The following is a 144179-nucleotide window of genomic DNA, read 5'->3' as shown; positions in this document are numbered from 1 at the left end:
GAGCTGTAAAGACAACTTGCAACAGATTGATAATCGGCATATATATTGTGGTGTATCTTGCTAAATGGGACGTCATTTATGGCGAATGACTGCCCGTAGAAAGCTTTGCACTGATCAGTTAAACAACACGAAAAACAAAACGGTTTAGTGAAGAATGAACCGCGAAAACCCATTCGGTAATGGAAAGCAGGTCAACCCTGTACAGAATGCTTCCTTTCTGTCGAAACGTAGTTTCTGGTGGCTACGAGAAATGTTCCGCTATGGGCAGCGTAAAGAGATTACGGAAGAAAAACTTTACGCGACACTGCCAGAGCACAGCAGTCACGGTTTGGCAGAAACATTCGAACGCCTATGGTCAGAAGAGGAGCAACGTGGACCAAGCAAGGCTAGCTTTGCTCGTGTTTACTGGCGAGCTTTCGGCAAGGAAACCCTTTTCTGGGGTCTAGTGTTCTCGGCTTTCGAAACGGCCAACCGTGTTGCTCAACCATTGCTGCTGGGAGAGTTAGTATCCTACTTTACTCCTAATCAGGACACCATCAGCGAACGAGACGCATACCTGTACGCGATAGGCGTTATCGCATGTTCGCTGTTATCGGTCATCTCATTTCATCCCTTCATCTTCTTTATTTTTCAACTCGGAATGAAGTTTCGTATAGGCGCTTCGTGCTTAATTTATAACAAGGTAACTTAACGCAAATAGCTCAACGAGATTTCTCGTAGGCTGTTTGTTGCGACACACATTACATGTTTCACCTTGATTCTGTCTTGTAGGTACTTAAACTCTCTAAATCTACCACTGCTGGCGATGGACTTAATGGAAAAATCATCAATTTGCTCTCGAATGACGTCGGAAAGTTTGACATCGCATTATGTTTCGTGCATGATCTGTGGAAAGGCCCCATGGAAGCTGTTCTGCTTGGCTATTTCATTTATTGTCAAATTGGGTTCTCGGGCTTGCTAGGAATGGCCTTCCTGATGAGTTTTATCCCGCTTCAAGCCTGGGTGGGTAAGAAAACTGCCACATATCGGATGAAAGCGGCCAAACGGACGGATGTACGTGTACGATTCATGAACGAAATCATTCAAGGTATTCAGGTGATCAAAATGTACACGTGGGAGAGCTCATTCGCCAAAATGATCGAAAATATCCGGCGGAAAGAGATACAAGCCATCCGTGGTGGTGCATACGTGCGGGCAACGCTCATATCGTTCTTTACCGTCTCGCGTGTGTCCATTTTTATCAGCCTACTGTCATACACAGTCACCGAGAACGTTATCACTGCCAAAAAGGTGTTCATTGTGACGTCGTTCTACAGCATACTGAACGATTCCATGGTGCATTTCTGGCCCATGGCCATTACCTTCTGCGCAGAGGGATATATCTCGCTCAAGCGTATACGTGATTTCCTTTTAACACCTGAAGGAAAAAGTACCCTCATTACAAACATGCAATCGGATGTAAAAAAAGGCAAGAAAACAACGACTACCAGCGATAAAGATAATTCGAGCCAAATGGAATCTGGTAAAGGAATCAAAGAAGATGCCCTGCAAAACGGCAGTAAAGGCGTGACAAAAAATGAAGAGGTCGATTTTGAACCCTTGCTGCCAAAACGTTTTGTACGAACGGTGGATGGAGAAAGAATGGGCATCGTACTCGATAACGCCACAGCACGTTGGATATGCCCTTCAGCTGTACCAGTTGGAGCAATTTCTACACTGGGGAAAGGAGGTGGAGATTGCTCAGAAGAGACTACAAATGTTGGCATTGAGTCTGTCAGTTTGACTGTCGATCCGGGAAGATTGTGTGTGCTGGTAGGTCCAGTTGGCTCGGGCAAATCTACTCTGCTGCAGGTGCTATTGGGTGAGCTAGAACTGGATCAAGGTACGGTGGAAATGTATGGAACTGTCAGCTATGCCGCACAGGAACCTTGGCTATACGAAGGCAGTGTGAGGAATAATATCATTTTTACCGAAGAGTACGATGAGCGGCGTTACTTACGGGTGGTTCGTGTATGTGCTCTGGAAAAAGATTTTGAACTTTTTCCACACGGCGATCAAACGATTGTTGGAGAACGAGGCATCAGCTTAAGCGGAGGACAAAAGGCACGTGTCAATCTTGCTCGTGCCATCTATCGAAAAGCCGATATTTATTTATTGGATGATCCTCTGTCAGCAGTCGATACACATGTGGGCAAGCATATTTTCGAGCTTTGTATTCGCGATTTCCTCGCTGATCGAGTATGCGTTTTGGTTACCCATCAGTTGCAGTACTTAAAAGACGTACAACAGATAGTGCTAATGAACGCGGGCCGAGTAGAAGCATGTGGCAGCTATAAAGAATTGAAAAAATCAAATATTGAATCGATCATGGCACTGACACCTGATGAATCTCCCCTAGAAAGTCCTATAGAAAAGGAACTGAAAAACCGTCGCCCACGACGGACTAGTGGATCTTCGACCGGTTCGCAGCGTGATAGTGATCTTATGATGGACCTGTTGCAGCAAGACAAACAAGAAGAAGAAAAAGAATCTCAAGGCGGTACCGGTAGTGTGGGGCTCTCAGTGTATAAAACATACTTCAGCGCGGTCAACAGTTGCGGATGGGTGGTCTGGCTTAGCGCTTTAATGGTGCTATCGCAAATCGTTGTCAGTGGAGTCGACATATTTGTTGCAGAATGGGTGAATTGGGAGGAAAAAGTGGCTGGTATTCCTCCGGAATTTGATTTGAATGATAATCACACTATTTTGAGTTCTCGCGATGTGCGAATTTTACTGAGAGAGCAGGCTGATGTGAGCAACTTCATAGAGCGTCAGCAATATATCTGGATCTACAGTGGGCTAATTATTCTGCTGGTTATCTTAGTTGTACAAAGATCGTTTTCGTTCTTTTACGTTTGTCTTCGCATTTCCATAAATCTACATGATCGTCTCTTTCGTGGATTGACCCGTGCAACAATGTACTTCTTCAATACAAATCCTTCCGGGAGAATTTTGAACCGTTTCTCAAAAGATATTGGAGCGATTGATTCAGCACTGCCCATGGCACTGTTAGACTGCGTTGTGGTAAGTATTGAGCTGAGTTGAACTGGAACTAGTTGAGACTGGCTGGTCAAATTGATTGATTTTTACCCTTAATTATTTTGCAGTTTTTCTTGGAAATGATTGCAGTTGTAGCGGTGGTATCGATCGTCAACTATTGGTTCCTTGTACCTACTGCGGTGGTTGCGGTGGTGATGTATTATATTCGTCAGACTTATTTAAACACGTCTCGTGTGGTGAAGCGCATCGAATCTGTCAACCGATCGCCGCTTTTCTCACACACCAATGCGACTTTGCAAGGACTATCAACGATTCGGGCGTTTGGTGCACAGTCGATACTCAAGCACGAGTTTAACGAGTTTCTTGATATGAACTCCTCTGCTTGGTACATGTTTATCTCTACGAGTCGTGCATTTGCCCTGTGGCTCGACGTGGTGTGCGTGTTGTACATTGGTATCATAACGATCAGCTTTCTCGTTGGCAATAGCAATCAAATGCTAGGCGGCAGCGTCGGATTGGCCATCACAAAGACAATCAGCTTGGTCGGTATGTGCCAGTGGGGGATGCGGCAATCGGCCGAACTGGAGAATCAGATGGTTTCCGTAGAGCGTGTAAATGAATACACAAATTTACCGTCGGAACCACCGCTCGAGACTGCGCCGAAACATCGACCGCAACGAAACTGGCCTGAGCATGGTACAATACGGTTCAACAACGTTGATCTGCGGTACTCGGACGATGGAGAGCGTGTACTTAAGGACCTTAATTTTACAATTCGTTCGAACGAGAAGGTTGGCATCGTGGGACGTACTGGGGCTGGCAAATCGTCCTTGATTCAGGCACTTTTCAGACTCGCACCTTTCGAGGGAAATATTGAAATTGACGACATAGATACAAAGACCTTGGGTTTGCGCGATTTACGAAGCAAAATTTCTATTATACCTCAGGATCCCATTTTATTTTCCGGCACGTTGCGAAGCAATTTGGATCCATTTGATCAGCGCAAGGACGATGAATTGTGGAGTGCTCTTGATCAGGTTGAGTTAAAAGAGGCCGTATCTTCGCTAGCCGGAGGTTTAGAGTGTCGCATGTCCGATGGAGGGAGCAATTTCAGTATGGGCCAAAGGCAACTCGTTTGTCTTGCTAGAGCCATTTTGAGAAACAATAAAATCCTTGTTCTCGATGAAGCCACTGCCAATGTAGATCCGGAGTAAGTAGATATGTACATAGGTACATTTAAAAAAAAAATAGATTATGATCTGTACATTTTACAATTAACATGTTATTTCTTTCATTTTGTCCTTATAGAACGGATAAACTGATTCAAACTACGATTCGTACAAAATTCGCCCACTGCACAGTATTAACAATTGCGCACCGATTAAACACGGTTATGGACAGTGATAGAGTGTTGGTGATGGACGCTGGGCGCGTTGTCGAGTTTGGGCATCCGCATGAGCTTCTGCACGGTCCGATTGGCTATCTACGGCGACTAGTGGACCAAACTGGTGTTGCTACGGCAGCAATGTTGATGCGTACTGCTGAGGATAATTTTAAAAAATCTAGTGCACGGCAGACGGAAGCAATTACACTGGGCTTGTCATGAGACAATGTCTAAAAGAAAATATACACACTTGCTGCATAAATGCTTGAGATTATTTTATGTACAGTATTTATGTACAACATAAACTAAGAGCAATATTTTGTGTCAATTTTCACTGAAAGCAAGATTGAAATCAATAAAGAAATATAAAAACAATAAACGAATTACTCATCGTTTTTATCCTTAGTGTACTAAAAAATAATCAATTATGTCATAAAAAGCACTCTCACAAATATGGAAGGCTAAACGATGCTGAAGTATGAATTGAGTATTAAGAGCATTGGTCAACCAATTGCCGCAAAAATAGAAAATAACATAATACATAAATTCACAAATATACTTTTGATGTCCATCTGAGGGTTAGTAGCCGGATGAACACAAATACGCTAAAGGTTATAGAAAATGACGCAATGCGACAATTGACCACATGAATGTTGACAACTGACCAAATGATATGGCTGAAAAGGTTAAACCAGTTAAGAAATCAAATCAAAATGAAACACATTCCTTCAACCGCTTTAAGCAAAAATTAAAAATATACATACAGTGGCTTAATCGGAAACCCGGACTTGGGTTAAATGAAGTTTTATCCGATTTTCCGATTGAGGCACTATAGATAGTAAATAAGTTTGCGTCTATATTTAACAAGTAGCAGCTAAGTGTGGTCAGAATATACGAAAGAACGATATCTGGTTGCATCTTCCGTCGATTTGTTAAAAGTATACAGTTAACAGTAACATTGTTGTAATTGAGAAAACCGAATAACGAAGAAAGTAACACACAAACCACGAACTGTAAAACAAAGTTGGTGAACGTACGTTGCCAACCTAGAGAGAAGAAAATTGAGCACACATTCTGACAACATAGAGATCTGCTTGCGTGTGAGAAACGCGAGCGAACGGAGAGATTGAGAGTGATTAAAAGTGGTCCGCATGGCATTACAACACGCGGTCGTTTGCGCTTTAGTTCGAGTAAGTACGTGAGAACAACAAGATGGTGCGTTTTTCGTGAAAAATTTCGCATATTGTTTGTAAAGTGGCTGTAAACATATCTTCAAGCTAATGTATTTTTGTAAAATACTTTATAAAGGTATTATATTACGAATGAGTGGAGTACGCAGACGATAAAAAGAGTGGAATGTGGTAGAATGTGAGGACGGAATGTTCAACATGATACGACGATATAGTGCGAACATACCGTGTGCTGTTTGGCGTGACGTCAAATTCGTTCAATTAATCTGCTGTAGCAACCGTTTTTGTTTATTTGACCCGTGGAATTGACACAAATCAATTGGTCTTTAGTGAATGGACGGTACGAGTTAAACCGATCTTGTGTGGGTCCGTTACTGTCACGCGTCATTCGCGCTGCGATGAAGAATGATTAATCGGGGACAACGCTGCACAAGACGGTACCACCACCACGCGAACGAGTTTTTTTCCGTCAGTGAAACTAACGATGGCAAACAAAATCATTGTCGATTGACCGTGACTTATCTTTATTTTGACTCTGTGCGTTGTTCGTTTCCTTGTCCTGCCAGTTGGCCACATGAAAATGAAACCTATTGCCTGGCGTCATCGTTCATACTCAGCGCAAGCCGCACACTCAGTGAATGCACCTCATCATTTTCGACGCTACCGAGCACGTGGTTTGTTTTATTTCTACAGATTTTTGTATTGCCAGTCGTGTAAGCATATGCCAATCGTAGTGAGAAACTCTATCGTACGAGTGAGAAATGACTAATTGCTGGTGAACGTACCCACACATATTCGTTTGATGCTAAATCGATAGACAATTTGTTGTTAGTATTTGAAATAAAATTTTTACTTTATTAAATTGAAATGCGATGTAAAGGTCAGTTAGTTGATGTTGGTTGAATATTTAACCACGACATCGCTATCCCACGACAAACCAATAATGGTCACGCGTAAGAATATTCGGGTGCTACACTAAATCTTCCAGCATACTCTCTTTTCAGGTTCGAAATGTTTAAACGTGGATTAGAGATTCTCCCTGAAGCTGTAGTCATATTGTCCGAGATAAGAGTAAAGATTGTTTAATCTCCCAGCAGACGCCCAACGTACGGCGATGGTACCAGCTTTAGTACATTAATGAACGAGTATGCGACACCATAAACGTGTGAGCAATACGCGATCGGCTGTGCAACGTTTTAGTGCAGATAATAATTGTATAGCATAGTTTCGTATTCGCACTATTGGTTGTGTTGTAATCTGATGTGGAATTAATTGCTATACTAAAAAACTGTGCTGTATTTTAAAACGATTTAACGATATGAACAGCAGCAATGAACAAAGAGATAGCAAATGTATGTTTAGTTTATTTGCATACATAATGTGAGTGTTTGTCAGTGAAAAAGATCCACTTCAAGACCACTGATTAAACAGCGTTCAGCGTGATAAAGTGATAAGTGACAGTGTTTAAAAGCGGTTGCGTGTATAAGCTACAGTGTGTGTTTTTGGCCTTACATCAAAATGAATCCGGCAGAGTATGACAAGGACACAAAAATACACGATCTCCGTCGGGAAATCAACCCGGTCACCGAAGCGAGCTCAGTTTCATGGTACACTTTCTGGTGGCTCAAACCCCTGTTTGAAACAGGTCTGAAGCGCCCGATCGATGAGACCGATATCTATGAGACGCTTTCCACTCATCAAAGCTCACAGTTGTCGTATCAGTTTGAAAGCTACTGGAAAGCGGAACAGAAAAGCAGCAAACAACCGAGCTTTCTTCGAGTCATATGTCGAATATACTGGCGCTCGATACTTGGCTACGGTGCGATGTACACTATCGTAGACCTACTGGCTAGGTATGATAGGGTCGTCCCAATACCGAGCACCTGCTACATGACATAGGTTGTATTCGTCTTTCATTGCAGAATCTTTCAACCGCAGTGTCTTGGTGGATTGGTAGCATACTTTGCGCCTGGCCAGCAGGATATTAGTAAAGAGGAAGCGTATTGCTATGCTGTGGGCATTATTTTGTGCTCCCTAGTACCCGTAGCTATCTTCCATCATTTTATCCTGTACATATTTCAAATTGGAATGAAGATTCGGGTCGCATGCTGTTCGCTGCTGTACAAAAAGGCAAGTATCGTTGTAAAACAAAGCAAACAAACGATGCTTCGTTGGCATCAGTTAAAAGGATTTCGAAAATGGGATAAAACAAACGGAAAAAAATCATGCACAAAAGCACCAACTGGCGACAGAAAGGCGTCGTGTGAGAGTATTGCAGTCTGCTAAAACATGCACAATTTAATCAATTATGCAACAATTTCTGCAACAAATCGCTGGCGCCATGGTTAACATTGAGACAGATTCCTTTTGAGTTTTGTGTGTGTGTCTGCGAAGGCAGCAAAGAGAAAACCATAAACATTAATATTAAACTAAACGTTGCCAGGTTTTCTTGGAATGCTATACTCAATGCAATGCATTGCATTTGCAGATCATTTGTTTGCAGACCATTCGTATGTAAAAATGAAATCATAATAGATAATCCACATAGGAAATGCAGTTAACCTATTGTATGAACACGATATTATAATCGATATCTATCACAGTTGTTTGGTCATATTGCTTATTATATTATCTAACCCTATTCATTGTCACTCAACAATAACTGTTGCTTTAATACGAAATAGATTGTATGTTTTGTAAGTGCATTTTGAGCTCATTTGGGAACAGAATTAGAGGAAAGCATTTGCAAGAAATTTGTAATTCACATGTTTTTGTTTGTTTGTTTATACTTTAGGCTTTGCGCATCACAAAAGCAGCTGGAACGGATGGTATGACTGGACAGGTTGTTAATTTGATGTCCAATGATGTGGCCAAATTCGACACGGCGACTGGCTTTGTGCACGATATCTGGAAAGGTTTAATTGAGTTGGTAGTGCTAGGTTTTTTCATTTACAAACAGATTGGCGTATCGGGCCTGTTCGGGATTGCGTTTTTACTTAGTTTCATTCCCCTGCAAGGTAAGCATCCGCACATCATTCTTGTTCGATCAATTGATTCGAGATATTTCAATACGATATATCACGGCAGTTATCATAAAATATTCAATTCTGTTGCTCATTAGTTGTTGCTCGAGAGATTGCTCGTCAAAAAGGATATTTGTGGAACATTTACACTTGCTCCATGTGCGAAAAATCTCAAATGAAATGGGTGACTCGTTATGAGAGTGTCAACTGCATAACATCCCCTTCATAAGTCATGTGTATAACAGTCAAAGAAAGAGAAAATAGTAAACATAATATTGGCTGCCATTATCAATTATCTTTTTATAACTCAAGCATAGTATGTTTAACAATAAGCATAAGCAACTGTAACATTCCCAATCGTTTCAATTTCATTATAAGGAAATAATTGGAAACATAAACGTTTCTCGAATTTTCAGCATGGCTTGGCAAGAAAGCGGCCATTTATCGCCTGAAGACGGCCAACAGAACCGACCGCAGAATACAGTTTATGAACGAAATCATACAGGGAATTCAAGTGATTAAGATGTACGCCTGGGAGGACAGTTTCAGCCGAATGGTGGACCGCATCCGTCGGAAGGAGGTGAACGGGATACGGGGAACTCTATTCATACGTGCTGGACTGCTATCGTTTAATCTTGTTTCACGAGTCGCCATCTTTCTAAGCTTAGTCGCGTACGTCCTGTACGGAAACGTATTCACCGCAAAGAAGGTGTTCATCGTGACCTCCTACTTTAACTGGCTATACAGTTCGATGCTACATTTTTGGCCGCTGGCACTCACATCCGTTCACGAAGGGCTTGTATCGATAAGGCGTATACAGGACTTTCTACTGCTGGAGGAGCGAAAGTATGCACCGGACCGTACCAGCGTCTTAGATGGCCAAGGAAGCAGTACTGTTCATGAGACGCCGATGGACGAGAGTGCTCGCGGGCTGCTGAATACTTCAAATGGCTATGAGGTAAACAAGGTGGTAACCGCAGCACCGGAAGGATACGCTGGCAGTATTCGCAAAATGGCACCTAAAAGCAAGCGCGTCATTAACAGAAAAGCTGTGGCACGGCAAGGGATTTTTATGCGTAACGCTACAGCATTTTGGGATAAGGATTTGCTAGCTTCCGCCGAGGATATTACAGTACGAGGTAAAGTGAATGTTTGCACTGAAACTAGCGATTACTGGAATGTAGCATATTGCACAGTAGAATTTTGATAAAAACACAACTAACTCTCATTTTCAGCAGGCGGAATAAAAAACGTAACGCTAACAGTAGACAAAACAGAACCGTGCGCAATCGTGGGCTCCGTTGGCAGTGGCAAATCGACTATGCTCCAGCTTATTCTCGGTGAGCTGGAATTAGACGAAGGCCGGTTGGAAATCAATGGCAATCTCAGCTATGCGTCACAGGAGCCTTGGCTGTTTGAGGGAACGGTCAAAAACAACATCGTCTTTACCGAGGACTACCAGGAAAAACGCTACCGAGAGGTGATATCGGTGTGTGCTTTAGAACGCGATTTCCAACTTCTTCCGAACGGGGACCAAACCATCGTGGGCGAGCGCGGAATTAGTTTGAGTGGTGGGCAACGCGCTCGTATCAGCTTAGCAAGAGCTATCTATCGGCGTGCGGACATCTATCTACTCGATGATCCGCTGTCCGCCGTCGACACGCATGTTGGAAAGCACATTTTCGAGCAGTGTATTATGAAATTTTTGAAGGTAACTAACAGTTTTTAAAGTCATAATCAAACCGCTTATTATTACGTTGCAACTACTGCATTTTAAAGCATTCCTCTTTCGAACGAGCGTATTGCTCTACAACTAATTGATGTATTTACAGGGGTTTTCAAGTCACTTTCGAATGTGCATGTAATTAGTCGCCGCCTTCAAGATGTTTTGCAACGGCTCAAATGGTGTATTTGATTTATTAAAAAAAATCTGTTATTAAACATGGTTCTACTCAATCCATCTTGAGACCTGTTGAAAATCATGTGGAAGAACTGAAACATTATTGTGATGCAAATGCAAACATTTGAAAGCTATTGAAAACCATCTCGCAAGCAATGAAAAATGACATTCGATAGAAGTTAGACATTGAAAATTTACCCAGAATTCACTGTATTTGTCTTCTTTTTCTGCTAAATTATTGTGTGGTTTCTTTTAAGCAGCAACAGTAGAATTTTTGTTTGTTAATTTTTATAGAGACTTGGAGTCAATTGGTTTCATTTGTCTCTTTCAATCGGTTGGTTAATTCTAAGCTGAAAAACAGTAAAAGTAGTCTCTAGTAACATGCAAAATTCAAGTAGAGCGCGTGCTATGGAAAACTATTTTACCCTCTTTTTACCCTTTACAAAATTTTCATTGGCAAAAAGCACCCTTTCTTGTATAGATTCATATGCACATGTTTCTTCTCGCACGGGTTCTCATAACGCATATCGGTAGCACATAGACAGCATGGTTTAGGAAAGACTAAAAACACCTTTGACCATCCTTTCGGTCGTTGTTTAGTTCGTTAATGCAAACGTAAAACATAGACTGCAGTAGCTTACGTGAACATTTCCAATTGCAGGAAAAAGTTTGCGTGTTAGTAACGCACCAGCTCCAATACTTAAAGGACATGAAGCATGTCGTGCTAATGAACTCGGGAGAGGTAGAGGCGCAGGGACCATTCCACACGCTGGCTGAATCGGGCCATTTTACCACGCTGCAGCAACCGCACCACGAGGGCGATAGACAGAGACAGAAGGAAAATAACGCATCGTCGACTGATGCTCCTTCTGCAGTGCCGTCGGCGGATGGAAAGCACATTGCCGATTTCACGCAATTTCGCAGCACTCTGGACACGGATAGCAGCCAGACACAAAAAGTCGATAGTGTCGCGAACAATGGGATTGAATACGATTCCATCGTCAACATTGATATCAACAGTAAAACTGAGACGCATAAAATGACGGTAGGTGTTGTATACTATTTTTGCCTTCCATTTTCCATTGCCTCCCTGTTCTCCTACATGGCCATCGCTTGTGGTGGACGCACCGTCTGAAAGCTATCCATGTGAATTAAAAAATATATACCGTGTCTTATCTGGCTTTAGATCGGTCACCATACCGCAGGGTTGTTGTTGCGCTTTTTTACATTTCAAAATTGAAATGAATTCGATTTTACTCAATGCGTAAGGGAGCGGCAGTGTTTCTAGGGAATAGGTTGTTCCCCCAAGGTGCCAGTACTGGTGGCGAAGTAATTTGAATATTTTAACAGCATAACTAAACGCAGGGTAGTAACGGTAGCCGCTGTGGGATTTACAGCGATGCGCTTATTGAATGCTACAATGCACGACAAACTAATAATTGCAGTTAGATGTGCCATCTAGTGAAATGTTTTCTATGGTTGAAGGGTAAACAAAAAAAAAACTTACATAACTAGTAGTGTCATTTTTAAGCTTATTTTGATATCCAAACAAATCCAAACACCAGGAACGCAGGCTCTCGATTCTTCCCACACCAGCCCAACATCAACTGGCGCATCAACAGCATCAGTCACTTTACCAGCCGTCGCCATTTTCGTCCAGTAGCATGGTCTTCGATGGGTACGATGACAGCGATGAAAATGGTGGAGCAAAAAAAAGAACAAACCCTTCTCAGAATGGTACTTCTAAGGGCGATCCAAATCACCTTCATAAAGAATCACAACTGACCGGGCGTATCGGGTGGCGAGTGTACAAGAGCTTCTTAGCTGCGGTGGAAAGCAACTTGCTGCTGCTAATGGCTGCTGTTCTGTTCTTGTTGGCGCAGGCTAGCATGAGTGGTATCGATTACTACATCTCTCAGTGGTAAGTGTAAATTAATATCAACATCGAGCGAGCTCGCAAGCATAACGAACGTACGCTTTAAGCTCTTGGCGCTACGTGTTGATTGGTGGTAATAATCAAGCTTCCAATCATAATAGAAAGGCATTCTAGAAAAGAGTTTCCTGGCACCGTAATTCTGTGATGGACGTGACCATTAGGAGATGTCATTCTGCGAAGCAAACCGACTTTGTCTAAAACATTGCAAAGAAAAGAAAGATCCGATCATCTTCCGTCCGTATATGGATGATTGGCTCATGGAAAATTAAATCATACGCACAAATGCGTTATTAAGTGAAAAAGCATTTGCAAATAATAATCCAAAAATTGCAAATAATATTCCATTTAGTTTCATTTTTGTAGCATTTTTTTCTCAAAGAACGTATGCTGTAAACCATTACAGTTGTCTTTCTTTTGACAACCACTCTAAACCACCACATGCCTCTTGCATAGAACGTGAGAATGTGTTTGGCAGCACTTGTGGTGTAAAATACGGCGTGAAAAGCCCATTAACTAAAGTTGCTATTTCCGCTTCAATTATCCATTGGAAACGTGACATTCATATCGTTAGAAAGGATTAGCCTACGTTCAACGCCGTTTCTTGCCAGGTATTAATCGTTCTCTTCCATTTGTAGGGTAAACTGGGAAGAATGCTCAAGCGCTCTTGAGAGACTGAGTACCAATATAACAGAAATAGGAACGAACGGATCGGACGGTACCAGCAGCAGTAACAGCAGCAGCAACAGTGAAGCTTTACTGTCGATTCCGCCGAAACTGGAAGGAAGCATCTTCACGCAACTTTCCCGCGACGAGTACATCCTAATGTATGCCGTAGCGATGCTGTTTATGTTTGCACTATCCTTGAGTCGATCCTTTCTGTTTTTCTACATCTGTCTGCGTGCCACAGTTCGATTGCATGATCGCCTGTTTCGCGGTATCACACGCGCCACAATGTACTTCTTCAACACCAATCCGTCTGGACGCATACTGAACAGATTTTCGCGGGACATTGGCTGCATCGATACCTTCCTTCCCTTCGCCATGATGGACTGCATTTTGGTAAGTGCGCGCAAAGGCTCCTGCTATCCTTTGTGACAAAGACACACTTTGTACAGAATTTAATTCCATTCATTTTCCTTTATTGATCGCATGAATCCGCAGTTTTTTGTGGAGTTTTCCGCAATCATAGTGCTGGTGGCAGTGGTGAACTACTGGCTTTTGTTTCCAACACTGGTGATGGCCATTATTTTCTACTTTTTGCGTCATGTATACACGAACACAGCGCGTAGCATCAAACGCGTCGAAGCGTCCAGTATGTTGAGAAAAAATAGGTTGAGATTTTATAACTTAAACACTGAATTTATGTTACACTTTCCTTGTTGTTGTTATTGAACGTTCCAGCGAGGAGCCCCATTTTCTCCCATGCAAATGCATCTTTTCAAGGACTTAGCACCATCCGTGCCTTTGGTGTGGAAAAAATACTGGCAGATGAGTTTGATAAACATCAAGACCTAAACACGTCGGCATGGTACCTTTTTCTGGCAACAACGCGCGCATTCGCCCAATGGTTGGAAATGGTGTGTGTGTTGTATATTGCAGTGGTAACCCTTAGCTTCCTGATGGTGGAGGATTGTAAGTTTGGACTTTAATGGTATGTGTTTGGAACAATAATAATCTATGAATTATGTTATTTTCCCTATTCCGAACGATAGCAATGAGCGGTGATGTAGGCTTGGCCATCACGCAAGTGTTCAATCTAATCTTCATGTGCCAGTGGGGCATGCGACAAACGGCCGAGTTGGAAAATCAAATGACATCCGTCGAACGTGTCGTAGAGTACGCCGAGGTCGACCCAGAGCCATCACTGGTGTCAATCGGTAAACACAAACCACCAGCCGACTGGCCGACCAAGGGTGCCATACGATTCGAGCATTTTTCGTTACGTTACTCGGCCCAATCAAATTCGGTTCTGCGAGACCTCAATATGTCAATAAACGCGGGCGAAAAGATAGGCATCGTCGGAAGGACGGGCGCAGGGAAATCGTCCATCATCCAGGCCCTGTTTCGATTGGCGGTTAACGAAGGAATAATACGCATCGACGGCGTGGACATTGGCACACTTGGATTGCACGATCTGCGCAAGCGGATTTCAATTATTCCACAAGATCCGATTCTGTTTTCCGGAACGTTGCGGGCGAATTTGGACCCCTTCAAGCAGCACGGCGATGATGCACTTTGGAATGCGCTACAATACGTGGAACTCAAGGAGGTCGTTTCAGCGATGGAAGGAAAATTGGACGGTAAAATGGCGGACGGTGGTACCAATTTTAGCATGGGACAACGGCAACTCGTGTGCTTAGCGCGAGCTATTCTTCGCAACAATCCCATCCTGATTCTGGATGAAGCCACTGCCAATGTCGATCCTGAGTGAGTTACTGCTTCACACAACAGCAACGATTCATACATTAACTGTCGCTTTATCGACTGGTCCTGTTTTTCAGAACTGATAATCTCATTCAAAAAACCATTCGAGAGCAGTTTGAACGATGTACTGTTTTAACAATAGCGCATCGCTTACACACTGTCATGGATAGTGATCGGGTGTTGGTAATGGACGCAGGTAAAGTCATCGAGTTGGCGCATCCTTACGAACTGCTGCAACGAACGGACGGTGCTCTTAAGCGGTTAGTTGACGGAATGGAGGAATCTACAGCGCAACAGCTCACTGGTATAGCTTATCAAGCTTACAGAAAACGATTGACGCAACAGAGCAGCACTCCGAATGGTTCCAACCGTGCGAATATGGTTTGATGCCAGCGAAAATACAAAGGATGGCGATAATGTTAATGTTGGTGGATGAGGGTCCCTCCGCACATGTCGATTAACCAGTTTACCTCACTAGCATGTACTAAACGAAACCGGCAGGCTTATCAAACAATAAAAGAATATCAAGCTTTTGTCAATTTTGGCACGTTTTTTACAGCTCCACTGTTTCACCACGGCACGACTCGCCGATAATCAACCGGCTATCCTGATAGTAGCGATACGCGTTATACCACTGATAATAGATCTTCGCCGTTAAAATATTGTATAAGATGTCTGGCGAAGCCGTTATCACGCGTCACTGAAGAAAAGAGGCAACGATATGAAGAACCTTTATGATTTTTAGCGTTCGCATCGTTTGTGACAACCACAGTCGTTCACTAGACACTGTGAAATCTGGAATCAATTGGGGGTAGAGTATTGTGTTAGTGAGACCGAGCAATGGAAACCTCTGCAAAGTTAGACAATACGAGCGACCAACATTCGACGGCAAAGTTACATCCATACGCCAGTGCCAATGCAGTTTCGCGTTATTTTTTCTGGTAAACCGTTTGAAATGCTTCTTCGTCCCAACATATTCATCCGTGACTCTTTGTATCGCTTCCTTTGTCCCATATTGTGCGTGATTGTTGCATTTGTCATCTTTAAGGTGGCTGCTTGATGTACTTCGACTTGGCGTGCGAAGACAAATCGTACCGAATGATATTTATGACACCCTATCCACCCATAAGAGCGCACAGATCGGTGCATCATTCGAGGAGCAATGGCGACGCGAAATATCTCACGACCGTGCCTCGTTCCGCCATGGATCGATCAATGATGGCGAAAGCAAAACACAAGACGACACGAACAATATGCCACCGGCATCGCAGCAACGCAAACTGCCGGCGCCATGGAGGCTTCTGCGGACCATACGACGCATTTACGGGACCGGTGTGCTGGTGTTTGGATTTGTTTACAGCGCTATCGAATCCGCGTGCAGGTGAGCGTTTTCGTTCATATTTCCATCACCAAGTTACGCACTCTCTGTTTCCCACGACCAACATTGGAATGTCGCAGCTGTTCAACGGTTCCTTCATTTCGGGTAGTGGTTTGTACCGATAGAAAACATCGACTTACACATTCCAATCGATATGGACAGCACGCTTGGGTGTTTGCTAACGATATACTTAAACCCGACCAGCAAAATAAAAGTAGCATGCCGTGGAAAAGCAAGTGAAAATCTGAACGATGAAATGATTTCATTTTCCAAAGTTATCATTCCCAGCTTCGTATTTACGTTTGATATCTTCGTCATTCGGTTTTTGTTATTCGGTGTATTCATGTATTTGCCATCTGAAACGAATGTCATGTATTTTTATGAATTTCATACTGAGGCAGTGCTCATATTCAGTGAAACACTTGTACATTGGCTCATAAATTTGATGGTAGATGATTTTGCTTTCGATTCTTTCGGCCAAATTTTACAACATATATTTGCTTACTTTAATATTTAAAATAATTTTTAGGATTATTTCTTTCCGTACATTGACCGAAGTCGTACACGCCACGGTCTGACCACGGTGCGATTTGCAACCTATTTTTAATTGTATAAATTTAGATTAACTAACTAAATCAATGCAGAGAAGTTGTCTGATGGTACTAAATCCGATACGGTTGTACCATTCATTCAGTGTGCCACTGTATTCATTTGATAAAGATCGGTCGGTGTGTTCAAAATACAACCTTTTTAGGGATTGTTCCAGTATAAAACAGTTTTCATAATCAATCCTACATTTATTCTTGCTTTTCAAATAGCTTTAAAACGCAAATAGTACAGTGAAATGATAAATATCGAAGATTGAGCACTGCTAATACCCACATAGCCTACACGAGAGGTTTAATTAAACATTGCATTCAGATAATTACACATTACATTTCATTGTGTTGCGATTATCATCCGTAGAACTAATTGTTAAAATTTAAACAAACATATTGTAGGATAGGTCAACCGTTTCTTCTTGGTCAGCTGATTTTATATTTTGATTCACAACGAAATGCAGCGTCGACAGATGAGCCAGCCACACTTGGAGCGGCCTATGGGTATGCGGTCGGTATTGTTTTGACGGTGCTGGCCCCGCTAGCCATATTTCATTGTTATCAACTGTATCTGCTGCAAGTGGGAATGAAAATTCGGATCGGCTGTTGCGCAATGATTTACCGTAAGGTAGTAAACGTCACATGGAACATACTCTGCATATGTGTTTGATGTACACCATCTTCTGTTTTATAGATACTTTGCATGAATAACGCCGCGGACGGTTTGTCCGGAACGGTCATCAATTTGATGGCAAACGATGTGAGCCGCTTTGATTATGCAGTAATATTTTTCCACGACCTCTGGAAAGGCCCAGTAGAGTTGGTGATCGTCGCTGTATTAGTTTACCGAGAAATCGGCCCCGCTGGACTGATTGGGATAGGGTTTTTATTGCTGTTTATACCGATCCAAGCGTGGCTAGGCAAACAATCGGCTAGATTCCGAATGAAAGCGGCTTTAGCGACGGATGAGCGAGTGCGCTTGACGAACGAAATAGTTCACGGTATTCAGGTGATTAAAATGTACGTTTGGGAAAAACCTTTTGAGCAAATGGCACGGAAGCTGCGAACCAAAGAGATAAAAGCATTGCGCGGCAGTGCGATTATAAAGTCCGCACTCTTTGCGCTTCGAATTGTACCAAAAGTGTCCATCTTTCTGACACTAGTGGCCTACGTTTACTTTGGCAATGCTCTAACAGCTCAACGGGTGTATATGCTGATTTCGTTCTTCAGCGTAATCCATCACTCCATGGTCGAATTTTGGCCACTAGCCGTTACGTCCGCAGCAGAAGGATGGATCTCGTTAAAACGCATACAACAGTTTCTTCTTGAAGAGAATGGACGCGACCATGGAAAGCAAGCAGAATCTCGTTGCCCACATGTAGATGTTCCACCGTATGTAGAGTTCAAAAATGTTCATACTACGTGGCCAAATTCCAATTTCTCACTTCAGGACGCATCGTTCAGAATAGAGGCAACAGCTCATCGTACGGCAGCAATTATTGGTCCGATTGGTGCTGGTAAATCGACATTGCTGAATCTCGTGATCGGGGAACAATCGGCAACTCACGGAACAATTACAGTGAACGGTACAGTTAGTTACTGCTCCCAAAAACCTTGGCTGTTCGAGGGAACGGTTCAGCAGAATGTGATCTTCGTCGACACGTACGATGAAACACGTTATCGAACAGTTGTAAAGATATGCGCTTTGGAACACGATATCAAAACTTGGCCCCATGGGGACCAAACGATGGTCGGTGAACGCGGGTACAGTTTAAGTGGTGGACAAAAAGCACGGATCAACTTGGCGCGTGCCTTGTACCGTAAGGCAGATATCTACCTATTAGATGATCCTCTTGCTGCGGTTGATGCGCATATAGCGAACGTTATATTCGAGCAGGCGATAAGGGACTTTCTTCAAGACAAACTGTGCATGTTAGTAACCCATCAGCTCAAGTACATCCATCAAGTGGAGCACATCATTTTTCTGGAAGATGGCAAAATTACTAGTCAAGGACACTACAGCAAGGAGTTATCAGAATGGTGCACATCACATCAGCTTTCAAAAGATCAAAAAGCACCCATGGACAAAATATTAGAGTGTGTAGAAAAAGACGAACCACAAATGAGGCGTACCGACACCCAGGAGCAGACATTGCCAGCAGAGCGGAATGTAAAGGAAGGGCAAGAAGATGGCACCGTCGAGTTTAAAGTCTACATAGACTTTTTGAAGTCGGTTAACAGCATACCTATCGTAGCGTTTACAGCTTTGCTAATGATTGGCTACCAAGCAGCTTCATCGGGGACGGATTATTTCGTGTTTATATGGTAATAAGCGACTGCGCTTCTGCATTTGAAGCCAAAGCTTAACGTAATGTTTGTACTTTCCAGGGTGGACTGGGAGGAAACGTTCAGTAACACGGTGCATGCACTGTGGACGACGGACGACCATGTTTGGTTCTACACTGGAGCGATTGCTATCACCATCATGTTAACTACCAATTCATTTGCCTTCTTAGAAATGTGTCTTAAGGCTTCCCTACACTTACATGCCGCACTTTATCGAGGAGTAACAGAGACCGCCATGGCTTTCTTCTATCAAAATCCATCGGGCAGAATAATGAATCGCTTCTCGAAGGATATCGGGTTAATCGATACGAGCCTACCCACCGTAATGATCGATAGTCTATACGTAAGGAATCGCATTTAAGATTTTGTATTCGTGTATTAAACTCAGCGAAATGTTTGCAGTTTTTCCTTGAGCTTTCTGGTATTATAGTGATAGTGGCGTTGGCTAATTACTGGCTGCTTATACCTACAGCAATCATGGGAGTTGTATTTTATCTGTTGAGGGGCGTTTTCCTACGAGCGGCAAGAAATGTGAAACGAGTTGAGGCTATCAGTGAGTGCGACGGTAACGTTTACCCTGTGTGAGCGAGTATTCTTCACGTATGTTCTGTTTTTCCTCTAAAGCCCGCAGTCCAGTATTTACGCATACAAATGCAACGATCGATGGCTTGACGACGATACGCGCATTCGGAGCAGAACGCTTTCTGGAAGAAACGTTTCACCAGTACCAGGACGTTAACACATCAGCGGCGTTCCTGTTTGGGGCAACGACTCGTGGCTTCGCTTTCTGGCTTGATGTCATTTGTCTGCTTTATATAGCGTCCGTGGTAATGAGCTTTCTGGTTATCGGAGACGGTAAGTAGCCTAAAGCATGGGTTTCTTCAATGTGTAAATGTTGTGTACATTTGCTCGGCCAACATCTATGGATGTGATAATAATGTGTTTCGAAAACCTTTCGCGGATGTTGCGGAATGCACCAGGCATTATAAGCGGCAATGTCGGACTGGCCATAACGCAAGTTCTCAACCTGATTGGAATGTGCAACTGGGGCATTCGACAAACGGCGGAGCTTGAAAACCAAATGACATCCGTGGAACGGGTATTTGAATACGCCCAGCTCGGACCTGAACCGGACTTGGTGCCGGGTGTCCAAACAATTGTACGCAACGAAGCGTGGCCCGAAAACGCCAGCATAACTTTCCGCGAAGTTTATCTACGCTACTCACCCACTGCCGAGCCCGTACTGAAGCGACTTAGTTTCACGATAAAAGCCAAGGTAAGCGTCACACCCGGTTAAGCAATCGATTTCCGTCCGCTTTGAAACGTACCAACACTAGTTTGAGGTTCCATCAGCCATCCCAGGACGAACGGTCTGCCAAACAACTACAAAACATACCACAAATAGGTTTAATGTTTTACGTGCTTGGCTTCCCACACTCCCGCCGTACAAACGACAACGGTTTTTAGTCGATGGACGAGCACGAAAACAAAAAGCAATATGCTGAATAGTTTAAAATGTGCCTCATGTGTGTGAGCGAAATTTCCTGCCAGATGGTAATATGTCCTTGCGGAGGCTGTGATTTATAATTGAAAACCCAACATACACTGAGCCTAACTGGGCTGTGTGAAGAGCGAGTGGTAAAAATTGGCTTAGTTTAACGCCGGTTGATTAAATTATACCCATATCTGTCGTATCTTTGACTCTTTTCGATTTTCTAACTAACCAAAGGTCTATTTTGTGACATTATCAACGATCGTGGCCTTCCCCTTTGTCCTTTGTACCCATGTAGAAATGATTCAAGTTTTACGTTTGAGGGTGGCTTAAAATAAAATACGCATGAATTCGATTCGACAGCCCGACCGATATCACTTTGTTTGCTTGCTGATAGAAACAAGAAAAAAAAACATCCCAATATGGCGTAGGGTAAGGAAATAAAAGAACCGTCATTTCATCGCTGGTCATATTCTTTCTTTCCCGTAAATGTTTCACCCCACATCGCGCAACGGGCACACCCTGCCGCACGGTCGTGAAACCACGCATAGGAGCATGTTGGAATTGTCGGACGAACCGGCGCTGGCAAGTCGTCAATAATTCAGGCACTCTTTCGCCTAACACCCTTGCACGCCGGCGATGGTAGCATCGAGATTGACGGAATCAATATCGGATCGGTGCCGCTGCGGCAGTCTCGTGGCCTCATCTCGATAATTCCCCAGGATCCGGTCATATTCTCTGGCAGTTTGCGAAGCAATTTGGATCCGGAAGAGCGGTTGCCAGATGAAGAGCTGTGGAAAGCGCTCGACCAGGTAACCCACCAGGCTACATATTTAATCGTAATACATTTCTTCACCAATTTGAACGTTTAGTACGTTTTTCGCCCTCACATTACCCCTTTCACAAACTGCGCTGCGTTCGAAAATTAATTTGTCAGTACTTGGCTTTGTTTGACTTTTGCATATTCCGTGTCTCAATTGACTGGGCAAAACCATGCAAAATAATGGTGATCGAGCAGGTCGAGTTGAAAACCACTATCAGTACTTTTGCCGGCGGCTTGAACACGAAAATGATGGAAGGAGGCACAAATTTGAGCGCTGGCCAACGGCAACTGATTTGTTTGGCGAGGGCAATCTTGAAAGGCAGTAAAATATTAATTCTCGACGAAGCCACTGCCAATGTTGATCCCAGGTAAGAAAAGTACAATGCATCAATGTTCCACGCGTAAATCCTACCACCTGCTTTTTGTTCTTTTCTTCGCAGAACCGATGCACTTCTTCAGAATACAATAAGAACGCAGTTCACCGATTGTACAGTTATAACTATTGCGCATCGTTTGAACACCATTTTGGATTATGATCGAGTGCTGGTTATGGATGCTGGGCAGATGGTAGAGTTTGACAGCCCACATAAGCTGATGCAATCTGCAGACGGTTTCTTCCGTAGGTTAGTTGAAGAACACGGTGAACAAGAAACAAGAAACAGCAACAACAATAAACAACGGTATGACATTGACTAATGGCTGCCTTAAGCAGTATACTTTCAATGCGAAATGATTTATCTAACGGGTAAGTAGTGATTAGACATTTGCTGCAAAGACTTACTTGCTGAACAAGCGGAGAACTACACAAATGATGATGAACATGACTGCCATTGCGACTAGGACACCAATCATTGCGGGATCGATGTACTTCTCCGGTTCGATCGGTTTATTGATCGGAGCTACAAATGTCCAAAATAAAAGCGAAAGAAAGAACATGAATACCAGTTTATGAGTAATCCTTAATTTCAACTGTAAACATTATCCTACCTCGGCACTCGACGCTTCCATCTGGCTTGAAAAAAGGGTTCATCTCGAAAAGGCAGATACATCTTCCATCACGACACTCGGTTTGTTCGGTCACAGCTTCGCATTGTTCACTGAAGAAACATGATTCGTTCACTTGTCGTTCTGAATAATTTATAAAGAAAATTGTAACATTATTGAGAGTTATATAAAGTAATAATGTATTTCTAGTGTATATATGCTTGCATAGCAATAGATTTTTATATCACAGTTAGTTGCAAGCATTTTTCCTAACAATTGAAACTGGTGTTCATAATTAATCAAAAATATGGTTAGCTAGTTTAGTAAGAATTACTTTTTTCGTTTTGTTAAGCTGCAGAGTTTCTTTATGAATATGTAATGTCATGCAAAATTTTATCAAAAATATTTCACTTTCAGTTTTTGTGGTTTTATCTGTGTGGTAGTGGTGATATGGTAGTTTATTCGAGCCTGGTTCATAGGCATCTTTCGATCCCCATCTTATAATCTTCATGAAATCTCGTAAACACCCCATGTAGAACGCTGCAGGGTACCCTTTTGTGAAAAAAACTCCATACGGTTTGTTCATGTTTGCACAGTTGTTTACTTTACCTCCTACAGAAAAGGCGTGTGATTTTGAACAGCCAAGTCAACGCCATTTCAAAGCTCCATTTTCTTCTGCTATCCTTCGACGGTGTGATTTTTCGTATATAAATTCTACCACGAGACCTTACCCATATGGGGTTTTTGTCATGATCGCTATGAACATCGTAAAGCACTTGATTTAATCTACAACATATACTTTTGGGGTGGACAACATTAGCCTCCCTACAATACCGTTCTGAATGGTAGCGTATATACGCTACTGCACATAAATGTTTTGCTAGCAAGTAGATGTTTTGCTAGCATACGCATTTTTCAGATCCAGTTATAGGTAAACAAAAATAATGAAGTGTGAAGGGCTTGGTTAAATCAAATATACTTCACCTAGAACTCTATATGGTATATAGTACAACTTATTACACTGACATACCGAACTATAAAGGATTTCGAAAATTATTAAAATTCTTATGAACTTATGAGGTTTTGAACCCATAACGGGACCTAACGTTGTCAAGTACTAGTTGACGACTGCACCACGGAACCGCGATATGTAATATAATTATTTGTTCAGTATAGGAACTGGGCACATACTTGTATTCCAGTATGTTTTGTCCTGTATACTGAAGCGGAGACAACCTATCGAAACAGGTTATATTCAAATATTAAGTGAAGCCCTAGTTTGAACGACTATTATAAAAAATAATAACAATAAAATGCGATTGATATTCGAATGTAATCATACGAATGTGTTATTTTTGTCATTGATAAAAAAGGATCGTTTGTTCTATACAGTGTGTGTCTTGGTAAAACCCTAAGAAGAGTATATATCAGGTGTCTCCAACCTGTGGTCCGTGGCGTTAACAGAAGGTATATATATATATATATATATATATATATATATATATATATATATATATATATATATATATATATATATATATATATATATATACGGATATATATATATATAATCAGTTGTACTAATAGGGAAAGTACATCGAATTACTTTTTTATTATTTTTTATTTTTTATTCAGGAGGGGAATTCCTTATTTTATAGTTTGCTTACAAAAACATTTTATGAATAATTGATACATTATTTTAATAATGAGTATTATATATGTACACAAAATGATTCTTTTAATTTATTGTAAGAGCCACAGTCAATCTAGTTCTTCCATAAGTTACTCGTGAATTGTTTGGGTATCTATAACTTATTTTGGGTATCTATAACTATTGCAGGATAGTTAATCCCGGATATGAGAGATTTAGTTCATGACTTCATAAGGTTTGAGCTCATGAAGTTTATTTTTATAAGTCGTACGATTTGCTGAATGTAACCCAGAAAAGATCGAAAATGGATATTATTAGAGGAAATATGATTATTGTTGGAAACTCGTGAGTGCCCGACAATCTATCAGGTTGCGAGAGAAGAAATGGAGAGATAACGAAAGAGTGAGAGGGAAGTTAAACGAGCGAGAGAGAGGGGAAAACAACAAGTTTGGAGATAAAAGGGCAGGATTCATCTGCTCTTCTCTTTTTAGTTGAAAACGTTAATCGCTACAAGTGGACAATTTTTTTATTCACTATCACTATATCCAGTCACAGTCAAAAATCACCGTGTTTTTCAACAATTATTATAAACAATCTTTTGTTGTAACTGCATTGAAATAAACATTGAAAAATATGTACAGTTAAAAGTTAAAAAGAAGTTCAGGCACTATAGTGAACAGTAGCGCCTAGAGCTGCATTGAAGTACACTATATTTAACTTTATAATTATAGTTTAAGTCATTCATTGACATTCTAATCGATAAGCATACTTTGAGTAAATGATAGTTTATTCAAATGCCAACATCGATTGACATGATGACCACCACCAACTGTTTTGAATTAATTGATTGAACCCTGAGGTTTCAGTTCCATCTTTATGTAACTAACCGATTATGTTCGGACAGTCTATTCATTTGCTTTCGTTCAATATTTACAATAAACCTACCTTAGTACCGATAGAGATCGATGGCACGACCACGGTCGCATTTGTAATTCAATAGCAAAAGTTGGTGCATCAATTATCAAAAGCTACCCAAATAAATTTCTTTTTACATCAATATGTAGTTAGATGTCTTGTATATTACAATACACTACAACGACACGATCAATTAAGCATCCAATTCGCCTGTTTTAACAATTTTTTTTATTTTCATTTTCTTCATCCTTATAAACAGAGAGCAGGTATGACAAGATACATAGTTTCTGAATATATTTTCAGGAGCTTTTCATGTTGACCGATGACTAGAGTGAAAATCGTTTTGAAGGAGTGAAAAAATTCGAAAATGTTAAATATTATTGTTTAGCAACTTTAACATTACATACAACTTAATTTTGTTTAAAGAATAAATTATTACAATAAAGAATGAGTATTAAAAAAAACTAGATTCGTCGTCGCTTTTCTTTTGTTATGAATATCAGTCAAACGTTAAATCATTTCAAATTTCATAAAACATATGTTAATATGTTATGTATGTGTTCATTATTATTTTAAAATATTATTAAAACATACACAACCACTAACAATTATGAAAATCCTCCACTATCAAGTGTTGTGAAGTGACAATTTCACCATTCATGTTATTCATGTACTGAATTTCAAAAATATATCAATTATACTACACATCGATATAATCATGGTATTTGCAGGTACACTGGTACACCGGATTTCGGTAATCAACAGTGATTTTTGCATTTTCTATCATTTCCTGCGAACTGCTGGCAGCGACGATGCTGAACATTGCAAAATGGATATTCCATCGGATGTGTTACCACAACACATCGCGGTCATGCTCATGTTCAATTTGCAATGACACAATTTTAATTTTCTGACCGAGAGTTGGTTGATTGTTCGCTAAACGACAAATGAACGTATGAGGTGAACGTGAATCATTGTGATTTAAAAAAATAGAGAGGCTGCTCACCGTTTATTTTTAAAGCTTTTCTTCTTCTTCTTCTTTGACACAACAACCGCTGTCGGTCAAGGCCTGCCAGTATCCACTAGTGAAGTGAGCTTGGCTTTCATTGACTTATTGTTACCATAGCAGGATAGTCAGTCCTACGTACGGGGGCACGGTGTATTCGGGACTTGAACCCATGACGGGCGTGTTGTTAAGTCGTACGAGTTGACGACTGTACCACCAGACCGGCCCAGCTGTTAGTCTAGCTATTATACCAAAGTTGGCAATTTGTAATGACTGTAATTTGGACAAGTTAACATCATGCCCGTCATGGGTTCAAGCTTCATATGGACAGTCCCCCCGTAGCAAGGGCTTTTCGGCTGGGTCATACTACATAATTCTCGAAAGCCGGCACGACCGCGTAGGTCGTAACGCCAAGACGTATTAAGTCACTGATAGCCAATCTCAATTGGCGGCTAACGTAGGCCTAGATAGAAACCGAAACACATATACAAGTACAAACAAAAAAGAGGTTCTAAAAGTAATGGACAACGCACATTTCCGAAAATAAAGCATAACATAATTTCATTTCACGTCCCTATGCATTTTCGCTAGTTGATGGTACTACAACCAGATTCCTTTTGGTTTTCGTTCCATCGGTATACGAAACGCGACAACAATGTACGAAGTGTGTGAAAAGTTGTGTATGACAACCTTATTGGCAACATAAAAGAGAGGTGCATCACTACCATGTACATTGTAATCGAACGTGTACAAACCGCTGACGCATAGCATTGTCAATGATAAAAGACACCAACCACCAGGTATAAGGTGTACTTCTATTTTTGCTCACAACATTTGCTCTACTCTGGGTAGCACATCATGGAACCACACTCGATGCAATCAATAGCGAAACCTGTCAAGGCAAATACTTTTCTTTATCCATAATCTATGGTAAAGTAGAGTAAAGGATAGATTACAATGGACAGCATTCTGTGATGATGAATGAAGCGGGAAACTACATACATTTATAAAATAACAGCATCCTACAATGGAAATCAATTTTGCACTCTCAAACACCATGATATCGCACATGTATCAGCGGTATATGTAAACGAGGATTTTTGTACAAACACGCAATAAATGCAATAAAATCTATAATATACGCAATATAATTATCTTGACGTTACAAAATACAAGTAGCGCAGAATGTCGATAGCGCCGCCGCTAGAATTGAGATTCATTTTTAAATGACTTGTTTGAACAGTGCAATAAACGAATCATTTTCCGATATAATGTTTTACAACATTAATATATTAATGCTTTGCTTTAAAATTATATTATGTGTTTGTATTTATATTATCGTTGCTAGTATTTATCTTTATCTATGTGACAATTTTAAAACATTTAATAAACAGTGGATAAAAGATTTATCTAGATAGTTTAAGTCATTGTAACATATTCATACTTACTTTTTCCGCATTTGTCGATGTGATTAGTTGCTGGTAAATCGACTGTACACTGACATGTATGCTTCTTCGGATCGCAGAACGATCCGGCGAAGCCACACTCAGTGGTGCTTTCACATTTATCACCAAACTTTTTATTACCGCGAGTAGATGCATCTGAAAAGAATATGTAATTTGATATTAAATTAAGATTCAACAGTTATAGTTACAATAGATGAAAGTTATCCCTGTGATAGTTGTTATACTAACAACGGCACGGTTTTATTTTCGATAGACATACCGGTTTCCACAAGTCTAGACGAGTTCTATTCTCATTCGGAGCGCCTCCCCGTAGCAAGGCTTCCTGCTTACGTGATAACAAATAAGTCTAGTAAGCCTGTAAAGTGCCGGCATTCGATTAAACATAAATTCCCTTGCAAGATTCCTAAATCTTTCGAGATGATTCGTTTTTGATAATATGATTTGAACACTAAACCCATCTTTTTCTACTAGTTTTTGGCCTGATTACAGGGTTATGCAAAATTTCTTGGGTATATAATAACCTATGAATACGTGCAACGGACAACGCAAATTCCATATGGATTTTAATTTCAAGTGATGCATTAAGAGAAATTATTTATAATTCATACCGCTTCTGGGACTAATCCCGAACCCATGTTGAATCTGAAATTTTATAGAACTTATTCTGGTGCTGGAACTGATTCCATTAGTCATGAACCTGATCTTGGAACTGATCCTGTCATTGTGAAATGTTCTATGGCCTTTTACAAAGAATTTAAAAGTTAAATTGGGCCCTTCCATTATGGCCCCCTGTAAATGGTAAATAATGGGGGGGGGGGGGGGGTCTAGCGGCACTAAACTTGCTGTTGGGAGATTGAATAGTAAACTTGAAATGCCGTCGGGGGCCTTTACGATCATCAGTCACAGGCTCAAAATTTTTTGCTGATGTTGGGGGAGGGAGGGGGGGTGCAAATGATTCGTCAGCCTCGGGGCCCCAACGGCCATCCTTCTGGGGGCCCTTGTTGCTAGTACCTGTCCATACGGCATACTATAGAATGGCGATCTACGGGGCCCAGGCGACCACCTAGTTTGCCTACCGTTAGATCCGCCACTGCATGATGGGCATTTCATTGAGTCGTTCGAGTTGACGACTGTACCACGGGATCGCCCCGAGGTATATTCCTATAGTGGCCATAGATATAAAATTAGTAAAAACAGGACATTTTAGATATTTTTCCAGGATATTGTTAACATTTCGTATCGTTTTCACAAAAATAAGCAACAGAAGTTGCTTGTAAGTAATTTACCAAAAAAGAATAAAATCCGCATATCCAACTGAGTGAAAAATCGACTTCGAATCAAGCACACTCTTCCCGGCTTGGGTAGACTCGGTCGTTATTCAGATTTTTAGTCAACTAATTAATTTGGCCCGGTTAGATGGTTATGCACGATCATTACTGAGGTATTTAATAACCTAAGTATACGTGCAACAGATTTTTTTTTAATATAATGCAAATTCCTTGTGATTTCTAATTCCAAGGGATGTATTAAGACAAAAAGATTCAAAATTCGTGCCGTTTCTGGGACTAATTTCGGACCCATGTTGAATCTGGAATTTTACAGAACTCATTCTGGTGCTGGATCTGATTCCCATATAGGTGTTAGAATTAGTCATGAACCTGGCCCTGGAACTGATACTAATCCCTTACCGATCAATTAACTCAGTGATCTCCAGCCTATGGTTTGTGGCGTTAACAGAAGTCGTCCTCGAAAAACATATTTTGTAAAAGAAAAGCATATCGTGCATTTTTTCCCTTTTTCAAGATTAAATTTTCAACAGGCATGTCTAAAATAAGATAAAAACATATTTTTGATCAAAAACGTTGAACTAAGTCTACAAAATACATGCCCTCAAACGCTGTGGGTCGCGATAAATGTATTTTCAAAGTCAAGTGGTCTACGATCCTAAAAAGGTAGGAGAGCACTGGTTTTACTGATCCCGACACCATACTGGTCATGTAGTTGATCCCGATCTCATAACGGGTATGGAATATATCTTGACCCTATACCGGTACTGAAATTGATCGAAACCCCTTATTGGCCCTGGAAATGATCTCCAACCCATATCAGAACTTACACTGAATTCATAATGGTCCAGGAACTGATCCAGACCCAATGCATATCCTGCAACACATACCTTCTCATACTGGAACTGATCCCAAACCCATATTGGTCCTTGAACTGATTAAGATTCCATATCAGTCCTGAAACAGATCCTCCGGGCATGACAATCCTAAGATACTAGTAGTAGTTAATAGTAGTAGTAGTTAAGTAGTAGTTAACTAGTAGTTAATAAGTATCGAAAGACTGTATAGTCTGTCTTTTCTGTGCTAGGCGTTGTTATTGATGTCCAAGAATTTTAATTTATCATCAAATTTTATAGACCTGTCCTTTAGTGTAAGGAAATGTTATAGTGTCATACGAGACTGCATTACGTCTAATTTTAGGAACACATAGTTTATAAGACATTAGTTTAAATTGTGTATGTAGATCATGGAGGCTCGATACCATAAATAAATAAATACTAAATACTAGGCTGGTAAGCCCGTTACCCCTACAAGAAGGTTATTTGTTTCAATTACTTGTGTATAGAAATGTTGTCGCAACGTTTTCATACATCTACAGTGACGGCCACCCAAAATAAGACTCCTATCTGTTGTGATCATATCAACCTCGCTAGCTTGAACAGAGTGTAGTAGGCTTTAGTTAAATAGAGAATAAATCAGTTTGCATTTTCTTTTCGTACGACCAAGAAGTTAAATACCTGTCGCCCATAACCTGTCGGCATTGTCCACTCATTAAAACCAATAGCGAATATAATCCGTTGGAAATTGTTGCTAGTGCAATAACCTTCTGATCCTTTACGATTCGACAACCCCTCATGTCAAAAAGGTTCACAGTACTTTTCGCCGCCAGCTTTTTCACGGACAAGAAGTTTGTCTCTAACTTCGGGACGAACAAAACATCGTTATGAGTTACTCTTGATGTTTTACCCTCTGGAGACAGCGTGGTTATTCGATACGAACTGATTCCTTCAACCCTCGCCGTTGTGCCATCGGCCAAAATTAGGTCCTGCTCATAACGCTCGTCCAGCTCCACGAAACATGACCGATCGATGCACATAAGCGACGTTGCTCCTTAATCAACAATCCACGAATTGGCTGTAAATCCACGCATCGTGAACGAATATTCCTGCTACAGAGTTTCCATGGACATGAGATCAAGCCCCGTATGGATCGGGTCTCTCAAACGTAGGAGTAACTATCCTGCTATGAGCACACAAATTTGATACCAGGTAGTCAAGGCTAAAACAGGCTTAAACCAACATCGTTGACCCAAATAAGAAGTAGAAGAATTTCGGTCATAATTAGCCATTAACTGGACATCTGATAACGATGGATAAGAGGAGAGCTATATATAAAAACTCACTTTTGAAGTCATCCCAGAATTCACCTATCATGGATCAAAGGTCAGCAACGACAATGGCATGGTAGCTGAGCTGCGCGCAAGGTTGCTCTCTGCCAACCGGTCATTCTACAGCCTGTAAAATCAGTTCACTTAAAAGAAACTGTCGCGACGGACAAAGCTGGGGCTATATAGTACCTATATAGTACAGGTTCACATGGACATACGCCTCTGATACATGAGCACTGTCCAAATCTGACGAAAGCCTTTTGGCCGCGTTCGAGAGGATGAGCATCTTCCTAATTATACTTGTACGTATACTCGTACGTGTGGAAGGACAACGGAGGAGCCGTTGTAATGACGAGCTATACGAGATGTACGGCGATCTCACTGTCGAACATCGCATCAATCTCGCCAGGCTCCGGTGGGCTGGCCATGTTGTACGCATGGAAACGGACGACCCAGTCCGTTAAGTCTTTTTAGGCCGTCCACAAGGACAGAGGAGGTGTGGTATGACCAAATTGAGGTGGCAAGATGGCGTGGAGGCGTCCGCCATTAAAGCCGGGATAACGGACTGTCAGACAAAGGCGCGAGACCGTGAGCGGTTTCGGACACTCCTGAAGTAGGCCAAGACCGCAAAGCGGTTGTAGCCCCGGATAAGTAAGTAAGTAGCAACGACTGACGATGTCAAGAAGTAAGTAGCAAGTTACTGCAGGGCTTCTTGGACCATTTCGCTTGAAAAGCAACGACTGTTGCAACGTGTGAAAACTATGAAACAGAAGAGCTCTAGCTAAACCCTGATACTAAAGTGGAGTTGAAAGGAATTATAAAAAAATTAAAATCCTAGATAAGGAAAAATCTGGTCAGGACACATGGACATTACAGTGACAAAAAGAGAAGGAAACTAGGAAAGGAAAGGAATGAAACAGAGACAGGAAAGAAGAATCATAGTTAAATAATAATATTCATCGATAGGATTATTAACCCGGGTTTTTAAGCATCTCAGTGAAACAATTAGTTTTTTGTCTAATTTTTGGAGTAGATCTAAGAAGAGTAGAAGCATAATCCAATTCAATCCAGCTATATTTTCAATTTTTATATTTATGTTCGTAAAAGTGCAACAAAACAATGAAGTCAGAGACGCATAAAAGTATAAATCTTTCGTAATCGACTCAATCACTAGAAATGAAATATGGTATTGCAAGGACTGGTAATTTAAACAAGATCAAGAAAGCGATATGCTCCAGAATTCAAAGAGAGAGTATGGGGGTGCAGGATAGTAGATGTGTTCAACATAACCTTGCACCCTATATTAGTATACACCCTGGCACAGCTCTGTCACCGGGTCACACTAACAAGAATTAGAAATAAACCAAAACCGGCCGATAAAGTGGACAGGGCAAGATAAACTGAGTTCAGGATAACAGGTTGTAGGATGATGTGAATAAGAACTGGAAAACAATTGCTTTAAAAATACTATATAAATACATAACCGGGTTTTCCATTCTATGGCCTATAGTTGAAAATATGGGCTAAGGCTTTGGCAGGAAATAATACTGAACAAATCAACTGTACAGATTGCCATGTAGGAACAGGAACGAAGTATGAGCTGTATTCCATACGAAAATATAATATAGCATACCTTCGAAATTCGTTTGCCGAACCGCGTAACCGTGCTAAATTAACTAGTTTTCTATAAATGGCTTTAATGTTTAGATACTGACCACGCTCAGAGAAATACATCGCTGTAAGAAAAGAGTAGCTGTGGTAGAGTATCTCAAATTTAGTACCACTGCGGAGAGTGTAGATATACAATTAATCTTTCATGAAGCAGCAAGCGACTTTTCCCAGCAATTTATGAAGCCAGCTAGACTACACTCAAATATTAATTTGAACAACCCCGAACGTGAAGAAGCATTTTGGCCGAAGAAAACCAAAAAATGCTCTATAGATGGTCGAAACAAATCATCTGCATCGAAAGTGTCCTTAGTCCCTATATCCCTAAGTCCCACAGCATCGGTATCGGTGATAACTACGAAATAAACCATGAGCATCAACAACGTAGAACAGCATCCACAACGTACAACAAATAGCGATTTGTGTAAAGGTCTAAATAACCCACATTAAGAGTATAGGCATAAATCGGCGTAAATAGCGCACGGTCAACAATGCTTTTCAATTGCAAGAAAAAGGTCTTTAACATTTAATGCAGTAAACGAACAGATAAACCGACTTCATTTTGTTTACATTCTACGTTGGATTCATCAGTGGGACCCAATCGAGTCTTAATTATCAAGGAAAAACTCCTCCAATTAGCTTGAACAAACTGAACAACCATTAAACTACAGATATTATACAAACAAACATAACCACGACCATATCGTATAAATTTTTTTTGTACCTGCTATTGAAGAAATTTTTACGTCAAAGTTCAATCGGCTAAAGGTGGGTGAAGATGAAAGTACTTGCTTTTAAATATTTTACGTTTCTAAAAGCGTACCCATACCGAAACACATTTGAACACATCTCCCGAAAAACTAAAAATGAAAAAAAGCACAAAATGTACCCAAAGCTGTAATCTCATGTAAATTTCATGGGAGCTATTCTGTTTTTCATGTGAAAATCTGAGAAATTTGGGGAAACCCAGCACAACCCACTCTCCAGATTTTGTATACGTATAAAAACGGACAGACGGTATTGGTTTGCACCCTCAGGTGGCTCCAGGACACACAGATATACACGCGAAAACATACCTACATGGGGACTCATACAATCGAGGTTTTATCCCGACACCTTGAAGTGTTTTTATCCCCTTTATCCGTAGTAGGGGTTACAGAACTGCCAAAAATGGCAACATAATCCTCGGTAGTATTGCTCACACGTGCTTAATTTCAATGCAGACGCTACAGACAGAGCAACGCATTGGAAAGGCCTTTCACCGTTTAATACTTTGTGTTTGTATTCGAACGAACTTTGAATCTCCCCTTTACGGGTAGGTTCTTTGCAAGTAATGACGGAGCGCGGTCTTCCATTGAATTTGTTTACATACCCACGGAAAGCAAAGCTTATTGAATCTATAAAATTATTAGGCATATCCTGTTCTTTCGAAAAATGAACCTATTCCATCGGGAAAGAAGCCGCCATTTGATAAAAGCACTCGTTTGTTTCACTCTTTAACTGGCCTGTTTTAAGCACATCACTTATTTAAAGCACTAATACTGGTGTCTTTTTTACTGGTACCGGTCCCGCGGTACAGTCGTCTACTCGCGCGACTTAATAACGTAGCATATGGCCATCATGGGTTCAAGCCCCCAAAGAAAATATCAAAACAAAGCACCATTGAAACGATCCGGCGATACGCACAATTTTAGGACGATAGCAACGTTGCCTGGCGACGAAACGTGCGGCCGTCAAAGCCCAACCGAATTGATATTTCGAGTTCTAAAAACGAAGTTCCCAACTGACATTTGTTCTAAATTTTTAACCATAATCTGCTCGAATGGTTCTCGAAATACCAAAAATTGTGGATTTGTGCATGATAAACCATGATAAACGCATAAAATTTTCGCTTGAGCGTGTGTATGACCTTCTTCTATCGGATGGTGATGGCCTCTTATTCGTTTTAAATTCATTTGCTCTAATTTTTTATTTAAAAAAACGTTAAACTTCCCTTAAACAGCACCAGTTTAATGTAAAAGTCCATTAAACAAGAACAAGCTCTTTAAAATCGACTGTGATGTGGATATTTCGTTTCTTTCTTCGCTATACTTTGGAAAATGTCATTTTTAATTTTATTATTTTTATTATGTGTTTAAACGACATTAGCTCTACATCGATTTCTAATTAGTGGGATAATGTGCACTCACTAACAGAAGTTGCAGGAATTGCGGAAAACCTGTTATCTACTTAAGCTCAAAATAAATATTAAATCGACAAAATCTAAAAACTACAATGTTCACTTATTGTTCCACAGATTAGTTTTTAATCTAAACAAACATACACCACTCTTGGTATACTACTGTTAAACCCACTATGCCATAATGTTTATCTTTTCAATGTTGAGCACCAATACAGGAAAGCGTAATTACCCGAGCTGCTGGTTGATGTTTTGTTGCGCTGTTGGGCTCAATGATAAATGTAAACGATATAATAACATTTTTATCGTCTTTCTCATCTAATGAAAGATGAAGGCCGGTTAATAAACACGGTTATGTGAACATATTCACGTAAACGCTTGAATGTGCGATGTTTCCCCAACTTTTGCGGATAGGTTTTCATGAAGCCTTTTTGACGCTAATCGAGCGTAAATTTACTGCTGCATCAAACAACGCTCTAATTAAGTTGCAAAATGTTTTTCTTTTGTGGGATTAGCGCGAGTAAATGTTCTACTGCGAGTAGTTATATTTGCCCGTCACATGGTCCTGTGGTATCAATACCACATGCCACATTCGCAACCGCTTAGGAGCACCAAGCTACGAAAAGTTGGTCGCCTAGGGATTGAAAATTTTAAATTACAACACCCCACCCTTCGTAGCCGATGAGATTTTGTGCCATCCGGTACGGAGGATACAAAATGTTTCAAAACTCAAACTGAGTCCAGTGAAGTGGTGTAAAGGCGATGAGGAGGAGAAAGTCTACCCCATGATGAAAATTTATGTCCTTCGAACGCGTACACCTGGGCGGACGAAACATATAGCCACAGAGTTACACCACATTTATGGTGAATTGAGGAAAATTTAAGCTCCTTCATTCTCTTTCTCTCTATCAGTCCCTCTCTATCCTTCTCTCTCTCTCTCTTTCTCTCTTTATGAAGTATTTCGTCTTTTAAATCATCTTTTTCCAACTATTCGCACCTTGCCGCGCGCCATTATTAAATATTTCTAATGAATTTTGCCTTCATCTACAGACTCAAATACGTTAAACAGATTTATTAGCTCCAAAGCTCACAAACACACGGTGGTGAAGTTTTTTACTTTCTAAGAAATGAGGAAAATTTATGTAAAAAAAGAAAAAAAAAAACAAGTTTACGATACAAATAAAAAGGCAAGAAAAGGTTATTATGGTTTTCTATTAAATTACTGTTTGTGAATAATAATAATAATAATAATAATTTCAAAATTAATAATAATGATAATAATAATAATAATATAATAATAATAATAATAATTATTATTATTATTATTATTTTTATTCTAATAATAATAACAATAATAATAATAATAATAATAATAATAATAATAATAATAATAATAATAATAATAATAATAATAATAATAATAATAATAATAATAATAATAATAATAATAATAATAATAATAATAATAATAATAATAATAATAATAATAATAATAATAATAATAAGTGAAACCATACTGGTCTTGGGGCTGATGTTCAACCCATACTACTCCTGGAACTGAAACTAAATCCATGCCGGATTTGGAACCTACCAAAAACCCATATTGGTCTAACTAATCTACTAATCAGGAGCCAATATCGATCCTGGAATCATTCATAAACTCATACCGATCCTGGAACCAATCACGAACCCATTCTGGTTCTGGACCGAACCACAAACCCATACCCAGTGGCAGACATATAGTGTCGCTAACACAGGGTCGTACTTTACCAACTGTTATACGTGCAGCGCAAAAGATCTACGGGCCGTCCACAGTTAGATCCGCCGCTGCCTTTAACTCGAGGCCTCGTTCAGCTCGGGGTCCCCCGCTTAGTTTGCTTACCGTCGAACATGCCACTGTCCATACCGGTCGCAAAACTGATACTGAACTCATAATGGTCCTGGTACCAATAATAAACTCGTAGTGTAGGTATTAGCGTACAATTTTGGTATAGCTGGTTATATAATGGTCAAAAATTAGTACAGAATTCGTTACCTTATCTGTATTACTCATACCCCTTACCCCACATAAAACATTAAGGGTTTGTGGTCAATGTGCTTAAATTGTTCTATCTATCTGTAGTGTGGGCGAAGTTATAGTAAATCCATTTAGCTTTTCCCCAACTATTTATTATTCATGAATTATCGAAACAGTCGTTTTATTATGGGCTTAAAATGTTCATACACTCATAGATTAAGCATATAATCGCCCTAGAGGAGGTATCATTCACGTCAAATCAAAGAAAACATCATACAGAATTACATAAACGGAGCCTAACGGAAAAAGGACATAGCCGAGATTTTACATGCTAAACCCTTGCAAGATAATATCTTCGTGATGGTTCTTATTATTAATCATTCCTTCGGATAAAAGTGAAAGGGATAAATGCCCTAGGAGATAATGGTACGCGGAATAACGAATCATGGCTACACTTACCAAATGGAGCCGCCTCTCCCGTGCCCACATTTTCGTTACTAGATGTGGTCCAGGTTTCTTCGGGTGGAGTAGTGGTCACTTCATCGGCCAGCACTCCGCCCCCATCAGAGTTGCCGCTGAGATAGGCAAAGTCGCTGGCAAATGTTATCAACAGCAGAACGATAGGGACAGTAGCGGAAAGGTTGTTGGCGAAGAAGCGACGCGAAATAAGTGATCTTCCGGAAGACTGCAGAAGCCTGCAGCGCACGGAAGCGGATTGAGAAATCCTACCGCCGGTCATCTTGGTGCTTCGTCTACTGCTGATAGTAAGGCTAGTGCCCAACCCAAACGGTGCTTGGCTTCTACTGCTATAATAGCTGGTGCTGCTACTAAATGCCGAGTCCAACATTGCCTGCGGCATGGCACCCGGTTGCTTCCACGCTGGGGGCTCTCGAGCCCTCACACGATTGCTCATAGTTTCCGTTCCAACTCCTCATCCATAGCGGATGATGCCGCCGCGGATGGTTTGGATGAATAACAAATTGATAATCTTTGCCTTTCCTTTCGTCGTTTGGACTTCTCCGCGCCTGCAATCGCCACTGTCGTTTTTAAGTTTGCCCGGTTATGGCACTCAGTCAGATTACGTGTATTCTTGGCCGGTTGGTTCTGTGACTTCTAACAGTTCACTTGGTCCAATCGGATAAGGCATGCGATGAAAATCGCGCTAAAGTAACGCTTATTTTGTCCACTATCCAGGAGTTGACGGAATGCACGATTAGTGGGAATTATTCTTTCCTCACTTTGACCAAAGATTCAAGGCAACATTGTTTTCCTTGCAACAGACGTGGTCCCGAATTTTCTTTTCGGCACTTTCCGTTATCTGCGTAATTGTTTATCTCGCTATCCTTCTTATGTTTTATCTGTAAAAAAAGAAAGAAAAAATATCACAGGCATGTTAAAATTTCAGACGCGTAGGTAATGTAAACAATGAATTATGGAACATGCTTCCTTTTTCTACCTGACACCCTCACGAACTGAATACATTATTTAAATGGATCATTTGCCCACATTCAGGTTTCTTTTTTTCCAAAATATTACCTTTTGGAAGAAGATATTTGTTTAAAAAAAACTTACGGCTGTAGGCTGGAAACAACTGTTTCTTTAAAAGGTGCGTGCTTATGCTTCACACGCAGAAAAGAAATATTAAAAATTAAAAGCAAAAAATGAGTGAAGTTTGAAACTAGCGTTGCTGGCAATAATAAAAATCGCTGACCTTATTAAAATAGCACTTCGACACGCATAAACATATATACGAAGACTCCCAATTGAGAGCCTCGCGAAGCAGGTCACCTTATGCTGAGTATTAACCTTTGCACAGAATATTGGTAGAATTTGTTGAAACCCCAGCAATGTTGAAACCGAGTAAAGTATCACATATTTTTAGAAATTATTCATATTCTCATTTCTAAATTTATTTCAAAATATTGTTTGTTACAGAATGTTTGTACTCTAAACGGTATTTAACCCTATAAAATCTTTATTTAAGCATTATGCTACCTCTCAACTGTTTCATAGCTTTACCAGTTACAGCTGAATTTAATCATTCTACGATACAGCGCTGTTCGAAAGATAGTTTTCGATTGGACTGCATCGTTTCAGTGCAAACAAACGTGACAATGAATATGAAACAATAGTGCTGATCTACATTTACGAGCATTGTTGATTAGTGAACAATGCGACGAATAATTTGTCACCCATCGGACACATTGCCGTTTACATATGTCACACAATTTGCTTGGGGCGTTGATACGTTAAGATAGCGTATCATTGTTTTACCTATCCATTCCATTCTGCACTATCAACGTATTGTTAAATGTAGAGCATGAACATTTCACTTGTGCATTTTTGGACCCATCTTTATCGTTGCATCATAATCATGTGCTTTTCATGCTGAATTTCCCATCGGCATTGCCTTGTCGTTTAATAAGAAATGCTGTCACTACACCGACCGTTCTGCTGTCAGTGCTGTTTCCCTGTTGGGCCCGTCAGTGCTCCAGTATGGAAGCACTCAAAACAGCCGTTGCATACATTGGCCAACTTGTCCGCGAACCGTGATGCGTAGGCGACTGCACGTGTGTATATTTGGTATTCATGGAAAGCAAACAAATAAAATGGTTTCCATTCGCTTCACACAATGGTTGAACTTTGATTCTCACATCCTCCAGCCCACTATGCCTTGGAGATCTTTTGACAATATGCGAAAGCTTTTCGTTCCATACCACTTTGAATGAAGTTGAGAAGGCGATTTTGGGCGGCACTATGGAGTTTAAAAAGACGATATAAAGAGAGAAGAATAAACCATGCACAGAAAAAAGGGTAATCAGCTAGTGTGAGATTAGCAAATTGAAATGATTTTTTACCAATACTAAAGTTCCCATCCTCATTCCCATATGTAACGGAACCGATTGTATAGTAGGCTTTCTAGTTTTGAATCATGTTTTTTTAAAGAGGTAATTTAACGGAAAAATAGCGTTTCATTTGCATTGCTCATGATGAAGATCAATTTAATGTACTACTACAATGTTCTTACTTACTTACTTACTTACTTACAATGTTCTACCACTACAATAATAAAAGTAGAAGATACATACAGGTAGTCCCCGTGTATCGCGTTTTTCCAACTTTGATAATACTTTGAGCAAACACATAAACATACTTTGAAATGACACATAAATTGTCAACTGCAAAATAAATTCACTTCTGGTCGAATTTTATAATTCTTTCAAGAAGGTTTAAAACGTTAATGTAATGTCAGAATTAGTATAAAAATACGGCTATATACGTGCCGTAATAATGGAATAAATAAATATGTCTGAATTAGGATAACTGTACCAGTTTTCGGCAATGTACCTATTTTCGGCAGGGTAATTATGCAAAAACTCAATTGAAAAATTTTCAAATCTTTTCTTAACAAATATCAAAGAAATGTGCAGAAGTCAACATTCTTCGGCAGATTTGCTGTCAGCCAATAGTCCGGAAGATTTCGTGATTAACATAATCAGAATAGTAAACCAATCAAAGTATGAATTTTTATGAAAGATTCGATGCTTGCCGAATTGTTTGTTGGCATTTAAAAAAAGATATACAAGTAATTTTTCAACGCAGCTAAAAATAGGTACACGGTAAATGTTGATTTTTGACACTTTAGTGCTGTGGACTCCTGCCGAAACTTGTTACAATAACACACTCTGGATTTTGCTAAATATTCCTTTAAAAATTGATCAGAACACTACAATACGTATGTAGACATATACTACAACATTTTGAATATCAAATGGGGACGTTTTCGGTCATACTCATGCGACGGATATTTTTTGACGATTGCATATAATTTTGTTCTGTGACTTTTTAAAAAGCAATATTCAATCATGATACACTCTGTATAATACACTTTTCTATAATTATGTTCGAAAAACGTATACACTTTTTTATAATTATTCCGTCCACCGTATCTTAAGTTAAAGATAAAGTCTAGATACAAGCGCGTTTCACATTTACAGACGGCAAACTTAAGCCCTATAGCGCCTAGTTTCTAACGATTCTAGGCCCAGAGCTTTCATTGTGTAACTATGAAATTGCGCGGTGCAAGTACGAAGATAAGAAATTGTAAAATTTATAATAAATAAACTTAGATAAACGTAATACATAAAGCGACTCATTTGACCATTCAAACTATTTAATAACCAACTATGCTAGATATGTTTGCCATGTCGATAGTTTAAGCTGATGTGACATCTCCGGTGGGTAATGAAAAATTAATTTCAACCCTACCCTCACATCACCATAAATCATCACCGAAACGCACAGTGCCTGTGTTACAGTGTTTGGACGGCATTGGCCAGAATGGCACGCATAAACAGAAAACAACCATACGCAAGGGAATTCAATGGTACAAAACTGGGTTCAACACATTACTATGCCAGCGGCTGTCTGTTTGTTTGGGCTATGTATGAGCTGTTTGTGATCATCCAATCCGCAATGTTGCTGTTAAACTCTTACTTACTCTTATGATCTGATTCCTCAAGAGAGTAATTTTTTTGGACTTGTCATATCAACTTTTTTTTTTAGTTTTAAAGTTTCTTAAAGATTGTTCTCTGATCCATATTAGACTATCCTTCCAAATACTCAAACTTCAGAGTCTACACTTCAGCTACAACTTGGATTAAATTAAACATTACTTACGAAAAACGTCGCTGAAACAACGTACATTTTTCGCATTATTGAAAAAGGCTTAATAAAGTCACTCTATAGCCAAAATCCTAACAGGTTCGTTTTGGCTAAAAGTTGAAATTAACAAAGAAAATGTGGCTTTCTCAAGAAAGTAGCATAAATCCTTAAACCTGCGAAGGTTGCAGGAAGACAAAGGACTACATTTTGCGGTTGTTTACCCGCGCAACAAAAAAGGCACATGCTAAACCTTGTTCAACTAGAGAAAACGGTGCCTTTTAATGTATGACGTTACTAGCAGCCCACAACGGACGTCTGGTCATGCTCCACACTGACAGTAGCACACAAAAATATGCTTGTACCCGGCTTGCTTGTGGTGACAAGTGGCCAAAATTTATGCGGTTGCATTTTAAAATGGCACATAGGCTAGTCCTACGGTACTGCTTGACTCCCCAGTTAATCGAGACGCTATAGTCAAACTACTGCGACAGTTAATCCATGTATGTGCTGCTACGTATGTTAGATGCAACTTAGCAGTAATGGTATAATTGGAGTAATATCGTGCGCTTGTTTTAACACGCAATGGCATTAAATCATACCCTGCCACTGGGATTTTGAATGGTTGGAGTAACAGACAAAATGATACGACTTCTTTAGCTAGAGCACAATAAAACGTCCACTTTCCAACTACGGAGAAACAATGACATTAAAGTTTGAACGATTCTACTACCGATACTGAACTTAAATTAAGGCTCTAGCATTTTCAAAAAGACTTCTAATCAATACTTTGCAGATTTTTCTTATTTGCAATATCAGTATCAAGCAACCTTCTGCAATCCTTTTACACCAATGCACAAAGATTGTTATATGTGAGACTCTTCACACCTTTACAATAGTTATTGATCTGAATATACTTATTATCTATTATTTATAATGTGTGAAAAACTGGTAAAGTGTGTAAGACTATTAAACATAGTTATATATTATTATATTGATATTATAATATTATTGATCGTATATCGGTTGTTGTTTTTTTTACTAACGCAAATTTTGATATCCTCAACTTTGTAGAAAAATACCAATACAATTGAATGAATACAATCACTGCCTACCAATGCAACTAGACAAATAGCTTTGACGTTTGCATCGGATCGACGAAATCCGCAATCCGGCAAGGCCCTAAATCACAACCACCAGTACGTGGCTATCGATTAAATAACCATGTGCAACCATGTGCCAACAATGTGGAGCGAATCCTGACCTCAGTCTTTTGGTTTGCGCCAGAATTTTTCCTTTTCGTGGCAATTCAAATTTCACGCGTTGTGCCAAGCTGGGTGGTAACCGGCAATGCAATGGAGAAATTTCCTTCCGGTCAATCGATTGGATTTCGTTTTTTAGCGGCAAACTTTGAGCAGAGAGTCCAACACGATGCGCCACACGGCGCGGCAACGATGGAAGTCTTAAATTTGGCCCAATAACAGATTAATTCAGCTTGTAAAAGAGAATTCCCATCAAAATCGGGACGTCTTCATCGATATACTGTACCGGCGTTGAGCGTTGGTTCAGTGCATACGCTCAATTTCTATTTCGATTCATCTAGCTAGTCAGTGGGGGTATACAAGCGAAAGCTAAACACTAAAGTTACCTCTCACCTTATTTAGCCTTGGTACCATTGAGTGATTTATGTGCTGGCGCATTCCAGCTTCGTTGTTTTCTAACAAACAAACAACCGCACTTTTGCGTGCATTTTTGGAACAGAACATATAAAGAAAACCATTTACGTATGGTTTGTGCGAAGCACAGAACTGCGTATGTAGCTTGCGTGAGTAATGGTAACTAATTTTGCAATAATTCGTGACACACGAAATCGACTTTCAATGGCGCACTAGCTGATAACTAATCAGCTTAACTCATCCGTTTTTTTCAGCGATTTTTTTAAACGATGCAGTTCTGAAGTTCGACCTGCAATAGTAAGTCATGAAATGTGTTCATATATGATAAAGCAAAGTACCATATACTACCATATACATAATCGTAGCCAAAACGTTGGTAGTTATTGCTATACTTCCGAGTGAAGTTGATGCCAATATTTCAACACTTAATGGATCACACTGCCTTGTGACCATTATCTGGCACCGAAGTGCATTTGGCTTCAAGTCGGCCTCTGTAACTTTTTCTGAGCAATACTCATTACATGTACGACCGAAATAAATCATGCAATATGAGTCCACCGAGGACAATTTTTTGAAAACGTGTTTTATATAAGAAAAGAAACGCAATAGCTTGTATTGATGTGTTTTTAATGTTCGCATTTGTTCCCATTCTCAGCTGTATAAAAGCCGTACTTAAATCGACCAAAACGATATATGTGTAATTTCAAGCATTCAAGGATCTACTGTGTTTTTGTTCATACACTGATTTAAGTGCAATGTATTGATCATTAAAAATAATCCTAAAATATATTTTATTGTTCGCAAACGCTGTCCAATAATCGGTCTGAAAGGAAATTCTATCCGGCGTATAGAATCTATCCGTATGCAACCCTATCTAATAAAATCACTATCAATCAGTTTCCAAATGATGATTGAAAAGATTTATTCTTGTCAGCTGGGCTCTATTGTTAACTTCTAATTTTACCGTGCCGGAGCGGAGCAAGCTCTACTTGTTATGAATTTTCGTGTCTAATGAATGTGTTGATTCTCCTAAACTACTAAACTCCTAAAAATTCTATTCATACAGTGGAAAATAATGCAACATATTAAAACTTATTGTACAGGATTAAATGTAAAATAACTCTATATTTACATCGTATAATGTTTCTGAAATCCTATCAATGAAAATAATCTACCAAGTGCTGGAGTATTTCTGCAAAGCATTTCGTTGGCTTCTTTCACGAAACTGAATCGAAATGCAACCGATTATATTAACTTTATGTATTTTTTAAGCACCATCCATATACTTTTGTTATTTTTAAATTTTATTAAGAAATTTTAAAGATAATTTACGTACTCGAATACGCGATAATAAATCGTTCTAGGCTAAGAATACAGAAAATAAAATCTTCTGTAAATAAAAAACTGTATTATAAATAATGTCGTGAAGTTTCAAGACACATTGTCTTAGAATATACAATATTTTTCATTATCTTTGTGTGGACGGATACCGTTTCATTGCTGACTTTTAAATAAACGAAGTTACTTGTCAGCGGAGACATTTCAAACTTATTCGTAATACCTAGCTTCTATAAAAAAACACAAACCAGCTTTACCTGAAAACCAAACAATAATTTCGAGTAAAAATAAATATCAATTTATAAAGGCGGATATACATAAACTCTCTGAAAAATAATGCATAAAAAACCACACACAGTTATCCGAGTACAACAATTTTGTGCTGAAATGATTTGAGACCGATTTTTGAATCCTTCCTTAAAAATAAATTCCATTAAATATCAAAATGGAAGGTAAACTTACATTCAAATTAGTTATAGTTTTTTGTTGCAGCTTGTTGTGTTTTTTCCAGGTGCTTACCAAATGGAGACGCCTGATTGCTATAGCTTCCACGCTTTATATGAATGCTGACACTAACACTACAGTGACACCTAACCCACTCTCCTCACTTAAAGACGCTTTAGTACACACACTCATACGCAGGCATTTCAGAACGTAAAACACAGAGTTCGCGGATTGCAACTAAAAATAGGAAAATACGTTGAAGCTCTTGCTGCGTTGAAATCCTATCAACCCTATTAAATAACATTATTTCAGCTTTAGATATCTTACAGTACATACGTCCTACATACATAATATAAGCATAGCATCAAACTGACATTACTAATCTAAACATTGTGCAGATGAATAAATACCAATCACATCTGCACATGTTTATCACACATTCACCATTTCAGCATAAACCAAATTCATGATCTGCTCTACTTCTTTGTAGTTTAAACGAAATAAAACAAAACTGATCATGGAACTGATGATTCAGAAGAGGCAACATGATCTAGCTTGAAATAAAACACCAAAACTTTGTTTTTTGGTTCCCACCGTGCGCCAATTTGTAGAACGTTGGGACAGTTTTTTTGCTATTGGAACTGTGCTTACAATATACCATACACCAAAAGCCGCAATCCATGTGACCTAAGCTCCTTCAACTATGAATACCATTAACAGGACGCACTCGCAGTCAAGTATCTTTCCCGAAGAGCGGATTGGAGTAGTGGGCTACGAAAGAACACACGTCGAACATTTTCACATCTGCAGAGTTTAATCACTGCAGCAAAATAAGGGCAAAAAGAACTACCCTAAACACGCTTTCTTCCGCGATTTACTTGCACTCTGTGATTCACATTATCGTTGATTGCTTCGTCACTTTAAAGTAATCCTGTTTTACTCCTTTATGCGTCACTATTGACGAAAAAAAATGTTCTCGATCATGTCACTTTGCCGACGTTGTTTGAGCAGATAGTGAATTGTGTACACACGGTACTATACTGTTCTATGATGTTGTTACAGTCGCGAGCTTTTCGTCTGCAAATCCCCACAGTAGTTCAGATACTAATAGATTTAAACTCATCCAACACTCAGAACATTTTGTACCACTTTATTGTTAGCATATATCAACACAGGTCATCGAATTTCCCATCTTCTCACGAGCCGCTTTTCTTCACTGCAGTAACACAAATGTGATATTTTTTTTATATTTGCACGACCACTGACACAACTTCTTTGTTCCACATTTCAATACACAACTAACTTTTTGCAAAAAAAAACTCTCACCCTCTATTTTGCTGCGGTAAACCACATCCTCATTATGACAACTTACCGCGGTGGTTACGTCGACTACATGAGCGATGGAAACAGTAAGCCCGACTGAATGAACAATCCTGACATCGAGCGGTCAAAGGCGCCGTTTTCCGAATCCTTCGCAGTAAAAATACTGCAGCGCTGTAGCAACCGAACGGGCGGCACACGGAACGGCTAAGAACGCGCATGCGTTCACCAACTCTAGGCTTTCGGTGGCCAATGGCGATGGTACCACTCAGAAGTTGTTCGACACTCACACAGCACGAACGAAGGTGCAAACGTTTTAAAATCAAATCGACTTTCCCCAGTTCCACGCACCAGACCTGGTGATTTTGGATTGTTTAGCAACGATGTAATGTGGTGTGTATCCTCTGACCCATGCTTGGGTACCTAGCGTTAGCTGCTGATTCGAGTTACCAGTCATCATGTATGCGTTTAAAGTTTTCCTTCTGAGCGCGTACCGCCTGGATGGCTCCACACGTCATGTGTGCTTTTTGCCGGGTTAGTCATTATTCGTCCGCGCCGATGAATGGCAAAAAGGGGGTTTCCTTTCATGTAAAGTCATAATTTTCTCAACAACTCAGCAAGTGTGCGTGAACGTCGTTTGTGGTGTCAATAGCTGAACACGAACCCGAAAGCCTCTGGGTGGTAAGGCAACGACAATGGTTGGGGTGGTTGACATGTATGTGCTGCTCTTTTGATTGTGTTTGTATTGTTTTTTTGTAATCGTGTTTTCGAATATTTCAGTGATTAGGTACAGTTTTAAACTTTTAAATTGAGAGTGCATGAACAAATCTTGTACCTTCGTTAAACATGTTAGCAAATGTCCTGAGCGTTCGATCAACTGTTGCTAGTTTAGTTATTTTTGTGAAGGTTCCAGCTTTTTTTAGATTTCAGAATTGCCTTTAAGTTATATTAAGTATTCTAGCTGGATTATTATGTGCCAAACGAGATAAAGGATCGGTTGGTGAAGTTTGAGCAGTTTTGATCATAGTAGGATGTGTCATAAATATGTTATGAATTAAACGCGTCCGGTATTTTATTCACTTAGGTATAGGAGAAGTTTGCTAAACACGGACACATTGAGGAAAATTAAAAAAAAAAGAGAGACACATGAATACAGCGATGAAAGAGCAGGTTTTATTTTACATGCATATTCTAATACATAATGTTTGAAGCTTCTGTCATTTTTGTTTTTTGTTTTTATGTTCAATTAAAAACTTGTTATAAGCGGTTATAAAAACCGGAAATATCTGATAATGGAATCATGGACAAGAAATCGTTGGAAATCGAAAAGGGTTAACTATATTTAAATATTACCAGTACTGTTTCCAGGTGTATAGTTTACAACAATAAAATCCTGGTTATTTGTGACGACTATGCCGTGAATTTAAGGACTGCAAGCTACACTTCGAATAAATAATAGAATGAGCAGCTGAGGTTTTCCAAGAACTAATTTAACCGAAGAGTCGCGACACTAGCGAGTTTGGTAGACTTGAGAGAATAGATCCCTCAGACCATTTTTCCATTTCCAAGTCTAAAGTAAACTTTTAAACGTCATTCTTTGAAATTTAACAGAAATCCTTATTCCTAAACGGTTCATCTTCTCGATGTTAATTGAACACAGAAGCAAGTCGTTCAAGATACAGATGGGGATGTTTTGCAGTAACTGGTCAAAATAACTAGTTACTCTGTTATGATTATTTTGGTTTTGGTCTCCGTTTTGATTGTTTGTATTTGTATTTGATTAATGCATTTTTAACTAGTTTGCCAAATAAAATCATTACTTAACATTCATTCAGTCCCTGCGACCCACACACACACACACAACTCTTCCCTAGCCTATGCTATTGTTTTGCATCCGAGAAAGTTTCCTTCAATCCTGAGTTCAAGCATCACAGTCCAGGTTCCGGGAGTTGTCAACATTTTCAAGCATCGTGCCGCTGTCATTGGTTTACGACGAATCGTTAAAATGTCCACAGGTATCGGGATGAATCGCAAAACTCTTCAATAACCACAATTATTAAATACATCATCCCAGTCAACCTCAAATATAGTCCGATCTAGACTTTTTATGGTCAGTAACAACCACATTTTTTTGTTCATTCATTAAGCTTACTCCGGACAATTCGGTACCCCCGATTTTGATCCTCCTAATTTGTCCTAATTTGATTTTGTCCTACTCCTAATGATATCCGAAAATGACTCCGTATCCAATCGAAAGATGGGCTGTGTCTGAACGAGTATGAATAATTTCTAATACTTCCCAATTGCTCTCCTCGTTTGACCGCTTTTAACAATTTTTTGCACTGACAGGAACGAAACTTATTACATTGTGTTTCATCGAACAAGTAGAGATGATTAATTCGGATAACGATCAAACTACATGAATGAGAGACAACATACTGAACGATGTACTATATTTACAAAACCAGCGTGCTCTGGCAACATAATTGTGCAGTTCTCCAAACTCTTCTTATTGATGGCGCCCAAATGGTGCAGGTACAGCGGCAATTATGCTCGACCAATAAGTACCGTAATTTTTTACAATAGTACCGCTGTAAAAAAAGCAAACGAAAATCATAAAGAATACATTAAATTGATTACTAATCTAGAACTAATACGAAAAAACTGTTGCAGACGATATAGGAGCACTGACGATACACTGACTCCAATTCCGGTATCTTTTCAGAGTTCATTACTAACTTTGAATGTTGGTATTTTTAATCAAAAGATTCAAACATTTTGCATCAATAAAAAAGCGGGCTGTTACTGTTGTTTATTCGAAGACTGTTGATTCCGTTTGAGTTACTCCACTGCAACGACACCCACCGACATATACTGGCATATATTGCAGATATGTTTTCAAAGTGCTGACGAAGTTGCATTCTAAATAGGCCACATGCATTGAAGATTTATGGGCCACAAACAGAAACCAGTTTTCTATGACAACAGTATAGGCATATTGTGCGAATGATCGTTATGGAAACGGGTTTTCGTCAAGCATCAACGAAAATATTTACTAGCGTCAACGTAGTGCAACAAGTTGAATAATTGCTAGGCAAACATCAATTGTCTCTAACGCTCATAAGTGATGCTGTAGAGTGTCTTATTATGTAGATCACACGCCCTTATACTCCGAGCGTAATAGTAATAGACCGTTTCGAAGGGTACAGTTTCAACCGGAAGGTATTAACGTCTTAGTAAGCATAAGCTACGCAGGGAACCGGTTTAGCTGTAGATTGAAAACGTCGTTGATGTCGCTTTTTCATTTGACCTACATTGACCTGCCATTAAAGGCGTTCCATATGCAACCCGCTTGGCATCAGTGGTTTTGCTACATAGCCTGGCACTGGGTGGCATGGGAAAATCCTAATGTAATTTACGCTCAACCCACTGCACACTCGCCACTCGCTTGCATGCGTTTTGCACTGACACGCAACTCGCAAGGGTATATTTTTGCCCACGACAAATCGCTTCAAGTTATACCACTTTTCAAAGGTTGTTTCGAAAATCGAAAAATCGCACTTTGAACCTGCAACTTGTTTGGTGTCGCGACAGGCGCAATACTTACGTGAAATAAACCTGCCCTTGGCGGTCTTTCGGTGCCTGCCAGACGAAGGTAGCCTGCTCCTTATCCCTGTTGTCGGCGTGCGTCACCGACGAACACTCTGGGATGGTTTTCGTGTTAGGTGTTTCGTACCACGAGCCGATCCATTCGTTTGTTTGTGCATCACGCGCCTGCAGGAAGAATCCTCGAAATACGTCCTGCTGCCCGTGTATGGAGACCTGAATCTGCGTACCGGGACCGTACACGTTACTGCTCGCCGTCACTTGGTAAGGTAGGTTGGCCAGACTTTGACTGCGTGCCGCGCCATGATTCGGCTCGTTGGTGCGACTTTTTACACACGTATCCGCCGGTGCACCGTCTGGAAAAGCTTCCACTTTACTGATAACTAACAACGCGCAACCAACAAGGGTCAAACCACTAAAGCTTCTATTTTTACGGTGCATTATAAAGAACGGTTTCAATAAAAAAATTATAATCTATACTCCGTTTAGCGTGATTTACCAGTAAAAGCGACAGTCAGCTCTGGACTCGATTGTGGACTAAACGTCCAAAAACTCTATTACCACTGCTTTTATAATACTTTTGAGCCCCTACCTTTACTCCTTTCGGATTAGCAATATTTAGAAGGAAGGGGTTTTTCTGTCCCAAGTAGGAGGGACATTACTGCAGCCGCTGCCGAGTTTCAGCCTCGTTGGGTCGATGCGTTCATACACGTGGCCGCAGAGTGGGGACAAACAATTATGTTTCGGTTCATCAAAGTGCACGCACTTTGCCTGTCGGATTATAAGTGTATTTGATGAATGAAAGGTTGGAAATTGGAATTATGTTATGTCTTCCCCTCCTTTCGGTTGCGATGCAGACCTATTGAGGTTCGGTTTCGTCTCACCGGTGAATTGCATTCACCATGATCAAGATACAAGACAGTAGTAACCTTCAACTCACCGGTTGATCCGAGAAGAGCTCTTTACAACCACCGGTCCAAAGTTTTATTACGTTGGTTCGAGAAGGTTTTCGTTACTCTCTTGGCCAGTACAAGGTTGAAATCTGAGGGGAAAACATTAGGCTATATTGAAAGAAATAACACTTTACATCAAACGATCGTCAGAGTAGATTGTACAAAATTCAAAGGTTTCATAAATTTTTTTTTATGAAAAGTTAACACTTTTTAAGTAATGGAACACTTTTTAATCAGCTTTATGTAACTAAATATATGTATAATTATGTTTACGATTGCCCAGAGTAAGTTTTAAAAAAATATTACTAGGGATCTTTATTTGCGAACTGCTAAACTAAGACTAAAGCTCACTTCTGGATTCGGTGCTATTTAGCTAGGCTGGTGTTTTCGGTGCTGCCAGGTTTGCCGGTCACGTTGTCGTCCACGTTTATGATGATCATGTTGCCTCGGTCCGTCTGAACATACGACACCACACCTGGTCGTGGGAACCTGCTTCCAGTGGAGTTCCCGTTGGAACCTGACTCCGCGCGTGGAGTAACATCGATGGCTCGCTTGCGACCGTTTTCTTACTCAGCACCTGTATCATAGCGCGTAACGCATGTGTACATATCTCCTCCCTCCTTAAACGTCGAGCGTCCTCGATCGACTTACCGACGTTTGCAGTGGGATGATGTTGTGAATAGCTTCGGTAGACATTTTCTTCTCTGCATGTTTGGTTTTGTGTTTGTAGATGCAAAATGCAGTTATAAGAAAGCCTGTTAGAACAACAATTAATATCCCTCCTGCAATTGTATGCGTGCGTAAGCGGAGTGTTATTGTATGGAGTTGATGTATGTTACTAATATGCATTGTGTGCAGATCTTGTATACTTGGCTTGTTTAGAGTTATTTCTGTTTTGCTGCCAGTTAAGGGTAGGAAGTAGTCTTCTTGGTCTAACACATCAATATGCGCAGTAAATGTGCTATTTAAGATTTTTACGGTGCAATTGCCGGTTTCAATTAGTGTGGGTACTGCTATTATTTGGCTGTTTGAACATGAATCAATGACTGGCACTCCAAGGGTGGTATCGATTAGAATGACTCCTGGTTTCATTTATCGTATTATCGTATGCTCGGAGCTCGTGGTGGTGGTACATTTAGATGGATGATTTCTTATTATTATTGAGGTACACTTGTCGTTTAGCGGTTGTGGGTTGTTGCAAATCGTGCACTCCTCGTTAACATTGAAAATGGTGTTTTTATGCTTGGCTACAAATTTTACATCCGTCTCTACTCGGGTGTTGTTTACGTTTAGAGTTTCTATTCGTAAGAGGTCATAATCTTTTCGCTCTACTATCGGTATTTTTACTACAAGAAATATTTTTTTACCTATTGCTGTAACTATGTATGAAACATATTGTGAAATTTCCTCTTTAAAATTTAGAAATATTTTCTGATTTTTTAATGTTTGCCATATATATTCTGTTTCGTTTGACGATAGAATATTTTTGTTTATTATGTTAGAACGAGCAAAGCTGATCTGTTCTTCTATGTCTTCTAGCAGTTGTACAATTTTATCAATGTTCAGGATAAGATTTACTTGTTCTATTTCAGTTTTTACGACTTTTATCTGGTTATTCATTTGATTTTCGATTTTTTTAAGAGTTTGTGTAATTTTGTTCACTGATTTTTCTATTTCGGAATTAATTCTAACTTGAGCGTTAATATTGGATATGATTTTGTTTTCTGATTGTTCTAAATGTTCTAGGTTGCTGTTAATTATGTTCAAATCTTCTTGATGTGGATTTCTGCGATTATTTTTATAATTGTTCCTAAACCATTTATTATGCCTCTCTTTTGTTTTCTAGGTCTTATATTTCCTAATTTCTTATAAGCTGATAGGATTTTATAGTCTAAGGTGTCCTTAAGATGGTTGGTTAGGCTAATATTATTGGCTAAATTCTGAATATAGTTAAGGTTAGTTTCTATTTTTTCCAGATTTATTGTATGTATTACTCTATGATATCCAGTTTTTATTTTGGCCGTTCCTATTTTTATTGCGACTATTCTATCTTCTCTAGGAATTTCTCTGTAAATTGTTGCTGTTATAAGTTTTGAATTAGTCAAAACTATTATGAGGAAAAGAATCATTCCAAATTTCATTTTTAGTTTTTATTCAATATTCAGCTGTGATTTCTGTAAAGATGAGAAAGAATTTAAATGGTATGTTAGGTTTTTTGTTTCCTTTTTTTTTTTAATTTGTGAATTTTTCTTCCATTTCGGTCTAAAATATTTGTAACTAGGTTATCGAAAACTTTCGTTTCACGATACCTTTCTTCGTGTTTTAAATTATTTCTTTTCCTTTCGAAGATCGTGTCATTGTCTTTGAATAGTTCTGGTTCTTCTCGTGTTTTGTTTAATTTTTCTATGTATTTGGATTTTTTTCTTTTTGTTTTGTGGCATACACTCTATAAAGTTCCTCTTTTTGTTTGATTCTTTCTTGAAGGTCCTCAGGGATAGGATCTTCGTTTTTGAAGCCGAAAAATAGTTCTTTAGGGGATATGTTTGTTTGAGAGTGTATAGAATCATTGTAAATTGAGACTGCCAAATTAATTTTTGAAGTAGTTGATAATTTTTTTGTAGAATCTCGTAGTGAGATTATGTTGTGCAATTCTCTTATTGTTCTATGGACAATTTCTATTGTTCCATTAGAAGAGGATTGACCCACACTTGTATAATGGAATTCTACATTATTTTCTTCAAGAAATTGTTTTATTGTGGTGGATTTAAACGAACATTCTTGGTCCATCACAAGCAAACAAGGTCTTCCAACGTTAGCGAAGAATTGAGTTAGTGCTTTTAGTATATGTATAGCGTTTCTTGATTGTAAAGGAATCGCCATGGTTAGTCTTGAGAACTTATCGCGAAGGGTTAGAAAATGTTTATCACTAATTATAAAGATGTCCATATGAACGATTTCCAAAGGTTTTTTAGGAGTGGCAGTAATTTGATATTTTTGTTTATATGGGCGTCTTTCATATTTAGCTTTTTGACATATTTTGCAAATGTTAATAAATTTAGTAATTTTAGTTTTCATGTTTGGAAAATAATATTTTCTAGCAATATGTAGCTTAGTCTCAATAATTCCTCTATGGTTTGCATTATGTTGTCGTTCAATAATCAAATCCTGGTCAGTTTCATCAGTTACATCTTCTAAAATTGTTTTTGTCCAAAATAGTTTGATCGATTTTGCGCGAGAGAAATAGTTTTTGTAGATAATTTGTAAGTTTTGTAGGATTTTTTCACTGCAACAAATGCCGGTAACACATTTGGGAGATGCATATTCTTTGATTATGTTGATCAACATAGCTGGTCCAAAAAGGGGTGTTTTTATTGTTATTCTATGATAATTTCCGAAAAGTGTAATTGCTTCTCGAGAATCATTATTATTTTCTTCTAGTATTATTTGATTTCTAAATTCATTTAGTGGTTTTTCAGTTGCTGGGATGAATTCGTCATCATTAGTATCTGCTGAGTGTTGCGTCATAGTGTCAGTATTGTTAGAGGCAGTATTTGCATTTAATTCGGATGTTAAAGCAGGGTTTTCCGTTATGCGGGATAGTGCATCTGCATTTCCATTAAGAGTACCTTTTTTATACTTAATTTCAAATTCGAATTCTTCCAAGGCAAGTTTCCAATGAAGAAGTCTTCTATTTAAATCATTTTTCTGTCTTAGCCAAACAAGAGGTTTGTGGTCAGTTCTTATTTCAAAAACTGTTCCGAAAATGTACGGTCGGAAATGCTTGGTTGCCCAAACAATGGCGAGTAGCTCTTTTTCGGTAGCTGAATAGTTGCACTCTGTTTCATTAAGCGTTCTAGAAGCGTAAGCGATTGGGTGTTCCTTACCATCTTCGAATTTTTGTGAAAGTACAGCGCCAAGGGCGAAATCACTTGCGTCTGTTTCTAAAATGAATTTTCTGCTAAAATCAGGATATTTTAAAATTGGATCACTAGTGAGCATTTGTTTACAATCGTTGAAACAATTTATAAATTCGTCATTATGTGTTATTTTAGAACCTTTCTTAAGACATTTTGTGAGGGGATTGGTCAGTTTTGAAAAATCTTTTATGAATTTTCTGTAATAACCAAGGATTCCTAAGAAGCCTTTAATGTGGGTTGTTGTTTTTGGTATGGGCCAATGCAATATTTTTTCTATTTTGTTTGGATTGGGTTTGATGCCATCTTGAGTTACAATATGTCCTAAGAATTCACACTCTTTTCTTAAAAATTCACATTTGTCTAATTGAACCTTTAAATTTGATTCAATTATTTTTTTCAACACTTTATTCAAATTCTCCAAATGTTGTTGGAGTGATTTACCAAAAATAATAATATCATCTAGATATACGAGACAGTTTCTTCCTACAAGGTCACCTAAAATATTATTCATGGCCCGTTGAAAAGTAGCAGGTGCGTTTTTCAAGCCAAAGGGCATTCGTATAAACTCGAAGTGTCCTTTTTCTGTGCTAAAAGCTGTTTTTGGTCTATCCTTTTTATCAACTTCAATTTGATGAAAGCCGGATTTTAAATCAAGTGTAGTGAAGTACATGCTTCTACCTAACTTGTCCAAAATTTCTTCTATATTGGGAATAGGGTATCGATCATCGATCGTTTTTTCATTCAATTTTCTATAGTCAACCACGATGCGCCATTTCTCTTTTCCACTTGCATCTGATTTTTTAGGGACTATCCAGATTGGGGATGTCCATGGGGATATAGAATGTTGGATAATACCGTCAGCAATCATTTCTTCGATTTGCCTATTCACTTCTGCTTTATGAATATTGGGGTATCTATAAGTTTTTGTATGAATGGGTATATCGTCTTTAGTTTTTATTCGATGTCTAATAGCGGTGGTGCATGAAAGTTTTTCTTTTTCTTGATGGATGATGCCTAGATTTTGTTTAAGAATTTCGAAAAGTTTATGTTTTTCTTCTTTGTTTAAATGATCGGTGCGAATTAAATTTTCGAGATTTGCTATGTAATTTTGCGGATGGTCATTATATGGGTGTGTGCTCATATGATTTATTTCGATCATTTTGTCTAATTCATATGTTTTTGCTGGTTTAGTCCAATGAAATGTTAATTTGTCGCCGTAATTCCTGGCAAGAACTTTAGCATATCCTTGTTTTGCTTTATAAACGCCTGAAGGAATTATTGCATCTTTTATTTGAATGTCTTTCGGAAGAAAAATGTTTCCTTTTGTTTGAGAAACAGGAAGCTTTATAATTTGAGAATTATTAGCATTTAATGTAATTGAAGGGGGTTCTAATGTTCTTATTTCTAAGTCTTGTACGATCTGGTAGAATAAGTTTATGATTTTTTGTATCAATTAGTGTTTCCATATCGGAGAGTGATTCGTATCCGAGTATTCCGTCAAAATAATTATGACATTTGAAAAGGTAAAATTTTAATTTTTTATCTAGAATGGTTATGAATGTGCATTCTTGTGATTTGAACTTACCATTTTTATTTTTTATGGTGATTGTTTCGCATTTCACTCTTTGAGTTAGTGGAACTAATTCTGGATTTAAAAAGTTTTTGTTCGCTCCGCTGTCTACTAAAAGTTTGATGTTTGAGTCATTTAATTTTGTTGTGTAAAAGGGTAGTCCGTTAATTGCGTTTAACTCGGTGGGTTTAAGTTTGCAGTAATTTGAAAATTTACATCTTCTTCATTATCGGTTTCTTCGTCTGAATCGGATTCTTCTGATATTGTTTTTCCGTCATCTTCTTCGGCTGTATGCGAGAAAATTTTGTTTCTCATATTGGACCGTAAGGATTGATCGACGTCCATGGGAACAATTTTTGTACGATCTGAAGATGGTTTCATGTTATTGAATGGTGTTTAGGTTGTGAAAATTTATTATCCCTTTTTACATTTTTATCGACACTAGGATGTTTTTCGAACCCATTATTGGTGTTTGATTTAGTTCTTTCGGCGTTTTGGAATCTGCATAGAAAGGCGTAAGCTGATTCCAAGTCTTCTGGTTGTGCGGTTTGAGCATATCCAAAATATGTTTTGCTCAGACCATTTATGAACGCAGCGAGGCATTCTTGTTCTAAAAACAGGTTAATTGCCTCCCAATGTGAAGCGTATACCGTATTCTGTCTTGCTACTGATTTCATATTGATCAAAATTTCTTTTGTTTTTCTATAGTGAAGGCTCAAAGATTCGTTTTGTTTTAGATTCCACAATTGTGTTTGATACGTTGCGATGTTGTTGCGATCGCCATAAACGTTCTGCAAAATATCTGCAACTTCATCAAAAGTAGTAGGGTTTCCGTTCACACAAATAGTATCACGTGCTTTGCCCTCTATCTTATTAATTACGGACTAAATATTTCTGGTGCCACATTGTTTTTGAAGAGGTCTAGTGTTTTTTTAACTGTTGTTAACCAACCGATTAACTGTTTTTTGTTTCCGTCGAATCCGGGAATGACCCTAATTGGATCCGGGATACGAAAATAGTCAGCACTGCGACTCGAGGTCGTTGGCTGTTGTTGTTGTTGGAAGCGTTGTAAACTATCGTTTTCCGCTTGGAGTGTGTTAACGCGTTCCTCTAACAAGCGCATAGATTCAATCAATGCGTGTATATTTTGTTCCATTTTCACTGGAATTTTCTTGTCCCTAGTGAATTTCAAAGAACGAACTTTTGGGAAAGGGGTATATTTTGGCATTCAATGATAAAAATTGTTTGTTGCCTACCGCCTTTTTATTATAAGAGTGGGGAACTTATGCTTTAGGATGTAACTCACCTTTTTTATCCACGTGTCGGGGAATTAGGGTTTTCCGTTACCTGTCCTTTGCTTTGTCCTTCCTTTTCCTCTTTCGTCGCTCGTTGTCCACGGATTGGGTCAGCGATTGTCCTTCCTTTTCTTCTTTGGTCACTCGTTGTCCACGGGTTGGGTCAGCGATTGTCCTGCGTTGATTAGTTTACCCAGTAACGCTGGCTGGGGAGTCTTGCCGCTAGCTTTTGTTCGAATGTTCTCTTCCAATTCTAAATAGTTGAAACCAACCGTTCGTGCACTTGTTCTTACACTTTATGAAATAATGAAATTCACGCGATCGTCACGAGTCAACCACGGGTCGGGCGATGGAGCAAAGTCCGGGCGATACACAGATTTATTTCCGTTATTTCACTGCACTGTACTTGAACACTTGTCACTGAACGTGAATTGGGCCTAGCCGACTGCGCCAATTATGTTTACGATTGCCCAGAGTAAGTTTTAAAAAAATATTACTGGGGATCTTTATTTGCGAACTGCTAAACTAAGACTAAAGCTAACTTCTGGATTCGGTGCTATTTAGCTAGGCTGGTGTTTTCGGTGCTGCCAGGTTTGCCGGTCACGTTGTCGTCCACGTTTATGATGATCATGTTGCCTCGGTCCGTCTGAACATACGACACCACAACTGGTCGTGGGAACCTGCTTCCAGTGGAGTTCCCGTTGGAACCTGACTCCGCGCGTGGAGTAACATCGATGGCTCGCTTGCGACCGTTTTCTTACTCAGCACCTGTATCATAGCGCGTAACGCATGTGTACATATCTGTATATTTTATGATTATTTTGGAACGATTAGTAGTTTTTTAGTAGTTTAGTGTTTAGTGGTTTAGTTTTTTTCTTCTAACAAATGCCCCGTTGTTGGTTTGATGAAGAACATGTATGTAATATAGCAGGAGGCTCCAGTTTGTGGCTCGCAGACTACTTGAGGTCCAGGTCCAAGAGTAATGAAAAAACTAATTTTCTTTGTACCTACTGATGTTAGGAAATCATTAGAATCCAAAATTATAAAACTGGTAAAAATCGAGATATTATGATGATTTGCATTAATACTTCCAACCACTATAGCGACCACCCCCCCCCCCCTCCCCTTCTATTTCTCTATCTACCCTACGGTATTCCATCCAACGATTGTATGATTATCAATTAATATACACTTAATTAAAAAGACCTCATGCCTGTTTTTCAGAAGTTGTGGAAATGAATAACAAGGTAATACAATACTTCTTCTACGTTACATTGGCTTCAGATAGACGCAGTGATAGTTCCTAAGAAAACGAGGTCCAAAGCGGTTTACGGAGTTATTATAAATTACATTAAAATGTGTATCCTGGATATCTAACATGTCATATATTTTCAAATATTTTTCAAATCAAATCGTTTAATAAAATTAATTTTAATTCAGTTATTAAATAAAATCAAATGCCAACATCCTCAGTTTACAAACACAGATAGTGGCTCTCCAAGTGGTAGAAATATCTGGGAAAGCCCAGAGTCCTAAGCAGCTGCGTAATCTACTCTATAGATGATCGAGCGTTGTAGACGCGACAATTCATGCAAAGGCCAGGATATGTTTCGATTCCCGTATGGACCATTTACTAAAATTTTAACAGATCTTATGAGGCCGGTGTGGCCATATGGCTTTTAATACGAAGAAATGAAAGTACAACAGCTTGTAATTACATTTATCCAGCATGCTATCGCAGGTGTTTGGCACTCAGCCATCGTTGGTTGTATTGTGCAAGCGCCAGTTAATCTATTGAGATTGTTCCGTAGTACTACTCACTAGGTTCGTTCGCTCCCGTAATTCCAGCCCAAGTATATTTCGTTGAACAGTTATACTATAACGAACGTATGAATTCAAATAAAGCGTGTTAAACATGATTGGAAAATTGGCGATTACTTAAAGAGTTTAGCATAAAATGCATGTTTGTTCTATTTCTTCGTGAAACAAACCATCCCGGCCACGTGATCAGACATATGTCATGCCTATATACTAGTGATGAGAAAAATGAAATTTTTGTCGGAATCGATTCCGGCTAGTCCCGCTGTTTTCTGGAATCGGTAAGTAGGTACGGAATCAGTTTCCGGAATCGGTTCCGAAATTGGTTTCGGAATCGGCTTCAGAATTGAAATAGACTCCAGAATTGATACCGGAATCGGGTCCGGAATCGAAATCGGCTTCGGAATCGGCTCCGGAATCGGAATCGGCTCCGGAATCGGAATCGGCTCCGGAATCGGAATCGGCTCCGGAATCGGAATCGGTTCCGGAATCGGAATCGGCTCCGGATTCGGAATCGGTTCCGGAATCGAAATCGGCTCTCAAATCTGAATTGGCAAGTAAATTAGAATCGGCTTCCAAACGGAGTCAGTTTTGGCATCGCTATAAAAATAGGCGTTTGGGTCCATTCATACTACATATTGATGACCGCAAAAAGTCAAAATTAACTAGTAAAAGATCCATTCTCATGGAGATTCCCGGACTGATTTCGCTTCTAAAACTTCCTTTTTCAATTCAAGAAATAATTCACATTCCGGAGCTAATTCTAATTCTGGAGACAATTATAATTCCGGTATCGGGGCAAATTGCGATTCCCAGGACAATTCCGATCCCGGAATCGCGAAATCGACTCCGGATTCAACTCCGCAATCGGCTCCGGAGTCAACTCCGGAATCGGCTCCAGAGTCAACTCCGGAATCGGCTCTAGAATCGGCTCCGGAATCGACTCCAGAATCGGAATCGATTACAGCATCGGAATCGGCTCCGGAATTGATTCCAAACACGGAATCGGGTAGGTTTGATTCCGAGCTCCCACCACTTCTATATACATGCTGAAAATATGTAACCTCTTGGAATCATATGCAAACGAAATATAGTTCCATTCCCTAGTCTCGGCTACCGTATGGGTTCGGATAGAAATAGAGCCTACCCGGCCTTGTAGGAGCTATGCAATAGACACCTGGACAACTGGGCATGTTTAAAATAGTTAAGACGAGCATTATTATTTATTTTTCCCGCTATCGGAATATTTTCCTTTTTATTCGTTATTGGCACGTCGAATTGCAACTACAAGTAAATAAGTCGTATAAGTGCCGTACTTCAATTCCGTTAATCTGTCTACCCCGTTCTGATACGGGTAATCTAATCTGTGCAGCAGTAGTGATCCGGTTAAGTTGTTTGTTGCCGATTGTTGCGCTGCTGTACACTTTGTTGTCACGGGCGCGCTTTCATCGGTGGCGATGTTTCAAACAAACCTAGTGATATTTTTATGATCGTTGCCATTTACACACTACACATAGGTACCGAACAGAGCTGTATTGCGGATTGATCGTGTGGAATGTACTACAATGAGATGAGATGCAAAGGGAAGTGATTACGGTGGAGTGTATCATTCACTCACAGATAGGAACAGTAGAAGAGTACAAACGAACGATTCTATAATCGTTCAGACGGACGTTCACGGTAGGAGTATCGGGAAATCGAAGTATAGAACAACAACACAACATCTTGTTCGTACGATTTCGCCACGAGAGAACAAATCTTGAAAGTGAATATTGGCCAGTCGACAATAACTGATAAGCGGTCTCTTAGGGTACATTGCGATCCAGCACGCTAGAGCGAGACGCCAGATACTTTCACAAAGCGAAGTGCATTACGACGGCGCGCGACGTGTTTGCGCACAGTCAGTGTACCCCCGAATCCCGCCCGGCGATCTGCCCTTGCTTAAGCGCTGCTCCCTTTGGCTCGTTGACAAACGGGTCTTATTTGCCGCTTGTCGCTATTGCCCACGTTCTTGTAAACCGGTTAGAACAGGCTCATCTTTCGAAGCAGACAGATAGGGTGTCGCCTTGTAGCGGAGGTCGAGACGAGTGGTTCCCGGGTTAATTTGCGGAGCGTAACGGCAATTTTGTTGCCACCGCTGTCCACATTCAAGAACCGTCCGGCGCGAGATACAGTCGATTACAAACGAAACAGTCAGCTCGTGTGCACGCAGGGAAACAGTGAAGGTCAATACAGGGGGAGCTAAGGTGATTTCGATTGAAGCACAACTACCATCCGCCGGTGAAAATAATGGTAATCAACTTTGGGGCAGGTCCAGCGAAGTTGCCTCGCGAGGTGTTGGTGGAAGTACAGAAAGACCTTGTCGAGTATGGAACTAGTGGTATGAGTGTGATGGAAATGTCCCATCGCGGAAACACCTATGTTGCCTTGCATGACAACACATTAGCTCTGGTCAAGGAACTGCTGTGAGTATCGCTACTGTTGGCTAACAAATCGACCGGATTCGCACATTAGTGGTAGATTCTCATCCGTTTACCTCTTCTCCAGTGATGTGCCCGATAACTATAAAATCCTGTTGATGCAAGGTGGAGGAACAGGACTGTTTGCTGCCGTTGCGATGAATCTTATCGGTAAAACGGGAAAAGCGGACTACCTTGTTACGGGAAGCTGGTCTTCGATGGCCGCTAAAGAAGCGGCACGGTACGGAACGGTCAATTGGGTTGTGCCCAAGCAGGATAAGTATACCGGCATTGCCGATCCGACTCAATGGAAGCTTGACCCGGAAGCCTCGTACGTGTACTACTGTGACAATGAAACAATTGGTGGGATCGAATTTGACTCGGTGCCAGAAACCAACGGCGTGCCGTTGGTGGTTGATATGTCTTCAAACATGATGTCTCGACGAATTGATATTAAGAAAGTGCGTACAACTAACCATCATTCGACGTGACACTATATATGCTAATGCTACAACTGATTCTGCTTTTCTACATCTACAGTTTGGCGTTATCTTTGCCTGTGCGCAGAAGAACATCGGCCCATCCGGTATTACATTAGTGATAGTGCGTGAAGATCTGATTGGGCACGCAATGCCAATTACTCCGACAATTTTTGATTTTAGTGTCATCACTAAAGCCAATTCAATTAGCAACACGCCGCCAACGTTTATGTAAGTCATGTGTTGAATAGATAACGCACACAGCATCTAGGTTGTTGCAAGTTCTTCATGGAGCGGACTGCTATCACTGACGATGCAAACAAAACACATTATGCAGACCGCTGCACGCTTATCGCTTGTTTGTTTACCCTTTCCTTCATCCGTTTCTTCCAACCTTCTCAACAGCATCTATGTGATGGGACGGGTGTTTGCTTGGATCAAGCGCAACGGTGGTGTTGATGAGATGTACCGCCAGTCAATGGTTAAGTCGCAGTTAATATATGATGTGGTTGCGAAATCTAACGGATTTTACTTCTGCCCGGTGGAAGCAAAGGTGCGCAGTCGAATGAACGTGCCTTTTCGCGTCGGAGGTCCGAATGGAGACGAAGAGCTCGAGAAACAATTCTTAAAAGGCGCAGAAACCCTCGGCATGCAACAGCTGAAGGGCCACCGTTCGGTCGGTGGGATTCGTGCCTCCCTGTACAATGCGGTTACGGTCGAGGAAACGACGGCCTTGCAACAGTACATGCTGGAGTTTTTTAAGAAGCATCAAAAATCTTAAAAACCTAGTGGTCAGTTTATTGCCGTATACCATCGGGCGGCACGCAGTTTACTTGCTAAGTAGTAAAATATACATTCAATTGACATTCTCCTGCCGAAATATATCATCCAGAATGGATTCTAACGATTCGTTCGTTCCCTTTAGATTATCACAAACTTTTTTCGCCCAAAAGAAGTATTCGCGACATCTTTCGTTAGTCCAATTTTTCGGTTTACAGCGTTGAAGATCACGAAGATTGTAAATTTTATCGGCGAGCTTCACCAGTTTGGCCTGATGACTCTTCTTACTAGCATGCTCAATCTGTAGCCGTTTCCGCTCTTGTTTCGGCAGCGACTTATCGTCTGTAACCTCCTGCACGATAGCGCGCACGGTTGGGCCAAACAGAGATTCAATTTCTTCGAACGAAGTGTCAGTATCTTCTACGGTGTCGTGGAGGATAGCGGCTTGCAATACGTCTAAATCCGTAATCCCTGCTTCGCTAAGAATGTAGGCAACACCTGAAAAGGCACAAGTTCCATAGCCGGCGCTACATTACTTCCGAGTGCTAGAACAAGCTGTCTATTCACTTACCGATAGGGTGATTAATGTATGGGGTTTCTTCGGAATCCAGACGACGTTGATTCCTATGTTTTATGGCTGCAAAATTTATGCATTTGGTGTAAATTGTTATAAAATTCTCCGGGATTGAAGAGTGCTCCATGGTATGATTAACATTTGTTTTTATTTACATAAGTTCGACAGGCAGCAGAGACAGTTATTTTGTAGTGATGGACACAAACAAAATACGGAACAGACAGTTCTAATTCTACACGACAGTTATTTTGGCGAAAATCGCATACGAAATTTCATAAAACCCGCTAAATAAATTCGAGCAGCTTGCTAGCTCGCATGAGGCCTCGCACTTCATACAACTTCATACCGCAGGACTCCCAAGTGATATTTGCCTGAAATTGTTTTCCCATATCTGCTCGATTAGTACTTCATACGCTTGAAATTGTGGATTTGTGTGTGATCAAGTGTGTTGAAAGCGCCAAGATTTGATGTGTTCCTAAATTAGACGTTCCTCTATCGATCGACGATGCCGTCGAGGTCATTTTTCATTCAAAACTATGCTTTTTGATGAAAAACAAAAGCTAATTTTGTGTGACGTTATTTTATAAAAAATGGATATTATTTAAGTATAAAATGCGAACATTGCCAACTATAACGATAGGAAACATAATTTCCGAGCGAATGTAGAGGCTCCAGTTTAAGGGAATTTGCTCGGATTCCTGATTATGCATGCTCGAAAATGTCAATTGGGTTGGGTTGGGTCTACACAGCATAACACGGAGCGCAACATAACAACTGACAGCTGCCAAACGCTTCAGAAAACGCTTCTTTACTGATAACATGTTTTGAATATTCTTAGTAGGTCATTCATTGCTCGTAGAAAAGCTACCAACCTACTGCGATAACCGACACTTAATGAAATACAGTGAACCCTCTCTTATTTGACACCTCTCCAATTTGAAAAACCTCTCTTATTTGAACATTTTGCACAGTCCCTTGATTTCCAGTACATTTTTGTTCCTCTAATTTGGAAAACCTCTGAAATCTGTATCCCTCTTATTTGTGTATGGTGTTGCCATGGTTATTGAATGATGTATGCTCAATTGGCAATCGTATGCACAGTTTCCTATAGCAACAGTTAAGGCTGCATACTAAATGTTCTGTCTCTTTCTTGTTTGTATGGACGTTTCATTCACTTTTAACCTCTCTAGTTTGAAAACCCCTCTTATTCGACAGTCCCATCGCCTCTCAAATAAGAGAGAGTTCACTGTACTTTACCACCTTTGGCAAGTGTTTTGTGAAGTGTTTGGCAGCTGTCAGTTGTTATGCTATGTGGATTCCTGTGGATAGCTCCAGCGACCTCGCATTTACATAAGTACCCAAGTGCCACAAATCCATTAAACGACCACTAAACGGGTTCTAAACGACTCAATATAGGTTTAACAACTGTTGATGAACAAAAATGAATTTCGAAAATACCACTAGATACTACAGAGCTGCACAAAAATCTGGTTGCCCACTTGGCTAACGCTGCAAATGTTCGCTGTACGTTTGAACAGCTGTCACATTTATGCGCACAGTTAAGCCACCCGCCGGTTAATCAGCCCCCGGATAATCGACGTTCTACTGTAGTCGGCCTTTTATTTTGCCGGCCACTGTAAACAATCGTATCGCTGTTCGAGTTCTAGCGATGCATAACATCAATACGAAACCATACAACAGTACAGAGGGAATGAGAAAGCTGCTAAACGAAGTCTTTCTATATTTCGTTTAGGTTGAGAGCTTGAGTCATTTAGAACCCGTTTAGTGGTCGTTTAGTGGATTTGTGGCACTTGAGTACGCTTCGTGTGACGTCCGTATTACGCGGATTCCTCGAGAACGCGCGAGACGAAAAAAATATCGCGCGAGACGAGTAGCTCTGTTTGCAAAATTAAGCTACTTTTTGTCGCTGTATGTCTATTTGAACGGTAACTCGGGAACAGACGGTACGACGATTTTGATTTTGACAGTTAAAAGTTGTTATTGAGAAGAAATATACAGTCTGTTCCCAACTTACACGGTTCTCGACTTACGCGGATTCGGTGTCAAATTGAAACCACTTAAAAGGCAGAAATATTAGAATTTTCTGCACGAATCATATCAAATAAATGATAAAGTGTATAAAAATACTAAATTAAATAAAAAAACTCCGAGTAATCAATAATATTTTAGTCCAAAAATGTGAAATTCGACTTAGAGCGTTTCTACATACACCGAGAAAGCAGCTGAGAAAATAACTGACAGCATGCTTTGACAGCGACTGACAGCATTTTCGGTGAGAGAAATCTCCTCGGCATGCAAAGAACGATGGAGCTGAGAAAAATTGATTTGGCAGTTTATGGCGAACGATCAATTATAGTTTGCATTTTTGCCGTCTAATAATTGTAGAAATATTATTACAGGTTATTAAAGACCGTTACACACACATTTCCAACGATTCCCTAACTACCTGATCTTGAATATCTATATCGTGTAAACGACTTTTGGAGTAAAATTAATACATTATCAAACATTATTTTAAATAAAATACAAGATATCATAGATTTCGACTCTTTCGATTTATGTTATAAACTTTATATTCACAAATATTCCACATACGACTATTTTGACTTACGCCTTGCTTTGGGACATTTTTTCGGTTCCAAATACAGTCGTATCTCGGGGGACACCTTTATATCCCAAACTCCACAATTCGGTTGCAGCACTATATATTGCAACACATTATAGAATTGCAAACCTCCTTAGAATGCTTACACGTTTCCACTCGCGGTTTGAAACATTCTGTTAATCGATTGAACTACAGTAAGAATACAATAGTTGAACGCTTTTAAGTTGGCATGCTTTTTAGTTGAACTCTGGTCTTTGAAAATTTCACAAAAATCCCATGGCTTGCAGAGAAAAATATCAGAAATGTTTTGTATAGAAAAACGTGCCAACCAAAAAGCACATATTCAATAGTTGGCAGGGAATAGAAGTTCAACCAGTGAGTTCAGACTGTATTCCATTATATGACTCGAAATCATCCTGTATTACAGAAATAAACTAAGAAGAATATGTTTATGAATGAACGGAATTTATGAATTAAAACGTTGAAATAGTCCATAACATTTCTGTGTAACAGCACATGTCTGTGACATGTTCAAAGCTGCCATTCAGAAAACAAAACGGTTCAAACATACCGGGTTGAATAAAACGGCTGAATAGAAATGCCATTAAAAATGCATTTCAAACCATTGGCAAGTGAAAGTTGTTATTTGTATTAGAGCAAATATCACATGTACAGTTCTACTGATCACATTTTACTTTCAAAACACCCTGGGCTTGTCTACAAGACTTTCTTCTTGCCGATCTTGGGAAGGTCATGGAGGACGATGCAATTTCTGTGTAGGTTATGAAAAAGCATCATACCATAATTCTCCCGCAATGATCAACTACGCCGTTGCCTCTCCTTTCTCCCAGTCGCGCTAAGTTAATCATATCAGCTAGCATGTGCGACTCGTGCTATTACCCAATGCTGACTCCTCGGTCGGTCGATGAGATGCCTTTCGCGATGATAACTCGCAACGAGTTGTGCTGCTCTCGTCATTCTGTTGACTGGAGCTCGTGCGGCAAGTTGTAAACGTGTCCTACCTATCCTAGCAAGCGTTGATAATTGTAAATCTCGATTATTTGTTTGGTGTTTCCATAACGTGTTGTCCAGAATTCCTAATTCCGTGAAACGTTGGTTAACAACAAAGTAAGTAATTTCAATTCACCCTAGTCGAAATAAAAAAGTTCGTCCCAAAATATCGTTATCATACACTAGTGGCTGCTGTATTCTGCGCGACTGTAGAGCTTTCGTTGGAATGATTTATTGTGCCGCAATACCATTAGTTACTATAGTCAATTATCGTTTATCGACGAACTAAAAATTCCCTGTTGGGTGACGAATGAATGTAAAAGTTCCGGAACGATGAATTTTAATATTGGCGCAAATAAATGGAGGTTTTAAAAATGTATTTACCCGTTTAACCTCTGACTGACCTTCGTTCTCGCATCCAGAGAATGACGCGTGCCTCACTCTCGCAGCTACGCCATGTTTTACAGATTTGCAAGTATGTGTGCGTACAGCGAGCAGCGACCGGCGTTCCGTATTGTAATCTTGTGTTAAGGAATAAAATGCAGCCGAGACGTTTGTGGATGCACCAAACGTTCAAAACAAAATGTACTGCCAGTTCTGGCCGTATTATTATGCGAATGATAAACAATAACAACAGTGTATATAAGCTATTTAGACATTTGTTAGCTCGCGTATGAGCAGCTGCTGTTAGGTGGATCTAGCAAACCATCAAACTCGCCGCTATCTTACGCACACTAGCATACACACCTCTCTGTCCAATTGACGCACCAGCTGGTTTCTTTTTTTGCCGGAACACGAATGCCGGTGAAGCAGATCTTACATTCCGTCCGAAGAGTTAGTTGGTTTTCTCACGTGCCTGCTCTCCGTTTATGTTCGCCTTCGACATTCGGTTGTTGCGTGATTTCTAGTTGAGTTACACAGTTGTGGCCAGTGTATCCGTGGTAGTGTCTGGTTTATTTTCGGAAGATTGTGAAACTGAAGCCAAGCTTTCGGTTTTGAAGTCCAGCTGCATTGATTGTGGTAGCAGTTTAGCATTTTGCCCCTTATTCAGGAATACACCATGGAGGTACGGTACATGTATTACACCCTCATTTTAAAGAAGCGTTTTCTTTTCGTCATTCTTGGATTAACACTTCTAGAAAAAAAAATTACATTGTAAAATTTAGGACATTTTTGTGTAATACTAAAATCGCCTACAACTGCTACGATTGTTAGCAAAATATTTTCTGCACAATAACACTACCACACACACATGTTGACATCAGATGATCGGGGTAAATCAGGGATGATCAACCTCAGGTAGTGTTTCAAAATTAGGCTTGGGCAATTTGATTCTTTTCAGTGAACGCGTGCGATGTAGTTCGTTCAGTATGATGAACTGAACGCGTGCGGTTGGTCAGTCGCTCAATTGTAGCTAAGTACCATTTTTTTAAATATTATGTTTAATTTTATCGAGATTTTAATGCAAGAACAAAAAGTTATTGCTTTTAAGGCTGCATTTTTAATTATAAATACCGTCAGTCCGAGATACGCGGTTCATACATAACTAGGTAACTAGGTTTTTACATTAAACCATTTATGTATCACAATTCATGCAGAAAATTTGAAAATTTCTGGTTTTTAAGAGGCTCTAAAATTTTTGGTAAAACAGTAATTTATCTTGCATTTGAGAATCCTTTGAGCCAATTATACTAATTGCACACAAGAACTTAGAAAACGTAGCTCGAGAACAAACTGTATATACTTAAGTTGATTTGTAACAAAAGCTAATATAAATGAGTAAAATCTACAAGCTTTCTTTTTTATGTTGCTGTGCGCTTAACAAGTTCTTTTTGTGCGACTGAACTAACTGAACGCGCGTGCGGCAGTGTGCGGCAAGAGTTCTTTTTGTGCGACTGAACTAACTGAACGCGCGTGCGACAGTGTGCGACAAGAGCTCTTTTTGTGCGGTAGTGTGCGACTGACCCCACTGAATACGAGTGCGGCAGTGTGCGACTGAACTAACTGAACGCGCGTGCGGCAGTGTGCGATAAGAGCTCTTTTCGTGCGGTAGTGTGCGACTGACCCCACTGAATACGCGTGCAGCAGTGAGCGACCGAACTAACAGAACGCGCGTGCGGCAGTGTGCGACAAGAGTTCTTTTTGTGCGGTAGTGTGCGACAGACCCAACTGAACACGCGTGCGGCTGTGTGCGAATGACCCATCGGCTATGAGTGTTCTTTCTCACTCAGAATGGGGTCTGTGTGCGGCAGGAGTTCTTTTTGTGCGGCTGTGTGCGATTGATCAATCTGACCACGCTAGCAATATGTGCATTCTTTCTTGCGCAAAGTGCGATCGATCTTCTTGTGTCGTTGTGTGTGACAAATTCTGCCGACCCAAAACGAATGTTTTTTTTTTGTTCAGTCTATGACACCGACAGTTATCTTGCATCTCTTTCAGAGCACATTTCAGTTAGTTCTGTATGCGTGCGGAAGACCTACCCGTTCACTTTTTCGCGTGCGGCGATCAACCGCACACTATAATGAACTGAGTGTGCGGCATAGGTCTCGCACAATTGTCCCATGCCTATTCAAAATGTTTGCAACAATTCCCATACAGTTCACACTCAGTAATCCGCACTTGACTGAATGCGGATTATCAAATGACACGTATTGATGTGTTTTTTTAAATTTCTTATATTTCCTACATTTTCGTGGATTACAAAGAAAGCTTAAACATAGAAAGGTTTTTATTTTTTTAATGAAATATCGCTACTTTTGAACGAACTGTGCGGAATACCGAGCGTATACTGTAAAATACTTGTTGATAGCAGCGAATATAAATGACAAGTCATGTCATTGTGAGCATTATTGAATATTACCTCTTGCAATAGTGTAAAATTTGAGAGAAAAGTATATTGAATTTTCGTTTTACGATGACCTTGAATCTACATAGTTTCTTTCCAGAGAACGCATGCGCTTCATTCGTCCTTCCATGTACAACCAAACCGCTGGATGAATTCACGAAAAGCATGTTCATTTGAAATCCCTCCTAAAATAGGTGCTATAATTTGAATTATCCATCTCCGCTTAGAGCATGGTTTGGGTTACCGTTTTCGTCGAATTGTCGACAACCTGATGGCAAGGATGCTCTAAGATCTATTTTTGAAAACGAATCAAAAGGTGATAGGGAACGATAACTGCGACGCACACTTGGATACTAGTCTTCCCTGTCTAAAGCAACGGAAGTTTGCGTACAGACAGCAAACATCTGATTTTGTGAGTTATTGTCGTACAGTGGAAATGGTGGCGTGTTAAAGTTAGTCGGGAAACGGAACAACATCGTCCACTGAACTAGTCCACTGAACGCACTCATCGCACTGTAGTAGCACAGCTGTAATTCTGTTTTCGCGGTCAGATGAAATGATAATTCGGCAGCGACAAAGATTCTCGGGCTGCTTGCCATTTGTCGCCCAGCACGATCGTCAGTTCATCAGTAGCGTTCATGCGCCGATTCACAAATCATGGTTAAAAGATGGCATTTTACCAACACGGCTGTATTATGAGCCACAAAACCATCACGTACATTCATTTCAGTGGCGACCGTTGAATCGTGCAAACCTCGTCAAAGTTCCAACCTTTACCGCGGTCAACATATCATTATCGATTGCTGGTGCTAAGCAACCGGACGTGAAAAGGTTTGCCTGCTTTTTCGGTGCCAAGTGTGGAACGTTCTCACCCGACTTCTTATTGCCGCGTTCCATCACTCTGTGTGCATCTGTAGTGACGCAACCTAAGCAGCAAATTCAGCAGTTTGTACTGCATCCGGCCGCAAGAAGAAGTGTAATTGAGCTTTTCCCTCGAGCAGGGCCATTCTTTGATTTCCGCTCATTGATAAGTACCTTTAACCGTTCAGGGATGATGGTGTGGGTTTCTGACTACGATTTCGACCCCAAGGTAAGCGGAGCAAGGAGGTGCTTGTGTAAGGAGTCTTCTTGGCGTGCTTTCCGTGTGCATGATGTGCAGTTACGTGTGCTAACACCTATCATCTACCAGCTGGCGATCCTCTGATGCATTATATCGATGATAAATTCCCTGGGATGACACAACTCTTCAGAAACGAGATAACCGATCATGGTGCAGGAAAAAAATGTGCATACACACATCAACGCAGGAAGAACGGTCAAGGATAAGCAAATTTCGATTTGATGTTTCGGTGCTCATCGTCTTCGTTCGTCGTGCTTTGAGTAACTTGCCAAGACTGTGAGGAAAAAGTGTGCCGAGAAGAAAGAAACTAGATAGCGCTATTTTTAATCCATTTGTTTGCAACTAACCCTTTTTCAGTACGTGCGCTAAGCTGATAGTACATGGCAGTCTTACGTGCAATTACGAGGCGCTTTGTGGACTTCCTTTATAAAATGTGCCATTCGTTGTATGTTATTATTGGTCAGCAGGTTGCTACTAATATAAAACGCGTAGAATAGGAAAGTTTTAGAAACGTTTTTTCATGTGCAATAGCGGGCAAATCGACCGGTTGGTTTGCCCTTGACCAAGGACAAGTGAAAAATTATTTTCCTTCGTGTACTACCCGTCGACGCTGCACTTACACGCTACATCGGTGCGTCGTGACGCTCTAGACAGTATTGTATGGGTTATGAGTTGTCTAAATATTGGCCAATACCGATGCCGATGAATGTATGGGTTTACATGTTTTTCACGTCGTGTACATACAGTTCTATGTTTACCACAAAATCTAAGGTGCAAGAGAGGGAGGTGCAATATACGTGATGTCGTTCTCTAAGATAAGCTCATCCTCTGCAGATGATAAGTATCTTGTAAATGGATTCATCTCGCTTGTTCGAAATGTTCGCATACAGACAGGCAAGCCAAACAAATGCAATCTAATTGAGGTTGAATCTGCTGGGTTGGGATGCCATTTGATAGCAAAAGTATTTATCTGTTATGTGCATTCACACAAGCGTGTGTCGCATTGTGTTATGTATTGATTACATAAACTATTGATTTTATACCACCACCTATCACAGTGGTATGGTACACGTACGCATATACACTACACTGGATGTACACGGTTTCCTTATCAACAATAAACAATGGTGCTAACTTTTATTTCATGAGGTAAACATTAGGTCATCAATGAACACATTTCTAGTGCAGTGCTAAATTTCGAAATGAATCTTCCCTTTAACTAATATTATAGCAATAGAGTGCCACGATTAAATAAAAATTAAAAGAAATGTAATTGACCCAAATGCATGATGTAGTAGTGCAAAACATTTGTGTTATGATGTGATAAAACGATATTTTACACTCATTTGTTTTTTTATTTTATTTTAGGGTAAAAAAATGAATCCCGAGGCAGTTTCGCATTTAGAGCATATTTGCTCCCTCGATATTGACTCGAAAACGCCATTCGTTCGTCTGTCGGGTATTATCTGTACGATTGGACCGGCCTCGGTTTCGCCTGAAATGCTCGAGAAAATGATGGCTACCGGCATGAACATTGCTCGGCTAAACTTTTCGCACGGTTCTCACGAATATCACGCCAATACAATCAAGAACATCCGCGAAGCTGTCGACAACTACTCGAAGAAACTGGGCAAACCGTTCCCATTGGCTATTGCCCTCGACACGAAGGGGCCAGAAATCCGTACCGGTTTAATCGAGGGCAGCGGCACCGGAGAAGTCGAGCTGAAAAAGGGCGAAAAGATTCAGCTGACAACGGACAAGGAGCACTTGGAGAAAGGCACTAAGGATAAAATCTACGTTGATTATGTGAACATCGTGAAGGTTGTCAAACCTGGCGATCATGTGTTCGTCGATGATGGTCTCATTTCGTTGGTGGTGGAAAGTATTTCTGGCGATACGCTTACCTGTACCGTGGAAAACGGTGGCATGTTGGGCTCGCGCAAGGGCGTAAACCTCCCAGGCGTGCCGGTGGATCTCCCGGCTGTGTCGGAAAAGGACAAGTCGGATCTGGCGTTTGGTGTGGAGCAAGGAGTGGACGTCATCTTTGCATCCTTCATCCGTAACGCTGCTGCGCTAAAGGAAATCCGTACTATTCTTGGTGAGAAGGGAAAACACATCAAGATTATTTCAAAGATTGAAAACCAGCAGGGTATGCAAAATCTGGACAAGATTATTGAAGCAACCGACGGCATTATGGTTGCTCGTGGTGATCTGGGTATCGAAATTCCGGCCGAAAAAGTGTTCTTGGCGCAGAAATCGATGATTGCAAGGTGTAACCGTGCCGGAAAGCCGGTAATCTGCGCCACTCAGATGCTGGAATCTATGATTAAGAAGCCCCGTCCGACTCGTGCTGAAATTTCGGACGTTGCTAATGCCATCATCGACGGTGCGGATTGTGTAATGCTTTCGGGTGAGACCGCCAAGGGCGAATACCCGCTTGAGTGCGTGCTGACGATGGCTAAGACATGCAAGGAAGCGGAAGCTGCCTTGTGGCATCGTAATCTCTTCAAGGATCTGGTCGACACGACGCCAACACCACTCGACACGGCAGCTTCGATCGCAATTGCCGGTGCCGAGGCCTCGATTAAGAGTCGTGCCGCCGCTATCATCGTCATTACCACCTCTGGCCGTTCGGCGCACTTGATCTCCAAGTATCGACCACGTTGCCCTATTATTGCTGTAACGCGTTTCGCGCAAACCGCACGTCAGTGCCATCTGTACCGAGGCATTTTGCCCGTCATCTATGAGCGTAAGTTTTGCAAAAAGCGCGATACGCTACAGCTTTGGGTCTGATGTTTTTGCAGACAACATGGACAAATCAATGTACATCCATGTATATGCTTACTCTCAACACCTTTAGCCACCTGCCTACGTTAGAGGATTGATGATTACTAATAAATATGTTTCACTCATTTCAGAACCTGCTATGGAAGATTGGCTGAAGGATGTTGATGCCCGCGTACAGTACGGTATCGAGTTTGGCAAGGAACGTGGATTCCTGAAGCCGGGCAATCCAATCGTAGTTGTTACAGGCTGGAAACAGGGCTCTGGATTTACCAACACCATCCGTGTGATGTACGTATACGATCATTAGATTCGAGAGCACTGAAAATTACGATTATCTACTTTTTTTTAAACTTAATCTCGTTTTTCGATTTTAGCAATGTTGAATAAACACAATTCTAAACGTAACACCAGTGCGTCATAAACGGGGTTGGTAAACGGATCCAATTTCCCATTACAGTGTCTAAAACTGTTGTTGGAATGTGTTAAAATAGCAATTCATTTAAAACTAAAAATCTACAGCTCCCATTTTACAAATAACACACTCATACACACTTCCCGAGACATACAATGTCCTTTTTTTATCGTTCCTTACGTACATGCGGTTTATTTATTATAAACTAAAATTTTAAATTATTATCCGTATCGTGCAATGTGCGTTAATTGCCTAGCAGCATCAGCGATAGCAAATGCTGCTAAGTAACGACATGAGCATTGCCTTTAGCACATGATTTTTTGTCACTAAGGGGTGAAATGAAACAGGTCAAAATAATAAAAAAAGTTTAGGTTTTCGACGGAACAGATAGCAGAGACATTAGGAAATGCAAAACACAACTATACATAAGCTCCATCATGTGTTGCACTAATATTCACATACCAATAATTATCATTCAACATAAGCGTTGCTGAGTAATAGTTACATTGAAAATGGCAAATAAAAACTGTGAAACTTAAAATGTGTGTGTTCTGTTGTTGGTATCCGAAATGGAAACCCTCAAATTAACCAAATTCATTCCCCAAATGGACCCTCTCATATCGAGTATCTCTCATAACCATTTTCACATAACGAGCAGATCTCCACAAATAGCCCCAACAAGCTCATACACGTTTCCAATCTAAGGTGTTTTTTTATCTTTTTACCTATACCGCAAATGGATGTTGTCGATTTAAACGATTTAAAAGCGAGGTTTGACAAGTTTATCTCTATATTTAATTGTTTCTAAACTCAGAAAACTGAATTTCGCTGGCTCAATATTGTTGTGGCTCAAATCTTATAATCGGGAACAACTCGTCCGTTACCCTAGAGCAGTGCTCTCCAACCTTTTTAGGATCGCGGACCACTTGGCTTAGAAAATACATTTATCGCGACCCACAGCGCTTGAAAGCATACATTTTGTAGACTTAGTTCGAAATTTTTGATCAAAAATATGTTTAAATCTTATTCTAGACGTGTCTTTTCAACAATTTAAGCTAAATTGTTGGGAAAAAATGCACAATAGTAATATAGTAGTAATAGTAATAAGCTTATCTTTTTCAAACATAAATTCTTTCGCGGACCACATCTGTTAATGCCACAGACCGACCACAAGTGTTCCGCAAACCACAGGTTGGAGACCACTGCCCTAGAGCGCTCGGTGTCAACCTCTATTGATCACTGATCCCACTAGTGATGGGAAAAATGAAAATTTCATCGGAATCGTTTCCGGCAAGCTTCAAAATTTTCTGGAATCGTTTCCGGATAGTAGATCCATAATCAGTTTCCAGAATCGATTCCGGAATCGCAATTGGTTTCGGAATTGGGTCCGTAATCAGAATCGGTTCCTGAATCGAAATCGGCTCCGGCACCGGTCTGGCTCCGAAATCAGGATTGTCTTCGAAACGGAGTCGGTTTAGGCTTCCCCATTGGAACAGACGTTTGGGTCCAATGATGCTGTGTATTGATAGCCGCAAAGAATCAAAAATTACTTGTAAACGATCCATTCTCATCGAGATTCCCAGACTGATTTCGCTTCTGAAACTTCTTATTTCGATTCAAGAACTAATTCCAATTCCGGGGCTAATTCCGTTTCTGGAGGCAATCCTGATTCCGTTATCGGGGCAAATTGTGATTCCCAGGTCGATTCCGGAGCCGATTTCGATCTCGGAATCGATTCTAGAGCCGACTTCAGATTCGGCTCCAGAGTCGACTCCGGAACCGGCTTCGAAATCGACTCCGGAATCGGCTCCGGAATCGACTCCGGAATCGGCTCCGAAATCGACTTCGGATTCGGCATCGATACCAGCACCGGAATCGGCTCCGGAATTGATTCCGAACACGGTATCGAAATCGGGTAAGTCCGATTTTGAGCTCCCACCACCACTACGCACACACCCAGACAATCAGACACGATCGTGCGTCGATGGCCGACTATCGATGTCGACGTCGACAAGCTGGCAGCGTACGTTTGTGTTACTAGCGTAATCGCTACTGCGGGCGTTCGTGCGGAAAAATCAAAATTGTTTGATTCTGATGCATGCGGCTTCAAACTGTCACCCGCAGCTGGTGTCAAATTCCATACATTTTCAAAAAACGCACGCCCGCCCGCAGGAGCGATTAACGCTGCCTAAAGCAACGCTCTCACAACAACTAGAATAGTAATTCGCAGATTATTGCGTCATCATGATCATCATCAATTAAATATGCGCCTGTTGTTGCCGATACTGCTTCCCTTCTATCCCGTGTACAATTTTACGTATAGGTAGAGGTAGTACCTCTTATACGCGGATTCGGAGATACGCAATTTTCTAAATTTGGCAGTTCTTTGAGCAAAATGTACTGATTTGACACATCAATTGAAAAAAATCCAAATAATTTCCCTTTTGATCGAATGTTTAAAACCATTTCAAAAGGATTAAAACTGTTACATTTAGTCAGAATCATGCCAAATAATTAATAAAGCGGCTAAAACCACCCTATACTTGCAAAATTACACCAAAATTAGTGATATTTTGGCTGGAAATTACGAGATTCGACTTACGCTGACATTCGAGATACGCGGTATTATGTGACCGTTTTCCCATTAACCATGTATCTCGGGGACCGCCTGTATCGTATTGTCCCTACTATACAATATAAAAATTTAACTTTACGTGTTACGCAGGCGAATATAAATTTCCTTTTTCATCAATTAGCTTATCCTAACACAAGTTATCATTGTTTTATCCTTCCAAAACCAACAACATCACAATAAGAATTTTCTGAAAACTCGTATAATCCAGTCCGAGTGGATAATCGGGTGAACGTGCAAGGCTATAACAGTATGCCATGTTTTCAATAAACGCAGATTCAAACGCAGAAGTTCTTGAAGTTAACACCTTTAATTCCAACATCCGAAATAGGACAGAACTCCTAGATTTCCTAGCTAAACACCCCCTTCCGTTCTTTGGCCTAGGCTTCCCAACCTATGGATCAGAGGCAACTAATGGGAAGAACTGGTTAGTAGGTACAGTGTCAAAGGCTGCAGACGGAGTCATCTGGAGTCGGCTGAGGTCGGCTTGTATAGGAAGTGCACGCGCAAAGTGAAAGACAAAAAAGACAACGAAAGGAAATGTCTGATCACAAACACATTAAACCACACGGCTCCTGTTGATTCCAACCAACTCCGATTCCGAACGACTCCGGACGACTCTGGACGACTCCGACGACTCCAACTCCGGGTGATTCCGAACGACTCCGGACGACTCCGACTCCGAACAATTCCATATGACTCCGACTCCGGACTAGGTAGTGGTTCCATTTTGCCGGAGTCGGAATCGGACTAGCAATAGTCGGAGTCGGGTCGGAGTCGGGTCGGAGTCGGGTCGGAGTCGTGGGTGCGCTCCATACAGCACATCACTATGCCAATCCTTCGCGTGGCCTGTCGGAGAAGCTCTGCTCGACATTACCTATAGCTGTCGCCTAACCTGGCGCTCTAGCACAAATCGAATACGACGTTGAAAATGAAAAAGGTATGGAATTTGACAAGTTCGAGTATTGTTTGTTCGAGATGTCTGACGATGCACCTCCGCTTAACTCTATACCTTTTGTTCGATGGCTGCCAGAGCGCCGCCTATATTGGTCCTTTCGGATCGGGTTGTCAATACAGCGCCATCTTTATCGTAGTAGCAGTACTATATAACTTTGAAAATCTCACATGACTCATCGCTTGGGGCAAAGGGTTTTACAAGTATCCAATAGCTGGTCTATTATAGCCTGAAGTAAAATTAAGAAGAAAACAAACATGATTTAAAATTATTTTGCTCGTTTTATTAATTTCCGACTCAAAATCCAATTCATTAAATCGACATGTCTAGTCCTTTTTCATTTAAAAGTACATGATTTCCACGCCATGCTTCTCTCTTCGGGCTTATTACTTGCTCTAGACCAGTCATCTAAATACTTCTTGGTATGATGCAGTAGTGCCATCATGTATGTATCGGTATGTTCCAGTGTGCCTGTATGTGTGTGTATGTGTGTGTATGTATAAATGTGTTACGCTTACAACTAAATGTACTATTCTGCTTTGCGCCTTTGCCGACACACCGGCGGATGATTGACGAGTTTGGCTGTTACGTGTACGTACATCTGTTATGTATGCTTGAGTGTTATAATGTTAATTACATTAATTTGCCGACATATCACTCACTCTTGTGGCTACTGCTGCTAAGTTAAGTATTGTACCTAGCCTTTTCTTCTTAAACTAGTCGTAACGTTTTGTATAGCTAGAAGGTATTACCTAAACTTTTTTCGTTGGAGCGCTAGCACTGCTCTGCACTTTGTCTCTTTTTTTATTAAGGCCGGGCTACATTGATCGTACTCCGTAGTGTAATTTTGATTTTCACCAGCGCATCTGGCGGCTGCTGGTGGAAGCTTTTTTTGGTCATCGAGGGAATGGTCGTGCCGGATCTAAAAATAAAGTAGTTTTTTCATCGTTTTTTGATGCGAAAACGGCTGAAATACTTGCAAAATATGTTTATCTATCAATTACTAAACTTTTTAAGTCCAGTTAAAGTAAAAAACATGGAAAAATAACATATTTTCTAAAGCGGCTACAAATTGTTTGGCAAAATGCTTCGGTCAGCCGCCGCCAGATGCGCTAGTGAAAATCGAAATTACACTTGCGAGTACGATCAATGTAGCCCGGCCTTTAGAAAATAAAATCAACATCATTTTATTTGAACCGTTTAACATATGTTTAACCAATCGAACAATACAATTTGAAGTAAAACAAATCAACCTACTGTAAACTACTTTTTACGCGTTACGTTCCTATTGAGCTTTCGATTGACTGACCAAAGCGTGTTTGTTTAGCCTTTTATCTATTTAAAACGGAATTGATCAGTGTATCGCTCATGATACACTCTCAACATAAGTACAACTCATCCAAGAGTGTCAATTGCGGTGCCTCCGGGATACATACATAATTAACGAGTTTGCAACGATTCTATCTCAACGAGACTGTTTCCTACGTTAGTCGACTAGCCTTTTAATTGATCTAGGATCTCTCAAGCCTACACTAAAAAAACCCACACGCACCCACGCATTTGCCCACTAATTCACAAATGAGTGTTCAGTTTGGTTGACTCGTTTACTGTGTGTCATTAGCTGTGTTGTCCTACCTAACATTTAATTTTTGTTTTGCAAGTGCTATCGTTGTGCAAAACTTCGCACCTGCTTTCTACACTTGAGACGGGGCTTCGTTGCATTTACTTTCGCTAGTACAACGCATCTGTTGTACACTTACTTATTACGACCACTTTTGTCTGGGTAATCTTCCAGCCTGTATATGCACATGATAACGCTCCAGCATTATCGTATATACTGTCTACCAGTTCGGCTCAACCCTGATGTTTTTTTTTTTTTATTTTGCTTTATTAGTAGATTTAATGATAAACAACTCATTCGCATATGTTTAACTTCGTTCGATGAGCATGGATTAAATGCGATGAAAATTAGCAACAAATCTTTTTTGCATTTTTTTTTTGCTCTCGTACATTTTTGTGGGTTCGTGGATGCAATGAGCAAAGCATTGCAGTTTATGCATTTTCTTTTTTGTTATAAACAAAACACTTACGATACGAAAAACTGTAGATAGAAAACATTTGTCTCTTTTGTCAAAGCAAAGACCCTGTCCGAAAATGGCCGGTCTGCCCTTTGTATCTTACAACAAACATTAAACAAGTGTTTTTTTTTAACAATTTTAGTTGTCCTTTTAAATACGATTCACTCAACGCAACTAACAATACGGCCAGCCGTTCCTTCTGAAAAAAAAACTTTAGGCAACTGAAGTGGTTGCGTATGCAGTGCAATGCGTTATCCTTCCATTTCACTACGTTGCGTACATCAGTAGCGATGCGCTTGGGTTCCGGTAAAGCGGAATCTCTTTAACATAAATTAACTTATTTGTATTATTTTTGTTGTGCGTTTCACTCGCCTTAATGTACATTTCAATCCGCCTAATACATTAATTGGCCGGTATCCACCGAGACTATGAAGGAATATAGCCAAATGATGGAAAAAGAGATAAAATTAAAACTCTAACAACATCAATTTGACATGAAAATTACAATTTCGGTGCATTCAAATGTGTCCGTGTGCGTGCATGTGTGTGTGTGTGTAAAGTGTGTTATTGTTTGATTTTTTTATGGTTTTTGTTTTTGTTATTTGTTTAATTACAAACCCCCCTACCATACTGCATAATTCGTTTTCGATCGTAGTCCACCATCGATCGAGTGCGCTTGGGTTTGTGTAGTACAAAGTAGTTCCTTGCAATGTCCAACCATCCATAGTAGAAAGATGATCGTATACGGGTGGGGCAACAATATGTTCTCATGTTCGCGACTTTTACAAAATGTGCATAAGTTGAGTCTGTGTGACTTGTTTGTTTGTGGTTTTGCATGTGCATGAATGATTGTGATTTTACTCGACAAAGAGTGTGAATTTGGTGACGGGAGGTAAAGATAAAACTGATAACACATTGGCTAGGCTCTTTTGTGCATGTGTTGTATGTGTAGTAATAGTAGGAAGACGATTGTACTTATGTTCACCAAGTTTCGCGTAGTCCAATGCTCCGGATCTTAGTTTTACTTGCTATCGGATTTCGCTTTCCCTTGTGGCAACAACGCCACACCTGAGCACGTTCCACGTGACATCGCTGTTCGTCGCAGCAGAAATACTTTTTTGTTTTACAATTGCAATCTTTAAGGGTTTTTTTTTGTTGTGTTCCCCACCCCCATAGTACGTCTAGCACTTGCTGAACGAACACAGTCTGGATTGATTGATATTTTCGGTTATTTGCAGTTGCATTGATTATTTTTTCTAATTTCTTTACATTTTCCGCACTATGTTTTGCGTTGTTGCATGTTCGTATGTTCGTGCTGCGTCTATCCTTACGCATAATCCAGTTCAGTGTGCTGACACATCTCTCTAAGGTATGTCTCGATTTAATTGTGTTCTTTTTCCTAGCCGGTGGCGCACGTGCTGGACATTTCGCTCAGCCGTCTAAGTCATCCAAAATTTATCATATTAGCCTTAAACATCGATTCGATATGGAGATCGTTGAACTTGCAAATGAGAATTAGAAATCTTGCGTCTCTAAAGAAACAAAAACGGCGTTTAACAACACGTATCATGCAAAACAGAGCATTAACACCCATCTCACCGTTAAGATCAAGTAACCATTCGCTGGTAACCCTTCGCAACACGGCTACATGTAAAGATTAGTGTGTCAATTGTTACATATTTGTTGCTTACATATGAGGGACCAGCCTGCCAGCCTGATGTGTGAGTTGCTAACTCCCCGCGTACTACCTTCCGACGACATGGGTTCGGCTATACTTTGATTGTTTAAATCTATTGTCATATTATGTTTGCACATAAATGAACAAATTCAACACACGATTCAATGCACACTTTTTTGTCTTTCACCTTGGCCGTCTAACAGTCTACAATAACTGTAACAAAAACACTCTTATGAGTATCAAAAACCGTGTAAAAACGTGTTTACCCTTGAACGGTACTTGTCCGGCATCGTTTGAACGTTTGCATTGGCATTCTAAACCCAGCTGTGCAAGTACAAGTGCAATGGAATGCGCAGCAGAGAGTTGCCAACATTACAGTTTCTCCCCGCACGGCCACTCTAACCATCAATCTATCCTACTTTAGTTTACTAGCTTTTGCCTTGCCGGTTAAATCACTAACAGTCACAATTATCAAAACAATCTATCCTAACGTTTGTTGTCTATTTATTTTACATTGAGTTTTACATTTTTCGGTTCGGTCCTCCACCCCACAAAAAAATAAACGTCACAGAGCTTACGTGCAGGGTATGTACATACTGCTTTACTGATCGCTAACACACAGGTAAGATTTTATCGAATGCTATTCTTCCGTACAATTCCTTCGAATATTTGCCTTGATATCTACAATGCTCGTAACTGTTCCTTGTTTTTTTTACAGAAACTTGATAATTACCCTGTTCTCAGCAGTGTGGAGTGGGTCTAATAACAGTGACAAAGAAAGGAAACAGGACAGGAAATTAGTACAGGTAACTACGTGTTTAACTCAAATCACATCCGTTCTATCTGCACATACGAAGTCAAGACACAAGTCGTTTCTGGTTTATTTCGTTCAACGCGATTGTTTTTAATTTGTTTGCGGATCACGGACCCGGATAATTGTACTTCACTATTAGTAAGTACTAACTCTCACGCACGCCTAACGCATGAGCAGCGCGTTGATCGTACTGTTAGCCAGGAGCGTTTTTTTATATGATAAACGTTGCCCCGTGGAAAGTTTACAAATACTCAACAATATCACATTTAATCGATATATTAGGGCAACTGGCGCCTACCATATTTCTTGCTCTATACCTAGACTCCTTTTCGTTAAGCAGCTTGCGGAAGATGGGCAGGATGGCCGTTTCACCATCCAGCAGCTCCGATTCTGAGCACGCACCGTACAGGTTTGGCTTCGAGGCGGAGCCCTCTTTTTTTCGATGCTTGCTTATGTGTCCACCGCCACCGACACTGCCGCCCGTGCTGCCATCGGCCGTCCCGCGCGAATCACTCGTCCGGTGCTTGCGATCCATTGTGCCTGCTCGTTCCATCCCCGGTGCTACATTCGGTGTCGAGTGATGGTGCGAATGCTGCGACTTGGTTAGTCTTCGTGACGACATCTTGTTGGGTGTAACGTACCCGCCGGCACTCACGCTACCGCCGCCGGCCGTACTGCCGACCATGGAGACGGTCGCCGTCGAGCTGGCCGCCGTCGAGCAAATGGACGAAGAAAAGTTCTGATAGTCCCGCTGCTCCCGTTCACTGTCCGTTTCGCTCTGGCACGCTGTACTCTTATGCTGCTGTTTGTGCCGATGCTTGGTGCGGTTCTTTTCCGAAACGCTTCGTTGGATTGGCCCTGGTGAGGTGGTTGCACTATTGTCATAATCGTATTGCTGTTGAGCATGCAGTTGCTGTTGTTGTTGCTGCTGCTGCTGCTGCTGTGGTTGCTGTGGCGTTTGGTTTAGATGTCCATGGTCGGGACAGCGGCTCGAGCCCTGATGCGATCGCGGCGATTGTCGCTGGTGCTGCTTGGCATGTGATAGCGTGTGCGTGTCCCAAAGATCACTCTGGGAAACCACAAAGTTACCCTTCAGCGAGGACGTCATCTGTACACTGACGCGCCGTGATCCATCGCTGCTCATATCTACAATTAAAACATATACATAATCAGTAGTACATATACTGCTATTACTATTAATAGCTCAAATTGACAGATCGTACACATGTTCCGTCATTTTCCATGGAGCAATTATCGACAATTTGGATACTACCCTGCTTATTTGAAGGGTTTTAAGCGATTTTCAACATTTTGGAACACTTTCTTGACTCTTTACTACGGGAAATGAACTTTATGTATCGGGAATTAGCTCTACAGATTTCCTTTTGGACGATTGAAGAAGCACATTGAAAATTCCTGCAGGATTCCAACAGCCGCTTTCTCAACCTCGATCGAAGAGGAACGATAGTGACAGGCTGCCTAGATCAGCGGTCGGCAAACTTTTGAGGCAAAGGGCCAACTTTAGTAAATGATCGAATGCCGCGGACCAGGTGAATGCGTTTTTTTATTATTGCGCTTAAATTACATTTTAATCTTTTAGAAACATTTTAGGTATTATTGTTGTTTTTCTGTAATTATATCATGCAAGTACGGTTCTAAATTAATGATACCTTCTTTAAAAGACTAATTCTAATCATTAATCATTTGAGAATCGGCAATAGATGGCCAAACATGTAATCAGTCAAAAAAAAAAAAAAGGATCAATATCGCTTCTTGAAGACTCCGTCCTCCCATGTCGCCAAAAAATATTGAGGATATTCCGGAGGTGATACAAAAGTCTGACCGGCTGAAAAATTATCGAGGCAAACGTGGTAATTATAAAGTGTATCAGTAATTATATAAATTCTTTATGGACAAGTCATGCCATGTCAGATAAATTGATAACTGATTCCTTATGAAAAAGCACTTTGACAATCGTTGTACTCGTAAACAGCAACAGTGTCGAATCGTCGTTCTCTTTAAAACAACAAGGTTTCTAACGGTTGCATGAACAAAACTGACAAATTCTTGGGTTTACAGGGTTTCTCACGATTTATTGGTTGGTTCTCATCATTTTTTGGTGGGTTCCCATATTTTTTTGGTGCGTTCTAACGATTTTTTGGCAGTTTCCTAGAATTTTTTGGTCCAATTGTATTGATATCCAATCGGAAAATACCAATAAATCATGGGAACGAACCAAAAATCTAAGGGAAATGATAAAAAAATCGTGAGAACGCACCAAAAAATCATGGGAACTGAACAATAAATCGTGGGAAATCCTGTATCGTGGGATTATCTTCATCTAACAAAACGTTAATTGCACGTTGAATAATAGTATCCCATGCCCATGAGACAACAGATAACCTCTATCAGTCACCTCACCTTAACACCTCTATCATTCGAACTCCAACCATGATGACCAACAAAGTGAACCAATCAACTTAGAAGCGTGCGCGATCAACGAATGACACCTCATAGCGTCTTAAATGAACTGCGTATAGAAGTTTGTCGTCGCATAAGAACGTTTCTGCTTTTTGGTCGCCAACATCTTCGCACTATTAGGCAACAATCAAACCATCGCAAGAGAGCCAAGGTTCATTTTTAAGGTTCCAAAAGCAGCTAAAAATTAAAACAGAGGTACAAGTGGCTACATTACTGGGTTATCTGGGCCGGGAGATCGATGCAATCCGCCAAACAGTGAAATAGTACTTGGGAAACATGAACACACATATCAGGAAGCAGAAATCGCATCCACTGGCTTCGCAATGGCAAACAATGACGCCAAAACACAATGCGTTCATATTAGGTTAATTTCGGCAGAATTTCGACATGACACCCTAGTCCGCAAACTGGTACAACATCCGTCACATGTGTTCCCAGTGGCGTATTTAACGGTAAGCAAAGTAAGACGGGGGACCCCGGAATCTTTAGTCCATTATTCATTCAATCCATTAGTCCGCGCTAGACGAACCCTAAGCAACCCCCCCCCCTCCGGCAACAGAAAAATTTTAGTTGAAATGTTACATGTTGCAAAGACGGGTGCCGAGTAATCATGTACACCCCCCAGTAATCATGTACAAAGGGGCCTCAACAATTCTTACTGCTTAGGGCCCCCGACACTGTAAACCCGCTACTGTGTGTTCCATCGAATTTGTCTGGACCAATATGATGCAAAAGCTCTAAAAGGCAACTCCCAAAGTCTTAGATTCATTTGTCCAATTAAGCTTAAATAATTACCTTTCAAATGACGTATATGTAAAGAAATTATCTCTCCTAGTTTTTTTCTACTGCCAGCCGAAAAAAGGCATTTTTTCATGTAAACGTTACAGGGATATTGATCACGAGTTCGAACATACCGAACGATCCGTCATTCAATACAACGACATGATTTCAATGTTTAACAATAGCTTTCATTGTTCCAATTTTATTTCACTTGACGAAGCAGTATGTTCATTCTCGTCCTTCATGCTGCAAGCCTTTGTTGTATGCGTCCCAGTTCAGCGTCCTAAACCTAACCCCCCCTGGGCGGACCGCACACTCAAACGACTCAAACGTGTAAAAAGAGCTGCTTATCGTCACTACCAAACGTGCCGCTGCCAAAGATCTCGCTCGATCTACTTTGACACGCACTCTTTATACTGCAGCTATAACAGATTTCGATATCGCAGATATTTGAGTAAAATCCAACGTAACCTCTGCAGGTGGCCTGACTCGTTTTGGCGCTTCTACCACAGCAAAACAAAATCCACGCATACACCGAAATCCATTACGTACAAAGGAGCAACAAGTGCCAACACTAATGAAATGTGCAATCTCTTCGCGGATCGCTTCGCAGATTGCTTTTCACCGGCCATGAATGATACCGATACCATTGATGCTGCTCTCGTCAACACTCCGGCTGGCGCAATTAACATGAGCACTCCTTTCATCGACAGTGAGATTGTTTTATCTGCCCTAGCGCAACTAAAGCCTTCCTTCGCTCCTGGACCCGACGGAATTCCTTCTACCGTGCTGAAACGCTGTCAAACGACAGTGGCACCTATCCTTGCAAAATTGTTCAATGCATCGCTAGCCAATGGCTACTTTCCCAAAACATGGAGGAAATCTTGGATGGTTCCTATTTACAAAAAGGGCGACAGGACAGATGCCATCAACTACCGGAGTATTACATCTTTGTGTGCCATTGCCAAGGTGTTCGAACTAGTGATATATAAACATCTGCTACATGCATGCCGCAGCTACCTAAGCCCGTATCAACATGGATTCGTGCCAAAAAAGTCGACTACCACGAACCTGGTTGAATTTGTAACCTATTGCACTAGTCAAATTGATGCCGGAGCTCAAGTCGATGCAATTTATACAGATCTGAAAGCAGCATTCGACTCTCTTCCGCACGCAATTCTTCTCGCTAAACTCGACAAGCTAGGAGTTCCCAGCTCGCTCGTACAGTGGCTTAAGTCTTACCTAATTAATCGCACATACATCGTGAAAATTGATAAGCACATGTCCAAAGAAATAGTCAGCAGCTCGGGTGTGCCACAAGGAAGCAATATTGGCCCGCTTCTCTTCGTATTGTTTATCAACGATGTTACCCTGGCTTTACCTCCCGACAGTATCAGTCTATGCCGACGACGCAAAAAATTTTGCGCCTATTCACAACACAGGTGATTGTACATTCCTGCAAGACTGCATCGAAATTTTCTGTTCGTGGTGCAAGCGTAATGGACTGACTATCTGCATCGAGAAATGCTACTGTGTGTCTTTTAGTCGATGCAGGAGCCCAGTGACTGGGACCTACTTCATGGACGGCACTGCAGTTAATCGACAGAATCATGCCAAAGACCTGGGCGTTCTGCTTGACTCTAGTTTGAACTTTAAACAGCATATCGATGACGTTGTAGCCAGAGGAAATCAATTACTTGGCGTGGTTATGCGGACAACTAATTAATTCCGCAACCCCATGTGCATCAAAGCTGTGTACAACTGCATCGTTCGTTCGGTTCTGGAATATTCGTGCGTAGTCTGGAGCCCAACTACCGCTTCTTCAATTGCTCGACTTGAGGCGATTCAACGTAAGCTCACGAGATATGCCCTACGCCTACTTCCCTGGCAGGATCGCAATAAATTTCCTCCGTATGCTGCGCGGTGCCGTCTTCTAGGCCTTGAACCTCTTTCGGTTAGAAGACGCAATGCACAGTGCTCTTTCATCGCTGGATTGCTAAATGGCTCTATCGACTCATCGCCTTTGTTGCATCGAGTCGATATCTATGCACCATCCCGAACACTTAGGTCTAGAGAAACTCTACGGCTCGCTCAACCCCGTTCCAGCGCTGGTCGGTCTGACCCTATGTTCCGCATGTCGGCTGTCTTCAACACTGTCTCGGATTGCTTCGACTTCGACATCTCAACTCAGTGCTTCAAGGAACGTCTCCGGCTTTTGCCGTGGCCGCAGTGAATTGCGATGTAAATCTTATTTTTGCTATGTATTTTTTTTTCTCAATCGAACTGTTACATCTTAATTAGGCCATACGGCCCGTTGAAGATTAAATAAATAATAATAATAATAATAATAATAATAATAATAATAATAATAATATTAAAGTTGAAAGAGTACGATGGTATAAAATGTTACTCTAAAAGATATTCAGTAATTTGTATAGTTTCTTCACATATTTCAAATCAGTCAAAACCTTTTGCGGGCCGGATTGGATGTTGCGGCGGGCCGCATTTGGCCTGCGGGCCGGACTTTGCCGACCGCTGGCCTAGATAAAACGGTTGCTTTAATTTATTTCATGAGTTTACTGCTGAGTATGTTTTTAAATTTATTACTTTTAGAGGATTTAAGCCGATTGGTCGCATTCATATCAACTTAATATCAACAATTAAATCGAATCTGACTACATTCTACTTTTCCTGCTAAGTAATGTGTAAAATATTCATTTTTCAAACATTGAAGGGAACTACCATTTTATGTAATTTTTAGCAACCGTTTCGATCGAATTTGGGAAATTGGCTGCAAATTAGCCTGTCCAAAAAGTATGCCGTATAAATGGAATTTCCCGTATTTTTTTAAAAAAAATATGTCCAAAAATTATAAGTACTCTGTAATATAATAACGTTCAATAATGTTCAATATAATAACTTCAATATTCAATCAAGCATTGCATGGAAATGACATTTAAAAAAACAGCATACCTCCTCTACTTTTACCACTCGTTTTTGAGTGATGGCACAGTTGATTCAGTTCCGTGTTGGAATGTGTGGTTGAGGTTGTAGAGCTACTGTTCGCTTGCGTGCTAAACCTCGCGACCGTCGTTGGACCGTTCGTCGTACGCTCATCGTCGTAGTGCCGGTGCTGTTCCTGCGGAAGAAAGGGGCACGAAAAAGAAAAGATTAAGAGCTTACCGAAGACAAATGATCGTTCATTGACGACGATTGCTAGAGATGTTAATGCGAATCAAGGGTAGAGATAATAATTTGCAAAAGCGCTTTCCGATGCTAAACCATTATCCCTCAACAAGTGACAAATTTGTACAAAACGGCCAAATCCAAATGAGAAGCGATTGTTTTTGGCATTACGCCTACTTCTGGCGACACAGGAATCCAGATCCTGGGAGAGGATATTTTTGAAACCGGATATTAATAAACGACCGGATCAACAATTGGTGGCCTATGCTAATCTCAAGCTCCGGCTTCAGAAGACCGGGCAGAGTGGTTGAACGGTTTCAACAAATCTCCACAGAGTTTAAATTAAAATAATAGGAGGAGAATAAAAACCAGCATTGTGGAAGCATGTGAGCCACTGGCCACTTACCACGGTTTGTGTTTGCTGTTGTTGGTGATGCAGCGCCTGCCCTGGAGACCACTTGGAGCTAGCCGACACAGACTCCCGCCGGACGTCGTTGAACATGGGTTTGCTCGGATCGACCGGTACGCTCGTACTAACGTTGATGGTTTGCGCGGCAGTTGCCTGTGTTGACTTGGCAGTCGCCGTGGCACCCGGTCCTTGGGATTGCGCTGCTGCATTGTGTACGGTGCTGGTGGCCTGCGTAGCTCCGACCTGCCCTACGGATCCGGTTGTGACCGCGGCAATTGAAGCTACTCCGGCGCCGGCCCCCACTGCCATCGTTGTTATAGCCGTCGCCAGATTGACACGCGAACCAGACGCTGCCGCCGTGGCTGGCAACTCTTCCCCGGGCAGGATTACGGTAGTTTTCTTCTGCTTACGACTGGACGGTGTATGGGAGGTGAAAGAAAAGTAGGTAAAATGAATTATTCTAAAACTTGCCAAACGATTCTATAGCACGAACGACGGCGGCAGCGTGGTACACTGCCTCGCACGAGTTTGATTGCACTTGCAACAACCGTTACCTTTCAGGTCCTGCCGAATCCAGTGTGTCATTGCTTGAACCCACGCTGCCAATGGATGTGAAGTCAGTTCCTTCTGGAAAAGAATCCGTTACGAACGGTATAAATTATTTATTTCAATAATCGTTCCATTCACAGTTCAATCATATGTGTGTTACGCGTATTTAGAAAATGCATAAACTGAGTGTAACAACAGGGTGTACCAATTGGTTAATGGAAAATATGTTTTGTTCGGTGTTCAACCCATCGTGATATCTCACGAAACATCCTAGGTAATCTAACATAGATGCACAACGACTGTATCGTGGTTTGTTATAATTGATACGCCAGGAATGAAGCCATTTTCATTCCACACCGCTGAGTGCTTCTCAAAATTTATCCCAAATGGCATAACCACTAGAAGCGAGAAATTTAATTAAGCAACCACATTCTCAAATGAATGGCCCGTGATGGCAACGTTAAGTAACAGCAATGGCAATAGGTTAACCAGCATGTGTAGCCGACCTAAAGCGCAAATCACATTAAGTCGTTATCGTTAGTTGTTGGCGTCCTAACGATTATGTCGTTCGCTGCAAGATTGAAGCAAACCAAAAATTCCACGAACCGAATTGTGAACGATTGTGAGAAAATTGGAAAATTAAATGGTTACGCACACCCATGCTGATAACAATTTCAGCTAAGCAGTGTTTAAAACGAAACGGGCCCAATCAATAGCAGTCAACAAATACAAATAAACGCACAGTGAAAAGTAGCGAACATGGTTTGTAGCATTAATTTTATATATAAAAGTAGCATTTTTACAACATAACACAACAAATAAGAATAGTTATTGGCTATAATCTTGGCCATACACATACGTACCACTTGCGTAATCCTTTTTCACCTGCACCTTGACCGATTCCTTGTTAATGTCCGGCTCAGACGAGGACGCTTCCAGCCCAATCCAAGCCCGTGCTTCCGGGCCAACTCGTTTGATGAGCGCCTGCAGCTCCGCTTCCTTCTCCATCAGCACCTTCCGGAAGCGGCAATTGGTCTGCTTAACGTCGCGCATTCTTTGCTCCAGTTCGCAGACCGACGAGTCACGGCGGTTCTTTGAGACGGGACGCAACGTGGCACGTACCTTTTTATCAACCACCCCGCTAGGGTTGCGTTTCAGTTCCACCAGCTGAGGGCATTTGGTAGCATACACGTGGCAGCCAAAGTGTAACATAAAAGGAATCAAGATAAAACCAAGATAAAAGAACGCCCTTCCGAGTGGACGCGTTCGGGCATACCCCCCCCCCCCCCCCCCTTTTCTTACCTTTGGCACAAACACCAGGCAGAGTGTGGCCGTCGTGCAGAAAATGATGAACACGGATATCAGTATGAACATGGCATCCTTTCGGTCGGACAGGACGAGCGCGATAGCAGCCCCCATCACGCACATGATCACGCAGTTGTACACCGACAGGCCCACGTGTTTCGAATCGTTCAGTGCCGGTATGGACACGTGGCGGGTTTCCCATGCAAGAAAGGCTCCGAAGATTAGCAGCAGCCCTTTGTACGCGTAGATGACACCGATAAAGATGGTCATTTTGCTCGACTGGCAGTATTCGTTCTCCTGCACGATGATCACGTCCTCCAGTGTCGGATGCTCCTGTTTTTTTTGCCAAAAAAGAACCAACCAATCAATCAATTGTGCGCTAAGGAGGTAAGGCCTTCGCCGATTAACCGTGCACCTACCGATGGTTCAATGTACTTCGTTTCGCGATAGAATGGATCGGCTATCTGCCAGGTGGTCATGATCGCCAGATCGATCGCCAGCAACACACCGACCACAATGAACAGCTGATAATCTTTTATCACCTTTTTGTTGAGCTTCAGGTCGGTGAAGATGGAATGCACACGCCACGTTTTGGAGAACATGGCGCCGAACGCCAAACTGAAGCCGGCCATTAGCAACCAGGCCCGGGCCGTGCAGATGTATGGGAACGCAGCCACACTGCTCAGCCCACTGTCGAGGCCGAGAAATATTACGCTCAAGTACGTGAGGATGCAGCCAATGATGATGAGATTGTTCAAATGAGGGCTGGACATTTTGATGTACCTACAAAATGCAGACACAACAAACACGAGGCGAAATGTTTAGTTTGCTGTAACTTGAATTCTGCTTAAATTGATTATGCTGCTGAGTCTGAACCGATTGTATAATAGTAAGTAGCGCGTGATTGTCGCTAAGCCAGCTTACCTCTGGTTGCGGAAGGTAATGTTGACGGCGAGAAACACGGTCGCCATTATAATGCCTACGCAGGAGGTGCTTGCTAACACGACGAAGATGGTGATGTTCACCTGGCTGTGTTCAATAATTCGTAGCGTGCGATCCTTGGGTGGGCTTCGGCCAACCCACTTAAGCGGATGGCCCAAGCTCAGATCCAACCGCCCGGTGAGTGAACTGTACTCGCCAATCTTTACTTCCGCACCGTTCTGGAACTGCTTCAGCAGAAAGCTCGCCTTTCGCTCGTTGTTGTAAAACCGCACCGGACCCTGCGAAGAAAAGAGACGTGCGAACACGGTGCCCCGTCAGTCAGTCAGTCAGTTAGGTCAAGTAGCATCGATGTCCAATGAAGCAGAAAAACGATACGCCAATGGAATGGAGGTGAAAACGACATAACAACGCTGCTGCGCCCAAGACAAATACGCGAGCGTTGATAGAGGAAGGGTCGAATGATTGCTATCGGCGAGCAATGGCGTGGCACTGAAAAGTGGCCCTCCATTTACCCGTTCGCAGAGCGAAAAGTGCTTGCATCTACCACTATCGACACCCCTGCTCGGCGGCCTTTTTGTCATGCTAGACAGGTAAGGTCTGTCTGGATTCTGGCGGGCGGGCAGAAACCCGTACATACCGTAACTCCCTCGAAGCTGGTGTTCTTGAGCGCTTCTAAAAATATGTCCTCCCAGTTCTTCATTCGATACTCGAAGTGTGTCAGGGAGTGTTCCTTGCGCTGGGACACGTACTGAATGGCGCTGGCAACGGCCCAGATACCATCGTAAGTGTAGCCGTGAAAGCGCGAATATTCGCCACCCCGTCGGCTGTTGTACTCGGTCAGATACTCGTCGGCCGTCTGGGAAGAAAACAGAGCAAAAGGGACACACGAATGCAATCAGTAGTGTACCAAAGGGTCGGCACAATCTAGCGATCGTAATTAGCGTCACGGTGCGCTCAACAGGTCGCTTCCGTTCCCGCTAACCACGAGAGCGCGGATGTTACACGTACAATGCCGGAAATGGTAATGTCGCCGCTGGTGGACAACGGCAGCAGGTCCACAAGGATCGTTGACTCGAGTGCCGTCGTGACATGGTCGACCGTGCAGTCGGTATCGTTTTCGGCCCACCACTCGTTACCGTACGTGCCCATAACAAGCCACTGGTAGGAGCGACCGAACATGTCCAGTTTGTACGCCTCGCAGAACACCCGACGGGCCCAGAACTCATTGAAGTTGCCGTAGATGATGCGGACGTCCTTCTCGCGCAGCTTGCGCAGCGATTCCTCCACGTCGTACACGAAGCTTTGCGTCTCGACTACGTCCAAACCCATCGCGTCCAGGTCGGCGACCATGTGGTTGTGCGGCAGCGAGTAGCGCGGCTCGTTCTGGTAGATGGTACCGATGCGCGTCCAATTGAACTCCTTGAGCAGCGCTAGCCGGGGCGCGTTAAACGCGTTCTCCGACGGTACCACGCGGAAAAAGTTTGGAAATGCGTCCTTGGTGAACATCGGATGCGTGTCGGCGTAGGACAGCTGCGTCAAGTGCCAGTGCTTGCTGGCTTTGGCAATAGGATCCGTCACGTGGGTGCAGGCCGCCCCGAACAGCATCAGCTTGTGCGGTCCGGAATGCATCATGTCGAAGAACGATTTCATACCGACGGCCGCATTGCATTCCGTATCGTTCCACCACATGTGCAGCCGGTAGTTGCGCAGGATGGTGGAGTGCTCGTTCACGTGGTCGAGCGCTAGCTTCACGCTAGGCATGACACCGCGCCCGGTCTCGCTGTTCTCTACGCCCTCCCCGTACGGGAAAAAGCCCGCTATGTACACGTCCAGTCGGTGACTGGAGCCGGGCCGCGATCCGGTCGCTCCCCGGTTGCCCACGAACACCAGCACGATTTGAGCAAATGTCAGCACCAACACTAGCGACGACGGATACATGGCCACGGGGCAGCGATTCCGGCGAGTAAGTAAATTGAGCCGCGTTTGATTTAATTTTATGATAATCTCTCCCCCGCACACTGGTCGATCCGCGAGGCGAGTACGATTTTCGCGCGGCAACGTCCTGCGGTTCTGCCAAACTTGCTTTTTATTATGTTGTGGCCGATCGATTTCGGATTATGTTCGCGGATGCCGGTGGAGGTGGTTTCGTTTTATTCACTGAGTTCGTTGAATGCGACAGCGCCCTGACGTTGATGCGATGCGACGACTTGCGATGGTAAATGCGGCGGACCGAAATTCCACCAGGGTCCTTTTATTTATTTTGCTTTCGATTTTTTGCTGCTGCTGCTGCTGTTGCTAGTTGTGTGCGTGATTTGTTGTGCGCTTTCGTCCGCCATGCTCCCCGCGCAGGCTCGTACATTAGTGATTGGGTTTCACGCTTCCCTCCCCGGGTCCTTTATCCTGGCATGTCGCCGCGTAGCTGCTGGGTTCCGTTGCCGATTCGATGGGGTAAACAAGCAATCATCTGGCTGTTGTGGGCTGCAGGGCGAGAAAGTCGATCTGCTACATGTGCGATGAAAGCAAGAAGCAAGAAAGAAAGAAAGAAGACACACGAATTCGTTAGCACGAGTTGAATAAAGAGGAAAATGAGAGAACAGCATCGAAAAATCGGTTACGGCTCATGGCCAGGCAGTGGGGAGCGATGTTGTTGTAGCTTAGATGAGATCTATTTCCGGATTTATGCGAGAGCGCCCGGATCTGGGGCCAATGCGTTCAAAATCATCCATCATGAACGCATAAATCTTCCCCCGGCTAAATGATGAGCAGAACAGGTAAGCAGCAGCACCATTTATCTGTTGTTCTATTTGTGGTAAAATTGGAATGTTTTCCGTTTGGAATCGTTCATGTAACGCCTTTTTGAAGACTTTAGATGTCACCAACGAATGAGGAACGATGGAATCTATCGCGAAAGCTTAACCGTGATATTGCTAATATTTACATGCATCGAAGCAGCGCAGTCATTCAAATAATACATTGAATACATTTCATGAAACGATGATAATTTTCTTTCAATAGTTACACCATCACAAACAAACTAATTAGTGATGTAATAACTGATGCCAAATATTTCAGGAAAACAGTATTCAATTAAAATGCATATTGATAACTTACATTGCGACTGTAATATTTAACTTAATTTAAACATTTTCGTTAAACACCATCTTTAGTAAAGTAATCTAAAGTTTAGTAAAGAAAACAGTAGCCCTTAATAAAAATATACGTGCTAAAGGTGTAATAAGAAATGGTCAAACGTTTCACATAAAATACCTATCGCTTACTAACATAGAGAATACATTTCATTTTAACAAAAAACAGCTTATTGTTTGCACGTTGAATTCGAAAAAGGGGCCCAGAATCAGAAAGTAATATCAAATCCACAAATGTTCCCAACGTTCCAAAAATCATTGATTTTACAACACGACAGCATGCTTAATACCAAGCCATACGACATGAGAACATCACGCCATTAATACAAAAAGCGTTATCTTTTCATTTTTTATTTTTGGTTCGTGTGTTGTATTTCTCATATTTCCGGAAAGTAGCATCACTTGATTGAAATGAAGTTCATCAGGAATATCGCCAATATTTCAAATGCTTTCATCGAGCATCTGCAGAAAAATGTTCCCGACATATGGTCCTTCCAACAGTACGGTAGCATGCTTACGCTTAAGCCTGATTTCAATTTTCTATGATTGACTGTTGGTGAGTGGGTCTGTTCTTTTTTTTTGTTTGCTCGCATCTTCACCGACACCGTCACGATCCAGCGTACCATCAGCCGTCGGTTCGTTCGAAAGGATATATTGAAAATATCACACGTACGGCATGCTGTAGCACGACCATAAGCGCCACTACGTACGAGGGAATAAATATTCATCAAAGTCATGAGATGGTTGGTTTCCGTGGGAAAAAAATATTAATTAAGATCCGCTAGTGTTATTGAATCTCGGAATGCATATATTCATGCAATTAACGAATGGAAACTTTTCTAAAGTACACATCCAACCACGATGTGTCGGTTATGTTACAGTTGCGTGTTATGCATACACCTTCGACAACATCGACTGATCTAATAGAAAAGCATATAATGAATCATTAAAATGAGTTGCAAGCAACAGAAGTCGTGTATATTATTATACGTACATAAATTGGAGAGTTTAGCGTGGAGGAAGGTTGTGCAGTTTAGTGTTATTATGTTTTAAATGTGTTGAATAATTGGACGCTGTGGTATCATAAGTTTTTTTATTTTACATTTCACTAGTGATGGTCAAGACCGTACAGTAATGCTGTTTTAATGTAATAGGATAAAGTACCTATAGTGGTGTTTATGCACTAAAATACGTGTCATGGCATATATCAGAAGTAGTAAAGTAAATTTTCCTAGCATTACAATAAATTTAGTCTTTTACAAAAGGGCTTCAAAGATACACATTATTCCGGATTTCTGATAATTTAATAAACGGATTTCGTTTTAAAAGCACGAGTTTCCTCGTAGCGCTGTACATAGCTACAATCATATATTTTTACCAAAACTATTTCTTCTTCTTTCTTCTTCTTCTTCTTCTTCTTCTACTTCTTTTGGCTCAAAAACCGTTGTCGGTCAAGGCTTGCCTGTGCCACTTGTGGGGTTGGCTTTCAGTGACTTTTGGATTACTCCTCCCCCCATAGCAGGAAAGTCAGTCCTATGTATGGCGGCACGATTGATTTGGGGCTTGAACCTATAACGGGCATGTGTTAAGTCGTACAAGTTGACGATTGTACCACGAGACCGGCACTAAAACTATTAGGAAATGTAATTGATTTAATCAAATTCATTGCATCTTGGACCTATTTTCTCATGTTTTGTAATTGTTGATTTTAGTGCTATTATAGGTACAGCAAACAGCCATGTTAGTGTGGTGGTAATAGTCACAAAATCAGCAAAACCCATCCATTCTGAAAAATGTAGGATGATATTTTTGACCACACGTACTATGTTAAATGTACTGTGGGTATGTACTGTTTGGAAATACTGTATTATTTTACCAAACAAAGACCGATATTCTACCAAAAGCTATTGCTGGCTAAGCGGAAAATCAACGTCAAATGAAGCACATCCTTCCAGGTCTGAGTTGACTACAGTAGTTATAGGTAGGTTTTTAGGTTTATTTGACTACCACCACTCTCCAGAAACACAATATGAAAACTATAAGCCATACCATCGTTATGAGTAAAATACATATTTTTTCGTAAATTTGTTGTTTTTAATGGAATAAACGGTTGTGTTCCATAAATAAAGCGTACATAAATATTTACATGTTTAAAAAATACATTTCTTGACACATGAAAATCATTAAAACCTATGTGTGCCACTACATTGCAACGTTGTTCGTACATTTTTCCTACTATTTGCTTTGAAAGTAGCATTCGTCTCATATTAAATACATTTAATTTAAAATACTATTTACCAAGCCATCTCAATCGATTTCGGAAACAATTCCTGGTTTCCTTGGATATTTTTTGAAAAATTTGTCATATTGTACGCTTAACTGAGCAGGATGCTAATGAAATAAATTAAAGCAACCATTGTATCTAGGCAACGGCAACTATTCTTCCTGTGCCTGGGCTACATGAGGTGAAATGTACAGCGAAAAGAACTATTTGACAGGTCAGGTATCTGACAGGTACAGCTAAAGGGTTGGCGGAGGCACAACATCCGCTTTCGAAATTTTATTAAAAATAATATCTTCTTAAGCAGAACTTTCCCTAATTGAAAGAAATTATGAACTGTTGACTAAAAAATTATGAAATACTTGATTTAATACACATACACATTACACATTTTAGAAGAATACATAGAAATACACATTTAATATTTCACCTCATGTGGCCTCGCGGTTCCTCTTCGATCGAATTTGAGAAAGTGGCTGATAGTCTTGGAGTATGACTAATGTTGTTCTGTTTCTCAGAACACTCTAATGCCAAATGCATAACATTTCAATTTTTATTTAAATGAATAAAATTGAATGACGTTACGTCTTCAATTGTCAAGTTTTTTTTTTCATTCAAAGTTTAATAGTTGGCTAACAGTTCAATTAAAAAGCATGCGATTGTATGGAAAATCCAGTATTCGAAAAATTTATAAAAATGTAAAGGTTTAAAAATGCCTTAAAAAACCAAAAAAAGCACAAATTGAATATATGGGCGTACATTTGAATATATGGGGCGGTACCATGGTATGGTCGTAAACTCGCACGACGTAACATCATAGTCCCATGGCCAAGTAGTTCGTTACGCCAATAAGAAGCACAAATTCAATAGTTGACATCGAGTCGAAGATCAACCCAACGTCTTTAAATAAGTACAAGTCGATGCACATCCTTTTGCTAGGTTGCCATTTTCAGTTCGCTTTCGACCGTTTCAAGAAAAAAGTTGTTGTTGTTGTTTTATTTTTTTACGAGGCTTTTTAGCATTCGCCTCTCATTCAAGAAAAAAGTGTTTAGAAACAAACGAGCAATTGCCAAGGCAAAAAAGAAAACGAATTTACTGGTAGGAAGATTCTAATGCTTCAATTTCTAACTGTCAATCACTCATAGATTAAAAAAACATAAGTAATTCCAGTCTTTCTGTATTCAGAACCGCTTACCCTTTTCCTTGTTTCCCATTCCGTGACCACGAATTTGAACCATTTGCAACGGTGCTGCGACGGAGGAGCCCACAATATTATTAGGCTTATAGTAGCACATAAAGTGTTCTTACTGGATGGGAGAAGTCATTTTGACTTTCAATGAAATATCGAATGCTGAGTGCAAAACATCGAATTGGCACACACAGGTGCAATATGCATACCATCCTATGCTTATAACCCGACGACGAAAACCATAAAACATAAAACTACTCTAATTAAATGTTATAAAACATGTTCAAAATAGTGAGGGGTGAGGGTTCTCATTAGCTCCATAACAACGATCATCACCCAGAAATAAAAACAATGTTTAATTCAACTGTCAAAATTTGCTATTTTTGGTTGGACCTTGGTTTTATCAAGACAAGATTGTAAACAGTTTGAAACGTTAATTTACAATTTGACGAAAGAAATATAACTCCATTTTAGCTCAATACAGAGTTTCCCACGATTTATTGGTCAATTCCCATAATTTTTTGGGCTCGTTCACGATTTATTCATCGTTTCTCATTTTTGGTTCGTTCCCATAATTTATTGGTATCGTTCGATTGGACATCAATAAAATTGAACCAAAACATTCGTCGGAAACCCTGTAAAGCAAAACAAAAAGTTTTTCAGATTTGTTTTACACAATTGTTAAAAATCAATATGACAGAAACCAACATACAATCAATTATGAAGTATACATCCCGAATGATTACTTTATTTTCACATACTGATTGAATTTAAAACTTCCTGTATTAAGCCACCAACTGGGCTAATGTTCGATTTAAATTAGCAACTATTAAATTAGCAACAATACTTTATAAAATGCCAATAGTTTCTCAACTGCTACATACATTTTCCTGTATAATATAGCTTAGAAATATGACTCAATCGAACTCAAGAGCAGTTGGTGAGTTCTAGTTCGTGAATATATTCAACATACGGTTGAGTAGAAGAGTAAACATCACATCGTATACGATGTGACGCAAATTTGATGACAGGACGTATATAATGCATTTATCTTTGCTGTTGCTCAATCTAACCCCAGCTTCGGCCGTTGTTATGAAGCTTTCAGCGGTGGACCAGAAAAGATGTCCTGCCACAAAACCTCTCAAACCCAGCAACCAATTCGCTAGTCGTCTTTTGTATTTTTTTTTTTACCAAAAATATCGTACACTACAATACACCGAGAATGAGCACGATCAAATGTAGAGCGAGTAGTTTAAAAAAAGCTAGCAAAACAAATCCTGCAAAAATAACTCAGCAAAATCCCAACCGCTGGGCAATAACAAATGACGCCGGTCTCCAAACTACCTCATCATCTTTGCGCAGTGGCCTAATGAAGCTGACCGGGGGCCATTCCATCCGGTCGGAACGCTTGATGTAAGAAGAAGAACAATCGCGCGGAGATGCTTTTGGCCTGTTCGAATTGCTTCGTTTCCGCAACGCGTTTTCCATCGAGAGTTCGTTTTATGTAATTTTAGTTTCGATTTATTGCTTTGAACGGTTCTCAAATCCAAAACCACCGGTATCGAATGCTGCCCAAATCGATTTCCGGAGATGGTGAGACAAAACCCCGAGCAGAAAAAAAACCGCAGTTAGCCGGGAAGGAAGGAAGGAAACGGTAACGGTACGTTATTCGACGGTTCGCTTCAAAATGCGGGCTACGTGGGGAAGCTTTGTTGAACAAGTTGCATTGGTTTGGGCTGGACGGAGGAGAGGTTTGTTATTTTGTTCTGTTTTCGTTTAACCATCAGGCGAGCTTTCGTCATGAATACACACGAAACTTACCACCAGATTTGCATTCCTCCCGGTTTTTTTTGGCGAGCGTGCGCATTCGTTTAACGGCTTTTTTGCATGTGTCAAATGATTTCTATACCAACGTAATCAGTGGTGTTTTTCCCTACACACTGTACAGCAGAACAAGTTATGCTTCGTTCAAAGTGTCTTTGATTTGATTTATGACGTTGGTAACAGAGCAAGGAGGAGGCAAACATAAAACGCCATCGCGGAAAGTGTATGCAATTTCAAGCACCTCGGTTCGATCGACCTAACATAAAACGGCGAAAAATACACCGAATGGAGCATGGCTGCAATAGATGGAAAAGAACTGTTGCATCAATAAAACAACAGTGGAGGGCAACAGGCAAAGCAAAATTTCACATCCCTTTTTGTGAGCTCCACAGATTCCCGGGCTGTGAACTGTCAGTCCGGGTGAATGTTTAATTGCGAGAAAGTAATTCACATTCAAACCCCGCCGGTTAGCTGCTGTCCGCTGGACGGAACTGTAAACTAAGGTTACTATTCTTGACAGCTCCATGGGATGGTGCGAACGAAACGAAACCGGCACGGCATGGGTTCTAAATCAAAGAACAAAAGAAGAAGAGAAAAAAATAACTGCAAACAAATAAAGCAAAAAGGAAATCAAACTGCTGACTTGGGATTGTTGAACCGTTGCGTGGGTCAAAAATGGAATATGACATATCGTTTAGCGAGTAAAGAGACAAAAGGTGAAAAAGAAGAAAATCGAACGGTGCTCCAAGCGTTTCCGTCAAGCAGGAAAACACACACACACACACACACACACACACACACACACACACACACACACACACAAAAGAAACTTTACCGAGCGGAGCACCGGAAAGTTGCCAGGCCAATCCGAGAAGGACAGCAAGCTGCCACAAGCGATCGGCTCCAAAACCCGGAGCCCTTGCCATTCTTCTCTCAAAACAAACTGGTGCCGCCGTGAGCAGTGCTTCACTCGGCCACCATTTCAATGGGGATGTTCGGGGACTTACAATGGCAAAGGTCGCTCATATTTTAAGTTAGAAAACACCCGTCCCAGTCAAAAATGGGCCATACAAGGGTACAAATACGTTTGGGGACTGGCGCAGCCGGCGGCACTGACAGGGAAAGGTATTTTGAATCTTCTACCAATTTCGTGCGCACAAAAAACATTCCACTTCGCAGTTACACATTTGATGGCGCGGCAAAGGTGGGTACGTAGGGCAAATGATAATAAATTTCATAAACACACCAGCGCCCTTGAAGAGAGGGAGAAAAGCATACAGATACTTCCGCAGAAAAAAGGGGCAAGCTCAGTCCTCGCCCAAGGTTTATGCTCTTCGCACAGCGTTAGCCAGTTATTAGCATTATTATTGTTTGCTCTTCCGCAGTCCGCTTACGAAGGCGTGTGGAAGGCTCGGTGGCTTTCACGCCGAATTGCCATTTTATAGAGGAATACCCTCGATGATAAGCAGAGAGCAGCAATGCTGAGAGGAATAAAAAAAAAGGACAAACGAAACAACAGCCGTCGAAAGACACACGGACAAACATACGGGGCCATTCGTTTGGCATTTCCGTTTCTTTGCAATTAAACACCCTGCTAGCGGCTGATCCGGAGGACGACAGGAAGGACCCAACAATTTCACTGCCAAACCGTTGCCATTCATTCGCACTCGTGCACTACCGTCGGACTGTGCGACGTTCGCAAGGGAATCGCAGCGGTTGCGCAACTAAACCAAAACGATGTACAGTTACCCAACAGGACCACCGCCCGTTTCCGATTGGTCGTTGGAACGGCAGAAAATCATTTGCGCAAGGAGTCACTAACTCAATCTACACACAAACATAGCCGGCAAATGGGACATGGTCGTCGGGAAGACGGGGTCTGTCCTATTTATAAAAGGTTTTGCCATATTTATTTACAACGGCCCCATCGCCTGCTCGAGCGGCCAGAACGACTGATTCACGAGCATGTTTGATCGCCTGCAAATATCACACACACACACGGCCGAGGCGGATGATTCTTGTGCGATGGTTCTACCTGTGCACCGGTGTAATAGAGAAGTGGCAACCACCATCGCCGTGTGCGCCTGACAAATTATGCATTTTCAATCGGAAGGACAAGCTGTCATCGAGCCGGAACAAGAATTCAATCGGATGAAACAGGTAAGGCTGCCGGAGCAGCAGAGCAGGAAAAACTCACTCGCGGAAAAGCGAACCCCGGAAGAGCTCGTGATGGTATAGAAAAAGCTCAATATCCGCCATTAGCAATGCCAGAGAGACACACGATTCCTGGTGGGCAACATGGATGGTTCAAACGAACCAATGAAAATGTTGTCCCTTCCCCCCTCACCATTTCCTGGCATGGTAACCTCTCTTGTGGGGCATTACCATCCAATCCAGAGTGTGGTTTGAAGATTGCACAACGAAGCCAATGCAATATGAATGATTGAAGCGCAATAATGGTTCCTCATATTACGGCAGGAAGTAGTCATCCATTTCCCGACTGTACCATTGTGAAGTGCTAGGACCTACACTGAGGCCCAGTTCAAAGCCATGCAGGGCAAGAGTATCAAGGATCCCTTATCAGCAATCGAGTTGAAGCTCTGATTTTGCGGCTTGCTCTGCCACCTTGTACATGAAATGCCTGGAAGATACAGCATGCCACCAAGGTACAGCTGTACCATCACCTGGTAGGTAAGTAAATGATCCAGAAAATTGATACGCCAATCTCTTCGCCGCACCTTTACAACGCATAATCTTCACAGGACGACGCATCTGTTGGGACCGTTTGGTCTATCTGCTCTCGATTGGGAGCTTACGTTGGCTTTTTGCGCTTTCTTCACCGGCAGAGGGGCTCATCCTGGCGCGATTCGGTGCACCCCTTACGAGTATTCAATTGGCTTGCTACGCGGCCATGTTGAGCTCACCCTCTCTTCGATCGCTCGGCAAACCCAAGACGACCGAGGCCACCGATTGTATGGAAATCGTGTAGCAATCGTGAATATGAAATATCATTACACTCAGCATGAGCGAACCACTCACTTTGGCTGAAATAATTCAGTTAGGAGTAAGAACGTGTACGCCTGTTCTGCTTCCGCAACAACGTACTATAGAGGGGAATATAGCGAACTTGCTCGGGAGCAAAAGAATGTGCGAAAAAAGTGCTGGCAAAAGGGAGGCAATGGAAGATCCTTAGCTGGAAGAAGTTGATTGCCGTTATGGTGCTGCCGAGCAGGCACTTCGGGCGAGCTAGTTTGCGATGACCTTATTCCTGCCTTATTCTTAAGCGACGGTGCAACGGGGTAGTGGCATCTGGGGTAACCGCCGACAAGTCTGAGCGGCAATGGGACTGGGAGTAATGATAAAAATAGTAATAATGGTAATCATAACACTACTCCTGATATAAAGAAAACAGCCGAACCATGGCCAGAGTTGCATGAAATATTCGCCAGCACAAACGAACACGTCCCCGAACCCTCCGAGCCGCGGCTCCACCGGTTTTGAGCACGTTTTTACATAACGCCTATAGATCTCAGCCCTGGGAAACTGCCAACATTGGAAGATGCGGTTCAACGGCGAACGCGAGAAGACTGGTATGAAGTGCCGTTGTCGGTCGCCTTGCACGGATATACCAAGGATGTGCCGCACCACCTGATCTAGGTTCATCTTCGCGCAAAGCTTGTTTTTCGTCTTACCAAACCTGGTTGCCTTTGCAACGAGGCCAACTGTCTTAAATGTATATGTGTGTGTGTTTGTGTGTGTATGAGAGAGAGAGGGTGTGAGTGTGTGTTAGAGATGGAATGAAAAGTAAAACGGTGCAGCAAAAAAGATTTTCCATCCCACGCGCGGAAGGAAAGAGATGAAATAAACAAAGTTGTTGAGCAATGACGGAGAAACCTGATGTATAAATTGACGGTTAAGATTGGAGGGCAGGCTCGTTGCGCCGGACCTGGCAGGTGAGCGGACAGGTTGTTTATATCGAGCGGAAAAAGCGCTACCGGTGGTACGTGTTACCAGCCTTTGCGCTTCGGTGAGTTGTGCGTGCTTTTTTAGCCGCCGCCACTGCAGCTCCCATTCAGCTCCCGCATCCCCTGTGCTTGGGCAGGATGTGAGGAGCAATTCTTATGCTGCTGCTTAAATATTCATGAGCGTAATAATTCGACTTCGTCAGAGTCGGAATTGAAAATGAAGATAAATGCAGACAGAACCGCTGCTGCTTCCATAACCGCACTACTGCCACTTCCGAAGCGGAAAAACTCACACAAAAAAAAGGTTGACTGGTCGACTGGTGAGCGCAAGCATCGCACAGGCAGAAGAAGTGGCCGAAGCAACGGGTAGGTGATCTGCAGAAGAGATGGATTGGGTATATTTACCTACCGGTTACGTATAGCTGCTTGCATTGCAGCAACAGCAAATGTGGTTCCTGCTCCTGCTGCTGCTGCTGCTGATGCTGTTAAGTACCGGTAGTATCGGATGTGGCCTAACCAGGATGCGGATGTGGATGTAACGAGGTACAAAAAGGAACCGAGACCGAATGAAATCAAGGTAGGGAGTGATTTGGAGTTTGCAACCCCGTCGCAGTTAGGTGAATTGAGAGAACTTTTTTTACAGTGCTAAATCGAAACGGGGCCGAAAACAACATAACCACCATCAGCTAAAGTGCAGGCATGAGTTACAATACCATCGTGTGACGTAAGTAGATGTTATATCAACTATAGAACAATATTCATTGAGAGAGAGAGAGAGAGAGAGAGAGAGAAAGAGAGAGAGAGAGAGAAGGGGGGGTCAGAAAAAGATAAAAATATAATGACAAAAAATAGGGGACAAACAGTGAGAGAGACTAACAGAAAACTCAACATAATGATAAGGAGGGAGAGAAATTCAAATAAAAAGGCAAATTACCAAAGAAACCCTTAGCAATGCGGGTCAACGAAGAATAAAGGGAGCAGAAGAGATCATGCTGTAAGTGTTTAACGACATTTTCCAAGCTGGTATGTTCACTCTGCTAATATAAGCTAGGATAAATGATAAAAAGAAAACTAAGAATTAGGGGAAGATAGTCCAAACATACAAAACGATATCCTTGTGACCCATCGCTAAATCAGTACAATAAGAGCTGAAGAAGCTCTATGCTGGAAATCCTAGGGTGTATATTGGACACTTGGGCTTGGCTGCTGGAAATTGAGTTAGTGGCCTGATTGCCAGAATGTGCAGGATGTGCACGAGAATTTCTCGTTCTAGCTTTTATTAAAACTAACCTCGAGACACATGACATGAGCTTCCGACGACCAAGGAATAGCCTGTGTACGAGTGTGATGGCGAATCAGCAGGCTCGATAATTCGTGGTGCTAAACGACTCTTACCTAAACGTTACCGGGTAGTGTAGAGACAGAATGGACACGACGCTTTACTGGGAAAGTGGTTCATGTTTGGGGTAATCATTTCTAATTTGCGATCAACGAAGTTGAATAGTTTTGCGGTTTGACCCGCAGCTAACTGCATTATCGAGGTCGTGCGGGCACGCTGCGCCGTTGTCCATTAGTGCGAGCATAGATCGATAATTGCTGTCCTTCGTTTCGGGCTACTCGACAAACACTAGCTACTTTACGAGCGTTTTCCGTCCCCCCTCTCCTCCCAAGGAATGGTGATAGCTCGGAGGGAAAAAGTTTAACTACTTTTAGGCTTAAAAGGCTACCACAGCGACAGATGAACGGTAGCGAGGCAAAGACATTACACTCATATGTGCTACACCGTATTGATTTTTTGTCTGTAGGTCTTTTTCAGTTTCCCTTACACGTAGGTTGTGCTTGCGATCATCACAAGCCAGATAGTACAAATAGCCTAAAACCTTCCAATGTCGCAACTCAATACCACACGGTAGCATGAAATCGAAACCAACCTTTAGGGGTTGTAAGCCCAGGCCCCGCGATTTTTGTAGCCCGGGTACAATGAATGGCAATGAATAATAGCGCAGCTTCCGTTAGTTTCTTCGTTGTCGCCAAAAATGGAACTCAAACCGGTCGAAGCGATGGATGCAAGATAGCAGTGTTGGGCAAAGAACATGCTAGATAAAAGCTCGCTCTGGCATTAATATTTCGTCTATAATATACAGGACAGAACACGTGTACTTTGGCGGTAGGGATCCATCAATGCCACGGTGCAATCATCAGAGCTTCCTGCTTGACAGAAGGCTCCCACCGGAGAATGTCTTTATCGTGAAGCAAGGACGCAAAGAACCTGTCGGTTTAGGTTACAGTGCACGGCAGGGTATGAATCAATTATACGACTAGCTCTTGAATTCATCTAGTCAAGCATTCTCCGAGGCCCGGAGCAGCGTGCGGGCCGATACATAATTCATCACAGAGCGTGAATAGATTGTTATTAGATGTAAAGGGAGCGCAGCATTGCTATGGGTTGGGAGTATGCTTTTGAAAATTTTAAACTCGTATCGTGTTGCTTCGTAGGGTTCTTCGTTTACCAATGAGACACTTGCCAGGGCTGGGCCACAACTCGAGCAAATCGTCTAATTTATATCGTTGTTACAGTGCCCTGTTAAACAAATTCAGTACATTCCATCCGAATGCTGCTTTTTAAAATCTAAAATTGTTTCGGAAGGGTGGCTGTAAAGTCACTGGGTGTGTGCGAGCGGTTCTATATGCCTCATTAAGAATTCTTTCTAGATGGAATCTTTTGTTTCGGTATGTGTTGGGATAAACAGGGCGATTCAACGCGCACAAACCCACAACCCGCAGGCCGTCCTTTTCACATCACCAGCTAGGGTAGCTGGAGCGCATGTGTGCACGATATGTGGGACGGGAAAAACCACATACACACAGAGCAGTTCTAGCGTGCAGGCAAGGGTGGATTCTGTGAGAAAATGTCTCATCTGTTGTCGTTGGCTTTCCTATCGTCGTGGGTTGCCCGAACGAGCTACTCGCTAAAATAAACCGTAGGTGGGGTTTGCCTTCCCTAGTCCCCCCCTATTACCCTTTTCCTCCAATTCCAGTCGACGACGCACGACTTGCCACCCAGTTTACAGCAACCCCAATAAAGCTTTGAAAGTTTCGCACTAATTCTAGGAAGTCCACGTTAATCGACCGTTTTCGATGGGAAACAAAATTAACGAAGCAAATTTGTTGCTTTGTCGCGTCGCACCACACCACGCCTGTGCCCAATTACTAACCATCCAATCAAGCTTTTGTCGATCACTTGCTAAATGTGTGCAAGGAAGGCAGACAAGCATTTCAGCAGCCCATTGCGAACCAGCTGCGTTGGAATGCGGTACTACATTGAACCCCAAAGCGATGGCCAACAGCTTTTGTGCTCAGCAGTGAGTATGCTGGGATAAAAGCATGTGGGGTAGCTAAAAACAACATTAAGGGTAAAGTGTGTGTTTGTGTATGTGGCATAGATTGGGCAGGTCCTAGGGAAATCAAGCTTCCGAAAGGACAGGTGGAGATCAACACTCCTGAGGATACACAGAGGTTCTGTGTATCCCGTGTACACCCTTCAAGCTTGCTCAGTCATTTCCCTACGAATGTTTACTGTTTGGCACATATGTTCGCATAAATGGGACGTGCTGTTGTAAGAGGATCGTGAAGCAACAAATCCTATAATTCAAGCAATCCAGTGATATTTGCACTTATAATTATAACTCAATAAATGTGTTGAAATGCAAATGTCTGAAAATTTTAGATTGTTGATTTCGGCATTGTTTTTTTTTATAAATAAACCAAAGAGAGAATGAAAGAACCATGTTTGTCCAGAGGTGTGGAGATTGTGTTGAAAATATTGTATTCAGTGAATCCTGTTCAACCTATCCAGTGATTTGTACGAGTCTCACCCAAGCAAGTATAGCGCTTTTGTAGTGATTTGTGTGTCTTAGTTTTAGAGTTTTAGGTTTAGAGAGCGGTTGATGGATACATTTGTTGTTCATTTCCAGCAAACGTTACATTAATTTTTACATGAAATTTGGATTTTTTTATTGAGGGGGAACGGTTCAATTTTTTAGTTTTTATTTTTTCAACACACGTCCTACGCGGACATGCCGACCTATCTATAAACAGGCTTTCGAGACTTAATTCATTACCACGCAGACGTCGTCAATCCTAGCTACAGGGGGACGGTCCATTCTAGGTTTGAACCCATGGCGGGGATATTATTGAGTCGTTCGAGTTGACGACTGTACCATGGGACCGCCCCTCAACACACAATGATTTCAAAAAAGTCATATTTGCTAAAAATGTGAATATTTCTGCGTTTTATGTAACTTAAATAAAAAATTAACTAGGAAAAATTAAAAAAATAACATGAACGCTCAATGAATCCAATAAATAAAATAAACAAATAAAAAGCACGGGAATCCTAAATCAACATAATATAAGAAAACAAATTAATTAACATATATTTTCATACCTCATTTTGCATATTTTTTATTTTTGAGATTAAAACAAAGACAGGCACTGATAATTGGACAATTTGAGAGACAAGGTCAAGGTATAGTTTAAGGATCAGGTCTGGTTTTAAAAAATGTGATAGTGTTATCATACTATACAAGAAAGCCCTTTGCACACACTCTGCAGTTAGTATACATACCACAAACTCTACCATCGGGCTCAAGACTAGAAAGTAGGGTAACTGTACCAGCATTGGGCAGGCTAAAGCAGCAGTTTTACAAAAACTTTATTATTTTCTTATGTTATAATTTTTCATGAAAGTAATGTTAGTTTGGTTGATAACTATCGTATTAGGGTAACTGTACCAGTATTGGGCAAGTTAGTGCAGCAGTTTCACAAAAACTGCTCGTACACTTACAGTTTTTATTGTTTTTCATAAAAGTGACGTTATTTTGAACGATAAACTATCGTTTTATGTTGTGCCATTTTCTTGTCAATTTATATGTATTTTTATAGAAATTCATGAAAATACAAACACTGTTTTTGTTCCAATTTTCGGCAGTTTCTTCCTATTTTCGACAGGTTGTGCTCCTTTTTTCGGCATCGCGAATACGGGTCGGAAAATGTTTATGTTTAAAGTTTTACTCTCCAACTTCCCTCAGATTGGTGTCGAAAAGCACCTTAATTATTACTTTTATTAATTTTTAATTTTTGATGTTATGTTGCATATTTTGGTAATTTTGCTGGCAGTGTTTACTCTGATTTAATTTTTACTGTTACAGTTAGGGAAATGTAGGTAAACGGACGTTGCGGGTAAGATGGACACTTATCATAAATGATCATTTTCGAAAAATTCAATAAAACAGCATCCAAACTTAAAGTAAAACAACTCATTTGAGAACATTTTTGACATAATATAAGCAAAATTGGTTAAATTGCATTTTCTGCACAAAACCTTGTGTAACTATCCATTTCCTTTTCATGTACGTGGGATGGAGTAGTTTTTTTTAGTAATTCATCACTTAAAAACGACCCCAATCTATCTTCGTCTTAATTTTGGGCACTGATCTTGTTATAATCGATAATTGCATTATAATTATATTTTTCTTTATATTCGTCGATTTTTAGAAGCACAAAATTATGAACAAACGTTGTAAAAATGACCGAAAAGGAATTCAGACCACTGCATGCACAACAACTAAAACCTCAATGCATGCTGTGATGAAACTATTGAAGCTTTATCATCGAGCTGATAAAACTTTCCCATGCATTTTGATCAAATATTCTGGATGACTTGACCTCTGTATTAAGTAGACTTTGATTTAGACTATGCTAGCAACAAATAGAAACAAAGGATAGCGCAAACTAGAGCGATAGGTGCCTTTGAGAAATTTAATGCAAATAATGCTCGCAATACACGGCGGTGGGACGAGCTTTACATTTTCATAGCCAAAAGTAAGCGACTTCAAAAAAAATGTAATTAAAAGGATCCAATTTGTGATTGGTGCTCTTTGTCTACTTATTTTTTCATTCAAATGACATTAGTGTTCGTGATACAAAAATGTATCCATAACACAAACGTTATTAGTCGTTAAAAGAGGTTTTAGTAATGCCTGTAGATTTTCAGCACAAGAAAAAACTCGTTATGAGTAGGTCCACTGTATTAGCCAATTCATACTACAGGAGGACGGTCTGGCTAGGATTCAATCTCGTCCGACCTAGTTGGTCGAACCTTCTATCGAGTAGCGCTAACCAAATATTCTGCCCCTTAGATTATGTTGGGTTCTATGACTTCAAGGGGGTTTCTTTAAAGACAAGAATAGAATTTGATTTTAAGATTAGAATAGGACTTGAAGTAATTTATGTGATGACACATTATGTCCACAGTTTGCTCGCATATCGAAATGAGGCCAGGTTGTATGAGTTTGGACTATTTTTTGTCAACTCTAGTTAAAACTTTTTACGGAAGGTAAAAATAGAAGTACGTTGTTTGAATTCAAATTATATTTCTTCGTTTGACTACAAATTATAGTGTTTTCAACATTTAGGCCTAAATATGACATACAAATCAAGCAAATCTTTCATTTTTAAAACTTAACTGAAGAAAACTATCGAATGGCATTAATACTTTAAGCTTAACTTCTTCTTTTTTATTTTAAGATTCTCCTATAAAATTAGTAAATTTCAACTTGTATTTGGTGTAACGACTTACGCGGTCATGCCGACCTATGCTGGCTTTCGACAGTTGTTAGTACCAAGTAGCCGGATAGTCACTCCTTGCTACGGAGGAACGGTTCATACAAGGCTTGAACCCATGAACATACTTGTATTTGTACCAACTTGTACGATCATAGGTACATTCCAGCTATTTCCATCAAATTATTAAACCACTGTTTAATTCCTGTATCCAAAACAACAGAACAATGTGGTTTTTTCATGAAAAAACACTTCAATTTCACTGTTCGTTCGAATTAGTAATATGTCTTCACGTTGGTAGCAAATGCAGTTAATTGAAATTTCTGTGTAATACTTTCTGCCTTTTGGAAAGAAAAAACCAGAAACCATCAAAAATATACTTCTCCTCAGACCGTACACCTGGTTGCTAGTCACACAGCCATTCTATTTCGCAACCATTCAGTGAGCTGCCAACATCAGCACCTGTTGGGCGTGCGAGGACGGCGCAGGTAACTGCCTATTTTCCAGTTCGTATTTGTGTATGTGTCCACATTTCTGCGCGCTTACGTCTAACCGAGATGGCCTAGATGTGTTGTACCGCATGACGGATGGTGTAGAACTTGTGATGGGCTGGGCAACGCTGAGATAAAAGGGAAGGGTAAATGTATTGTATCAAAACCAACTCTTGCTAAAATTTCCATCGTTCAACTGCCTCATTTTATGCCTTACTCCGTATGCCAGTGGAAAATTTCCGGTGAAAAACCATTATTATTAAATGGATAATTCCTTCTCCTTTCCTGTCGACCGTCTTCCTCACTTTGAAGATTAATCTAACCTGACTGAAGGACAAACGCTCCACAAAACTCAGGTACACCCAGTCATGACTAACCGCCGTTTAGTTGAGCAGTAGAAATAGTTAAACTTTAACCGGTTCCTTCTCTATCCAACACGCTACCTTCAGAACGTATACTTGTTCTTCCTGTGTGTGTGATTCGTATGTGTGGCAAACATTAGAATATAGCCGAGATTAACTACTGCGAAGGAAAACTCACATAAAGCGGGTGAACGGGAACCATGTTTCATTTGTTTCATCTAGCGATCCCTCCATCATAATCTCACGTCCACAAAGTTGCTCCGTCTCTGCTCAACTTCCAGTTGGCTTTGGGAAGGAAGCGAAGCCTCGTTACGTTTCATTACCCTCTGGACGCATTTGAGGTGTTTAAATGTTCGCCCAAGCTCGCATCCTAACATGGAATCGAGACCCAACTGAGCGGTAGATGAAAGAGAAATGGAACGAAAGGATCCTGCCTCCTCTCAACTGGCATGTTCGTGGGGTGCACATTAAGTATGTAAATTAATTCCATGTGGCTTCTTAGGGAATCAATTTAATTTCAACCAACCGAGCTATCTTTTGTCTCTTTAACGTCGGTTGAAGACTGAATCTTAAACAGACGAGTGAACGAATAGGCGGATGATCGCCGGGATATGAAAGGAGTCGGTCGATTCCTTATGCATTTTCTGTTCTGCTAGCGTAACGACGGAAGGGCCCACCGCTAATGGTGAGAATAAAAATGAAATAAAATGAAATGAAATTTCCCGGATATCTCGACGTCAAACAGAGCAAAACCAGTCCTGCTGCTGCGTCACTGGTCGGACGAACCGGGCTGTTCAAAGCCGTCGGGGTTTGTTTGTTTGTTTGTACGGTGGAAGCCGGAAGCAGGTTCAATATTGAACAAAGGCTTAACATTCTCCACGCCGAAAGGAAAACTTTATCCATTCTAGCATTCTAGAATCCTTCTCCTTGCTGCTGCCATCTCGAGCGCATCAAACAATGCTCGCCTCGCGGTAGTAGATTAATTTACCCCTGGTGGGGATTTATGAATGAAAATACAGTTTTATCTCGACGCTGCGTATCGCATTCCAAATGCCCGGGAAGCGCACACACTTTCGGTGCGCGTGTTGAAAGTCCTGTGGAAAAAGTTTTTTTTTTTATTTATGCGAAAATAATCAAGCATTCACACACTTCTGATGTAACAGTTAAAAAAAGTCACCCGTGTGTATGAAGGATGGTCTAATCCACTCCATCACATGCCTTTTACGCCAGGCATGAAGGATTAGACCTTCATCTTCATCGTCCCGTTACGATGTTAACATCCTTTTGTTCCTACATTTCCTTTACCCACTTTCACACACAAAGGTGCATGCATGCAAAGGATATGTATATAAATGCAAAGAGCATTGTGAATGTTATTATTGCTAGACTTAGCTGTAAGCACAAAGCTTCCATTGTGGAAGTTATTGCTTACTGTATTAGCAAAACTGGTAACGATCAGATGATGACTTTACAGTTTCCGCAAACTTTGCTACAGAAGCACTTCATATTTATTCAAGTGTTTTATTATTTTATTATTTACTTAATTATTAATTTTGGTTCTTGACAGTTGTTTCTTTTGATTGTGGAAGCTACGTTGGCGATAATAGAGAACATGATAGGTATGGTTGAGGTAAGCCCTACTCACCCAGCATCAGTGCGTGGCTGAACACGAAATGGTTTTTCTTCTTATAAATGGTTTGCTTCAGTTGGATTGAGTAGAATCGTTAACCGTAGGCAAACGAATAACAAACCCCATTAAAAACTCACACAAACTTGCACAAGTAAGCTTTGGTAGCAAGATGCGGTAAGAAACAGTCGTACGCCACTGCCTAAAGAGCGTGTTTTAATTTCTACGCGCTTATCACTGTTGCGAAATCGTAACAGAAATGGAAACCCCCATAACATGTGATGGTGAGAGTGAGACCCATTTTCCCCAAGCAAGTATACATATTCTACCTCCTTTTCATTCATTCCTTATTCTCGTTCTACTCTCCAAATGTGAACTAGAAAGAATCATACACCATGACCATGGCACTCGTATCGCACCTTCACGACGTAAACCTTAACACGTGCAAGGGTTTTGAATTTTAGTGATTAAAAAAATCGTTATTCTATGAGACGGATGCGTGTTAATGGTAGATTGTGAAAAAAGTAGAAAGGAGCCACAAAAGCGTGAAATCACGTCACATTGCAATGCACACGTAGCTCGAAGTCGTTTGCACCGATGCTGCTGATTTCTGTTTCTCGGTTATGTCTATGTTTTACTTTTCACCATAACCTATCAACGAACACAAAACTCCCATATTTAGCAGGGTTGGGTTGTTGTAAGACATTGCGTACCAGCTATAAAATTTTCATCTGCAGTCATCTTGGGAAACTCGCTCTTTGCTGTCACTCCACATAAAGTTGCAGGTGCCAAGGCAAATGCTATGTTTGAAAAAGTACATGTAATTTCAAACTCATTCGAGCCATAATGATGTTTTTTTCGTGTTTGCGTTTCTAAATGAATAAAAAGACATCACAACTTAAAACATGGAAATCGTATCAACTTAAAAAAAAACACAAATCACTTCCCACAAAATGCACAAAAACGTTCGAAAGCATTACTATCACAGACTATGATTCTAAATCCTTTCAACAAGTGTGATATATGGTGTATATATGACTACATCTAACTACTTGACCGCCAGAAATTTTAGAGTGCTGATGATTTTAAATTTTTCGTTACTCAACCTAAAATACGTTCTGTTCAGCTTTAAGTCACGGAGTGCTCCATACTGTTTATCTAATAATGAAAAAATGTGCCGAATTAACATTTTCTAAAAAAAAGATTTTCGATTATGTTTTCTTCTTCTTCTTCTTTGGCACAACAACCGCTGTCGGTCAAGGCCTGTCTGTACCCACTAGTGAAGTGAGCTTGGCTTTCATTGACTTATTGTTACCATAGCAGGATAGTCAGTCCTACGTATGGGGGCACGGTCTATTCGAGGCTTGAACCCATGACGGGCATGTTGACGTCGTACGAGTTGACGACTGTACCACCAGACCGGCCCCAATTATGTTTTACTGCAGCGTTTGGCAAAGTCCGGCCCGCCGCAACAGTCAATCCGGCCCGCGAAAGGTATTGACTGATTTTGAAAGATGGAAAGAAACTATTCGTATACAAATCTACAAATGAATATCATTTAGAGTAACATTTTATACCATCGTACTCTTTCAACTTTAATTAAAGTACTATGGAATGACGGATCGTTTGGTATGTTCGAACTCCTGATCAATATCTCCGTAACGTTTACATGGAAACAATCGACTTTTTTTCGGCTGGCTGTAGAACAAAAACTAGGAGAGATAATTTCTTTACATGTACATCATTTGAAAGGTAATTATTTAAGCTTCCTTGGACAAATAAATCTAAAATTTTGGGAATTGCTTTTCATCAGTTATTCGGAATTTTCACCACGATGGACGAAGGCATGCCTATAGACATCCTAAGTTTTCGCGACAAAATTGTTAGAGTAGAGCTTTTGCATCATGTTGGTCCAGAAAAATTCGATGGAACACAAGTGACGGATGTTGTATCAGTTTGCGGACTAGGGTGCCATGTCGAAATTTTGCCGAAACTCACCTAATATGAATGCATTGAGTTTTGGCGTCACTGTTTGCCATTGCGGAGTCAGTGGACGCGATTTCTGCTTCCTGATATGTGTGTTTATGTTGCTCAAGTACTTTTTCACTGTTTGGCGGGTTGCATCGATCTCCCAGCCCAGATAACCCAGTAATGTAGCCACTTGTACCTCTGTCTTCATTTTTAGCTTTTTTGAAACCTCAAAAATGAACCTGGACTCTCTTGCGATGCTTTGATGGTTGCCTAATAGTTTCAAGATGTTGGTGACCAAAACAAAGAAACGTTCTCATGCGACGATAAACTTCTGGACGCAGTTCATTTAAAGCGCTAAGGGGTGTCATTCGTTGATCGCGCACGCTTCTACGTTGGTTGGTGTACTTTTTTGGTCATCATGGTTAGAGTTTGACTGATAGAGGTGTCAAGGTGAAGTGGCTGATAGAGGTTGCCTATTGTCTCATGGGATACTACTATTCAAAGTTTAATTAACGATTTGTTAGAACGGGTGAAGATAATCCCATGATAAACTCATGAATTTGTCAATTTTGTAAATGCAATCGTTATGTAATTTTAACATTGTTTCAACACGACAATAAGACTTTCGGAATGAAGGAAATCACACATGAAATTTTATACTGATGAGATGCGCTAAAGACTGGTTGCAATAAATTTATTTAAATTTTTGCATGCGACTTTGCGATGCGAGAGCATTTGACTTTCGCCAACGCAAAACATGCAATACAAAGTTTTAAACATAGTGAAACAGCTCCATATAATTTCACGTGATATTTTATTTTTTGTTATGTTTTAATCGTTCCTCTTAGTTTCACACAAATCAGTTGGTTTCCCTTTAAATTTGTTTAAGGATATTTTCGATCGTATTTGGGAGCAAAAACAAATATTTAATAACCCTTGTTGTTTTAAAGAGAACGACGATTCCACATTGTTGCTGTTAACGAGTACAACGATTGTCAAAGTGCTTTTCAATAAGGAAACATTTATCAATTTATCTGGCAGGGCAAGGCTTGTCCATAAAGCATTTTTATAATTACTGAATATATGTTTGTTTCGATAATTTTTTAGCGTTTCAGACTTTTGTATCATCCCCGGAATATTTTCAATATTTTTACGGCGTGGGAAGATTGGGTCTTCAAGAAGCTATATTGATCACTTTTTGTAGTTTTTTGACTAATCAAAGTTTTGCCCATTTTTTGCTGATTCTCAAATGATTAAAGATTACAACTAGTTTTTAAAGGAGGTATGTTTAATTTTTAACTATGCTTGGATGATCTTCTTCTTCTTTGGCACAACAACCGCTGTCGGTCAAGGCCTGCCAGTATCCACTAGTGAAGTGAGCTTGGCTTTCATTGACTTATTGTTACCATAGCAGGATAGTCAGTCCTACGTATGGGGGCTCGGTCTATTCGGGACTTGAACCCATGACGGGCATGTTGTTACGTCGTACGAGATGACGACTGTACCACCAGACCGGCCCAAATATTACGGCTTGGATGATATAATTACAGAAAAACAACAATAATACCTGAAATGTTTCTCAAAGATCAAAATGTAATAATTTAAGCGCAATAATTAAAAAAAAACGCATTCTCCTGGCCCGCTGCACTCGATCATTTACTAAAGTTGGCCCATTGCCTCAAAAGTTTGCCGACCGCTGTTTTACTCTATATAAATTAGACAATAATTCAGTTCCTCTCAGCGAGGTTGTATAGCGTGAATTTGAGCTGCTTTCTTTTCAGAACCAATAAGAATATATTAATGTGGAGCAGTTGTGTGACCCATGCCCGACATGAGCTCAAGCCAACCCTATTTGAACCGTCCTCCAGTAGCCAAGGACTGTCTGACTATCCGGCTGCGTGGTTCTTAAAAAGTCGCGAAAGCTGGCATAGGCCGGTATCAATTTAGTATGTTGTTAAGAATCAATTTAGGCATTAAATTATTAAAGGCAGTTGCAGCTATGGATTAGACATGGAAATTGTTTAACCTAAATAGGCCACCAATTTGAATAAATTATAAAATTATGCAATTATGGAATTATGACAGCGTAGTTTGTTACGCCGTAATGCGCTAATAAAAAGAAAGAGAAGAAGAGTATTTAGTTAGCAAAGTGTTTCGTTTAACATTTAATGCAACGGGAATGGCTTCAAGGATCCGCAGAGTTTGGTCGTTTGGTTGTTGAATATGGACTTCTTTTCAGCATTATAGGATAGATATATTGGATTCTGTTCAACAACAAAGAATATATATACGCGATCTTTTCAATCGTTTAATAACTACAAGTATTTGGACTGTAATCTCTTCAACAAACACGATACGGCACACTATATATACAGTATTTGGACTGTAATCTCTTCAACAAACACGATACGGCACACTATATATTCCTTCATTAAGGCAACTCTCTTGAAAAGTAATATAATAATAAGTAAAATAAGTTATGTAGACTAAATAAGATTTGATAATGTAAGTCAATAAATAATACAAACTATAATAAATGTGTGTAAACTTACTTCAATGGTATGGTATGTATGGTATGGTATGGTATGGTGGTATGGTATGGTGGTATGGTATGGTATGGTAACATCTATACAAAGTTGTATACAAATAATGTCAAAGATATCAAATCAAAATTTTGTATCATAAAAAATATATAAGATAAATGATTGAATGAAACTAAATAGATATTTTTGAATAAACATTTTTAAGTTCAAATATGTTTTGCTTAGGGTAAAAGTACCAATAGTGATGGTATTGCACTACAAAGCACTCCAAACGATAATTTAAGTGTAGTTAAGTTATTTATGTTAGTGTGAAATGTTCTCTGGCCTTTAACAAAGGGTTTAAAAGTTAAATGGGGCCATTTCATTACTTAGTGACCGAAAAATTAATTATTTTGTGAAATGTGTCTACATTTTTCCAAAATCCGCAGGATTTCATACTGAAACTCATGTTTTTGTAAACACTGTAAATGACCACACATTAACGCAATTATTATTTTTTTTACATAACTTTTATGAAATGTTATTGATCTACTAAAATACATTGCCTTTTGACCATAGTTTCGCAAATTCAAGTGTTTTTTACCATAATGCCATTATAGGTACATAAAACAGGAAAGTTCCTGTAGTGGTTATAATTATAAATTGGTACAACGAAACAGTCACAAAAATGTGTAGTTTTTCGTAAAGTTGTTGTGTTTGATGATAAAAATGGTTTTGATTGCGAAGATAAAACATATTCCAATTACTGTTTGTTAGAATATTCACATATTATCGTTCCCGACACATTAAATACATGAAAACACATCTTTACCTCTACAAACCACTATTGGTAAAATGACCCTATTTATTAAAACGATGTTTCAGATTCTGCTGTATCGTATTTTGTGCAATTTGTAGTGGTACAAATGTGTTTTAATGAATTCAAAGTGTCAGGAAGGACAATTTCTAAATATTTTAACACAACACATTTTTTTTAATTAGAACCATTTTTACCATAAAATACATCTAATTTACGAAAAAATACATATTTTTGTGACTGCTTCGTTGTACCTATAATGGTGGTATGGTTCCTATAGTCGTCGCTTTGTGTTCCTATAGTGGTGGTAAACAAAGATAGCTCCAAAACACTGTGTAATATCAATGAAACTTTGTTTAGAAGCTGTTTTCGTATGAATAGTAAGGATTACTGTTCATACGAAAATAATAGTTATGATTTCTTGCGTAAATTGATCGTAAAAAAATGTTTAAATTTGATTGATGAAACTATTGACTAAAGTACTACATCCTGACGATGTAGTGCTTGACGAAGAGTGTGCTTGACTTGAAGTCAATTTTTCATTCATTGAAATAAGCAAATTTTGGCCTTTTTTGGTAAATTACCTAGAGAAATCTTTTCTGTTGCTTATTTTACTGAAAACAGTACAGCATGTCAAAAATATCCTCGAAAAAATCTAAAATGACTTGTTTTTATTGACTTTGTAACTATAACCAATACAGGAACATGCCTGTTTTGTGTACCTATAATGACACTATGGTAAAAACACTTAAAAATGCATAAATATAATCAAAAGGCAAATATGTTTAGCAAAACAATAACATTTCATAACATTTATGTTGAAAAACTAGTAATTGCGTGGTTATGTGGTCATTTAGAACGTTAACAGAAATATGAGTTTCGTTATGAAATCCTAAGGATTTTGGAAAAATGCTGACACATTTTCCAATATAATGGAGTAAAACCCTTTGTAAAAGACTAAAGAACATTTCACACTAACATAAATAACTTAATTACTTTTAATTTGCCGTTTGGACCACATTTTAGTGCAATACCACCACTATTGGTACTACCACCACTATAGGTACGTTTACCCTACATACAATCTAGTTTAAAATTCTTCGAGCCACTATATTTGAAAAAAATATTATACTTTTGCTGTTTGCTCAGGTGTAATTTTTGTAATGTTTGATGATATAATGTTATGTTATTTCCTTTTTTAGCGCAACGCAACGCTTTTTAGCGCAACGAGCATGTAGGTTTTCAATTGGCCGGTAGTTTTGCCAGTCTTTGCTATCACAGCTAATACTGGGCTATCTAATACTGGAGCTATCCCAAAAACGTTATTAAACCTGCAACAGAGTAAAAATTATAATGTTTCCATTGGTTTTCTAACTAATTCCTTGGTATTTTGCTCAATGAATATTAAAATAAATGCGTTGGGTGCAACGAGTTTAATAGTTTCATACGAGTTCAATATGTTTAGTGATGTGCTCTCTGGAGCGCACCCACGACTCCGATCCGACTCCAACTATTGTTAGTCCGACTCCGACTCCGGCAAAATGGAACCACTAGATCCGCCCGGAGTCGGAGTCGCTCGGAGTCGGAGTCACTCGGAGTCGTTCGGAGTTGTCCTGAGTCGTTCAGTGTCGTTCGGAGTCGGAGTCGTCCGGAATCGTTCGGAGTCGACAGAAATCGGAGTTGGTCGGAGTCAACAGGAGCCTTTGTGCTTGTGACCAGACATTTCCTTTCGTTGTGTTTTTTTGTCTTTCACTTTGCGCGTGCACTTCTTATACAGGCCTTTGATTCGGAGGCCGACCTCGGCCGACTTGAAACGAATCCAGAAGACTCCGTCTGTAGCCGATTGCGGATAAATCCGATCGACTCCGGACGACTCCGAACGACTTCGAAAGACTCCGAACGACTCCGAACGACTCCAAACGACTCCGAACGACTCCGAACGACTCCGGACGACTCCGAACGACTCCGGAAGGCTCCGGACGACTCCGGAAGGCTCCAGACTACTCCGGAAGGCTCCGGACGACTCCGGAAGGGTCCGGATGACTCCGGACGATTCCGTACGATTCCGAACGACTCCGGATGATGCATGGCGGACCTACCTTCCGGAGTCGATTCCGAATTTATCGGAGTCGGATAAATTTTTGTTGCAAGTAATTATATAATACTATCTTTGTATTTTTTGTCGGGCCAGTCTGGTGTCACAGTCTTTTACTCGTACGACTTAACAACATGGCATTTTCAAACCTACTGCACTGGTATGAGCCTACTGAACCCACTTGAACCCACCAAACCTACTAAACCCACTGAACTTCTATGAACTTACCGACCTACTCGTATGAACCTATTGAACTCGCATGAACCTATTGAACTCGTCTGAACCTACCAAACTCGTTGCACCCACGGGTCGGAATCGATTCCGGCCAAGACGCACCCGACTCCGGGTCGATCCGTTTGTGGAGTCGTATGACCCATCACTAATGTATGGCGTATAAAGGCATATAAAGATTCCAGATACTTGGTCTGGGTAGTATTGAGAGATGCTGATATTACGCTGATATTATTTACATTACATAAGCTAGTCCAGCAATCGTTTTAGTAATATAAGTTTATAAAAAAAGTGATTTACTTATTCAATTAGCTTTGTTGTGTTATTCTCGTTTTTTCCCATATGCAGGAACAAAATTAGAATTCGAAGCATTACAAAAAAAGCAAATATATTTGCGATTGTGTTAAATTTAAACGATTATACAAACAATAACATTAATTATTTGATATTCGTTGAATATTCTCAGAAGTGAACCTCCCTCTATTCTACTTTAAAAGCCAGCACTTGTACTGAATCAACAGTTGACGTTACACATTTGCATGTAAATTTCAGTCATTGCATGGTAACGAGATAGAAGATTATATTTCCGTGAAATAATATTACCGGCCTTTAAATTACCAGTTGTCAGTCAGTTAGAAATGAAACATTTCCTTCCATTTGCATGTTTATTTCACATCACATCAACCACCAGGCGTCTCCATCTGAAGGTAAATACGCCTCCCGGTGACCAAAGATATTCCATTTACGGTGAGTTAATTAAACCACTTCTCAACCAACCACTGCATGCACCCTACCATTAATTTGTTCCAGTTCTGTGGAATCGTATCTAGACGCCAGGACAGATTCTCTCGATTATACAACTAATTATTGACACGTAGTGCACCAGTGTTCCTTTGTACGTAACTTTTAAGGAACCGAATGCGAAAGTTTGATAATTGCTTTAGTAACTAATGATGAATTATTTAATTAACTAATTGTGCATTACAGGGTTTTCCATTCCAATTAACAACTGTCCACAGTCAACTAGCAATCCTCGATTTGAAAAACACGATTGTCTACCACTTACAAACAAGTCAAGCCGTTTTTGGTACACTGTCCATTTCAATTTCACAATTGTCGTCTTCGAAAACACACGTCAGATGCGGCACGGGTTGTTTTGGTATTGGCTGGAACGTGTATCACTTGAAGTTGGGAAAGCTGAGCAACATGGACATGTTAGGCAGTTTTATCTATATTTTAATTTTTAATACAATGCAAAAATTTGTACATTAATCAGTGCTTTTACTGGTAGCAAATGAAAAAAAATTACAACGTCCCAAAATAACTTAAAAACTGTAACGCTCCAATAATAACTAAAACCAAATGATAAAACTGCTTAGCATGTCCATATTGCTCAACTTTTTCATATTCTCATATTCAATCAAGACCCGTTTACAGCATGGTTCAATTCTTATACACAAGTGATACACGTTCCAGCCAAAACCAAAACAACCCGTGCCGCATCTGACGTGTGTTTTCGAAGACGACAATTGTGAAATTGAAATGGACAGTGTACCAAAAACGGCTTGACTTGTTTGTAAGTGGTAGACAATCGTGTTTTTCAAATCGAGGATTGCTAGTTGACTGTGGACAGTTGTTAATTGGAATGGAAAACCCTGTAATCAAACATTTCTATTATTACACCAATAACATAAACGGTAACAACGGAAGATTTCTCTTCCCAACAAACATCTAAACCTACTCTACCTATTTTACCAATAATTTCATTGCAGTATTAAAGCGAAAATCTATTTAATTCATTACCTATACCAGCACTTTCATGTTAAGGCGTCATCCATCAATTATGTAACGCTGATGGGGAGGAGGGGGGGGAGGGAGTACAATCAAACGTCATGATTTGTTACATGAGGGAGAGGGGGAGTTTGATTTTTGTTACGTAACGCAAAAAAGGGCCGGTCTGGTGGTACAGTCGTCATCTCGTACGACGTAACAACATGCCCGTCATGGGTCCAAGTCCCGAATAGACCGTGCCCCCATACGTAGGACTGACTATCCAGCTATGGTAACAATAAGTCACTGAAAGCCAAGCTCACTTCACTAGTGGGTACTGGCAGGCCTTGACCGACAACGGTTGTTGTATCAAAGAAGAAGAAGAACGCAAAATAAAATGTTAGAATTTTTTTTCTAATAGCAAAAGAATAAAAACCGAGAATTCTTCTTGGTGACTTCACAACCTTCGCGGTTATGCAAGTCTAAAAAAGATCTCGCTACTTTTGGTTACCACGGACGGTCGGACGGACGTAAAAACTTAACACAGGGTCGTCGCAGTATCGTTGCATTCCGTTACTGTGCCCACTCGATTGTACAAGCAGGCTCAATTGTACAGGATAATAGCATGCGATTCGCAATTGTGATTCGTGATTGGAAGCAAATGGCACGAGAATCATCTGTATTGCTGTAAACAGGTGTTATACCAATCCAACTCCTTACAAATTCGTTTCAAACGAATTTGAGATGGAGTTGATGCAGTAAGCCGTTTTTTGCCAGAGTTGGTGGTAATTTCATAAAAATACCGAAAATGAAGCCGAAACCCTTGCAAACATTATTGATTTTGTTTGTAATTTGTAAAACATGCGTAACATATTAAAAAACACATGTTATGTGAGATAGAATAATCAATTTGATGATGATAAAACATCTAAAGCCAAAGAAACATTTCTGGAAATATATATATATATATATATATATATATATATATATATATATATATATATATATATATATATATATATATATATATATATATATATATATGGAGGACCAGGAAGATGGCTGTATGACGTATCTGTTCGTGGTGATACAAGAACTTTGCTCACCGTGCTGAGAATCAGATTATCAGAATCTTTTTGAATTTGATTACTACATGGAACAACTTTTCTTTACATAAAATATAATGTAATAATTTTTTTGGTTAATTTAAAAAATGTGAATATATCAGAATAAAGTTTAAAAAAAAACTCACAAAAAATTTGATATTGTTCAATAAACTAAGCTATTTGAAGGGGGTGGGGTCCATCTGTTACGTAATTTGAGGGAGGGGGGTTTCTTCAAACGTTACAGTTTGTTACACTAGGGGGGTCGAAAATTTGCAATTTTTTCGTTACGTTATTGATGGATGACGCCTAATGTTCTTAATAAAACAGCAAAGGATGAAATTCCTTATAATCATCCATATTCTTTCACGGATGAAGAGTGCTTGTTTCGAGCATAAAAGTATAAACATGGCTGCCATTTTCGAAGTCGGGGGCAACAACGTACATATTGTGTGCTTGTTGCCAAGGAATCTTAGCGATCCAAACGATCCAATAATAAGCGAAGTAATCAAATTAAGGGTTAATAAACACCATTTTTTGTTACTTTTGCCTAGGATACCGACACACTGTCAGCCAGTGAAACTGGTATACAGTATACGGAGCTCGAGAGTGCGAAAGGAAACAGTGCGGTTTACTATAATGTTTATCCGCTAGGGATCTTGCTTTTGGTTATGGGCATTTGCTGTTAGGATCCTATGATAAAGCAAAGAAAATACTGACAAATTCTACTGTAATCGACGCATGTACCCACCTTCATGCAAATAGAAAACGAAACAGAATTCTTCAAACAAGCGGAATGAAAATATGTTGCTGTCTAAATGATATACAAAATGGTTTCTACGATACTAACAAAAATTCCAAGACAACCGTTAACAAGACGACAATCTGGATTCTACCGAACGTTCCTAAATAGCGATGTGGAATGAATAATATAAACTTTGATTTGCTTTTTCTATTTGGCCAGGATGGCCGGTAACAAAATTGACTGGTTAAAAAATTCCTTTTCTTGTTAGGCGATAGAAGCTTTAGCCATGGACTACAATTGCTTTGTGATTCCACTTTCCCAGTACGGCCGGCCCACGTATTTTCAAACTCAAGAATACTTGTTCCCTTGAAATGAATAGGCTCTGAAGACCACGGTAGAGTACAGCGATCCACTGAAGAGCATCATAGTCAAAACGAGAGCTGTGCCTGGGCAAGCCTACACAAATCGAACCAGGCTCGCGTAGTTACGAGAAGTGGAATTGCATTCTCAGAAACCTATTCTCCATCTTTCTCACGAAATTGTCTATCTATCGGTTCTCGTATAGCTTAGAAGAGACGCCGAACGATAAAAGCACATTAGTTTCCATGATTTTTTCCCTCCGTCATTGAATTAAGTGATAACATCGTTACTGTATTATTACTGGCTTATCTCTAAATTTGCCATCGAAACTAAAACCGAGTTCGTCCTATCCATTCTGGTTTGGCGTTGTGAAGATATTGTTCTTAAGCCATAGTGGCGTAACCAGAATTTTGCTGATGTAACGGAACAGAACAGTGTCATGACGGAGCAGGATAAGTCGCCCATCCATCTATCCATCCATCCATCGTCAAAATATTGGAAGTCTACTGATAGATGAAAACAGTATAATCGACTGAGCAACGAAAATGGAGGCGAAAGATGGTAAAGCATCAAACGTGGCCGTTCAGCTACAACAAAAGTACCTTCTCTCCCTAGTAGAGGTGAATATTCCGTGCAAAAAGCATAAAAAGAACACAGGAATAATGTTCAGTCGTACTACACGGTTCCAGACCACTGCAGATGGGCTATGGACGCTTCACTTACCTTGATTCAATTTTAGCTTGGAACGTCGGCGTTCGTTCGTTCGTTCGTTCTGCTTCTTACAGTCGTATTTCTCTACGAATTGCCTGTTTTTTGCTAACGTGATCAAAAGATAACGTCCTCAGGTGTACACAACTTGCAGGACCGCATTTGGCCCATATGCAACGATGATGAATTGCATCTATCTTCTTGTTCCCATTGCGCCGTCACACCAGCGCGTGCTATCGTGGAACCTTTTTTATGCAACCGGTGCACTACACTGGTCACTGGCGATGGGCAAACCCTTCAGTAACAGAACCCTTTTTTCATCGTTTCAAAACGCAATTTCGCTCGCTGCTATGTTTCACTGTCGTCACACTGCAGCTTTTAGATCCCACGGTACACCACCATAGCTCCGCTCACAGTGGATCACATTGCTTCCCCGATGGGCGCTTTTCTTTTCGCATCTCCTTGTCTCGTTTGCACACACAACGATAGAATCACTCACAGGCCCTAAACCTACGCACACATATGATCACATTCACAAACACCTACGTGCACACACATACAAACGCACGCACTTACAACACTGTGCAGGCACCAGTGGTAAATAGACACACTAATGCATTCCTGATCGATCCTCCAACTCCGATTACGCCACTTTACTTCATGCGCACCCTTTGCAGCAGCTGCTGCTGCTGCTTCTACAGCCGCCGCTGCCACTGAATAACATGATGATACACCACTTCATCCCAGTGACGGATGGATGTGTTTTGGGAGCTTTTGTTGTAGAGCCATAGGCAACACCAACATCAGAGCACATGCAGCAGTACCGAACACACTCACTCACGCACTCATACACAAATACACCTCTCACAACACTCAGTATTTCCTGTCTGCACCGAAACGGGAAAAATAAGCATCCACCTGAGTGGAGCTGTAAATCGACGCCATAGGCAGCACACCCCGTTAATTCGTTGCTGAAAAGTGAGTTTGTTTGACGATATGACTTACAGCAATGTTGTGTTTGTACGGAGCGGGTGTGCCTATTTTGCTTTTCTTCGGTTTCGATTCAAATCGTTCATTCCTTGCAGACAGCTTTGTGGAGAATTTTATGCGCTTCCTATGTTTGCGGGTCGTTTGTTTCCATCCCCGTTTCTATGGCAGCACTTTACGACCATTCGAACCGCTCCGAGTCACGGTACTCTGAAATAACATCTTCTCACATGTGGTGCAGTTGACTGACTTGACGCATTTTCCACCTTCACCAAACAGTCCACGGGTCCGAGGCGTTGACTTGTTATACTGTTGCCAGCTAGATAGTGTCTGGGTTGGGTTATTACTATTTGTTGTAGTTTTTTTTACGATTCCTCCGGCTCATTGGCGCAGGAAGGAAGGAGTTCCTATGTAGAGGATGATTTTCGCAACTCACAACATTGTCCTTAGCCTATTCCAGTTTATTCCTACGCCTACGCAACATTTTTGACACTTGTCCTTGCTATAGCCAAAATCGATGTTTCCTGATACTGATACACGATGTGAACAAAACTTGTCTCGTCATTGCACGGGACTATCGCCTGTACCGAAATTTTGCAATGTAAGAAAGATAAGTGAAACAAAAAGCTTAGGTTGTGGATCCTTCCCAACCCAACGATAATGAGTCAAGGGTTGAAGTAAAAAAAAAAACAGGATAGAAAGAACATTTTACCCAACCAACCACAAACCCGGACGATCACTGGCTTGCCACTAGGATTAGCTCTATTTCCATTTACATACACACACACATTGACATAGATAGTACAGATTTTGTTATTTCCGAATTTCACTTCCCAGTTCTGAGCGTGTTGTAAACGCTACAAAAACCGCTCGATATGGAGCATGGTGTCTGGGGTGAATATTGCATACACCACCATAAGCTAGTAGAGGTATACGGTATCACGTTAGCAAGCCACTACACATGAATGGGTTCGAAGATATCTATCAATAATTAACGTTTGATTCCGGGCGCTAACCCATTCGGACTTCCGTCCATTTTGATTTTCCTCCCTGTTTACCCCTTGACATGGGCAGTTTCGTTCTTAGTGTTTTCACCACTCACACGCCGTGGACTAATATGTGTTTGCTTTTACAAGGAATTGAGTTTTTTATGCCCACACAGAGCAACGGTAGATTTCTTGCTCCTTCACTTAATCACGATATGTCTAATGGTTCACTTGCGCCGTGTAGGCAATTTGGTTTTTGCTCCCTGAAAAACTCATCAGTGCTTACGTGTGAAGTTTGTAAGGATCGTAAATACGAACTGTCAAAAGTAATACAAATTGATATTTAGCAAAGGCTTTTTACATCTCTCGCTGCGATGTAGGGTTAGTTATGGTGTGGTGTGAAGCTTTTCTGGGAAATCGCTTTCTTGGAAGTATCGGCCTGCGTTTGCTGGTTTGTTTTTTTTTTTTCGTGGAGTTTCACGATTGATTTACAACTTCACCCATCGAAGGCCATCGCTACCATCAACGGTTACCTAGTCGCCGCGTTTAACTGTCTTTCTCATTCTCGCTTCCATCCACCTTAGTTTCTCTTGTTCTGTTTCGCTCCTTTGTGTCACTTCATAACCGTAAGCTTTCTTCCTTTGCTTACAAGAGGTTACATAAAACGCTACATGTGAACCTCCAGTCAAGTGCGTGAGCTCTGCAATTTCGGTTGGCCTCTGCATTTGCGACCGGAGGGCACGATTCGTTGACCCGGTTACCCTTAGCCGCACATTACTTGACTGCCAAGGATTCCATGCGTGCTGTCTACCTCAACCGCGTACTTCATTCCAGTTTATCGCCCAACTACCAGCGCAATGTTTGGGCTGTAGCGAAAAGGCTAAGTTTTTCTAACTTCACCATCCACACGTAAGCCACACGAATGTCACACGAATGTTATGTTTCCATAGTATATCAGCCGATGACGATGCTCACAGTGGTACGTAGATTTCGATCAAGTGAATGGTCTACTTTTTACGGTCGTTTCGCTTTCGTCCCTCCTGCTGTATGCTTACATGGTAACGGATGCTGGCTATGTCACACATTGCACAAGAAAGTGATGTGTAGATAAGAATGACGATGGTGATGAAAATGACATCCTTTCTGAAAATTGTTTATCTCGCAAGCGAGCATAGCACTGGATGGAAGCACCATCGTTGTTTAATGGAAAAAGTTGTAAATCGTAATGAATAATTTTTCGGTGGAAAAGAGCGTGAAAACTTCCTTTCTCTCATCCAGCCGAAGGAATTATCTTTTCTTAAGTAAAATGAACTTTTGTTAAGGTACAGGTTGGTGGTGTTAATGGAAGATGTACCTTGACTCTTCTTTTGTTCTATTCTATTCTATTTTTTACTCATTGTTTCTCCGACTGTTTAACCTTTTTTGACTGTTCTTGATGTTCAATCATTTTACATTTCCACACTTAATACAACTTTTCCCTATCCCTACGGTAATTTAAAGAACAACCATTACATTACATGTTCTACATGAGGAAAGATGAGCTTTATATGAGATATTCCTAAAGTGGAACGCTAAACCCTCCCTAACTATAAACGCTGAACGAACAAGAAACATTCCGGTACGAGTGCAAAAATCTTTAGTAACTTCTTAGACCCAGTTTTATCCAATACCAAGGAATAATGTACAGTGCTAGCAACAACAACGCATGAGTGAGAGTTCCTGTACAAGGGTTTAAGGGACCGAATGCTACGCCGTCTGAGATGTTATTCCTCAGAGCTGAAGGACCCTTCATATTATCCACGAGGATGACAAGTGGACCTTCTAGCAATGGTAACGACACGCTAACAGTGGTTGTGCAGCCAGTGGTATTAGTAGTAGTAAGTGTAAAGCTTAATGTAACGGTGTTGCTTGTCATTTGAATAGTACGGCTGTACGAGCAGAGCAGTATCAGGTCGGCATGTGCATGTGGCACGAACAAAAGTTGATCTGATCTTATGCAGTACATAATTTTACCGTTCGTTTACACAGCACATCGGATGATGACGATGATGATGCTGGTTCTCTCACCTTCACTCATTACATACGTACGTAGGCACCGTTTAGCAACGTTTAACACCATTAAAAAGCGTTCGCATTTACAGGTAGTGTGTCCTTGCCGAACGGGCGGATGCTACTACGATGGCTCGTAAAAATCTTCATTGCGGAAGGGAACCGTAACATTTGCGCTGAGTAATAATTTGGGAAATTCATACACCAATACAGCTCACACTGCCAGCTCGGACAGTGACACACATTTAATGACGTTGCCTGGCTCCCATAAACAAGTAAAAGGGTGGAGTACGGAAAACGCTTCCGATCCGGTAAGCACTCCCGTACTGCTGAATGTTCGGCAAGCACAGAAAAGAAAGTATGTTACGGTTGTGTGTTGCCGAATCCTCCGAAAAGTAAGTAAAAACACTTTTTGTACATTCCTACACGCACAAGCACACGCACGTGCACAAAGTAATGGCAGTTTTTAATCCCAATCGTAGCTACTAACACATTCACAATTGCACACCTCTTGGACGGTACACGGGATCCCGTGAAATGGTTCGATATCGACGGATAAAAAATGCCCACTGTCACTTCAGCTTGGCAAGGACCTAATGGCGAATCTAGAATGCTGGCGTGCGGCATTATGCCACTGATCTGCCTCTCGCTCGAAATGCTCCTCTCAATCATTTTTCTCTTACTCTCTTTCTATACTTCTGTGGGTGTGTGTGTGTCTTCTCTCTCTCTCCTAGATTATCTGTCACTCGTGGCGCTACACGCAACCGGCTGGGTTCCAGCTGTCGAAACAACCTTTCGCTCACAGGACAACGGCACAGTTCCCCGCTACTAAAATGACGCCAAGCACGGAACAAACACTTTTAGGTACTGTCGCTCAGAGCCTTCGCATCGAGCTTGAACGTAACATTTTCTCGTGCATCATCTTTGTCGAGAAAAACATAGAGAGAGAGAGAGAGAGATGTTTTCCCGAATATCGATGAAATGAGCAACAGTGGCCGCCCGTAAGTATTTGTGTGACCCTCGGAAAAGTCAGGAGAGATGCAGGAAAATTTGGAAAAGCTACACCAGTAACACCTAGACGTACCAGGGTTGACCAATGCTTGCGAATGGCATCGAGAGAACGGACTTTTCGTTAATGGAATGGTGGCTTTACCCACCCGGTTCACCTCCTTTCTCGACACGAGCCGCATCTGCCATGCGCGGCAGCAGTGGGTTCGTTTGCAAAATTCAAACGAATTGATGCGTTTGGCGAGAGACCTAAGAAAGTGTGAGCAAAAGAGCGAGTTCAAAATTGTTGCCTCACCTCGTGAGACTGGTGCTGTGGGAATTCCGTGCGTAGGATCCGCTACCATAATGCTGCTGTGTCGTTGGGCAGTATACTAATAGACTCACGGCCCAACGTGTCCTGTGTCGTCGGTTCTGCTTACAGCATGAAAGGACGTGCTATGCCGTACAAAAAAAAAAGATTGGCGGAGGGTTTTTTCCTGTTCTTTCTCATCACACGTTTTTGGGGCCGCAGATAACTTTTGAATTATGACGGTTCAATTCAACGGGCCGGTGTGATGAAAGGTTTCAGTTCCGTTTAACGTTACGATGCCAAAAGCTAACGGGCAAGCGGTTCAGGGCTTTTGGGCAAATTTGGTTGCTGTTGTTGGGCCATCCACGGGGTACTATCCCAGAGACTGCGAGCTATCGATCGTCGACTGCCTCGATACTACGGTTTTATTAAATACCAGAACTGCTGTCCTTTGCAGATTTTTTTTGTTTCTCTCTCTCCGTAAACAACGCAACATTTTCCAACTTTGCAAAGCTTCAAAAAACTTGCAGCCTGCAGCAATACGTTCTAAATCTTTACCGTTCCTATGGGACTCATTATCACTGGATGGCTGGACTATTTGTTGCGTATGGGGTCGCAGAGGGAGTGAGGAGAGAGAAAGGGCCATAAACCCACCCTATAACGTGCGTGGCAATCGGCCATGATGAATCCACGCTGTACGTGTATAGGGAGCGTACGACAAACTCGCTGGTAATACATGAAGGCATCTCTGGGAGTTGCACTCAACCATCAAGCAAATGCTAAGTTATGACGGGCATGCGGTATGGTGGTTCCATTAGCACTATCAGTCGAAGCGACAGGCCACCGAGCATTCAGCCGTGCACGATCGCGAAAGAAGGTAGCGCCAAATCATCTTTAGCAACAACATCTCCCATAGCAACCGATAGAAATGTAGCAAAAACTCTAGAGACCAGGGAGCACATTGATATGCAGAACGGATTGGATACGTACGTCGTTGAAAACGGCTCACAACATCCGACACTTCCGGGCAGGAAAGTTGTGCGAGAAACGACTAAAACCAGTCGTGCTGTTTGAGATGTGTGTTTGGGTGTGTGTGTGTATGTGAATGTGGGTTGGTACGGATCGTACCACAACGGCAGCATTTGCATAAAATGACTTTTTGAGCTGGAATTCTTCAATAAAGAAGGAGATATAAAATGGGCAGAGTGATACGATTCATTGCTAGCAAATTGGTGGGTTGTGCAAGGTAGGAATATTACGAGCATCCCAAAAGGGAGCAAGCATTGTAGGTTTGCATGCCAAACAAATGCAAAAATGATGCAAATGTGACAATCAGCGTACCGCTGCACGATTCAGATGGCAGAGCTGAGATTTGTAGGAAGCTCGCAATCTATCGCACCAACTAACACCACGTATCGTTAAGGTGACAATGCTCATGATTGTGATAAAATTGTGTAGCTTTCTTTTTCACATCTTCTGGATTCGATAAAAGAAAAACTGTGGACCATGGAACAGAGACAGAAGCACCACTGTGATTAAAGTAATTAAAACAGTATCGTCCAAAACGAGCTATCAATTTCTGCATCACGAGTACAATATGTCATCGCTGAGTAACAGATTCGCCAAGTAATAGAGTCGAGCAAGCACTACCAAAGCGTCGCAAACATCTGCTATTGGTTTAATTTGGTGACGTTCGCTTGAGTGCTGCCATGTGTTTTGGATCTACTCAAGTGTATATTTGTGTGCATCCGGGCACAAACACACACACACACCAATAGCACACGCACAACACTCATTAGCTTCCAGTTTCTCTCGGAGTTACTAGCTAGGTAAATCGTCAGAAATCACAAACAAAGACAAAGTGTCCGATCTTTGCCCGTACACCCTGGCGTCCGGTTACGGTGGACCTAACCGCCAAACAAATTTATATCGAACGTGATGGCGTTAGACAAATGCAATATACAGTAGGCCACACTGCCCAAATTGCCGAATCACGCATTACGCCTGCAGCGTTAGAAGACTGACGGACAGAGTAAGACAGTAAAACTTTAATTCATTAACCCTTAATTAGGTAATTAATTAGCGCACGCGATTCATCTTCTTCGCATGAATACATTCCAAGCACCGGTACCTTGGCACGATATTCTGACGCTCTGGCATGGGTGTCCAGTGCTGGCAGCAGCGATGCCAAACGATTCCGCCTGGCCTCCTGGTTTACGAGCGCAATGTACGTGTCCGAGTTTTCGGGATTCGGTCGTCGCTTCCCAGGTTCGGTTTGCAGGATTTACAGAACCTTGCATTTATCCTTCAATCCATTCGAACCTCATTTAGCATGATACCCCACCAGTCCAGGCCCATCTCAACCCCACCAATTTCGTCCAAGGATTAGCGCACCAGTGCACGGATACAGCAAACAGGAAGCCTGATCTCATTAGAATATCAAAGCGTTTCTGCAAGCAGCCTCGTAGATTGAGACCGGTTGCCGTGAGGTGGAAGATAAGTTTCAATTTAGATTTAAACGGTAATGAGTTGCATGAGGGCAAGGCGAACGAAAAGTGAGGCTGTTTGATCGTGCGCTTACAGCACCTAGAAAACTTTGTTCCTTGCTTTGGCTTGCTGTCCTTTTTTTTCACGGACCATTATCAAAATTCCGTTCTACGCAAAGCAGGAATTAAGCAGTACATGTTTCTTAGAAAAGGATGACCTTGATTTGATAGCAAAATTAATTGAAAACCTTTACTTTACGCGCGCTGTTTTTAACGGGTGACAAAACACTTTACTGTCGTCGGTATTTAAGCCCATCGAAGTGCCAATCATTTGATAAGTGCGATTTGAAAAAGTGCTGTTGTTTGGCAAATAAAAATACTTTTATTACACCGTAATTGAAATTGTACAGCATCTTACGATGCTGACGGTACTAAATTTTGAACGGCAAAAAGCACAGCTTACGAAAGTCAAAGTCACGTTATTAAGGAAGATGTTGCTCCTTCTCATGATAGGACGCAGTTAAATTATAATGAACAAAAATCACTACAGCGTGCTGAATATTCCGATGATAAATTATAAACATAATGCTCAAGAAAGAACAGGACAAGTAAGACAGAACGAAAGTACGTAAGAAATGTCGGCAGTTAGGAGGAACAATTTAACATAAACATTACCGTTTAAAATGTCTTCTACTCAGCGATGCGTTAGGTTCTGTCGTGTATCAATATTATCAATGAAAACTCTCCCGGGAATGAACAGTATGGTAGAAGAATGTTTGAGAAGAATTATACACGATTTGCCGTCACCATTCTTCTTGCGTTGATCGCTTTGCTTTTACTGTGTGATATTGCAAACTATTTACAGACTCTGAAATGCCGCAGGGAAATATCGCAACATGCCACTGGTGCTTCAAATGGGAGTTAAATAAATAATTTTTATTCTCTTTTGAGAAAATCAACATATTTCGATTGTCGGCTATTCCGTCGGCTGTTCGATAGGCACAGGAATGGAAGAAAAATAAAAGAGATTTACGAATATCAATATAACCAGAAGAATCAAACCATTAAAATAATTATCACTTTATAGTAATGGGACGGTTATGCTAATCCTTAACGCTATGCCACTTTTCCTAGCAAAGCTTTCAAAATCGAATCAACGTTTTTAGTATTAAGTTCATTGTTTACATTTTGAAAAAGATGGCCTTTTTAAACATACTCACTTACTTATCCGATCCACCGCTTCAAAGTTTTAGCGTCGAGCAGAAGTGCCCGAAAACGATCACGGGCCTGTGGTTTCTGTTTTTGTCAATCTTGTTTCCCGGCCACATTTGTTTATTAAACGCCTTGGATCTGTTTTGTTCTATCAAAAGCACAATCGATGAAGACCTGGACCGGGAAACAGTTTTGTTTTGTCAGTTTGAAGGGATTCAGGATTCAGTTCGATATAAGTTTCACGAAGATTGTCTAGCTTCGAATGACATCTTCCAGGGCAACGTTGAACAGCAGACTTGAGAGTCAGTCCCCTTGCTTCAGACCCCTGCTAGATTCGAACGATTCGAACCGTAGCCTCTAACTGCCGGATCTACTTCTCAGGGATGTGGAACATCATGCAGTTCCATTGCTTCCAATTCGGTGTCCCCCGACTGGGCAAGCTGCTCCAGCAGCTGTTCATCTGACGCTTCTAAACGGAGCTGTTTGGCCTGGAAGAGCAGGGTTTGTTGTTTCCTCAGTCGTCTGTAGTTCTCCACGTTCTAACGGGTTTCATGCAGTAGCATGCGGGCGGGCGCTGCATTCTTCTCGGTTAGTGCTCGTCTCGGTGCTCGGCACTCTTCGTCGAACCATTAGTTTTTCTCTCTACGTGGTAAGCGGCCGATGTTATGTTCGGCTGCAGTACTAATGGCTCGATCCCTCATACGCCAGTGTTCTGTGAAGGGCAACGCTGCAATGTTGTTGTCGGCCGGCATTGCTTCCCCGAGCGCTATCGCGTCCTTAGCGCTATATATTCGCCACATCAGCCACACTTCAACCAGTCCAGGTTGAGCCTTGAGGTGGGCTGACTCCGTTCATTATTAAAGGAACTCGGTTCTTTTCAAACACTTCAAAAGTTTAATTTTAACAAGTTTTTTACACGATCGTTCACTTATGTGAAGTGATTTGCAACTAACTTGCAGTAACATGAATGGATCGCTATGAAATATATTAAAGACTATTTCTATAAATACATTGTTACTTCGATTGCACGCGGTTACTTCGTTTACACCCCCTCTCGATCGTTCACTCCAAGTTTCTTCCTGAGGACTTCGAATCGACCAGCTTCCAAAACTTTAGTAAAAATATCTGCTAGTTGATTCAAAGTTGAAATAGGTTCAACGATTATGCTTTAGTTTGCAATATGGTCCCGCACAAAATGGTATTTTATATACTTTATGTCCGCATGTGATATGGAGAGAGGTAGACAAGTACACACGAACACAAATAAATATTGTATTGTTTAAAACTAAAAAAACGGATGATTTATTCTAACAACAATGTGGATGCCACGCTGCTCCTATAAGAAGTACCGTGCCCTTCGCGCAGCAGCCGAACGATCCTCTCTGACCGATCGCTCTCAGGCGCTGCAGTAACAGCGGCTTAATGCAGAGAGAGCACATGAGTGATTGGCTGCATTATTTCATCTAACAATATCTATGAGCTTGATCCGTTTACATTCTAAATTTTTTGACATACCGATACATCCTCTGTTATCTTCAAATATTGAGACAGGTTTTGTAAACGTTAGTCCAAGATCCTCCAAAAGTCTCTACAACCAAATAGCTTCAGCCGTAGCAGCACTTAAAGCGACGTATTCAGCTTCAGCTTCAGATGATGTGGTGACAGTTGTTTGTTTTTTGCTTGACCATGAAACTGTGTTTCCAAAAACCTTCAATATGTAACATCTTAACTGATTTTCGATCGATAATATCGGCTGCCCAGTCTGCATCTGCAAATCCGACGAGCTGTTCGACTCGTTCGTTCCTTTTCAAAGTCAGCACCAAATTCTTTGTACCTTGGAGATACCATATAATTCGCTTCAGTGCGATCCAGTGTTGGTGTCCAGAATCCTATTGAAATCGACCCATATATTTAACAGGATAACTCAGAAGCTCACGGTAAGGCTCTGTTATACCAGCATCTCCTGTTCCAAGTTTCTGACCTTTCTTCATAGGTGTTCTTGAAGAATTACAATCTGCTATGATTTTTTTTCATCGATCGATTTTGGCATGAAGTCAATCGATATTGGCAACCTGTAACAGCTGCATAATTCGCATAGTCGATCTTGATTCCCAAAAAATATTTCAAAGTTCCACAATCCTTTATCTCGAATATTTCCAATAATTTCAATTTCAGCTCCATGATAGTATTTTTGTTTGTGTCTGCTATTATCAAATCATCGACATATAGTACAATATATATGAAATCGTTACCTTCTTTGTTCTTCTTCTTCTTTGGCACAACAACCGTTGTCGGTCAAGGCCTGCCTGTACCCACTAGTGAAGTGAGCTTGGCTTTCAGTGACTTATTGTTACCATAGCAGGATAGTCAGTCCTACATATGGGGGCACGGTCTATTCGGGGCTTGAACCCATGATGGGCATGTTGTTACGTCGTACGAGTTGATGACTGTACCACCAGACCGGCCCAAGGTTCTTTGTTAAGCCAAGGTTGAAGGTAGCAGTCATGCTTAGAACGAGCAAATTCTAGCTGCAATAGTGCGTCATTGAATTTTTCGTTCCAGCAACGGGGAGATTGCTTTAGCCCGTATAACTATATCTTCAAACGGTATACCATTGTAATGTTCGGTTCGTACGCGACGGGGTAGAGCAGCGGTATAGCAGTTTTTAACTTCACTTACGAGGTATATTAATTAGAACAAAGCGGAGTTTCGGATGATCGCTGGAAGCCATCGGGGCTCAAGGTAACGAATGGACACAATTAAATTAACTACACATTTGAATTGTTTGTATGAGTTAAAATATGACCGAAACGGCTTAACTGAACTGCACAACTGTAGCGTAACTATGTTTCTGAGCAATTTGCCTGCGTGCTCGGTCTTACCTTGTATCTTTATTTGTTTGGTGCATTTGGTGTTGGAATGTGTTTTTTTCCTAATTGAAGGCTATTGATATGGGGTGCAATTTATACATTGTATCGGAGTAAGGTGTCTGTCATTATGTGCCTATGCTGAGCTTTTAGTGTTTTTACAAAGGTTCTGGAAAGTTTCAACTGTTCTAGCCAAAGAACGAGTGCGTTCGTTGCTCTTTGCCTACACTGCGCTTTTAGCAATAAGTTGCTATGCGTCTGCTTTGCTGCAGTAACGCTTGAATTGCTTATGTTGCGCATTTCGGTTGTTTCCGATAAATGTGTCTCAATGGTTTTTTCTATGGACGATATGATCTGGGTATGTTGCTATGGTGTGGATTGATTTGGTGATGTAATATAATGAATGTGTTGCAATTGTGTGATTTGGCTTTCCGAAGTGTGTTACAATGTCTCTATAGCTGATAGTCTGTTTTATAATATATTGGTCGATATATTTATTGACTGGTGGTTAACGTCGTTGGCGATGGGTGTCAGTGTGGTTTATAAAAAGTTCTGTTTAGCAGATATGCTACACCATGCCCGGAACATCCCATTTGGAACGGCCGAGCAGTACTCGAGATTGTTGTAAGTTTTGTCACCGGCGTGATTTCGTGATAATCCATTCCAGGCTTCTGCAGAAAACCCTTCACTACTAGTCGGGCTTTATACTTTACTGGATTACCATGCTCATCCTCCTTTACACGAACGACCCACATGAATTTCAATAGTTTACACGATGTCACGATGTTGGGAGCCTTCGTTTTCGTTCACCATGTCTTGTTGCTATTGATTCTTCTCTTTCGCCAGTTTCACGAGATTCGTCACCACATACTGCATCGCGATATTCTCGTTATTTTTATCAAATTTATCATGCGGTGTGGATTTGTTTGCATCATTACATGCGACATCTTGAAGGGCTTGGCGTGATATTGGCGGCATAATCGTGTTCGTCCATGTCCATGGTGTTGATTTCTTCTTGGATCTTGGATCGACAATCGTTTTGCATGTGGCCTACTTTACTTTTCCTACCTGTTTCCATTTTTGCACCTGTAAATTTCAACTGACGTACCAGGTCGTCGAATTCGGCAAGATGGTTTCGCATTGACGATCCTTCCTTTATACGCAACGTGGCCAACCGTTTGCGCAAGATCGTCTGGCTTGTCCCTGACTTCTTCGCAAAGGTGTCCTCAAGAGCCTGTCATATTTCCTTGGCTGATGTCTTTTCCTCAACAATGGCCAGGCAATCATCACCAACAAATCCAGCTAACAAGGATTTTGCACATTCGCAAAAACTTATTCCGCGGTTCTCCGACCGCCTCAGGCACGTCTTCTTCCAGTGCCTCCCAAACTTCCGAAGCTTCCAAGAACAAACGAACTCGTAAACGCCATTTTCCGTAGTTCGCTCCATTCAGAAATGCCAGCACCTTTCTTTACACACGAGCCCATAACCTAAAGGAACTCGGTTCGTTTAAACACTTCAAAAGTTTTAATTATTAACCAGAGAGAGTTTCTGGCGTAGCTACCATGATCAGTTTTATGTTCTTAAACGCATAAATAAATAAGTCCGAACACCAGGATAAAATACTTAAAACACTATATTACAATAACGGTTTAACCACGCATTAAAACTTTACATTATAAAACCGATACGCCCGCTAGTCCCTAACGCTCGCGCTCGCACCTGTTAACGCTGATGGCCTGCAGTGAAGTGTCCGTGAACGATCACCCCGAGGTCGTCGTCCCGATCTCGGTCCTCGGAAAGATCGCGATGGCTGCGCCCTTTAGCTGCACGTGGATGTTGACAGTTTAACGTCTGAAAGCCGTCGCACGTAGCGAGCGGCCCAGAGCACAATGTCGCGATGATTCCGTTCACAACAATCAGGAAATGGTCCGAGTCGATGTTTGCGCCTCTATACGTTTTAACGTCGATAATATCCGAGAAGTGCCTTCCGTCAATCAGAACGTGGTCGATTTGGGACTTTGAAATGCCCTTCGGGTGTCTCCAGGTGTAACTAAGGCGGCATTCATGCTGGAAGAAGGTGCTGCGGATGCTCATATGCTTGGAGGAGGCAAAGTTTATCAGCCTGATGCCGTTTTCATTTGTCAGCTGGTGGACACTGAAGCTACCAATCGTTTGTTTATATGCATCGTCCTGTCCGACCTGAGCGTTAAAGTCTCCGATGACAATCTTCACATACAGTGTTTTGGGCAGCGGTCTTGCTCCCTCTCCAGCTGCGTATAGTAGGCCTCATTTTTGTCATCGGTGAAGGCAAACTGTCAAGATATCCTTAGAATTGTATTTTTAAATTAAAATTTATTATGAATATTTGCATAAATAAAAAAAAACATTTGTTTTGATGCGGAAAATGTCACGCAGGCTGATAAAATCCTGAAGGAATATTCATGCTTGAAACTGTTAAACTTATTAGGGAATCTAGAAAGTTCTAGGGATGCATAAGCGCTTATGGCACAAAGTCTTTATCATTATCATGCAAAAGATAGATATAATTCATGTTTTGTAACATGTTCAAACCTCCTCAGTAACCAAACCAAGAACAAAAATGTTCAACCATTTCGATGCAGTAATTATTCTATCTAAATAATGAACAACGGCTTTGAGATGATTACGTCTTTAATGGCAGGTAAGGCAGTAAATTTCCACTACTCCTTCATTTCTGATACTTTTAACAGTTTAAGTTACGCTAAAATTATGAAAACAATATTTACATTCTCGTTAAAATACTATACTACTTCTGTTGGTGATTTAATTCATTCTGACATTGGAGTCCCTATGGAAGTTACTACACCGGGAAGTAACAGATATTTTATGAAGATATTAGATGATTTTAGCAGATATAATGTTAACTATTTGTTGAAGGAAAAGTCAGAGGCTGTGTATAAAATACGTATTTTAACTTTGTAAAGAGTCTGTTAGCGCCTAGATGTATGCAGAAATATAATAGCATACAAATAGCCATAATTTTAGTCCATAACGATTAGAGTTAGTTAGTGTTAGTGAGAACGCGTACGTCTATCGAAATGATGAAATAAATGGTAGAGTCTAAGCTGAACCACCGTATAGAACACATCGTTTTTTTTTATTGAGCTATTGAACATTTGGTCCTTCGAGCAAAAGGGAGTAAGCGAGTTGTAAAAATCGCAATAGAATACGGGACACTTAGATTCTCATCAAGATCGCTGCGATTGTATCGTTTTATTTTGCTTGTGCTGAATCCACGAGATTGTTTGTGAGTGGAAGAGTGTAGGCGTACGATTTGCCGGTGCATGCCTTTATATGCGGGTTTTTTTACGTGAGTGCACATGAAGTGGCATAGAGTTTTGTGACTATTATTACACTTTTCCGGGAGTCGGCGGCTTAGAGTGCAGAAGTAAACGAACGATAACAGTGCGTAAGCGTAATTTTGTGCGTGTACCATTTTTTTTAGCCTTAGCAATCGTGCTAGCGATTGTGCGTGTGCGTTAGTTCGGCCATAGTGTGGGTCCGAGTTACAGAGGTGCGCGTAACTATAGGTGACGTAAAATTGTTTTTTTTTGTTGATGGCTAGAAAACTACACACATTTGTGTTGGAACTGCTCCTGAGTTGAGATGAGAAGTGTATTTCGGCCAATTCGCGGGTCCGAATGCTAGGAGTGGTAATATCGTGTGAAAATTAGAACAATTTTAGCGTCGGAAAGATCGTTGCTAGAACAATCAGTTTGCGGTTAGTGTGTTTCGGCCATCGTGACCGAGTTGGCGTCAGTGTTCGCCATCGCAATTTGAGGAGTGTCGTTGAACTTTAAAATGCCGAAAGCATCGAAAGAAGCAGAAAAAATGGTGCCGTGGATAAGAATTTACCAAGATCGATTGGCAGGCCTAGAGCAATTTGAAGAGTTTATGGTTAATTACGTGGATGCACAACGTTGTGAATTAAGTAGTCAGCTTTTGTCCTTGGAAGAGGCAAAAAAGACTTATGAAAGCGTGCGGGAAAAGTTGTTATTGGAGTATGATGAGTGTGATGAGATACAGTTAAGAAGTGAGAGGAAGGAGTTTCAAAGAAAATATCACAAAGTGAAGGGTTTTCTGTTAGAAAAACAAGGACGAGATGAAAGTGTACGACCGATCGCGAACAGTACTATGACGAACACAATGTTTTCGAGTTCACAAGTGCGTTTACCGAAAATAGAGCTTCCTACGTTTAGTGGTGATAGTACGCAATGGATGAGCTTTAAGGATCGTTTTGAATCGATGGTGCACGAGGTGGTGGAGTTGTCTGAGGTTATGAAGCTGCAATATTTACTGGCGTCGCTGAGAGGAGATGTAGCTCGACAATTTGAACATGTTCAACTTGTGGGGGAGAACTATTCGAGTACATGGAAGGCGCTTTTGAAGCGTTTCGATGATGAAAAGAAGCTGAAGCGCGAGTATTTTAAGGCGCTCATGGATCTTCAACCAATGGCAGCAGCAACACCCGAAGAGTTGACTCGAATCGTTAATGAATCTCGACGGTTGGTGCGATGGTCTGGTTGTCGACAGCACGAGTTTTAGTGTGCAATGAACATGGCGAGGAGATGATTGCTAGAGCATTATTAGATCAAGGTTCCCAGTCAAATTTTCTCAGTCTCAACTGCTGCACTAATTGCTCACTGATAAAATTTGACTGGGAACCTTGATCTAATAATGCTCTAGCAATCATCTCCTCGCCATGTTCATTGCACACTAAAACTCGTGCTGTCGACAACCAGACCATCTGCTCCTTGGCAGCCTTTACATGCGTTGTAGCGTTTATGGTTTCTTCTCGACTCGGTGGGGTTGGAACGGCATTACGAGTACATAATAACATATGATGACGTCCCTTGCATTTCTCACATCTTGTTGATGAACGGCAGAAAATAGATCGATGATTTTTAGTCAAGCAATTGAAGCATAGTGCATTCTTTTTGACTACTTCCTGGCGTTCTGTTCCTGAGAGCCGCTCAAATGATGGACACCTTGCTACTGGATGATCACCCTGGCATACAATGCAACATTTTATAACGGCCTTGTGTGCTTGGCTCGCACATACTAAAGTTGCGTTCGGCTTCGTTCCCTTCTTTCTCTGCACGTTGTTCTCTGCACGACTTGAAATGGGATCATTAGCTGCTTTTGTAGATATTCTGTTGGTCCCATCGGTAACGGTGTTGTTCAAGATCTTTATCCTCTTTTCACAGAATTCCATCAGGTCATCAAAATTGTCTTCCATGTCAGCTGCAAAGATTTCGTATGCCATTAACGTATCCTGATGAATTTTGCATCTTACCAGACTTGTTAAAGGTGTTGCCCATTTTGATACTGGCTCCTTTAGTCGTTCCATTCCCCGCACCAACCGTCGAGATTCATTAACGATTCGAGTCAACTCTTCGGGTGTTGCTGCTGCCATTGGTTGAAGATCCATGAGCGCCTTAAAATACTCGCGCTTCAGCTTCTTTTCATCATCGAAACGCTTCAAAAGCGCCTTCCATGTACTCGAATAGTTCTCCCCCACAAGTTGAACATGTTCATGAGACTGAGAAAACGACGACTGGCAAGACCATTATCGGGAATCGCAGCGGTAGAAGTAAAGGCTGTATCCGTTGTGACAGCAATCGTCAAGTCACGTGTAGCTGAGTTTGCCGCAACGCTTGATTGTTTGGTACTACCAAGGGTGACATCGGATTTTCCTTTCCGCACGAAAAACACGGAAAGGTGGAATATGCCGGTAGGAGTAACGTTAGCGGATCCAACATTCTTCCGTAGTGATAAGATTGATATGCTGATTGGAGGAGAGCTGTTTGCTGAGCTGTTGCAACAAGGGCAGTTACGTATTGCCCCACATTTGCCTAAGTTACTGGAGACGAGTTTTGGTTGGATAGTCAGCGGTAAAGAAGAGAATCAGCATGATACCAGCATGAACAACCAGATGGCATGTTCCTGCATCAATGAAGAAGAAGACTTGAGCAGCTTGTTGGAGAAACTGGTGAGTTTGGAAGCTATACCTGAAGATCGAATTCTTTCCAGCGATGACCAGGAATGCG

At 40.9% G+C, this 144179-nt stretch overlaps 7 protein-coding genes across 32 annotated transcripts in view; 4 read left to right on the top strand and 3 right to left on the bottom strand.

Annotated features, from left to right (window-relative positions):
* The window catches only part of LOC121590177 (ATP-binding cassette subfamily C member 4), a 6877-nt gene extending 2071 nt beyond the window's left edge, over positions 1-4806 (top strand). For all 7 annotated transcript variants that reach the window (XM_041909612.1, XM_041909613.1, XM_041909615.1 and 4 more), the window contains 4 exons: positions 1-682; positions 772-3063; positions 3147-4249; positions 4348-4806. The exon at positions 1-682 is cut by the window's left edge and continues 51 nt beyond it. In XM_041909612.1, the coding sequence (XP_041765546.1) occupies positions 155-682; positions 772-3063; positions 3147-4249; positions 4348-4645 (4221 nt within the window). In that variant the 5' untranslated portion in view covers positions 1-154 and the 3' untranslated portion in view covers positions 4646-4806. The remainder of the gene's footprint in view (positions 683-771; positions 3064-3146; positions 4250-4347) is intronic.
* A 1795-nt stretch (positions 4807-6601) lies between these two features.
* On the top strand, positions 6602-22457 carry LOC121600422. The gene is made up of 24 exons (XM_041928992.1): positions 6602-7466; positions 7536-7743; positions 8408-8630; positions 9053-9775; positions 9872-10347; positions 11198-11581; positions 12102-12457; positions 13108-13531; positions 13634-13784; positions 13874-14104; positions 14185-14899; positions 14974-15277; positions 15456-15549; positions 15735-15837; positions 15945-16277; positions 17276-17501; positions 17568-19198; positions 19262-19562; positions 19622-19772; positions 19844-20074; positions 20200-20495; positions 21263-21523; positions 21730-21902; positions 21975-22457. Exons 1-24 carry the CDS (start codon positions 7132-7134, stop codon positions 22228-22230), a joined length of 8586 nt encoding a protein of 2861 aa, XP_041784926.1. The 5' UTR covers positions 6602-7131; the 3' UTR covers positions 22231-22457.
* A 24698-nt stretch (positions 22458-47155) lies between these two features.
* LOC121590712 (putative defense protein 3) lies at positions 47156-50663 on the bottom strand. The gene is made up of 2 exons (XM_041910616.1): positions 49921-50663; positions 47156-48904 (listed from the first exon to the last, which is right to left on the bottom strand). Exons 1-2 carry the CDS (start codon positions 50358-50360, stop codon positions 48823-48825), a joined length of 522 nt encoding a protein of 173 aa, XP_041766550.1. The 5' UTR covers positions 50361-50663; the 3' UTR covers positions 47156-48822.
* A 10231-nt stretch (positions 50664-60894) lies between these two features.
* Positions 60895-63308, top strand: LOC121603586 (probable phosphoserine aminotransferase). Of its 2 annotated transcripts, XM_041932547.1 has the most exons (5): positions 60895-61718; positions 61784-61937; positions 62020-62392; positions 62472-62641; positions 62816-63308. In XM_041932547.1, the coding sequence occupies exons 2-5, from the start codon at positions 61855-61857 to the stop codon at positions 63189-63191; spliced, it is 1002 nt and encodes a 333-aa protein (XP_041788481.1). In that variant the 5' UTR covers positions 60895-61718; positions 61784-61854; the 3' UTR covers positions 63192-63308. The 2 variants fall into 2 exon arrangements, with proteins under 2 accessions (XP_041788481.1, XP_041788480.1); XM_041932546.1 differs by having other exon boundaries at positions 60895-61937.
* On the bottom strand, positions 63203-63913 carry LOC121603587 (guanosine-3',5'-bis(diphosphate) 3'-pyrophosphohydrolase MESH1). The gene is made up of 2 exons (XM_041932549.1): positions 63762-63913; positions 63203-63688 (listed from the first exon to the last, which is right to left on the bottom strand). Exons 1-2 carry the CDS (start codon positions 63889-63891, stop codon positions 63267-63269), a joined length of 552 nt encoding a protein of 183 aa, XP_041788483.1. The 5' UTR covers positions 63892-63913; the 3' UTR covers positions 63203-63266.
* Positions 63914-67329: 3416 nt separating this feature from the next.
* Positions 67330-75106, top strand: LOC121603585 (pyruvate kinase-like). Of its 4 annotated transcripts, XM_041932541.1 has the most exons (5): positions 71128-71222; positions 71296-71336; positions 72735-74115; positions 74285-74441; positions 74528-75106. In XM_041932541.1, exons 2-5 carry the CDS (start codon positions 71298-71300, stop codon positions 74538-74540), a joined length of 1590 nt encoding a protein of 529 aa, XP_041788475.1. In that variant the 5' UTR covers positions 71128-71222; positions 71296-71297; the 3' UTR covers positions 74541-75106. The 4 variants fall into 4 exon arrangements, with proteins under 4 accessions (XP_041788479.1, XP_041788478.1, XP_041788475.1 ...); XM_041932545.1 differs by lacking the exons at positions 71128-71222; positions 71296-71336 and adding an exon at positions 67330-67518; XM_041932544.1 differs by lacking the exons at positions 71128-71222; positions 71296-71336 and adding an exon at positions 68254-68467.
* Positions 75107-79315: 4209 nt separating this feature from the next.
* On the bottom strand, positions 79316-130878 carry LOC121588101 (gamma-aminobutyric acid type B receptor subunit 2). 16 transcript variants are annotated; one of them, XM_041905692.1, is made up of 12 exons: positions 130718-130878; positions 126221-127773; positions 93383-94876; positions 93012-93230; positions 92357-92652; positions 91852-92215; positions 91430-91765; positions 90991-91294; positions 90133-90205; positions 89576-89990; positions 88957-89122; positions 79316-83868 (listed from the first exon to the last, which is right to left on the bottom strand). In XM_041905692.1, exons 3-12 carry the CDS (start codon positions 94310-94312, stop codon positions 82964-82966), a joined length of 4008 nt encoding a protein of 1335 aa, XP_041761626.1. In that variant the 5' UTR covers positions 94313-94876; positions 126221-127773; positions 130718-130878; the 3' UTR covers positions 79316-82963. The 16 variants fall into 16 exon arrangements, with proteins under 16 accessions (XP_041761626.1, XP_041761637.1, XP_041761623.1 ...); XM_041905703.1 differs by having other exon boundaries at positions 126221-127092; XM_041905689.1 differs by having other exon boundaries at positions 126221-128495; positions 130736-130878.
* Positions 130879-144179: the final 13301 nt, after the last annotated feature.

This window comes from Anopheles merus, chromosome 2R (genome assembly GCF_017562075.2).
Source record: "Anopheles merus strain MAF chromosome 2R, AmerM5.1, whole genome shotgun sequence".
In the NCBI taxonomy this organism is placed as follows: domain Eukaryota; kingdom Metazoa; phylum Arthropoda; class Insecta; order Diptera; family Culicidae; genus Anopheles; species Anopheles merus.
Note: the sequence above shows the minus strand (reverse complement) of the source record. Positions and strands in the feature narration are given on the sequence as shown.

Excerpts from the sequence above, each read along its gene's own strand:
- LOC121600422 (XM_041928992.1), top strand. The coding sequence starts at position 7,132 with ATGAATCCGGCAGAGTATGACAAGGACACAAAAATACACGATCTCCGT. Across the intron at positions 16,278-17,275 it reads GCTATCGAATCCGCGTGCAG|GATAGGTCAACCGTTTCTTC; the intron begins GTGAGCGTTTTC and ends AACATATTGTAG. Across the intron at positions 21,903-21,974 it reads ACTGCCAATGTTGATCCCAG|AACCGATGCACTTCTTCAGA; the intron begins GTAAGAAAAGTA and ends TTTTCTTCGCAG.
- LOC121588101 (XM_041905692.1), bottom strand. The coding sequence starts at position 94,312 with ATGTATCCGTCGTCGCTAGTGTTGGTGCTGACATTTGCTCAAATCGTG. Across the intron at positions 93,231-93,382 it reads ACATTACCATTTCCGGCATT|ACGGCCGACGAGTATCTGAC; the intron begins GTACGTGTAACA and ends TTTTCTTCCCAG. Across the intron at positions 92,653-93,011 it reads CCAGCTTCGAGGGAGTTACG|GGTCCGGTGCGGTTTTACAA; the intron begins GTATGTACGGGT and ends TTTTCTTCGCAG.
- LOC121603586 (XM_041932546.1), top strand. The coding sequence starts at position 61,762 with ATGGTAATCAACTTTGGGGCAGGTCCAGCGAAGTTGCCTCGCGAGGTG. Across the intron at positions 61,938-62,019 it reads GCTCTGGTCAAGGAACTGCT|TGATGTGCCCGATAACTATA; the intron begins GTGAGTATCGCT and ends CCTCTTCTCCAG. Across the intron at positions 62,642-62,815 it reads AACACGCCGCCAACGTTTAT|CATCTATGTGATGGGACGGG; the intron begins GTAAGTCATGTG and ends CCTTCTCAACAG.
- LOC121603587 (XM_041932549.1), bottom strand. The coding sequence starts at position 63,891 with ATGGAGCACTCTTCAATCCCGGAGAATTTTATAACAATTTACACCAAA. Across the intron at positions 63,689-63,761 it reads ATACATTAATCACCCTATCG|GTGTTGCCTACATTCTTAGC; the intron begins GTAAGTGAATAG and ends GTGCCTTTTCAG.
- LOC121603585 (XM_041932541.1), top strand. The coding sequence starts at position 71,298 with ATGATGGTGTGGGTTTCTGACTACGATTTCGACCCCAAG. Across the intron at positions 71,337-72,734 it reads ACTACGATTTCGACCCCAAG|GGTAAAAAAATGAATCCCGA; the intron begins GTAAGCGGAGCA and ends ATTTTATTTTAG. Across the intron at positions 74,116-74,284 it reads TTTGCCCGTCATCTATGAGC|AACCTGCTATGGAAGATTGG; the intron begins GTAAGTTTTGCA and ends CACTCATTTCAG.
- LOC121590712 (XM_041910616.1), bottom strand. The coding sequence starts at position 50,360 with ATGCACCGTAAAAATAGAAGCTTTAGTGGTTTGACCCTTGTTGGTTGC. Across the intron at positions 48,905-49,920 it reads CAAGGGCAGGTTTATTTCAC|CGGTACTATTGTAAAAAATT; the intron begins GTAAGTATTGCG and ends CTTTTTTTACAG.